Here is a 105,287-nt window from a genome sequence, read left to right on the forward strand (position 1 = left end):
GTTATGAATGATTAATGGTGATTATATAAGAGCTGTAGTACATGAGGTGCATGGTGAGCGTTTCAGAGAGCGTGTAGTGATCTAGTCCATTGAGGAAGAGAGAAGGGACCTCTTGGCATAAATAAATAACCTACTATATCCACCATCCAGCAACATATGCTTTCAAATGAAAAGTTATGTATATCTGCAATTCATTATTGTGAAGAGATAATCAGTGATTACACTTACTGCATGTTTCTTTCTCTGCTCAATAATTTAAGTTACTTTGGCCAATAAAAATGTTTATTTCATGGAATCCTTTTGCAGTCAATATGATGTGCAGTCTTGAAGAAAAAAAATGCTTGGTTAAACAATTTTATATTTTTTCCTCACAGGCAGCCACATATATATAGCCTACACACTCAAAATGCACAGAGTAATTCTTCCACACAGTCAAATTGCTTTGCATTGCTTTACAGTTAAATGTAGAAGGTTTTGACAGAAACTTGTTTAAGACAAGAAGTGCCTGTAAAGTGTTAGTGTGATGCACAATTGCAAGCTCTATTACAACTGGGACTGCAAGCACAAAAAATCATTTGAGAAATATAAAAAGGTAATGCTGCAAAAGCACATACTGCTGATGAGAAACAATCCTGAGTGACACACAAACTTGGCTGTGAAATAAACAAATATTGATTCTCGAGCATAAGCCGGGGATATTGTAACCTCTCTTCTTGTATTGTACATACCTTACTTTACAAAACGAGCCTCTTGAATTAACACAACTGAAGGATTGCGGTCAGATGGATTGTCATCAGTGTGTGAGTGTTGCCCTCTATTGGCTGCTGTGCCTTGCTGCAAATTTTCTTTAAAAAAAGCCATAACCAGGTTATTTAAGTGTAAAATCTTAGATTGCAAAGAATGATCACAACTTCAGAGGAATAGTGTAGACTTTATGATTAAAAAATAAATCATAGCAAAAGTTTAAACTTACAAAATATATAGTTTAATGATTCATAAATATGCCAAACAAATATTCTGTGCATGTCCTTAACCTTTAATCCTTAATTTATGGAAATATTTGTTTCACAGAATTTATTGAGGAAATACCAACCATATACATATTTACTAAACTGTATCTAAGTAGGGTTCTGAGGGGAACATTCTGTAAACCACCAGATGGTGCTGATAGTTAGTGATGAATAAAAGACTGCATCAAGTTAAACTTGTAACAATTCAGACAACAAACAACTATCTGATTGATCCCAATAGATGGATTCTCAAACACAAAATGTAGTGCTCACTTTGACCTGTCTTTGCAGCAACTTCATTTTCATACCTTGCCCTGCACTATATTTCCATTGCCAATTGAAATGTATGTTATTGATATAGCCCAATATCAAAAATCCCAAATTTGCCTCAAAGGGATTAAAACAAATTCATGATGCAGTGCAATCAATAATATGCAGGTCAAGGTAATATTCTGGCTGAGTTTATGTTTCTTCTTTTGCCTTACAAAGACAGTATTTTCAACAATATGTAGTGCATCTTTGACACAATAAACAAACTGCATTGGTGTCCTATGGCCTATTCACAAAAAACATCTAATTGTGCAGCATTATAGGCGTTGTGTCCGTGTCTAGATTTTTAAATGCATGCACAATGTCAAAATGCTGGAGTGCGTGGTCCCCATTTACAAAGAGTTACTGATCTCTTTATTTCATTCATCTGGAATACCAGCCCAGAGACAGGCCTCGCTGTTCACTTTAAACAGCCATCACTGGTCTCATTGTAGTCGTTTCCTCAAATGAATCCTGGCAAATGGCCCCCCTTACATCACACATTTCTCCTTCATGTGTGGAATGCTATAAATGTGAGAGGGGTGGGGCCGCAGTTCAGTTCAGATTCAATTTGCCCCGAGGACTGTAAATCAAGACCCACTTCCATTTACAAAGAGGGATTGGCTGATGGACCTCCCTTCCCTCCTCTGATTGGTCAACATATATGGTTGTGGGCGGGGCCTCCGAGCTCTCCACTTCATTGTCGTCAAAGAGCCCCTGCTACCAAGATAGTTCACGTCCCACTCTGCTACGACGTCAACCATTGTCTCATTCGCGAACAAGCGTAACGTTACACACATGTTAAACATGGATGAGTGGACACACAAGAAGTCAGCTAATAGGAATGGACAATTTATTTTCATGTAAAAAAGCTTACACAAAAAAATACCACGTAAGGTAACAACGGAAACGCCCGGTAAGTTCTTTAGACACGCTTAAAAACGATACATTGAGGATGTTTTTTTATCAGAAGTTTAGACTGCTAACACCTTAAATGTCCCCACTCGTGCTTACTTAAATACGAATAGAAAAAAAAAAAGCTTTGTGTGAGAAACTCCACCTCCTAGCTTAAAAAAAAAAAAAAATACGACTTCCTGTGTCCCGAACTGACGTAGAGAAAGTGGTCAAGCGGGGGATCATCTCGTCGCGGTTGTGTAGTCTTTGATGGATGTGAGCTGTGGATGACAACCGTCCAGCCCGTCGCATCAACAGCAGCAGCGGCATCATCAGACTGTCTATCACCGCCGAGGGGAGCGACGCGACCCGGAGGAAGGAAGGAGAGAGAGGAAGAGGAAGAGAAAGAGGATTTACGGACACCAACACCGACCAAGCATGGCTACCCAAACGACTGCATCATGCACTGGGTCCACTCTGTTGCAGCCAATCAGCGACATCATCAATCTCCCTGTTGACCAGGTATGTGACACATGAACACACGAACCCTCCTCTGTGTGTGTGTGTGTGTGTGTGTGTGTGTGTGTGTGTGTGTGTGTGTGTGTGTGTGTGTGTGTGTGTGTGTGTGTGTGTGTGTGTGTGTGTGTGTGTGTGTGTGTGTGTGTGTGTGTGTGTGTGTGTGTGTGTGCAGCGCTGCGCATCACCGCCTAGCCTTCATGCATTGCGGGTTTACTGCAAACGAGTGCACACCATCCCTGGTAGTGTTTCACTACAGCTAATGCCTTTTGTCTCTCCCACATCGATGCCCAGAGTCTAATCCAGGGGTCCGAAAACCCCCCGAGAGCCTTTTGATCTGCTTTGCATCAGATCACCACTATAATCTGGATTAAATAGTTAGATTTTATTTTTTCCCCCTCTAACATTCAGTTGAAGTTAGCCCTGGGATAGTGTTGAAGTAACGTTAGGCCGCAATGACACATTTTCCCTCATTGCTAAGAAACAGACAACACAATCTAGGTTATGTAAAATGAAAAAGATCATTGCTCACCACACCTTAACATTTACATTACAGTCATTTAGCAGACGCTTTTATCCAAAGCGACTTACAATAAGTGTATTCAACATAGAGAACTACTAGTCACCAGAAGTCATAAGTGCATCTCCTTTCTTAAACAAGCATCTAAAAGCATAAACCAGAGCAAAAGTACAGAAACAAACTAATACGAATACAATAAGTGCAACTAACTAGTTAGATTTCCCCCCCTAACATTCAGTTGAAGTTAGCCCTGGGATAGTGTTGAAGTGACGTTAGGCCGCAATGACACATTTCCCTCATTGCTAAGAAACAGACAACACAATCTAGGTTATGTAAAATGAAAAAGATCATTGCTCGTTTGTCATGATAGGGGTCACCACACCTTAACATTTACATTACAGTCATTTAGCAGATGCTTTTATCATCATTATTCAACATAGAGAACTACTAGTCACCAGAAGTCATAAGTGCATCTCCTTTCTTAAACAAGCATCTAAGAGCAAAAGTACAGTGCAGAAACAAACTAATACGAATACAATAAGTGCAACAAACTAGTTAGATTGTTCCCCCCAACATTCACTTGAAGTTAGGGGGATAGTGTTAAAGTAACGTTAGGCCGCAATGACACATTTTCCTCATTGCTAAAGAACCTCATTGCTAATAAACAGACAACAAAATCTAACTAGATTATGTAAAATGGTCAAGATCATTGCTCATTTGTCATGTCAGTGGTCACCACACCTTCTCTTTCAGCTTTAGCATTGTTAAGCAGCGCTGTAATGGGTGGAGTAACCTCTGTAGGCTTAGATTAGTCTGGAGTTATGGGATTATACTAGCTAGTGATTGCAAAATATGTGTGACATTTTTTTTTTGCATTTAAACTTTCACAGAGACGACACCTACACCACATCACGTGCATGTATGCAAAGGACATTTCCATACCAATTACTTCATAGTTCACCAGAGCCTGTGGTTGAGTGTGGAAGCGTCTAATCATGTCAGCACGAATCAGGGTGTGTTTGGAGAGGTTTCTATGGAAAAACGCAAACATGAGGTGGCACTGTGGTTTGTTGGAGAAAATTCAGAAATGTCCCGGGTTAACAATAGTGGTATCGTCCAATTACATTGGGATTTTACTTGTGTTAAGATGGTGGAATCTTAAATTCCCCTCCATTGCTTGTCCTGGTACCTACAATGTGTCAGCCACATACTTGCATGTATTGTTTTTGTTGTAAGGACATGTAGTGTCTCTTGTACTTTCCAGCTTAGTATGAACACCAGTGAATCAGCTGTCATGTCCCTTTAATTGCCCAAATCAGTATGAGTAACAGTTTCTCGTAAAGAGCCGCAATAGTTTTTTTTAATCTCACAAATGGACTTATTTTTTTTATGCTGGCATCATTTTACTGTGCATCTTTGCCCTGTGTCATCAGTGGCAGAATCACTTGCTTGTCTCTTTACTCTTTTCCTTATCAGCATGAGGTCACATACAGAAGAGCCTATTTCTTTCTCCTGCCAAGCTTTCTTACATGTAAGGCTCATGACTCACTCCTCTCCTCCCACTGGACCTCAGCAAAGCCTTGTTGTGCACATTTGAGATTAGGAATGTGTGTTTAGAAGGTTGTTTCTATTCTCAACTGTGATAGTAAACGTTTGCATGTGAAATCAAATCAAAAAGTGTTGGTGGTTCACAAGTCTTTCCACCACTTTTCTACTGGTACATTTGAAATGTAATCAAAAATGTGCTAATGAAATGTGTGCTCATGTGAACCTATGAGCCTGTTTATCAGACCACAATGTACACAGTGCCTGACCTCTTGGCTCTTGTTGTTGATCAAACAACAAACCCCTCAGACCATCTTTCATCTCCCCCTACCTGCATGTGCAGACCGGAATGTTTTATGTCTCACATGAAGCGTCCAGCCCGTGTTAGGAATGTTGCTCTGTGATGACTAACTTTTCAAAGTGACATGCTCTGCTTTCTCTCATAAACACATTCTCTAAACTTGGCAAGGAGATCAAGTACATCCATCCCTGTGCCTCTAAAAAAATGAAACAACCTGTACAGTGTTTGAAATACTAGTATACTTATTAGAATTATTATCATAATGTAACGTTTGTAACTGGGTTGAAGATAACCTTAATAAAAGGACATACAGCCAACACGTATGTGCGATGAAACCTGTGTTTTGGTTAGGCTGCTGCATCTACAGAGCATATCGCTTTCTAACTCCACACGATTACATCGTTAGCATGAGGCTAACCCATAGTGTTACATTACTAAGGTTGCTACCGAATAGGTATTAGCAACATTGCTAATTCTGATAATTTGCTTAAGCATGGTACCACAATTATCAACAATAGTTTATAAACGCTCTAAAGCATTTTTTATGTCTAGACACTCATCACACCCTTTACATGTTATCATTGTAACTCTGAGGAGGAGTCACATACTGTCTTTTGTTTATTGAAATATTTGAATTGACTGTCAGAGATACTCTCCTGTTTGTGCTTAGTTGTTTCTCTCTATTTGAATGCTACTGGCTGAGTAAGAGAAACTATAATAGTACAAAAGAGACATAGACACCGCTTTGTTGGACAGGTGTCGCCCTTGTGACAATGTGCTTTGTTAGCTTCCTGCCAACTGGGGGGCAAACTGTGCCAGGGCTGCTGTCAAAACCACTGAAATCAATACAGCCACTCAGATACAGTATGATCTGTGTGGCCCCACCGACACTGATCTTTATAGAGCTGCTATAGTGTGTGTGGCTCCTCACTGTATGTTGGGCTGTATGTATCCCATGGGAGACACATGCTTGTGCACTGGCCTGTGTCAGAGCTATAATGGGAGCTGTGAAATTTGAACTGACACTCTTAGTTCTCCTTCTCTCTTCTTCTCTCTCCTTTCCTTTCTCTCTCTATCACACACAGCCTGTCCCCTCTCAGTATCACGCTGGCACTACTTTGACTAAGTCCTGCCTTACAGTTTTGTGCACCTACACAAACACTATGTTGACCTCTCAGGTCCAGGGGTTCTGGCATGAGAAATGTGATGTTTAGGCTCAAATTACACATCCTGATCCCCAGCTGTGTCTGGCCCACATTTGGTTGTATTGAGCTCTTTTCATCTGCTTGTCATAGACCTTGTGGCGTGAAGGCCATGCACAGTATGAAGTGCTGCTCTTAGTCTTGAATACGTTCACCTGACAGTGTTCATCAAGAATGTCCTTGACATTTTACTGCATCATATCTGGCTCTCCCCCCCATCGCTACATTAAACACCCACACTCACTATGAAATCTCCAGTGGCCTTGAAAAATAATCACCACATGGCACACATAGATGTGTACTGCTGTTTTCTAACTATATATGCATGGCAGTTTGTTCTGATCTCAATCCCTGCAGGACTTAGCATAGTATTATTACTCATTCATTGTAATAATACTATGCTATAATAATAGTAATACTTTAACACACAATTAAGCAGAGCTGTCTTTCAGATTAGCAGTTTTCCGGGGCAGCTTGTGACTGAATCAGGTCCTATTTCTTGGGTGGAAAGTTTGCTCTCACTGTTGACACCGGTAGGCTTTTCTTTTCATGCTGACATCATTTGCGTTGCGTGCAAGGTTTGATTTCAGGTCCAGTTTTGTTCCCCCCCAGAATAATGCATCCAACAGGCCAAGGCGTCATACAGCATAATATCGGATTTCAGACTGAAATTTGGACACCAGTTGACTTTTATAGCTTCATGCCTTGCAGTCATCAAGTGTTGGCTGGTTCCAAACATTGTGCTATTTATGACACAAAATCAGAAACAGCCCTACTACATGACTCAAGCCATCCATCTGAAATGTAAGAAACCTGTATACTTCATTTAATACATCAAAATAAGGCTAGAAGACTAGGTTAGTAAGGTTTTTTTATATATACCCTTTGCTGCTGTAATCCAGTAAATTTCCCCACTGTGGGACTAATAAAGGATGATCTTATCTTATCTTATCTTATCTTATCTTATCTTTTTTTTCTCTTCAAGTAAAACATCAACATTTAGCTATTCATTGTTTATTGATCTTGAAAGGTTTGTTTCCTCTGAGAGAGGACTTTTGTAACTCATTTGTAGCATCAGATGTGAAGTCCTGCCCCAGCTGCAGCTGTTTCAATAAGCAGCAGCTGGGCTCCTGTCGAATCTCACCACTGGCTTTTTTCACACGTATACAATGAGGCTTAACAACTTGCTGTCTGTGAGCTGCTCTTCATTGTCTTTGTGTGACTGATACACGCCCTTCTTTATTGTCGGTTGAGATGGTATACTGTATCTTTTGTTGGATGTATTGAATGCTCTAGATTAAGGTGGTTTGACCTGATAAGCTGATGTCAATGATGGGTTTTAACACTGAAATGTAAGGTTTCTTTGTTGCCAGGGTTATTTCTTTGACATAATCATAAATGTTAAATATTTACTGGATTTGGATCTGTAGAGACTTTTGGATGATGTAATGTTTTTAGTGTCATCAATGACCTTAAAACATCTCGTCAGCTGAAAAATTGTTGACAAGAGTGAGGTGGTACTGTACTGGCTATATTTGACAAAGACATTTCAACCTCTTGAAACTGAAAAACTATGTCCTGTAGCTGCCAGATTTCTCTCTCTTGTGTTTCATTATTACATGACAAAACAAAAGAAAATATAAACTAATTCAAGTTTTTGTTTTTTAATCCTAAATTTGTCAATTTAGGAGTAGGCGGTAAACAAGCATGCTGGTTTTGTAGCTCATACATAATGGCAGTGTACCAACGATGTCTAAGGATGCAGTTATGAGTACCAGCGCCCAGTGTACAGGCGGTGCTGCCGTGTGTCCTGCTTGCTGTACAATTGGTCTTCTGTTTATGTGACATATTGGATTGCAGTTTGGTACAGTCAACGGCCACGTCTTTTTATCACGATAACAAGCCCCCTTTTGTTGTTGCTGCCGCATCTTCAGCCAGGCCATTGTACTGTAGGCTTCTGAGCCCACACTGTGCTGAGGGTTTGACTCCCAGCTTTCCCTTCATTCCCTGCTATCAGCGACACGTCTCACACTGGAACACACCAAATGTCTAGGTTAAAATGAGTTTCGCTCTCAAAAAATCTGAATATGTAGTGCTAATGTTAACATTTTATTTTCAAGGAGTGGATTTTTCTAGGAGGTGGTAAGGTTTTGGGGAGCTTTGCCTGAAGAGTGCCAACTTGGCTCCCCTCTGAGGTCCCCTGCTGCTAGCTGAGTCCCCAAAGCCCCTGGCTTGGGACCGCTCAGCTGGTCTTACTTTTAAGCCCTTGGGTCTTGTCAGAGTTTCACTACCTCCCCTTTGTCTTTAATTGTCTCTCTCTGGGGAGTCTTATGCCTCCAATTGATTTCTTTCCCCTCAGCTCTCCCTAATGGAGCGCTGCTGGCTGCTGCCATTATTACAGTACGAAATCAACACAAGCATGTGTGATTCCTCCTGGGGAATATGGAAAGAATGGCCTATGTTGTTAACATTACTGGGTGTTTGACAACAGGCGGCACAGTAGTAGTCACAAGCAGGCAGATCTTCATAAAGGTGGCTTTGACTTTATGATCATGTGTTTAGTGAGGCTTGACTGTGTGACATTTAATCCAGAGAAAAAGAAGCATTGATCATGGAGGGAGAGTCGCTGATGCAGTAAGAAGTCCAATACACATGTTTTAATTCAATAATTTCATTTGTATAGCCCAATATCACCAATCACATATTCTCCTTGGTTTTATCCATTGCCATATAATTCACCACTATGGTGCCCTTTTTTTGTGGCATTCTCTGCTGTCTAAAAACTGTCCTGCCTTTATTACAGCCTTGGACTTGCCTCTTCAGATGTTTCACCCGCAATGATGTAGGGTTCCACAATGTTTTTTTATTACCATTTTTATTCAAACATAAGGAGTGAGCCTCACAACATACTTAGATTTTTTTATTTATTTTTTATTTCCCCTCGGCTCAATTTATTTACCATTCTTATCCTGTATTGTTAGAGTTAAAGCATGATTGTGACTGCCTTGGGTGTGGGTTCTTTTTTTTTGGATCGAAAAAAACCACATGGTTGAGTTCGCCGGGTTGTCATACAGTAGATATAGATAGGTAGGGAAATCTGTGCATCTGTCAACCCTCTTCACTCTGAAGTGCTCTGCGTTGCCTCAAAAGTGGACACATGACTCGGCTTACTAACTCATTAGTTCCGTTGCTAATGGCGTGGAGTTATGAGGGTGGATTTTGTTTCCGTGCTAAAAAAGCCTGCCCCCTCGGCTTAGAGTACCAGTTTAATGTCTGCATGGCACAGCGCATAGTCGGCAGAGATAACTTATTTTCAGGGAATAATTTTAACAGCTTCAAATTACAGGCCAAGCAACGAGACGTATATGATGTTGTAGATTGAAGATAAATGCTAACAGGCAAGCCCAGCCTGGAAGATTTGCCTCTGGGTATGATAGGGCCGTCCCAATTCATTTGTATGTGTTTCTTACTTTGATAGTTGTTAGGCACTTTACAGAAATGTGTAAGCTCTTATGTTCAATTTCAGGCCAGGCCTCCAGTGTCTATGTCATCATGAGACTGAGGTCTATAATTTCTCTACAAAACTCTTATGTGAAACAGCTGCTCCTTCTCTGGTTTATTCACTGTGCTTGGCCAGGAGTCCAATGGGATGAAGGAGATGCATCCAATATAAATGAGAGGACATGAATATTTATCAGTGTGACTTTGCACTGTCACTTGTAATTCCACTGAGGTAAATCAGTAAGGCGTTAGGCTGGTTCACCTTCACAGGAACAGACTGACTCAGACACATTCCCCAAGCCTCTGCCACCTTACTGTTCAGTGGCTCTATGCTCCAATAAATAGTCAATCTGAGTATTGATCTTCCCTAACTACAAGTTGCGCTGTCATCTGAAAAGTTCTGCCACTAAATGCGGAGTTGATCCACGGTGATTACTCCTCAGGGCCTTCTGCCATTGAGTCCTTTGAACCTGGTCACCTGTGCAACAAACATATAAATACTATACAATCCATGCACAAAGGGGTGTACCACTCAATTCAAATAAAAATCACTAACATTTAGATCATCAAAAATGAGAGGCATGGAAAGTTGACTCGCAGAGCACTTTTCAAACACAGTGTAAATCAAATCAAATCAAAGACAAGAGAAAAGTGGTGTAGCGTTCTGAGTAAAGGCATGATCAGATATCAATTTAAAAACAACTGATTAAAGTCCAGTGTGAGATGGACAAATTAGGAGGACATATATACTTGTTTGGCAGTCACTCTGCTGTCATGAAGTCAACCCCAGCTGTTCTGTATTGAGCGAATTCTGTGAGTGTCTGTGTCAGATGTGTTTATTGAACATGATATTCTAAAAATGCCTTGCTGATTGTGTCCACTCAATGAGGTTTCAGCAGTTTCTATGACCCTTGGGTGTACGCCTGCTACTTCAGTGTTTCTGAGTTATATCTGCTGCTATTTTTAATATAGAAAGTGACAGCAATGCGGTAACAAGTCACCAAGGTGGTTTCAGTCTTACTGAAGGTTGTTTTGTGTTTTATTCAGTTCTGATACTTGAGCATTATTGTGAAGTTTTGAGTACAGATTTTTGCTATGGCTGATCAAAACTTACAACTGAGGTCTTGACTTCAGATTCTTGCCAGAATGCAGAAAGTAATTTGTGGAGATTTGCCTTTTAAACGTTGTCTCCTCGCTCTTAGCACAACATTGAGGACTTTTGCATATTCTGTGCTGTATCATAGCAACAGACGGCTTTCTTTTTTTCATCTAGGTAGTGGTTGCCAATGCTGGGAATATTCTGAGTTTCTACTCTTGAATCAATGCCATCCCCCCTCTACATACAAACTATTGTTACAAAGTCAGAAGTCACTGATCATAACTTTACTACTTTCGTAACACTCTTGTAAAACTGACATTTAGTTGGGATAGGGCAGAATTAGTGCTTCCTGTGGGATATGGTATGCTTGTATTGTTGAAGGTTGGGGCTTCATGTATTGTAGTATTTGTCTGAGTATCTTCTTGTGTCTCATGGCTTTTAAGTTTTTCAAAACACAAACATTTGAGAGCCACTAATGTGCTGCATTACTGGACAAAAAAGGCTGCTCTGCCAAATCCGTCAAGCTCTTGTGGAAGTAAATGAATGAACTATAATAGTTCCCAAGGGAGCTCAATATTCATTAATGAAGCTTTATATTTTTAGTTGCAGTTCTTGCTTTTGGGTTTAGGCCACAGAACGACAAAAGAAAAAAGAATCCCATTAGAGAATGGACAAAATATTGATTTCCATTTGTATGTAAGAAGTTGAAAGTAGGTAGTTAGGCTTCTTCTTTTTCATCACCAATTTAGAAAGTGTACACCTTAAGTTCTTCATTTTCAAAATATGCAGAATATCAGCTACAAACAGCGAGCAAAGTATGGATATTAGAAGAGAGGATCCCCTTTGGTTTAAGGCTCAGATGATGACAATTTTGTTATCACAACAAGTGGTACTACTTCATTTTTGAACAGTTTCAAACCCTCTTTATTGAACCTCTGTCTTATGTCGACGGAGCTTCAGCTATGGCCCCATTTTCAAACAACAGGAGGGTGGTGGGTAAAGTTTTGCTCGAGGCTTTTTCAGTCCTGGCTGGCCTGGTGAGCCGAGCATCTGGTAGCCCAGCAATTTAGCCCTTGGTCAAGAATTTGAGACAACACAGTGACTCACTGACTGCTTTTTAGCTGCATTGGCCTCTCACAACACATCCACCACCTACCATCACATTATTAAAGTCCACCATGTTACTGTATTTTTTTAATGAATGCTACAAATGATCTGTCAATTCGGACTTAATTATTTGGTTTATTGTTGTGTTTCTGCTCAAATATTGATGTGGCATCATGTTCAGATACAGTCATATAAACGGATAAGTTTAAGTCTTTCACCTAAAAAGCATTAGCTTCTTCCTAGACTAACCATCCAGAACCAATGTTCAACAAGCTTACATGAAGAAATCCTTGATGACAATGAACCTCCACAATAAAGACATGTTGCTATTTGCAGAAGGGGCAGAAGAACTAAAAAAAACTTGACTCAATCATTAACTCATTCTCCACCTACATTTACAATCACCACCTTGATGCAGCATGGTCAGATCTACTCTACTACAAATCTGCTTGACTTTATTGTTAAATGTTTTTGAATAACAACTGCAGAAAAGTAATTGCAGGGGAAAAGACATGGGCAATTGGGGATGTCTTCATCCTGTTTTGACCCCATGTTCATGCTCTACTTGTGTGTGTATTGATTACATGGTGAGAATATACAGTATACCGAGCTAGCTGGGCACCATCCAGGATAGACGAGACCTGCAAGAGTAGATATTTGCTACCTGGCCGCCCTGGGTATCTAGTGACTCTCTTACACTTGCATAGCCTGCTGGATTATGTAGTCATCCTTTTTCACTGATGTCACTCTGACACCCAAGAAAACAGCGTCAGTATCTGCTGGCAAGTCTGGGATGGCTCCAAAAGTATCTCTGTACCTCTCTCCTTGCAAGTCAAATGGCAGTACTACTGGCAGTTGTTTGCTAAGCGTTATGTGCATATCAAAAGAGGCTATCAAACAATGCTCCTTGTTTATATTTTTATGCATTCACATTATTCAGCACTGTGGAAGAGATGTTCAGCACGAATACATCTAATAGATGACGTAATCATTCAGCAGTAATTTAATCATTTGTTTTGTTTATCTGCTGCAAACTATATCATTGCTTAATCTTTCTTTTAGATCTGCTTCAGACAATTTCTTTAAAATATTTCCGTTCCCCACTCCCGGTTTGTCTGTCTCTCTGTAATGATGCCATTATATCTCTACTAGCTGATAGGTGTTTGCCAGGAGGTGCACATATCGCAAAGCCGTAAGCGGCGTAAAACAAAATTTTATAGAGACAGTACTAGAAAATAAAAGAAAGACACTCACGGATTCACAATGGTGGGAACCCCTGAAGCTACAGAACCGACAGAGGACCTTATCTATGGAGAATATTGGCTAATTATGTGTTCAAGATTTTCTTTCCTCCCTTCTGTACTTCTTTTGCTCTGCGTTTGTCTTTGCACTGACATGGTAACATACTGTTCGTACATTCTGATTGCCAGAGTGCATCAAGCCAAGGTCACTCATCTCTGTTTTAATGCATCCTGTTCTGATAACATAATTTCATCGCTACACTTTTACATTGGGCACCATTATGACCGCTACGGTGTTTCTGACCAAAAGCAGCCCTGTAATCTTCGCTTGAGTCCGGTTCATGTGTTTCAAAAATCCCACACATATTGTGAGTGTGGTTCTGGCCCAGTGCTGCTGGCCACCTTGTCGGGAACGGCTGATTGTTTGGCTATTAATAGCCGGCCTGACCGTAGAGCCTGACTGGGATCTGTGGATCAGAGAGGAGAGCACCACAGTGCAGGCTTTAACACTCTGTGTTGGTGCATCAGTGCATGCTTCCTTTGTGCTACTCGTATCAGTGTGGCACTTCTCCAATGATTTATAACGTCCACACAACCATATTAAACCTTTGTGATTGTAGTTATTGTAACTATGGTTGCCTTTGTGTAAACATGAAACAATACAACCAACCTGTCATTTGATTTTCTTAAACATGGGCTTCCACAATCTTCATGCATCCACAGTTTCATTCATTTGTGACTTGACTTGAGGTGAAAAACTCTGTCAAAATGTCCTTTCTTTGATTATTGTGCGTGTGTTTGTGCGTGCGTGGGAAAAGGGGGCACCGCATGTGGGACAACACAAAGTTGTTGTATTGGTGCTAAGAACGGGAATAATGTTCTACCATACTGTCAGCATGATCTAGTTGCACTGAACATACATACACACACACACACACACACGCACGCACACACACACACACGCACACACACACACACACACACACACACACACACACACAGTTCGTTTCTTGGAGCCATGACCAATTGTGCCACATTTATTGGCCGAGAGTAAAGTGGTCATGACATTTCGTGTGTGTGTGTGTGTGTGTGTGTGTGTGTGTGTGTGTGTGTGTGTGTGTGTGTGTGTGTGTGTGTGTGTGTGTGTGTGTGTGTGTGTGTGTGTGTGTGTGTGTGTGTGTGTGTGTGTGTGTGTGTGTGTGTGTGTAAAGGGGCATGTGTTTGTTTGTGAGTGAGTGTGTATTTGCATGTGGGAGAACGCTGGCAGACACTCGGCTGCTCCCATTTCCCTCCAGCCAAGGATGGGCTTGAGGATGGAACACCATTATGAACCAGTTGACTTTTCTTGCTACATCTTTCTATCACGTTTTTGATCGAAGGCTAAATGTGTTGCTTCATAAACAGCGCACGCACTAGTGTGTTCTTGTCTAATATTCTGCAGCCTAAGTCTCTTTCTCGCTCTCTGCTCCATCCGCACACTTTCTAACATTTGCAAACACTCATATCATCAGCTGTTTTTAATCCTCTGCTAGAATTAGACATCAGTGCTCTCTCCAAAGCTCAACTCGCATGAAAACTGCTGACACCATGGTTTTATACAGGTTTCTGTATAGACTACAGTACACTCTAAAGGAGGATCAGGGCAGTATGTGAAGTATAACATATACGATCCACAGCTTATTCTGTGACACAAGTCGAGTTTAACTTCAAAGCTTTAAGTCCCTCACTCCACACTGGCAGCTGCACTGTGAATGTGCATGAGTCATTGTGGACTACAGCTGATGGAGATGAAATAAGACTGTGCCGAACACGACTGTGGCGTCACATGGGCTGTGTGTGTGGGGGGGGAAGGAGGGGTAGTGACTTAATGACATGGAAAAAAGGGTTTTATGCTAATGAGTGTCTAAATTTATCTTCCACTTTGTGCAGACACACATACAAACGGATGTAGACAGGCACGCACGCACTCACGCACGCACTCACCGACAGGCACCCACCCGTCACCTGTGAGTAAGGCTTGGATAGAGAGCCACATGCTGCTCTTTGCAAAAGGAACTATCTCTGGGTGCTAAACATGGACCATGAACACCATTATATATATATATATATATATATATATATATAGAGATATATAGATATATATATATATCTATATATATATATATATATATATATATAGATATATATCTACTGCTTTAAAGCTGGAAATTCATTTGACATACCGCATGCTTCAGGGTTTACAAGACAGCTGAAATACATTAAATGTAAACTACAATCATAAAGTAACACCTTGAATACAAACAACACCATAGATCAGAACAGTATCCCAAAACATTTGAATAAAAACTTGATGTGGCAATATGAGCAGCAGTTGCCTCTGCACAATGAAACATGTTTTTATCAACACAATCTTCCTCCAGCTAATTTTTGTAGCCTATAAACAGTATATATATGAAAACTGATGATACCCCAGTAATGTGTGTGTATACACCATTTGAAGTGAGTGGGATTCATTACCTAAGCAAGAAGCTCTCCCATGGGAAAGGTGTCCTGCACCTACAGAGAGCCGGTCAGACTCAACAAGCCAGTTTTATGGAGATGTTTATCTGTCTCAGTGCCCATGGGAACATTACTGCATTTTCTCCCGGCCTCTGATCATACACAGACTCACACAGACTAGTAAAGGTTAGAAAGGGTCAGTAGGCAAGTTAGTCATGTGGATGGGGATCCTAAGATGTGTTTGACCCTTTTTAGACAAGTAGATCAACAATTTTTTTCTTTATAGGCCTTACATAGATTTTCACAAGAACGCTGCACATCTTTAATACTGTTAGTACTCACGCTCCCTGAGGTTTGTCAATTTTTTGGTCACGCTTGCAGCAGGGTTCTATCTATCTTTTGGTCTGTAAATCTTCCTACCATAATGCACCCAGACTAAAATCTCTCTACAACTATTGGATGGATTGCCATGGAATTTCTCCATACCTTTCATCTAGTGCCATCATCAGGTTTCACTATTATCCTATTATTGAAATAGCTTGACATTCACTTGAAATGAAAATGTACTGACATTCATAGTTACCAGGCGATGTGTCCTACTGATTTTGATGCTCCACTGACTTGTCCTCTAGTGCCACAATCAGGTTAACAATTTAGTTTTTTTAAATCAAATAACCTAACAACTTTTGGAGTCAAATATGCTTCATATATTTTGAGTCTCATTTGTAGGATTTGTAGGATATGTTATTTCCTTAAGTGTCCTTAAGTGACATGGTCAGGTCACAATTTAATTTATGCAAAACTTTGGGTCCTAAACAAATAACTGCTAAACTAATGCCATCCCCTTCTGCCTCAGCTGTACCTTGTGTGTAGCCCTAATTAGAAAATGCTGACACGCTATACTCGATTAGAATGTGTACATGGTAAACATTAAACACGCTAAACATCAGCGTGTTAGCATTGCCATTGTGAGTTAATCGTGCTGATGTTAGCATTTAGCTCAAAGCACAGCTGTGCCCGCGAACAATCTGATAAAGCCTCGCCGTAGATTCTTGGTCTTGTTTGTATAGAAAAGAAAAGAGGAAGCAATGCCCGGAGGAAACATGACTCATCCTCTGTTCCCTCCTGCGCCATGACTCCTTCCTTTCTTCACAGCCTGGAGGCAGCTGCTCTCCAGTGTGCCCTTTTAAACTTTACAGTAAAACCACTGCTTTGGGTGCTAATTCCAGGACAAACTGGTATAAAGGAAACCACGGGAGGTGGACATTAAAATGATGAATGAAAGGTTTGAAAGTGGTGTGAGAGTGACATGAATATGAGCAGTGCTCTGCTCTGAGGGCCTTCATGTTACTCTCTCCAACACACACACACACACACACACACACACACACACACACACACACACACACACACACACACACACACACACACACACACACACACACACACACACAGAGACATGCTCGCTGTATTTCAGTCCACAATGAGCTTCAGGAAGCTCGCTTATCTCTGTCTTCCACCACATCCACAATGACTTCCTCTCCCCTCCTTCAGCCTCTTTCCCTCTGCCAGTCTGTGTGTGTGTGTGTGTGTGTGTGTGTGTGTGTGTGTGTGTGTGTGTGTGTGTGTGTGTGTGTGTGTGTCAGTCTATAATGACGCTTCTTAAAGTGGAGCTGAGCCTCGTGCCACAGCTGCCACGAGGAACCGCCTGACAGCTTATTGCCCTTAAGCGCTAATCGCTCGCTGGCGCCCGCCACCAATCAAAACATCTGCATGTTGTCTGTCTCCCTTCCTGTGTCCCGCCGATCCATACTCGCTGTAATGATATCTGATTGATCCGCTAATACACTATGGTCTGGTGTTGAGGTAAAGCGGCGATGCTGAAGAGGGAGGGAGGGAGGGAAGAGCTTTCGTTGGAGCTAAAGGGTGTGTCCTAACCAAACCTATTTGGTTTGGTGTATTTGAGCTCTTTAAGTAAATATTGTTTCAGTGGGGTTTGTAAACACAGGTGAAAAGAAAGGAATAATGTTCCATGCTCTGCCAAGCAAAATTTGATGGCGTTTATTAGATGAGATTGAGAGTGAACTTTTGTCAACAGGCCTGAGTTTGCTAGTAATTGCAGAGTTTTTTTCAGTATTTGAACCACTTTCACACCTTAAATTTATTTAGTGTTTTTGGTCCTCCCACCATTTCTCAGTCTATTTAGTTGTTTTGGTTTTTTTCTCCAAGTGACATATTTTAGTGGGTTTGCTGCAGTGCATTTATCCCAAATAGTGTCCTTCCTTTTTTCCTGTGGCTCTCTTACAAACTGTTCTGCAGCACCACAGATATTCTGCCTTACATTCTGAAACAATAAAAGAGTGCTGAACCCCAGGGTGAGGCTTACTTCATAGTGAATCAATAATGGAAGAGGAGATCCATGTATTATGAATGAATAAACAAGGCACCCTGGCACAGGAGCTTGTCTATTGCAAAATGTTTATTCAGTAAACCAATATCCCAACTCTGGTGACAGTTTGAGGGAAAACACATTCAGCCTTGTCTTTAAACAAATCCTGCGAATATCAAGAATGATATTGTCTATTTAGACTTCCAGATGTTATTGTTTTTTGTCATGCAGTGCATTATCTAACATTACCACAGCTTTGCTAAAAAATGTAGCATGTACCTTTTTTAAAGCAAGGCGCTTAGTTCAAATCCCATAATTCTTTGTATTTAGGGGGAAGGCATCCTTAATGTGAGACCGACGTCACAGCCAGGATGCTGAGGTGTTAGTCCACAGTGTAAAGTCACATGTGTGAGTGGAATGTAGCAAGTCGACTCGCATGTGTCCTGCTCAGGAAACAGAAACTGTTGTTTACTTTGACAGGTTATTTCCCAGCTGCTGGCATTAATCTCTAATGTCAATCTACTATATTATAGCATTTCTTGGTTCTAGTGGATTTATATCCTTCTAAAAACAGTGATTAAGTGTTACTTTGGCATTCGTTGCTGTGAACACTTTGAGATCTCAGTAGCCTTGAATAATCTGATACGCTGTCATCGACTTTAAAAGCAATTCTCTCCAACTTTCTTCTGAGCGGACATGACTCTGGAATATAACAGGACGGTGAGAGATACTGCAAGGTGTGAATTAAGCTTTAAAGGGACAGTTTTTGTGTGGATTCTAATTCAAATAGCAGGTTAGCAAGCAGTCACTCTTCATGATATGCTAGTGTGCTTGTGAATGTGTGCCTGCTTGTATTTTCACATGCATATTGATCATGTGTTTTTAAATAAAGCGTGGAACTACATGACAGCAGGTGGCTTCATAAAAAAAATTGATGAAGTTTGTGGAAAACATTGATTTGAAGCAGGTTTTCTGTTTTGCTCAAAACTGCACACAGCAGTAAAAAAAAAGCAAAAAGACAACTTTGTGAAAACAGCAACTGTAGTCAATATGCACAGAAACAGAAAGCCCATTCGACAAAACTAACAAATGCTACCTAGCAAACATAAACCTCTCTGGACTTGTTGCTAAGATAAGCTAAGCATGCTGTTTAAAGAGCCATCTTTGGTGGTGGTGAGATGCGTGGAAATCTTTTTGTCTGACTGTGAAAAGGCCCATTGTTGTCTCCTTGTACAAGCTTGTAATTGGACCTGTTGATTACCGACTGGTTTATCCACTAAAACACTAAAACAACTTTAAAGAGTACTTGGGAGATTCATTTTGTTTTCACATCACGGACGATTTTACTCTATTCAATAGTTATTATTTATGCTTCATCATCGAAATGTTGCAACTGTAAAGAAAAGTCAACTGCTGCAGTCTTATTCTTCATATTTACAAAAAAAATTCACAGCTGATAAATTGCTTACTCAGAGCTTTTGCCACACATTCAGATTTCAAGCATCTTATTCACCCACAGCTCCACTTTGCCCTTGAACAATACAGTTCCTCTGTCACGCCCTTCCAGTCTCCCACATGAAATTCTTTCCTGACAATGCAACAAAGTAGGGAGTGGCTGATTTTTCACTCATACTCTCAGGCAATTGTGAGGACAGAAGTTGTAGTTCATCCAGTTTACACGTTTATAAGCCCTATTTTTGATTCTTGAAATAACATTTATACACACTTTATAAGATGTGTTTGTCTTTGGTTTGTTGATTTCTCTGCTGTGGAGACACGCACAGAGCTTGATTCACGCTGTAACCATCTCACTAGTTGACATTGCCGGCTATTTTTTTTGCCTCTGTGGCTCACATTGATAAATCAATGACTTTAATGAGTGTGGGACTGTTTACTGGGTTACAAATGAGCCAGTCAGTCATTCTAGGTGCCGGCACACGGGCTGGCAAGTCAGCCTCTCATTCAACCAACCAGCAATGTCCTCTCCACTAAGAGAGCAGCTTGAAGTAATCAAAGCGTGAAATGACATCCAAAGCTGTGGATTGGGCCAATGCTGTTTGAAAAAGAGGCTCACATGAGAAGGGTTAGCCGAAGGAGGTCTTTTTGATGTGACATGTTGTCATAACCAGGGCATCGTATTTTATTTTAGCACTTTAAAGGGGGAGAGGGCGATTTGCAGTTGAACCTGGGTCTTAATTTTGTAAGATTTCTTACAGTAGAGTTTGCCCAAAGTGAATCAGCACACTTAGATATTCACATGTATATATCCTGTGAATATATATATATTCACAGGAGGAGGAGGACGTCGATTTAGATTAAAACTAGGCCTGCTTACTGGATCATTCATGGTTGAACGTTGGAAATGGATGCCAGTCTGTATAATCACTAACATTTACTGGCACATACTGTATGTAGGTGGGCTGGGTTGTTTGCCTTTGATCCACAACAGCCAAATAGATTGCTTTTAGATACCATAGAAAGCACTATTTTCAGTTAAAATGGCACACCTTGATAGCAAACAACGGCCTGTGATTACTGCTGATTGTCTTCTTGTAGCTGCCGTGCTTTGTGTGCTTTGTGTATGTGTGTGTGTGTGGGTCTCAGTGTTTTTAGCCGTGTGTGTATTAATGTACATAAAAACCCCAACAGTCGCTGCCAAATGCCATCTGATACGATACACTCAGGCTAATGCTGCAGATGATTTGTTGTTTAATCTGTCATTCGTGCAGACTAAAGGACCTACATCCTTCAGGCTATATCCGTCCCTGTGTCTCTCTCATTAATCATGCACCATCCATAGATAATGGATGGAGCTCTTGGTGTCTGTAGCCTTTCACTGCTTACTGGCCAGACAGATCTGTTAACATGACCTATATATATATAAATATATATGGACCGGCCATTGTGCCTTTAGACACGCGTCGCTGAACGGGAAATCAAACAAACAGGAAGGGTTCTTAGTAGATGTGTCATTTTTTACAGTATTTAGCGTAATGTTCTTTTCCAGTTAGTCCTGTGTCCACTATGCATTTCCTGCTTCTCTTTTGTTCCAAATCAGCCCTTTAATACTCTTTGACCAATATATGAGCACAATTGTATGATATCATTGCACTGGGTCAACAGCTTGCATTGCGATTACTCCTATTGGCCTTGTGTTTAATGTCTGTGTGTGTATTTGCATTTGTGAAGCGACATTGATGGCCATAGAAAAGGAGAGGAATGGACGTTGAACTGTATTCCGTGGGCATTTGATGAAAACGAAAGAAGATGGCGATTGTTGTTAGTTGTCATGGCGACAACACACGTCAGTGGGGCAATACAGCGTGGCGGACGGCTGGGCAGTTGGCTAGGTAGCTTGTTCTTCTCCGTAGCGGCGGGGAGTGAGGCTGATGGACAATAAACGCTGTTCAGCTCATTTTCTTTAACCTGTGTAGCATTAATGCTTTCTCTAATGCTACACTGGTTCCAAATAATGAGCCCAACAAGGTTGTCACTCATCATCTGGTGATAGAAATGTGTTTTTCCTCAGCTGAGACAAGAGTGTGTATCAAGTTGTTAAATTTTACTCATTGACTCTGGTTCTATGCTTTGTAATTATTAACGTGACTCCACTGCTAGTCTAAACTGCACAATCGCACCTCAGTGAGTCCAAACGGTTGCAATGGCACACGTAAAAATGTCCTTTCTACTTCTTCTCTGTTTCTATGTCGGAGGCAGAGAGGGCTGATTTGGCAAATGGAGAAATAAATCTGGAAGCTTTTACTTTGTGCTTGTGTTTGTGTGTTTGTGTGTGTAGTTTAAAGATGAGAGTGATGAGTAGCCAAGTCACACAGGACACATAGATCCTTAATAGAGACATCAACATCAAACATCCCAGACTCATCACTGTTTATGGGCTGGAAGGACATATGCAGACATATACACACACACACACAAACACAACCCTGTGTGTTACCTACAGCAATGATGTCAGTGAGTCATAATGGTGGTTTAATCAAATAGCCTGAAAGATTATCACATTTACAGGGCAACACGATCCCTTTAGATAAGTAGGACATCATATATATGTCCCCCATTTGTATCTTCCTCCATATGGCTCACAATGAGGGGAGATAAAGTGTTAGCAATCAAACAGAGAGGTTTCCACTCACCCCCCCCTCCATGGATCCAGTACAATCTCACTATTGTCCTCAGTAAAGCCTCTTTGCTGTGCCATTTGGAGACATTAGGAGATGAAACACGGTCTCACACCCAGCTTTACCAGCTTTATAAATTAATATACAAACACTTACTTTTGAGAGTGGTTGCCAGACTGGCATCAGCTTTTGGTTGCCACTTGTGAGCCTTGAAATATAACACTTATTTAATAGATGTATAAATAGAAACATTCAATGTTTATGCAGATCCTTCACATGTGAGTAAAAACCATAAAATTCAAGATGGCAGTCCAATTATTTAAAGTGGTATTCGTGCACTAAAACTGAATCCCCTTGACAATGATGTATTATTGGTTTGTTAGGATTAGTCATCTACAATGTGTCTAACTGGCTAATACACACAATATTTTAGATATTTGATTACAGTAACTGTCAAGAGATTTAAAAGTCCTTTTTTTCTTTTCTTTGCAATCTTAAAGTTAACGACCTTGGGAAAGAAAACTGTGACAAAAAGAAATGACCTCGCAAGCTGAAGTTTCTGTTAAGCTTTTACATACAATTGGAACCTGTGTCCGTCTGGATAACTACTCTATGCTTGTGGCATCATTTATATTTTGTTTAGCAATGCAAATCTCATTGATTTCTATTCGCACCTTGGATGACCATTAAGCAATTTCCAAGCCACTGATCTAGGATTCACCTTGCTGTGCACTCACAGTTCTACTATTATCCTCTCTACCAGATCTATGCATAAGTGCTGCTCCAGCAGTGTTTTTGGATTCCTCCTGATTTCATCTGTTACATTGTTTTTGTGCCCCTCCGTGCAGGTAAACTTTGTGGCATGTCAGCTGTTCGCCCTGCTAATGGCTGTGTGGTTTCGGATCTACCTCCACCCCAGTAAGACCAGTCCTTTCATCAGACATGTGGTGGCCACTCTACTGGGTTTCTACTTAGCTCTCTTCTGCTTTGGCTGGTGAGTCACTCCTCTGTTTAGCCCACAGTTCTTTTTCTCATCACTGTCATTTTATACTCTGCTCCTTCCTTCCTTGGCACTGTATAAAAAGGGTCAGAGCAGACTGTATCTGCTGAGGAGACTGAGGTCCTTCGGAGTGCAGGGAGCACTCCTGAGGACCTTTTTCAACTCTGTGGTGGCATCAGCCATTTTTTATGCAGTGGTCTGCTGGAGCAGCAGCATCTCAGCAGCCGACAAGAAGAGACTGAACAAGCTTGTCAGGAAGGCCAGCAGTGTGCTGGGGTGTCCACTGGATACGGTGGAGGTGGTGGGAGACAGGAGGGTGATGGCCAAGCTATCATCCCTGATGAACAACACCTCCCACCCCATGCAGGACACCCTGGCAGCTCTGTGCAGCTCCTTCAGCCACCGGCTGCTTCACCCCCGGTGTGTGAAGGAGAGGTACCACAGGTCCTTCCTTCCTGCTGCTGTCAGGTTGCACAACCAACTCTGCTCCCAGCAGACCACATGACACATGACAATAAAAACACTGTGCAATAATAGTTTTTTTTATTTTTATCTTGTCTTTCTTTACTATATCTCTTGTGTGCACTTTACTCTCTGCTGCTGTAAGCCTGCAAATTTCCCTGCTGCGGGACTAATAAAGGATTATCTTATCTTATCTTATCTTATCTTATCTTCTCTTCTCTTCCTTACTTCCTCAGAATGTATTCCTACAGTATTATTTGAGTGGGATCCTTGTGCTTCAGACTATAGCCATGTCCAAATTTTGTGCTATTGTAAAAACATAACTATGCTGCTGGATTGTTAGAAGGGATGTCGTTAACCTCATGGTTCGGTTATTGGTGTATGAAATGTCATGTCATGTAATGTTATGCAATAAATGGAAATGTTATATAATGAAATTTAATGAAGTGAGCACTGCTTCAGTTAGTGATTTCCAACATTTCCAGAATGCTTCTCCATAAACCCCGGTGAATGTACTTGAGCAGCTAATTCTGAAACATTGGTCAATTAGTCAGATTGTGGACTTTTGAATAGGTAATTATGCAACCATCCCAAATTTGGCTGTTTTTACCTTCTCAAATGTCTGGGAAATCAAGATGTGGATTTTTCACTACTTTTTGTTTTGTATACACAAAACAGTTTATTCATTCACAAAAAGGGCAGATTAATTGATATTTTACATGTAGGTTTATCCTTTATAGGACTGATAAGTGCATAAAAGAGCTTCACACCCTCTTGGCAAAAAAGGATTTGTAACTGCACTGCATAAAGGTCATTGCTATCTAATCATGGGGCGAAAGGCTGAATCTGAAGAGACTGAATAGTAAATGCCATATTTGCACTCAATCCCAGAGTGGGCTATTGCAGAGGGAACCCCAAACCTGATGTTTCACCGGCTTGCTTGCATTAGCAGCAGGCTAACATGCTAGATGTGTGGAATCTGCTTTACATGTGTACGGTGCAACAGCTAGTAAGAGCTCCTGTTGATCGGATTTGGACAGAAAACAGACTGCACATTGTGCTATAATTATATGTTACCTGAGCAGAAAGTGTGTGTGGCATGATAAGGCAGTGAACTGATACATTTGTCAAATGAAAAATACATTTCAGGGCATGTTGCATTCATAATGTCTAATTACATTAGACAATTTTATAATTTCAGTGTTAATTATTCATTAATAACTAATCATTAACACAGTCTGAAATGGCTCACTGACATCATTCATACGTTTTATCTACATTTAGTTGGTCATATGTGGGAATAAAATGTATACATTTCTGGGATTGTAGCTATATAATAGAGTAACAGTAGGGCAACAATAATTATTGTCATTGTCAATTAAAATGCCAATTATTTCTCACTTTAATCAAATAGTTATAGCGTTATTAATGATAGTTGTTTTGAGAAATGATTTTGATATGCAAAGATTTTTCATTAATTGTCTTATTTTTAGATTATCAGTCACTCTATTGAGTTTTCTGTGTCTTATTCTGCTTTTGTTCTCCTGTCATCATCCTACACTCTGTTCCTTGTTTGTTACTTGTCTGTCATCATCCTCCTTCTCCCCTCTGTTTTCTGCCTCCCCCTCCCCCTCACTGCCCTTTCCCTCCTCATTCTCCCTCACCCGGTCCTCGTTCTCTTCATCCTCGCCAAAGCAAATGGGTCGATCGAGCAGTAACGGATATCCAATTATAAAGCTATTGCCCTGTAATAGACAACCCACTGTACCTCTGGCAGAGTGCCTCTCAAAGTGCCGCTGTTTGTGTGTATGTGTGTGTGTCTGTTTTTTGTAGGATGCCAAACCTGGGAAACATTAGCCAGATATCTAGCTAGTGGGAAAATGCTAAACAGGTGACATGTTACCTGGCCGTTGGGTAATAGGTGATAGGGTTCCATTTCTTCACCTCACCAGACAGTTCATGGCCTTGATGCTGCTGACGCTTAGCTACGGTTCATGTTATTTGTTGTGGCTGAGAGAGGGGATGTAGTAGAATATATTAGAGACTATCTTCTGGTTTTAAGCACGGCATGACAAGGTCAAACAAAAGTGATTCACTTATTATTCACATCAGTCACTGTTTAAAATAAATTCACATTAAAACCAGATTGGTCCTTTCCTCATGTGAGTATGTTTCCATGTGTTTTAAATGTTTTAGTTCTTTAAATGATATATTCACTACGATACCTTTTCCGCAGTTTAAAGGTAAATGTTTACAATGCCTTTCTCCTTAGTATCAAGTAAAGGCGAAATATCTCTCTCTCTTTCTCTCTCTCTCTCTATATATATATATACATATATACACACACACAATAGCAGTGTAAATGTCATCGGCTCCTCCATACTGTAAATTAGATAATGGGATTACGAAGATCTTAGGCCAATACCTGCAATCAGAAAGTGTCACCAGATCGTCACGACACCATAACAATGCAGCAAAAGTATGTGTTTAAATATAATAAGGAACTGAAACATAGAATTAGTCAGATAACAAGTGAAATGCCTGTACTGTATTCACTGAGCTGAGAATGGGTACTGTTTTTTATGGCAACAAAACAAATATTGTGCAAAAAATCCTTTGCACTGGAAAGGAAAGGGACATAATGTTCTTTTGTACAGACGAAAACCAAACCCATGGCATTAAATCCAATGAATATTTACACACTGGACTCTTGTGATGTACTGTGAAATACCACCATCTTAACATATTGACATCCCTTTTGTCCAAATGGGCCAAACCATCAATACATTTGCATCAGTGAAAGCCTGCCAAAGAGTTTTATGTGCTAAAGCAATAAAAAGAGCACAAGCTCCTTTAAATATCTATAAGCAGATACATTTAACAAAATTAGTTTATGGTATTTATTGTGCTTGGCAGTGCACCAAGCTTGGTATCTCAAGTTAGACACTAATTACAGGAATAATAGTGCTCTTATCACTTAAATGTCTGATTTCACAATACGTAACTATGTAATGATGCAGAGATTAATATGAGTGGTTCAAAAAGACAGATGTAATTATTTATTAAACTTCTTATTAGGAAGGTCACAGTAACTCAGAGCTGTGCAGTGTGCACATATTAATTGTTTATAAGATCCCAAACAGCTTCTGCCAGTGCAGCTTGCTTCTGTGAAAAGCATGAATGCATCTATGCACACACTTGTATTTGAAACCTTTTATACACACACACACACACACACACACACACACACACACACACACACACACACACACACACACACACACACACACACACACACACACACAGAGACACACAGACACACAGACACACAATATTTTAAGCTTTCGTTGCACACACACTGTTGTTTCTTAGAGGGCACCTGGCTGCAGCCCTTGAGGATCTATCTCGCAGATGCTGCTGCGTGTTTGGTTTATTTTAAGAATCATTCCCTCTCTGTCAGACGCACAAGCTTGTTTCTAAATGTCACCGGAGAAAACAAATTGAACAACTGAAATATTTCCTCTGTCAATTGAGTCTGAGCTCATTTCAGCTTTTGTGGACATGCTTACAAACCATGTTTGTTTGATACATCCTAAGCTACCAGTCAGAAGTTAACAATGTCTTCAGATGTATCTTTGCTCTCCCTTCATCAGATATCACTGTGTTCTTAACCATTTTATTTGTTGAGCAGTTCATTTAATTCACCCAGCTTGTGCTCCCCTGTTCCCTGCCAACCCTTGATGCCCTTGCCCTCTTTGTTGACTCACTACTAACACAGTGTGGCATCTCTCCTCTCCTGGAGGGCCTGACGTCGGTAGCACTACACACTGTGCCCTTCAAAGACCCATCTGGTAGCTGCTGCCGCTGTTGAGTTTGTGTGTGTGTGTGTGTGCATCACGGGAAGAGAGAGAGGTGGACAAGTTTGATCAGCACATTCATGCACAAGTCACAGTAATGGTGCGATGTAAGGAAGCTTGCAGCTGGAAGGCACGGGAATTAATTAAGACAGTGTTGATTGTCACTATCCTGCCCTGTGACCTCAATTGACACATTATTGGTTACAAAGGTCTGTAACCAATGGTGTGAATGGTTTCATAATGCTGTGGTTTCTTCTTTCTACTGACTGTATGGGATGACAAAGCAGGGTGTGGATGGTAATAAAGTAAAGTCTAATAAAGTCTAGTATAAGGAAGGGGCGTGTGTGCTGGAAGGAGGTGGTTTTCCAGTAAATAATGAAAATGTTAAAAGTAGAATATCAATAAAGTTATTTATGATGTCTGTCTCTCCACAGGTATTCCCTCCATTTCCTGGTGCAGAGCGGTCTGTCCTACAGTGTGATGGTCTTCGCTGGCCTGGAACACATGCACAAGTAAGTGCACAAATGAAATGCAAAATTTGTTTTTAAAAAAAAATGTCAAAGGTTATTTGGCCTCATGTTTCCTGGAAGTGTCAGAACCTCAAAAGGGCAAATGGAAGCATGACAAAGACATTTGTCAGAAATATCCGATTGGATGTTAGATTGTGAAGACGTCATATCAGTTGATTATTACATTACATTACATTACATTACAGTCATTTAGCAGACGCTTTTATCCAAAGCGACTTACAGGAAGTGTATTCAACATAGGTATTCAAGAGAACTACTAGTCACCAGAAGTCATAAGTGCATCTCCTTTCTTAAACAAGCATCTTAAAGCATAAACCAGAGCAAAAGTATAGTGCAGAGGCAGATTACTACGAAAACAATAATTGCAACAGACTAATACGAATACAATAGGTGCTACAAACTACTACGAATAGGATAAGTGCAGTAAACAAATACAAATTCAATAAGTGCAACAACTAATACGAGTGCAATAAGTGCCACGAGGAAGGCTCAGGGTAGTACTTCTTGACTTGATTATGAACCCATCTCGTATTTACTTAATCATCTGTTGTCTTGGGGTTTTTAAGGCATACGAGCCTGGGTCACGATGATGATGATGATTCTGCGCCAGGGCTTCCATCTGTGACTGGCTCACCAAGACACACACACACACACACACACACACACACACACACACACACACACACACACACACACACACACACACAAGGTCATTAACGTTATATTTTACCAAAATTCAAGGTTATAAATGCAGGTGTTAACCTTATTTGTTCCCTCTGGTTAGAGCACTTTAAATAGATGGTAACAAAGCATTAATCACAATAGCAACTGTCCTCAGAAAGAAAGGACTCCAAACCCAATGACAGTGACCTACAGTAACACATAGGACATGATTATCCAGGCTATAATATGGCATTTAAACATAGAGCACTGTTTCACACCAAAAGTCACTTTTGGTTATTCCTGTAAGTCTAACCCTCTACACACAGCATTAGTGTGCTGTTCTGTCCCCTTTGTATGTGGATAGATAAGTCACTCCCTTTTATGGTAGCTCACATGAAACAAATAAACTGTGGCATTTCCCCAAACCAACACACCTACATCGCATTCAGAGATAAACTTTACCAAGTTTCCCCATCCCCCCCTCTGGAGGAAAAGTGCAGCTCAGGGGCAGAGAGGAGGAGAGGCAGGACGCACTGACATGTTCATGTTTGCAGAAGGCGTTGAACTCACTGCCCTGGATTTTGTACAACAAATGAATTATTATTTCAGCAGAAGGTTGTGATTCATCTGGGGCCGTGTGCTTTTGCTGACTCACTGTTTAACCCATGGCCTTTGCTCTGTGAACTACTCTAGAGCTGGTTGCATTGGTAGTCGTGGCTTTCAAATGTTTCAAGACATTATCTGTGTTTTTTTCCCCGTATAAAGTTTTTTTCCCTTTTTATTATGATTATTAAATTGTAACCGTTTGGTTATTTGCACGTTCACTGTTAAAAGAAAAAGAACAAACTGCCAATGTAAGCCTGAGATGTAAAAAGTTTAAATGTTGGTCTACTTTACAATATTAACAAACACGCTGTAAGCCTTACTAATGATAATACTGCTGAGTAGCGATAGAATGATTCAGCATGATGCTGAACCTCCAATAACACTTTCCACTATGAGACTTGTGCTTGTTACACTTTGGGAACATTCCCTGAACACTCCCAGGACCAGTGCACCGTGGCAGGACTTGTGTTCTTTATTTGTTGCTCTCTCTCTCAGATAGCGACCCTTGGGAGTGAGTGAGTGCAGTGAGTTTAGTGTGACAGCTTTATGGAGTTGCTAAAAGCTCTTTTTTTCTGGACTGTGCGAATGGCTGCGAATGTGAAACCCGTCTCGGTGTGGCTCAACCCGACCACTTTGTTCAGCGGCGAGGCATCATGTTTCATACTATTCTACTGTTGTGCAGCTCTGGATCTCTGACTCTCCCTTTATTGCCACTCCCTCACTCTCTTTGCCAGTTCGCCTGTTGGCTGTGGTGAGCGGGCAGGGAATGTTCTAGTGGCTTACCTACTGAATGGCAAGGAGAGAGAAGTGTAAATATCGTTAGGTATGGTCAAACCAAAGAAGAAGGCTGTGACTGTGAAGGCAAGTTCCCTCCTCAATTGATACTGAAGAAGATCCATAACAAAATTATAATAACTCAGACTGCTGAAGAAATAAGACAAGATGTGCTATCAAGCTTGATGTAAATATAGTAATATATATAGTAATAATATAGATGAATTTTAATATTCTACACTTTGGCACTTGTGTTGTAATCTTTATCAAACATTAGGCTCACTTAATCACATACACTCTGCTTTTAAACTGCTGTGTGGACAACATTCGTCCGTCAGTTTACTTGTAACTGGAAAAGTTGGAAAGGACAAATGAGTAGATTCATGTTTTTGTCACTTCTATGGACAAAAAAGTGTTGCATACATCTTGCTTTATTTTCTCAAAGGATATTCTCTGTTGGGTTAAGCAAATATGCAGCATGGCAATTTTTTAATTCTAGGTCGGTGTCTCTCAAACCTTTGGTCTTGTGACTCATAAAATGAATCACTCTATTTCTAACATCTCAAAACATGTCTACTGGTTGCAACCAGTTTAAATCAAAGCCTTTAGAAAAATAAATTAGACAGTAATTCTCAAGAAATAAAGCAGAAATCTGTGGAAAGATTTGATTATGAGGAGTAAAAATCAGGATGATTGCATCAGTACTTACCAAGCAGGACCACAGCAGCCAATGACAGAGGCAAGCTGGGTTCAGCTCTACTACCCTGTGTACATCGCCAGCTCCAGTTGCAGCCAACTCCACCTCAGGAGGGCCTGAGTTCATGATGAAACTGAGAGGATGTATTCTATCTGTTTACACAAGCATGCATTAATTGGAATGCGTATTAGTTTTGGTGTGAAAGCGCGGCTGTGAACCTGACGGTGATAAGTTTGCAAATTAATGACTCAGTCGAATGCGGAACAGATGGAAATTTCCTCTGGATCTGTGTATGCATTTGAGCAAACATGAAGTGTGTCTCGAAGCATTTATTATGTGTACACAGCTTTAAAAAGAGGACTAGCAGTGTTCAGACATTTATTTATAGACTTCTATATTCGTTTTTCCATTGCTCCATGTACAATGTGTATTCGTACCTGCATCTCCTGTGTGGCTCCTTGTCTCCGTGTTGACCTGTCTACGTCCCACAGTGGGAGGCCAGCCTCCCACTGTGATCTTGGTGAAATAGGGTTGTTGCAATGGATGAAAATGTTAGTTGAGTCAACAGAAAAATGTAAAGCTTTCTTGCACTTCTAAAATGTCTATTTTACATCATATAATCTAGTGTTGGGCATATTTAGTCTTTATGTTAAAGCTAGTAAAATATCTGCCAGTGGTGCTATTGCTTTTGTTTTTAGTGCTAACCCAAAAGTCTGTTACCTTATCTTGATAATGCTAGACTGAGCTGAAGCAGGACAATGTCACCAGGTTCTACCAAATGTTGACTTAGGTAAAACCCACTTGTAAGCAAGTGTAACAAGACACCTTACTCTATAGACAGGATCTTTGTTCAGGTGTTTCTTTCCACAGTGTATTGCACACCAGAGAATGGGGGAAAACAACTTCATATATATGCACTTGTATTTTTGCCTCGTAGGTTTTGGAGATTTAAGACAATTATGCTAACCATGTTAAAAGAATATTTGCTAAAGTCGTCAAATTAAGGTCTGGGGAGCCCTCTTTCTTAGTTCTTAGGTTGAACCTGAGAGGATACTGATGAAATGAGCTTTTGGCTTTGACTCCCACTCAGGTCACTGTGCAGTTATGTAACTGTATTATAGCTCCATTCTCATATTTGTTAATTGATGAGCATGGAGACTTAGTCTGGAGGCAGATCAGACATTTCTTTCTTCTGTTGTTTCTGGAAACTGATTTATTTCAAGTCTCCAGAAAGGTGATGGACAGTAGCCGACAATGTTGGCTTAATACCACTTAGGTTGTCCAGCACAGAAAGTTACATGAAGGTTGTGCCTTAGTAGCCTAACTGTTTGTGCGCATTACACATAACCTCAACGTCTGTGGTCCTTTGTTGCATGAGATACCCCTCTCTCTCCCAATGTATCCTGTCTGTCTCTCCGATTGTTAAATATAGGTAATATGCATTTAGATGAGCTCTGTTGCTGTAAGGCTGATCGAGGTGTATGGAGGCCTTTGTAGAAGGGCCATGTATTCTCCAATATGAGCAAGATTCTGAAAAATAGTGCGTACACTGAAAACATGCCAAGTGCGGGTTGGATACAAACAGAGAACTCCCAGAGCACATAGCAGGATTGTATTTTAATGATCTCCTTTTCACAGTTCCTCCTCGGCCTTCTCTGAAGGTTCTGTGATTGATAGTAGCATGTAGTGTTTGAGTTTTTAGAGACTGAGAAAGATCTTGAAAGGTCCGAAAAACAATTCATATAGCAGAAGTGTGAGTGGTTAATTTTATTTTGTGTGATGAATGCTTGGCAGTAGAATTGGCAGAATCAAACGGTATCTTATCGGCAACGCAGCCCCGCTCTAGCTGGTGTGTTGTGTTCCTTCACAGAGCAGCACAGTGCTCTTATTGTTGGCAGCAGAGGAGTGCTAGCTTGCTAGCTTGCTAGCTTTGTGACTTGGGCTTACTCTGCAACAGCTTTGTACATCAGGCTTTAGTGCTGCTCTGTCTTTGGGTTTCTGTTGAATGGTGGTGTTGTCCTCTGTCTTCAACCACTGACCCTGACACATTATTGGAGCCTCCTCGGCTCTTTTGTCCAGGTTTTGTCCCCCTCACTTCCCTTTCCATAGCTCTGCCGTGGCTACGAGGCCTTTGTCTTTTGAACTGTACTGTAAAAAAAAAAAAAGACCTTGTTCTGCCACAGATATGAGAACAAATGGACAGACAAAGAATTATGACGTTAAAAGACATGTGCATTAAGATGCCCTGCTGAAAAGCTCCATTTCCCTGTTTAGAGTCAATTGTTGAGAATGTTAGAAGATATGCACCAAGATTTCACAGTTGTCATTTATTTATAAATCATTAATCATTTATCTCTCTAATTTCTGTTTTTTCTTCCTTTTCTCTGCACAGGTACTGCTTCATTGTGACGCTCGGCTACCTGATATCATGTCAGATCACACGAGTCTACGTGTTCGACTACGGCATGTACTCTGCAGATTTTACAGGGTAAGCCACATTAAGACCAGAGCTCTTTGTAATCTTTTTGGTTCTTAATTAAAAACTGAAAGACCTCCATTGGTCTTAATTTTGAATGCTATATGGAGTACTAAGCTTAGAAACAGAAGTTACCAGTAGGAGTCAGGGGAACATTGAATATGACTCAACCAGTCTGAGTTAAACAGAAACAAAAGCGTGTCACACTGCTGTGTCCGCCGGAGGACGCCGACAGCGACTCTTGTGGTTAGTTCCCACTCCTCCAGACTGTCTGACAATTCAAGCAGACAGCCTGCACTCCCAGTATGGGGGGGCTGGCTAGTTGCTAGGCAACCCAATGCAATCTCATACTGCCACTGCAAGGCCAGAGATTTCACTCTCTCAACTACCTCATCAGCCATTCTTCTGTTTATTTTTGAAAATGCCAAATATGCACTTTTGCTTAAACGTCAGTATGACCATAATCGCCAAATGTGCTTTGTTCTACGGGACCAGATGGTCCAAAATGTCACTCTTATTTCATTAGGAGAACAGAAAATCTCTGGCCTGTTGCGTGGTTTGACTCGATGCTGCCACCAGCAGTTTTCATGTCAAGAACCTGTACTTGCTGATGAACAGAAAGCTTTTCATATATCTTAAAGCAAGTTAAAGCACACAAGACTTGTTCTTTGATGGAGAATGGCTTTATTAAGTCAAGAGGAAGAGGGCTGAGTAGCATAGGGGCACAGTGGGCCTAAGGAGCAGAGAAGAAGAAGTAGAAAGAATAGGTACAGGATGTTCAAAAAAAATCTGCAATTATTCTGGAGGAAGTTTTCCATTGTGGGGTCTAAAGCCAGTAGTTGCATGATTCCCCCAAATATATGTGCTAGTTTAACATAACTTCCTCTTAACTACACAATTAACAAGCATTCAAACTAAAGGTTAAGCATGTAAAGATCTATTAATCAGACAAAACCCTGTGATCAGATGCTTGTTTGTGCTGCACTGAGTGAAGTGGAGTGGTTTTGAAATTCTCAGTATTAACGTGACCTTTTTCCATTTGATGCGCTCCATCAGGCCCATGATGGTTATAACACAGAAGATTACCAGCTTGGCGTTTGAAATACATGATGGTAAGGCAAGCATCACAGTGTCTTGAAAACGTGTGCGTGTGTGCATGTGTGTGTGTGGGGGTGTGGGTGTGTGTGGGTGCAAAAGAAGTTGCAGAAAAGAAAGTGGTTCAGTTGTCTTTTTAGTTTCCAAACATATCACATGGCCACCTTTTCCAAGCCTGTAGTCAGTTCTGACAATGGACTGAAAGGACAGCATAAACACAGTTATGTAATGGAGCAATGACCAAATCTGCCCCCTCCCCTCCCCTTCTCTCTCTCTGTCTCTCTATTTTTAACAATTTCATGGCTGACTTAAAACACAAGCTGATTTGAACAGGTAGATGATAGAATGGATGGTCCAGAGGGACGCTTGCCAAATTCTGCGCATGCACTTCCTCTGTGCTTATCTATCTTTTGTCCCCTGACCAAAAGGCCATCCTGACCCTCACCTTTCATCCCTCATGATCTATTCTAACATCAATCAATAGAACTACAAGGCTGCATACAGTTTGACATTGGATAGGAATGCTTTAACCACTTATAAGCCAAATATAAACCAATAAATAGTGTATGTAGTTGGCTATTCCTGTGCCGTGCTAATGATAAAGTTCATTTGAGCCATAAGTGAAAACAAGCTAATGCGCAATAAATAAATAAGGATTGACATAGAGGCTAAAATAAACAAGTGTGCTTCAGGTCACTGATTCATCTTCTGCAAATGTGAGTAAATATGAGAAACTTAGACTTTAATCCCCCAAACTCAGAGAACTATCCCACCCTGATACCTGCCTCCTTTATTTTGCCATATTTCTTGCCATAGAGTAATTATTAATAAGAGACTGCTCATAGTCCAGCTCTCAAGAACACAGAGTTATTAAAGGCAGAGTGAAGCTGCTTCACAAATCTACTTTTTGTTTATTTCACTGGTATCAGAGGTTTAATTGTAGCTTCTCACAGCCCTGCACCATGAGCCGTATATCATCCTAACATGTACCCCATGATGCCAAAGAAGGGCCACAAGTGTTCGGTCTAATGAGTTGCGAAGCCGCAGGTCTTCATAAACAAAGAGCAGACTGATTAAAACAAATTTACCCAGACGTATGTATCAACGAAAAGCGAGCAGACCTTCACTAACTCTCTCAATAACAACAGTGACAGCTGTTAAGATATCTCAGCAAGTTGTAATTTGTCCTCTTTGCACGGTATTTAACAGTAAGCAGCCAACACAAAGTACAACTAGATGCATCCTATTTTGTTCCATACTTGGCTCAATCTCTCTCTCTCACTCTCACTCACTGTCCTCTGTTAACACGGCAGAAGGAAGTTATTATTTTCATCACAGGGCCATTCACACATGTCCTACCTGGGTTGCAATGACGGGTTGCTCTGGCACCGGCTACTTTTGGTTGATATACCTGCAAACCTTGACATGAAGCACTTGTCATTTTTATCAGAATACATGTAGTGCACGTCTGTGTATTCTGTACTGTCATCCTCTGATGATTTGCAGCTGCATATTTACATGAATAGAAAGTGATTTTTTAAATGTGACATGCATATCTTTGCGTCTGGCTGTAGGTTTGACCAAGCGAGAGGGGCAGCTGACTCCCAGTCAGAAATACCTAGCTATCAGGTATGTGACTCAGGTATGTTTTTAATGCTTCAGATGATGGGTTCATTTAATAAAGCTCAATTTAAAAAGTTGACATGATCTTAAATCAGAGCTATTGAACTCACATCAATAGCCCCCCTTGCAGGCTCTCTCTGGTGTTGTCAAGCAGTTGTTAGGCACCCGGTATCTAGGAAACCACACATTCTCTACTGTCATGTGAACATTGTAGGAATGGCCTGCCCTCCATCTGTCCTACATTACAACTGCAGATTCCTTTCCCTGGCGGTTACTATTGGAGATGGTAGAGCAGCTGAAAAAAAAGCAGCATTTGAGTGGGGAGATGAGTTGCTACTGTAAGCTAACAGGGAGTTAATGTGTGAATACATAGCTGGAAATTACAGAGATAAGAGACAGAGCAGAGAGCAGGACTTACATATTGAGACAATCTTTGTAGAATTTGTTACGCACAGCTTGGAAATTCACTGAACATCTGTAAAACACTGCAAATACATTAAAGGCTGAGCTAGCCAGTGTACCTATAAGGTCCCAGATATGCATCAAAGCTGCATTTCATAAACATACTCTGAGTCAGCAGAGTCTTCTGAGGCTAAATCTCAGATGGGGGAAGGTGAGAAATTGACAGTAGAAACAGGAGCTCCCGTCCAGACAGTTAGACTGCTACTTCACCCAGCAGATTCAATTCAGCGAGGAAGCGAAAGAGACCACAAAAGCTTCCGAGTCAATCAAGCACTCTGGCCTTCTCTCTTTTGTTAGACAGTTTAATGGAATAGACCATTGTGGTTTCTCAGTGGACAGGAAGCTATCTCTACATACGGTATTTGGTCTGTTGTCCTTTTATTCTGTATTTTAGATTGCAAGGTTGGCTACTTTATGAAAATGAAACAACTTTTAACTTCCTTTTTACCCCTAATCGAAAGCTCTTGTCTCATCTCTGTGACCAAAAAGGCGGATGCCCAGCTTGCTGGAGTACTTGAGCTACAACTGTAACTTCATGGGCATCCTGGCAGGGCCCACCTGCTCTTACAACGACTACATGGCCTTCATCGAAGGCACGTGCTACCAGCCACGCCACCAGGAGAACGCCAACGGCAAGGAGAACGGGAAGTACAAGCAGAGCGAACCCTCCCCCAAGGTACAAGTCAACATGCCTTAAATCCAGAAAGAAAGCACCTGAATAAGTGGTTATGATATAACAAAATAGGAAGTTAAACTATGCAATTCTCTTTTAAGTGCATTTTGGGTAATGTTTGAAGAAAGCCCATGCAGAAATGGAGCCGTTTCAAGGGGTGTAGGGTAATTACAATGAGTTTTGTTCCCTTAAGAGAAACAGAATCTGAGACATTATTGAGAATTTAATGACGCAAATGTCTAAACCTCAAGGTTATTTGTGTTTTCTTACTGCATAATGCATTAATAATTTAATTGCACGCCAAGAGTGTTGTATTCATCTCAGAAGATAAAGGAACAGAGCGGAGAACAGACGTTGCTGAATATAAAAAATAATGAGAGAACGCTCAAGGACTCGAGTTAACCTTGAATCAACTTAACTTGGCTTACAGCATCATGTCTCCTTATGTGGTTATTGTTGTTTTTTTGAGTATAAAATGATGTAATGGGTTTTTAACGGGGCTGCTCCTTTGTATCCCACTCTCTTTTCTCACCTCCACCCAGAATGACGTCATCTCCAAGCTGTGTACATGTGCCATCTCGCTGGCCATCTATCTGTCGCTGTGCAAGCTGCTGCCAGTGGAGCACTCCATAAACGACGACTTTGTCAGCTCCACACCTTTCCATCTTCAGGTCATCTACCTTTACTTGGCCATGCTGGCTCTGAGGCCAAAGTACTACTTTGTCTGGACACTCGGTGAGTTTGATGTGACTTGAGTACATATTTCTTCTCACCCATTCTATATTAAATCCCCAAAATTAGAGGTGTTACCGCTTTGGTTTTGTTAAATGCTACTGCTGATTCATGTAGTTTGAACTCAGTGAGCTGTTCTTGGTTCAGGGAAGTTGGTTATTTTTAAAGCAGTCTGTACAGTATGTTGAGATGCAGCCTAAAAAAAGCCACCCCAAAGCTTATTGAACAGAATTTCTTGATGCAGCAGTGCCATCTAGTGCTGAGTTGAGAACTGCAGCTCTTCATTCTTACTAATGACAAATCCATGTGATGCCACATCTCCATCTGTTTTTGTCGCTGCTTGACAAACTAATGTATTTTAAGGATAAGGAGCTGTTGTCATCCTTCACTGTTGTACAAATGTTTCTGAGTACTGCCTTTCTCCTGCAGCTGATGCTATCAACAACGCTGCCGGATTTGGCTTCAATGGATACAACAAAGATGGCTCCCCACGGTGGGACCTGATATCAAACCTCAGAATTCTGGACATTGAGGTCAGACTCTTATTATGAGACCTATTATATCCATATATAGTCCTTTTTTCGACTAAAGCCTGAATTGTATTCTTTTCTTTTTGGATTCTAATTTCAGTTCGCCACAAGTTTCAAGATGTTCCTAGACAACTGGAATATCCAGACAGCTCTTTGGCTCAAAAGGTAAAAGCATTCAGGTTGTAATTATGTGCCTTGCTCAGTTTGTGTGAGAGCAAGTCTTTGCTGTAAAGGGTTGCTGAAACATTTGCTGCATATCTGCATATCTCAAGTCTACTAAAATAGCACATAAAGATTTTTTTCAATTGTTTACAAGCTTCAGCATTGAATACATACAAATTGCAAAGTACTCTGTTGTAAATACAAAAACAAATATTGATGGCTTATATTGCACTTCATAATGGGATCAAGTTTGATGTCAATAACTAATTTGTGTATTTTTCCAAATGGTAGCCAGTGGCTTTCATTTAGTTCTACTTGAATTGATTTACCTAAACACGGGATGTGTGTTCCTCAGGGTGTGCTATGAGCGCTGTCACATCAACCCCATGGCTGCCACCTTCCTGCTGTCGGCCATGTGGCACGGGGTTTACCCTGGCTACTACCTGACCTTCCTCACTGGCATTGCCATGACGATGGCTGCACGCGCAGTGAGTACACACAATGTTTTTGTCAATACAGAACCTATCGTTGAAGATTTTCCTCGACAGATTTGCCCAAATGGATACAATAATCATAATTCTGGAGTTGTAGAGTATCAACACCTCTTGGAACTCATGTATCACGATACTGAGGCTGGAGACCAACAGTTGTTTTAAACATTTTGTCAAAGAGCTCTTAAGATTTACCACTGCTACTTAGCAGAACCACAAACACACAACAAGGTTAATTTATGGAGAGTAATGGGATAATGATAAAGTACAATACCTCATGGTGAAGTGTGAGGCCATTACCACTAATCTGTGCTAAGCCAGACCTCTTCACTGTAGTCTCGTAAAAGAAGAAGGATATTTATGTAGAGACAGTGGAGTGGTGCTACATGGCGGAAACTCACACTGTAATTCTAGATAATCTACTCGCGAAGGGTTGATTAACTGAAACGACCGCACAGTAAACTTGTCGTGCAGGTGAGTTCCTGCAGAGACTTTCTTCTTCTTTATCTAAAGGAGGACAAGAAGACCATTGACCCAGTTACACTATAAAACTACTGGCCACTGCCCACACAGACGTGTTCAGAGATGGATGTCTCTGAAGAGTTATGAGATGGAAAAAGGAGAGAGAGAGAGAGAGAGAAAGAGAAGGGGAAGAGAGAAGCTTGAGCAGATTATAAGCAGCAGTAGGCAGTAATGCCAGTTGACATGAAAGATTTCCTGAACTAGGGTAATTGGTTCAATTCAAGTCTTGTCTGTTGTACGGAAAAATGAACGGGATGCAATTTTAAGTGTACGTGTCATTCACTTGAAAATGATGTTGGGAAGTTCAACTCACGGGATGTTTTTCTTCTCTTCCAGGTAAGACATAACATCAGACCGTACTTCCTGGCCTCTGACTCGCACAAGCGCATCTATGATGTCGTCACGTGGGCAGGGACTCAGGTTGCCATTAGCTACACGGTGGCGCCGTTTGTCCTACTCGCTGTGGGACCCTCACTCAAATTCTACAGGTTTGTGTGTTTGATTGAATAGTGTTTTGATATTGATGTAATATTGCTTTTGGTCTCCTCATATAAAAACATTACTAGCCACTGATCCCTAACTATGACAAATTGTGATGCATAATGCAGCGTTGTCAATCACACCACTGTCTTAAAGCTATTATACACAATTGTTGTTCATAGAGTAACAAGACTAAGAGTCTACAGCCACTCCAGCAGCTCTGTAAAGGCTTTTTAATTTATAACGTCATAATGCTAACGTCTGCATGCTATCATGCTTACAATGACCATAATGTCCTAATGTTTAGTATAATGTTTAACATGATAACCTCAGTAGTTTTTGTGTTAGCATGCTAACATTTGCTGAGTAGCTGTAAATACAAAAATGTTAACCTTATGATGGCACCAGAGGAAAAGTCCTTAAAGGATTCATGCTATTGGGAGCATGAATGACTGCACAAACTAAAAGGGCATTCATCCACTAGTTGTTAATTAAGATATTTTGGACTAATAATTAGATTATCTGGACCAAAGCCGTGGACCAACTGACTAACATTGCCATCCCTAGTTTTTTAGCCACACTAGCGGCAGGGGTTAAAAAAACTGACTTACAGTTTTATGACCTGCACATGTTATCTGGTTTCATGCTCCAACTATTATTTATAATAAACTGTGATGAGATGATTCTCATTTTGGGTTGTCTCTGCAGGTCCTGGTACTACTGCTTACATCTCCTCTGCCTGCTGGTGGTAATGGCTCTACCTGTCAAATCGAGACGCCGGCAGGCCAAAGAGCAGCAGGACGGCCTAAAGGACAACCAGACCGACCACAACAGCACAGACAACAACTGCAACCAGAAAGACAAAGCAACATGAGGCTCCGGACAGCGACACACAGTCCCTTCAGCAGCGGGAACACAGAGACAAACTAAAACCACTGACAGCTGGAGTGTGGCGAGTCTGTTCACAAAGAACCAAATATCGGACGCTCTGAGAATCCTAACAGACAGAAAACACAAGTCAATGTTCTGTCAAAACTTTCAGTAGCAAGGATGACAGCAATCACAGTTTCTGACATGGATAAGAGACCAGGATGTAACAATGGCCATAGTGTAAACTTATGAGTGATGGTGGTTACTTTACAATACATTAGTGGAAATGAAGACTTCCAAGCTGCCTTAAACCCTCTATGTACTCGGCTGATGGAATAACAGTTGGATGGCAAACAGATGAGACGTGCAGTATGTGGAGGGTTTTTGTCATTGTCTGGATACAAGCCGCTGTAAGGTGGAAATGAAAAATGTTTTCATGTAAAAGAAACATTACTTTATCATCAGCTGCCAATTTCAAACAGGCCTTAGGATCCTCAAAACATTGTTTGATTTCTATGTCTTTTTAAAAAAAAAACTTTATTGGAGAAGAATTCACATTGTACGTGTTTTGTATTTAGATGTTTGTGACAACACTAGTCAGATCCATTCTCAATGCTTTTTTTTTTTCCTGGGATGAATTGAATGACATACAGAGTCCCAAAGATGAATTCAGATCTCGTCCATCTCCAGCAGTGGAAAGTCTAAATTAATTTCTGTTTCTTTTTTTATTTTTCATATCTGCTGCTTTTTTGACCGACATAACTCATCAGATAAATTAGTGTGATTCAAAGGGACCTCATTTACGCTGTTGCGATTTCCATTTTTTCTTTACATATTTCTGACCTGTTTTCAGGGGTGTGTTTTGTTTGTTTTTATGACCTGTGTTAAAATGTCGTGCCTCTGTAATACAAGTATCCAAAATTATTTAATGAGAGTCCTAAATAATAAAATTGTATAATTTGGTAAACACAGTGGAGTGTTAACATCACTGTTGAACACACTGTAGAACACAGTTTTATTCATTGTCTTAAATCCTACAAATATAACAAATCTAGTGAAATTACCACATTCACTGAAGACGTATTTAATTGTCAAAAGGTTTTGTAGCCATAATTATTAAAAGTCAATGGAATGTAAAAGAAAAGTTTAAAAATGAATGCACAGTGCACTAAAAGCACATATTGTGGTCGGGCTGCCAACTATGTAATTGGAATTTGGAATTAGCGTTTGACTGCGAGGAGATCTGATAAGGTTATTTATGTTTGTAACATAATAATAATGTACAAACATTCAAAGACATAGACCAGCTTATGTGGTAAATGGTCTTATTTCATATTGTGTGCACTTACATTAAAATAGGGGATATTTCAGGGTGCATTTACTGTAGGATGAGAGCGACACTGGTTCCTCACATGGTTTCTGTTCACGGCTCTCCTTTAGCCTTTCAAATCATCCAGTTTACTCTTCATAACATTCAGCCGTTCAAAAAGCCACCCATGTGATTTCTGTATCATTAGACTTGTTTTTATTTTAGTGAAGGAAATGTGGTGCAGAGGAGACAAGCTGAAACGCACCTCACTTTTGTCGGTTGTCTGGGTAATTCAAGCCCACAATATCAAACACCTTAGTCGTACATTTTGTTTTCTTCCAATTGTCACTAATTTGAGTTGGTTTGGTGCATTTGTGTTATGTAAAATAATAACAAAGCAGCAGAGGGAAGCTTTTTCCATTTCTTTCTAAGATGTTCTAACGTTTGCATATTTCTGCCATAACTGTGTGTGTTCCAGTATTCATGTTATCCGTACATTTTGATGTGGTCTCATGTAATCTATATTTGTAGCCTGGGCCTTGTGTAGGAGAGTGTGGCCCACTTAAGGGAAAGGGACGTCATTCTACAAACAAAGCGATTATTGCACTGCATGGCCACCCAAACCAGCAGATCAATGCAAATGGCTCCATATGTCCAAAGTGCCAAATCATGAATGGCGCATTTTTGTTTTGTGTGTATGTGAGCATGCGTGCCTGCGTGCGTGTTTGTGTGTGCAAATGTGTCCATGTATTATGTGTGTGTGTGTGTGTGTGTGTGTGTGTGCGCGCGCCTGTGTAACATAACGGTTATTTTTGTGTCAGAAGGAACTTTATTGAAAGATTTGTATAACAGTCCATTAAAATTCTGATTTATGTGGCAAAATAAAGAGAAATTATTTTTAAACACTAAAAACTGATGTTTCACAAATATATGTCTAATTTTTTGGTCCAATGACGGTTATTAATACCAGCCAAAACACTGATGTTTAAATGTAAGGATTTGTTCCAGGGCATGCTCATGCAACAAAGGGAAAATCCCAACAATACACTATGTCCCTGCATCGTTGCTTTGCTATTTTATTGCATTATTACAATAGACTTTTTTTTTTTACAGAAGACGTATTTAATGTTTCAGCAAGAAAAGCACAGGTGAAACTAAATTCATTAGTTTCTTAGCACAAAATACTAAAGATGCACAAAACCAAAGCCCTGGATCTAACTAACTTAAATGTCATGAAGACGATTCATTTGCAAAATATTTTTTTCACAAAGCCCATTTTGACATGTAACAGTAAGAAAAGCAAAGGTTTAAATTATCAAATTAATAATGTCTTTATATTCTAATAATATTGCTTAATGTATTATTCCGTAGCTCTTGTTTAATACACGAATAAACAGAGGACATAGAGTCGAGGCTTGTGTGTGAGAATCAGGGATGGAGGAAGTATTCAGATCTCTTACTCAAGTAAAAGTATAGCACTCTATCATGAGTAAAAGTTCTGCATTTAAAATTGTACTGAATTATTATTAGATATATTTACTTGAAGTGTCAAAAGTATTGATTATGCAGAAAAATTCCCCCTGTGTGTTGTTTCATCGGTTATATCATATTAATAGTTTGTTGCACATTTAAAAGTTTCAGAAAACAGTTCATAGTATTTTATATGCTCATTATAGATTTCTGAAATGTGAATCTGCAAAAATAGTCAAAAGTACAATATTTTTCTACTGCAATTGGTCCTGACAGTTAAAACATTTCAAACTTTCGGAAAGAAATCCCTAAAACTGCCAACAGTAATGCATCCGGTTTGGGTTCCTGTTCTCATCTAGACAATATGATTATGATATGAGAGGTACCTTCATGTCAGACTACACAACCAGCTCTGTCTGCCATCCCAGTGGACCACACAATCACTAAAAACACTAAAACATCCGTGCAATATAAATACACTGTGCAATACTATAATTACTCTGTCTGTATATTCAATATGTTTTAGTTATTGTGGATTTGATTTTTTTTACTTATTTAACAATTCTTTCCTGTTTAGTACTTTTATTACTTTTTATTTTTATTTTTACAATGTCTCTTGTTTGCACTATCTCTATGCTGCTGTAATCCATGTGGGGGGGGGGGGGTTCCTGACCCCTTCTGCTCCTCCACCTGTGACGTCACTGTACCCCGGAGCGGCAGTGGGCGGAGCTACAGACTTCCCTGTTAAACAGCAGCCACAGCGTGACGTGAACACGGTGTTTCTGACTCCACTATCTGCGCGATAAGCTGAACACAACCCCCCACAGAGCGGCCCGGCCCAGGTAAGAACACTTTGTGTTGTGCACTGGACTTTTTAGAGTTTTCCTTTGAGAGGCGAAACAAGTGTGCGGACCTGTTGGAGAGCTAGCCTCTCGGAGCTAACGCTAGCCTGCTCAGGAGCCGTGGGGGGGGTTTGGCTGTAGTGACAGTAGTCCTCTGGAAACAGTCTGACGTTCAGTCAAAAGTTGTGCAATAAAGACCAGATACAAAAAAGTAACTTTATTTATCCAGGCATATTTGATGCCACGCATGAAATCTCTGTGTGTGTGTGTGTGTGTGTGTGTGTGTGTGTGTCTGTGTGTGTGATCTCTGTGTGTGTGTGTGTGTGTGTGTGTGTGTGTCTATGATCTGTGTGTGTGTGTGTGTGTGTGTGTGTGTGTGTGTGTGTGTCTCTATGTGTGTGTGTGTGTGTGTGTGTGTCTATGATGATCTGTGTGTGTGTGTGTGTGTGTGTGTCTATGATGTGTGTGTGTGTCTATGATCTGTGTGTGTGTGTGTGTGTGTGTGTGTGTCTCTATGATCTGTGTGTGTGTGTGTGTGTGTGTGTGTGTGTGTCTATGATCTGTGTGTGTGTCTATGATCTGTGTGTGTGTGTGTGTCTGTGTCTCTATGATTTGTGTGTGTGTGTCTATGATCTGTGTGTGTGTGTGTGTGTGTGTCTCTATGATCTGTGTGTGTGTGTGTGTGTGTGTGTGTGTGTCTATGATCTGTGTGTGTGTGTGTGTGTGTGTGTGTGTCTATGATCTGTGTGTGTGTCTATGATGTGTGTGTGTGTCTGTGATCTGTGTCTATGTGTGTGTGTGTGTGTGTCTCTATGATCTGTGTGTGTGTGTCTGTGTCTCTATGATGTGTGTGTGTGTGTGTGTGTCTATGATGTGTGTGTGTGTGTGTCTCTATGATGTGTGTGTGTGTGTGTGTGTGTGTGTGTGTGATCTGTGTGTGTGTCTTATCCAGATGTTTACTTTTTTGACAGTCAGGGGTTTAGGTGCCACATCTGTTCTTGTTAGACATTTTATTTTGAAGTTGCAGGTGCAGCATAAAAACAGTGTTTTATCACCACCATGTTGAAACAGTGTTTGGTTGGCTGTTTAACAGAACTCTAGTTTCTCTCCAGCAGCTCCTAAAACCAGGGTTCACTGAGTTAAATGGATCACCTCTCAGAGTTTGACTAAACTCTTGGCCATGGACTGATGTAAAAAGCAGACCCTGACCCTGGTATGTGACAGGGAACTGAGTCCTCAGCAGTTTCATACCCACATGACAAGTCGTGAAGAGCTGACTGTTAAATTTAGAGATCATATCCAGTGTTGCCTCCCAGGTTCCTCTTTATGCGTGTTCACAGCTGACAAGAAGTTTAAAGAATTCTGATGATCATATCAAGTGGTCTGTTTTTACATAAATACTGACTCATATATGACCTGAGAGTAGATCTGGGTGTTTTGATATTTTGATAAAAATGTAAAACCATGGATATCAGTACCAAGATATTAACTGGGATTTGTGTTGCCCTTAATTTGTGTTTTCCTGCTTTACAGTTATATGAGGAATATTTCTATGTTTTTATTAATGTTTTAATGGGAATGCTGGACAAATGCCCTTGCCAGTTGGTCATCGTATCTACTTTACAACTAATCTCCTTATTCAAAATGTCTTCTTGTGTGCCTTCTTCTTATTGTTGTTTGTAAATGTATACTTAAAGCAGTAATGCTTCTTTTATAAAGCTGATAGTATTTGTCACTATTTTCTGACATTTTATAGACCAAATGATGAATCTAGTAATTTAGAAATCTTTACATGTTTTTTGCAGCCCTGCTCTTAAATATATATTATACATTGATAATACAATATTGAGACTTCTCATTTAAATGTTGTGATATTTATTTTGATTTGACATATTGATTTTTGTCAATGTTTCCTGTCCCAACCTGTAGATACATTTCAGTAGATATTTGAATACAACTGCAGTGTTTCAAACACTAATCACATTTTTGCTTCAATTGATAAGCAATTGAGGCAAATGAACACAATCAAGTGAAAGCTCCCATTGATTTCACCCAAATGTTTCTTTAATGCTTTACATGATTTAAGCCAACATCTTATTTTCTCTCCCCTTTTATCTGTATAATTTGGTGCTGAGCCAGTGCATGTAATGAATGAAAATCTGGTCGTGTGTGCCTATTGTGTTGGAAAGAGATGGGCGTCGGCCAGCCCCCTCATCTAATATTCAGCCTTGAGTGAAGGGGGATGCTGAGCGTCGGTCCGGCGGTGCTTGTTGATTCTGTTTGCGAGTGAACGAGGGATAAAGATTGGTGTTGTTGAATAGCCTCATAAATATAAGCCTCACCCTACACTAAGGTAAGGGCTTTGTTTGTTCACCTTTTTAGTGTTTTCTGGATACTATGTATCTCTTATAGCAGCTTTAATCATTTGTTTAAATAGCTTTTACTGCTTTTATTGGTGTTTTGTCTCTACTGTTTTTCTGGCTGTGTGTTGAGTCAAACGGATGTGTGGTTTAGCTCCCCACTGATCATTGCTCAACGGAGAGAGAGCTAAATGTTTACTGATTGGTTCTTGTGTGGTTTTATCGTCCACCCGTTGTGCTGAGCGACAAGGAGCTGAGGAGGGTGTGTCAACAGGCTTATGTGTCCTTCATCGTAAACAAAGGATCTTTTTCATTTTTGTGTGACAGTCTGATATGGGAAAAAGGTTGTCAGGTGATCCCTGACTTAATAAACAGGGCAGGAATTTATAAGACTAGCTGCTCTGAATTGCACTTAATTGACTGTAATGGCTCTTTGTACTGAAAGCCCAACAGGCATGTGACATTTAAGTGTTTATTGACCTGAGCCGGAGCTGCTCGCCTACAGATTATGTTGAAACATTGAGCAGCATGTTTGCTAATCTTAATGTGAAACCCATTGCCAAGGCAACCTGCAAGCAATGAGTGAATGTAGCTGATTAATTCTGTGCTGCTGTGGCAGGAAGTGAGTCTGACCATTATGGAAGAGCCCAACTTTATGAATTATTAATGAGTTTTTCATTGATTGGCAAAATCCCTACTACAGGGAGTTTCTTTTGTCCAGTGAAATGATACATATAATGTCCGGGAAGCTTAGATATTATACAGTAAGTTATTATTATATTGTCAGTGCCCAATGGTTACAGAAATGTCATGTGTGAGGACTGCTGTTCAACTCCAGGGTGAAAATGGTACAAACATGACTGATGACACTATTTAATTGGTTTAAAATAATTCTGTAGAATGGTGGAGCCTAATTATAGATGATCTCTGCAAACTGGGCCGTCTGCATTGTTTTTTGTCAGATGCAGACATTTGCCTCACGGCATTTTACTCATATTTTCCAGTGCATATCAAGGCAAAGCATTTCAGTGAAATAGTGTCCACCTATTCTACTTTCAGGCCCTTAGAACTTCCCCAAAGTCCAATTCAAGGCAGTGGAGGAGGGTAGAACTGAGGTCGCTCTTGAAATAATTGGAGCACACAGTCGAGTGCACCAATTGTCCACATGATCATTACAATCAAAGGATCAAAGTTTAGAGGCTATTCTTTGTCTCCAGTGGTATTTGATGACTTAGTGGACGTTCTTGATTGGAGCATTGTTATTGCCCTGCCTTCATTATACTAAGCAGACGGTTCATGTTTTCAGCATGAGCAGGCAGACTGAACTCAAACTGAACTGAGCCAAGTGCCCCCGTTAGCTTTTGTGTATTAAGCTTGTTCAGTGCATTATCCTTTTGTAACCACACTTTTAAATTCTGGTTAAAATGGACACATATCAGGGTGTCCAAAAAGTTGACATATCAATTTTCTCGCGCTCCAATTCATTTGTGTAAGTGTATGACCGTAAAGGCAGATACACATGCTTGTGCAGCAAAAACTATGCTTTCTGATGATCATTTTTTACTTTTAAAAATTAAATATGAATACAAAATTGCATGGAAACAATGCAAATACAAGCAAGCAAGCATGCTTACAACTGTAAACCTCACTGGTTATAATAAATCTAAGTTTATGCAGCCGAATTACCATGTTTTTTTCTTTTTCAATTAGACCTAAAAAATGTTCCTTCAATGTGATCCTTTTTTCCGATTGTAGGTTTATAGTAAAAAAGATGAATCATCTGTTTTTTTGTTTGCATGGGTGAGTTTGAGCGTGTGTGCTGGGTTTGGACTGTACTTGTTTATTGCCTAGCATCACTTCAAAGATACACCACACCCTCTTCCTGGCTTTGACGTCCCTGCTTCTCTCTTAGTGGTGCTGTACATTTACAGCTGGCCTGATAGATACCATTAATATCTTCAGCCTTCTGTGAATGCTAATCTGTTTTCCTCTCGCTCTGCAGTGGTGAACAGGTGGGGTTAGGAGTCGGCCATGGATACCACCACCTCTCTGAAGATGACCTCTCTGGCCATCCAGAGTCTGTTCAGCTACGTAGAGGAGGAGAACCTGGCTGCCATCAAAGCACATTTGGACAAGTTCAGAGATGTGGATAGCAGGAGTGATGTAAGTCAGTCATATCACAACAACCCCACCGGTTGGCTCAACTTGTTTATTTCGGGGAGCAGTATGAAGTAATGAGAGGCTCTTTGAGATCATGTAACAAGTGTTAAAGGAAACTTGAATCTGTTGTGAAGCTGTAGTGAAACAATCCTGAGATGAGAAGAGAACTTATGAAAGGTTAAGTTTTTCCTTCAAAATGCTAATGTCTGAGATATAGTGCCTATAAAAAGCATTCAGCCTCCCAGAAAGTTTTTTCATTTATCATTATCACTTTTTGGAGATCTGAGTCATTTCACATTGACTTTCAAGGCATGTTTTTCTGTAGATCATTAAAAAAAACAAAAACATCAAACAATAACACTCAACCCTGTTTCAGTTTATGTTGTTAAAGGATAAAAACATGAAAACTTATAAGTGGGGTAAGTACTTGTTGTGGACACTAAGTACTCATAGAAAAACGTAATATTTATGTAATGTAGAGAGTCTAGAGGGGTATGTAAAAAGCCAGGTCTTGATATAGCTCATTATTCTGTGCCATAGACCCCCATTGTTGTCCAAAAACTATTAATAAACAATCAGTCAATGTCAATTAACCACACTGTTACACTGAATGACCTGTTCCTTCATTTCCTCAATCATGGGCCAAAACAGTTTATTTTCATGTCAATCTCGCAGTCCAAACCAACCTGCTGCTTTAAATACCCACTAGTGAACCAAATTCATGTTAAAAGTGTGTTGGTGTTATTGTGAAGTATTACCCTTTAAGTACCTGTATGTAAATGACAATTCACATAAAGTTTAGGTGTTTTCATGAGATTTTTCAACAGGAAGAAAAAGTTAAATTAAAACTTTAACTTGACTAACAGAAAAGCTTTCAGGCCATATTGCATTAAGGGATAGATTTTTAGAGGTAAAGGATTTAAGTTAATATTATCACTGCCTGCCATTTCTTTAACCCAGGGAGTTCTCAGAGGGTAACACGGGAAAAAAAGTCTAATTAATTGGTTTGTAGTTGATGTGTTAAAAACTTTATCAAAGTTTCATTCCCTTTTTTTTTTTTCAGAATGGACAGACTCCCCTGATGGTGGCGGCAGAGCAGGGCAATGTGGAGATACTGCAAGAGCTCATTAGGAGAGGAGCCAACGTGAACTTGGACGATGTTGTAAGCACACACACACACACACACACACACACACACACACACACACACACACACACACACACACACACACACACACACACACACACACACACACACACATAACATCCCAAACTGCCTCATATGAAGCATAGGTGAAAAACAATGTGGTCAGTTTAACCACATTATCCGCTTGACAAAGAAGACGTAGCTGAACTAGTGGCCATGATGTCCCATCTTGCTGAACTCACCACACTGGGGCTTAGTCCACAGCTATTATGATCTATGATGAGCCATAATGACAAGTTATTACACATTTTTTTACCTTTGCTCTTCTGACTAAATGACAGGATCCACTTGCTGGCCAACACCCTCTGCCTTCAGAAGCCAGCCCCCCCCACAGCAAACAGTCAAGCATGCATATACCCTCCCACTCAGGCACACGCATGCATGGTCACACACACTACACCTCTCATTAACATCTCACGTGCATGTAACCTGCTATTACACATGGCACACTGATACTTGTGCTCACTCTAGCCCCAACGCAGCAGAAGAAAGGAGAAGCATTACATACAATAGTTGGCTGCACTTGTCTTTCTTATTTCACACTCTGAAACTCCTGTATGTCCATGCGACATCCCGTTTCCATGAGCACCTGGTATGACCAGCTGGTAGGTACAGTGCTTTGAACATTCCCACATAGCACTCGAACGGACGTTTGACCAAGTGGATTTGGAGTCTGATGGGGGTTCCCACGGTAACAGGTTGTCTCTGTGTGTTCAGGACTGCTGGACCGCGTTGATCTCTGCAGCTAAGGAGGGCCACATCGAGGTGGTGAGGGAGCTGCTGGAGAACAATGCTAACCTGGAACATCGAGACATGGTGAGAACATAGAAAAAGTTACTGACATTTTTTTTCTTAATTTAAAATCTGCTGTGAGCACTGATTTTTGTGTTTTATATGAAAAAATGTATTCTGTGTTGCCATTATCCAATCTTATGTGATACACATGATGTCATGTTCTCTGGAAATGCAGTCAGTTTTATCAATTTTAAGTCAAGAAAAATTAAAAAAAAAAAGGTGGATTGGGTTTTCCATCCCAGTGGATGATACCTGTGCCATGTAATCGCAGCGCCTTCGTTTTGATTCTAGGGACTTTTGTCGCATGTCATCCCCCTTCATCTCTATATCTCTACTATATACTGTGAAAAAGTGTCTGAAATGCCAATAAAATCATTTTAAGAATATAAAATACATTTGGGGTGTAGACGTGGGACGATAAGAAAATTTCATGTCTAAATTATCCTGGCCAAAAATTGCGATTCACAATATTATATCAATAATCATCTAAATATATACTTTTAACTACTAAAATTGCAATAAAACAAACTGCAATCCCTTTGTTTTGTGAGAAAAAGATGTGATAGCTACTGATAGCCTTAATATGTAGCCTTTATACAATCAAAATATCATAAAGTCTTGATGTATGTGCATAAGTGGTTTCTATAAAATGTAATGACCCCAGTGCTGGTTGAACAGGATGATCATTCCCCTTGAAATGGACATAAAATGAAATTATTTCATGTTCGATGACTCCTCTCCGGTAGTAATACCATTTACTGATCTCTGGTTGTGTCCGTATGGGGCAGTGATATGATTTAGTCTTGGGAAACTTGATCTTTCAAAGGCAGACTGTCTGCAGGCTTGCTGTAGCAGCTATTCTCTATATTCGTGAGCAGACTATCTGGCAACATGCAGATGAGATGCATATTTATCACCTGGGGCTGAAGACGTTGTTAGTTGTCATGTAGATGTCCTAGCTCAAGAGGCAACGTGCATTTCCAGCAGCCAGAATGCTAAAACATAATCCTAATGAGAAAAAAACATCAGTAGGTAGTGTAAGTTATCAGGTGTTTGTGATACATCATGTACAATAAATAAATTTATTTATTTGCACTCAAAGATTACACATTTTTAATTACTCAATTATTCTTTTCATTTATGATGAGACATTTAGAGTACATTTTTCCTCCTCTCATACCTCTGTGACTTTATGGAAGTGACTCAGGACATCACCTGACACACTGCCGTGCGAGGCATGTCTAAGCTGCACAGGACAGCTCATCACAGTAGGATTATTATAAACCACACAGTGTGTTACTGTTCGCAAAAACTGCTGAGATTTGACCTATACTGCTTTACTGCTGAGTTTAATACTGTTGTTGCTCTAACACCTTGTAATGATAAAATAATACCTAGAAATATGTCCAGAATGTTACATGCATAGTATATATTCTATATGTAGAGGGTGTTTTGCACTGTATTCATGAACAAATTCTCTGTTTCCTACTCAGGGAGGTTGGACTGCTCTTATGTGGGGAGCCTATAAAGGTCGTACAGATGTGGTCCAGCTGCTCTTGGAAAAAGGAGCTAACCCCAACATCACTGGTCAGGTATCAAGACTGAACACATTGTACTTTTTCTTAGATTCCCAATAATAATAGCATCATTGGCATCTATTTTTCCTTTATATAAGGATTGAACATTACAAAGACAATAGGTATGTTTACATGACGTGAAAAAAGTCATTTGGATGTGGGTGTTTACTTAAAAGAAAATGTTGTGCATGAGTTTCTTCTTTTATGAGTTAACATGATGTGTTTTACTCTGATTGCTCCGTGTAAATGTGATCAAATGTTTCATCTCACTAGTTAAAAACTGATAAACATCACACATAACTTTACAGTAACAAAACTGTGAACGCAACCACAACTATGCTCTTTACCTGCGCCCTGCGATGCCTCCCCCATCTGCTGTTTCAGTCATGTCAGTTGGCTTAAAGCGTTAGTACGACCTCAGGCCGGACACTGATCATTAGCTACTGTCAGCATGACACCCTTCTCCTCTGGCCCAACAGTACAGCGTCTACCCCATTATCTGGGCGGCAGGTCGAGGCCACGCAGAGATTGTCCATCTCCTGCTGCAGCACGGAGCCAAGGTCAACTGCTCCGACAAGGTAACTACGTACTGACAGATGTTAATTTACTTTTTTTTTTTTAAATCTTTTTTTTAATCACACAGAAGATGTAGTTAGTGGGATAAGCTTAAAAGATCCAATTGCTTTGGTCCTCATCCACCTTCCAGTTCCCCAAATCCCTGTTCTCTTTATTTATTAACCTTCCTGCACGGGTCCCTGGGTTTTTGACTAAATTATTACATATTTTCTTATTTTCTTTACAGTACGGTACCACTCCTTTGATCTGGGCAGCCAGGAAGGGCCACTATGAAAGTGTAATGCACCTTCTGGCCAACGGGGCTGATGTGGACCAAGAAGGAGCGGTAAGTAGATTGTCTGTGAATGGCAGATTTCCTGTGAATGGTTGTTTACTATTCATGAGTAGCATTCAATAGAGATCCAACACTGGTATAATAAGTCGAATTGCAGTTTATAATTTTTATAAAACACCGTTTTGAAAAATTTCAATTGAGGTATAATATCTGTACAATATGATATTTTCATTAATTAAATAATTAAATTATGTTGATTTGAAAGGGTAACTACGGTACTTTTTGTTCATTTATTAATTTCATGCTATTATCTCATGTTTGGTGTCTACAACAATTTTCTGTATTTGGTCCAGTATTACGCTGTAACTGGTTGCCATGAAACGAGCTGCGAGGGGAATTGTGCAGCGTTAATGTAACGTTACGTTCAATAAAAGTGCTTGTTTTTGCTACTAACAGGTTCAGATTGTTAGTATAAGTGTCAGATAACATTATTGAAAGGACCCTACAGAGAACTCTTCCCACTCTTCCTCTTTGAGGCCTCATAGGGTCAGAGCGCCCACAGGAACACCACCAGTCTCCCAAGCTTCACCAGACCTGCAGCAGCTGGTTCAGCCTCCTCTGCGTCCTACCCCCTCTCTCTCTCTCTCTCTCTCTCTCTCGCTCTCTCTCTCGCTTGTCCGCTACTCAATTTGTAGGAGCTCTTTAACTGTATACTCTGGCTCAACTAAATAACAGCTGAGCCAGACTAATTTTGTTTTGGGTTCATCGTGGGTGCCATGACACACTAAGCGGCCTGTTCTCGCCAGTGTAGTTTGCACATAATCAAGATTTAATGCTCTCAAGCGCCACAAACTCATTAGTAAACTGCAATATTAAATAATTGATTGCATCTATGACACAGCGCATCTGTGCTCCTTCGAGTCATGTTGCATCTGTGCTGTCACAAACTGAAAAATGTGATAGTTCGATATATAGCATCAATAATCAGATGGAACTAGAGTAGCTAATGTTGCAGAGCAATTCATTTACATGCGATTTAGAGACTTTAGTGCCCGGAAAAATACATGAGTTATTTGGCTTGCTAGACAATATATCAATAATAGATTGTCAATAAGCCTGTAGTGTCCCCCAGAGCTGCTGAATATACTGAATATACACTTTGGTGGACAATTTGTCTTATCTCCAGCCATCATTTATTGACCATTTATTGGCTATATTGAACACAAACCAGAATCCTAACACCCAGTCAAGTATAGAGAAACATGTGTATTTTGAAATGTTTGCGTTAGATGGACCCTGAAATTCGCAAATTTATATTGCTTCCTCTTTGTCTTTTCAGAACTCAATGACGGCTCTGATTGTGGGAGTGAAAGGTGGCTATACAGAGGTTGTGAAGGAGCTGCTGAAGAGAAACCCAAATGTCAACATGACGGACAAGGATGGCAGCACAGCCCTGGCCATTGCTGCCAAGGAGGGTCACACCGAGATCGTACAGGACCTGCTGGACGCCGGCACCTATGTCAATATCCTGGACAGGGTGAGGCCACCATACAACACCAGCATTACAGGCTCGCCGTTTGATGATGTGGAAGAGTAGTTGGTATGTAATACAATGTGAATGAAATAAAATTCATGTCTCTCTCCGTCTGTTTCTCCTTTCTGTCTCTCTTTCACCATCTCTGTCAGAGTGGGGAGACAATGCTGATTGGAGCAGTGAGAGGAGGTCATGTGGAGATAGTCCGAGCTCTGCTGAACAAATACGCTGATATTGACGTCAGGGGCCAGGTAGGAGTTCCTCTCCCACTGTCTTAGCTACCTTATTAATGTTTAAAGACACGCATGAGGCCTTCTTGTGTTCTCTATGTGATATGTCCCACTGCTACTCAATACTGTTTAGTTCTGTTGTTTCTTAGTAAAGTGAACTTTAAACCATGGGATTAAACAAATGTACACCAGAATTTTTGCTATATATACAGACGCTCCTTGATATCGTGTGTGTGTGTGTGTGTGTGTGTGTGTGTGTGTGTGTGTGTGTGTGTGTGTGTGTGTGTGTGTGTGTGTGTGTGTGTGTGTGTGTGTGTGTGTGTGTGTGTGTGTGTGTGTGTATATCTATCTATCTATATATCTATCTCTCACACTGGTACAGTTTCTTTTTTTTAAGATAAACAAGATCATATTTGTATTGTCCTTTCCATGTCAGGATGGAAAGACTGCCCTCTACTGGGCGGTGGAGAAAGGCAACGCCACCATGGTGAGAGACATCCTGCAGTGTAACCCTGACACCGAGAGCTGCACTAAGGTACGGCACACTCACTAGTAAAGGAGTCAAATGAGCTCTCTGTTATCCTTTGAATTTCTTGATTGTTATTTCCAAAGTATCATGTTTCTCTCTTTATTTTTACATTTAAAATGTAAACGTTTTAAAAACGTCCATTCACTACATTAAATAACAATGATAACAAAATAAATCTGCTGTAAAAAAATATTTTGAGTAAAAATGCAGGCAGACAACTATGAATATTGCCTTATAACAGCCTACCATAGGTTTTCTTCCTTTCTTTCTTAAAAAACGATTGTGTGTAGTAGGCAGTTATTTGTTTTGCACTTATGTAGAGTTGATTCATTGTAAATGTAAATTTCAGAATGATATTGATGATGTGTGTTGTTGCATTTTAGGAGGGAGAGACCCCACTTATCAAAGCCACAAAAATGAGAAACATAGAGATAGTGGAGCTCCTGCTGGATAAAGGTGCCAAGGTGTCTGCAGTGGAAAAGGTACTTTTTAAGAAAAATCTTGTAATAACAGTACTTTTATAACACTCTAAGTTTAGTGAGTCTTTTTTTAAGCGTTTTATATATAGTTATTTTTCAGTCAATTCAGTGTTTTTCTTCCTTCAGAAAGGAGACACACCCCTCCACATTGCCATTAGAGGGCGCAGCCGTAAGTTGGCTGAGCTGCTGCTGAGGAACCCTAAAGATGGCCGCCTGCTTTACCGCCCCAACAAAGCTGGAGAGACTCCATACAACATCGACTGTACCCACCAGAAAAGCATCCTCACACAGATATTTGGAGCCAGTATGACCCATTCTTCCATTTCATTCAGCAAATAATTGTGTGACAAAATATGCTCTTTGCATTATACTGAAATCAGAAAAGAATTAACGGCTTTACTTTGTCTTCTTCTGCGCTTATTAACTTTTTCTCTCCGTCCTATTCTCTCTCAGAGCACCTCTCCCCCTCTGAGTCAGATGGAGACATGTTGGGTTATGACCTTTATAGCAGTGCTCTAGCAGACATCCTGAGTGAGCCCACCATGCAGCCACCGATCTGTGTTGGACTGTACGCTCAGTGGGGCAGCGGCAAGTCTTTCCTTCTCAAGAAACTGGAGGGTAAGTAAGCCCACATCATTAAAAGTATTTATTGGGAAAATTAGCTTTGTGGACAGGGCCTTTCCTCAGTTTCTCTAAATCCTTCTGTAACACAAAACCTGGAAAATGTTCCAGTCATTGAAAACACATGGAAAATGAGGGAACAAGTAAAGTGTCCTGTAAAATAATTTCAACATTCTCCTATTTTCCTTAAGCTGACTTGCCATATGAAAGGGAAAAGTTATGTTCAGGATCATATTAACGTTTGAATGGTAGTTTATGGACGAGAGTATTTTAAATAGTCTTCTATCGGTTATGTTGTGTAAACGCTGTAAACACCCCAAGTCATGTCACATGGTAGCACATGCAGTTTGAATGACATTACATAATGTTGCTTTCTTCCCAACTTGTTCAAGCGGTTGAATGATTTTATATTTAGTTGCAGGTTTGGTTCAGTTGCTAAAGTTGATGCATCATTTCTAAGAATCCGATTTCAAAAGCATTCAAAAGATGATTTCATACACTGCAGGTCTTTTAAATCAGACTTGGGAAGAGAGAAATATATTAGTGTACGGTGTGATGCCTGTCATATCAGCTATAGATCATCTCTGAAAATGTCCTGGAAAATGATGTCTAGAAAAGAGTGGGAACCCAGAATGGGTTTCTTTTCATATTGCTTCATATCCTCACATAGTGTCCTATATTTTTTATCTTCCTTATACTTTATTGAAATATCTGACATGAGATCTTTTTTTTTTTCCTTCCTCTTGTTCATCAGATGAGATGAAGACCTTTGCAGGCCAGCAGATCGAGCCATTGTTCCAGTTCTCCTGGCTGGTGGTCTTTCTCACCCTGCTACTCTGCGGCTCAGTGGCCGTGGTTCTGGGCTTCACTGTTGATCCAAAGCTGGCAATTGCCGTCTCCCTCAGCCTCCTCGCTCTGCTCTACATCTTTTTTGGTGAGGAGACTGATGAGCTAGAAATGCAACACTGATACGATAACTGATGACTGTTAGGAAATTCAGTTTTTATTTGTCCTGCTCCATAGGGAGGGCAGCCTCCTTGTTAGTGGTCAAATTACATAAGGGTATATTTTTGTATTCTGTTTTCAGGACCACAAAAGGAGCTCCACACAGATTATAAAGAAATACAAAGATGTCTCAAACCAAATGACCCTTTATTCTTTTCTATAAGATGAGTGTGCCATTATAAAACCAATATCATATATGATGACTTCAGCTTATTAACTTACATTGTTATTGATTTTTAAAAAGTATTAGTGATGTTTATGAATAGGACTTAACAATTACACCTCCTACTGTCTTCAGTGTTGGTGTACTTTGGAAGTCGGCGAGAGAGGGAGAGCTGGAACTGGGCGTGGCACATCAGCACCCGTCTGGCTCGCCAGGTCGGTTACCTGGAGCTGCTGCTCAAACTGATGTTTGTCAACCCACCTGAACTTCCTGAGCAGACCACCTGCGCACTGCCAGTCAGGTAACAGTGACACACTCACAAAAACACACACTTACAGCTAAGTTCTGTTATTTTCCCCTAATCTAAGACAAACAATGTAAACACTTGACAATTTCAGTCTCACTCTGCATTTATTATTGAGTTTTAAAACTCCATAGGTGGAGTAGCACCATTGATTATTACATCTATTATTGCAATGTTAACAATCTTGTTAAAATTAATACTTAATTCCCAGTCCAATCAGTTTTCTGTGTAACTGAAGAAATTAAAGCATAACTTCTGTTTCTAATTTGTCACACAGGTTCCTGTTCACCGACTATAATCGTCTGTCCAGTGTTGGAGGGGAGACCTCCATGGCTGAGATGGTTGCCACGCTCTCTGATGCCTGTGAGCGGGAGTTTGGCTTCATGGCCACCAGACTCTTCAGGGTTTTCAAGAAAGATGAGATCCAAGGTGATGACATTTGCAATCATTTATTGATTGCTGTTGGGACAAATTGAGAGTTTCATCAAATATAAATAGATGATTTTGAGAAGATTAGCCTAGCTTTAATCAGGTTTGTTGTGATTGGTATTTAACGCAGTTTGCATTTGCAGCGTGCAAAATTAGATTTAAACTGCTGTTAAAAAAATAAAAGCATAATTCAGCATTTGTAAGTATACCAGTGCTTAAAATCAATGGTTTAGTTTTTACTCCATTTACGACATCCTTCCTAAAATGATCTTAATATGTGCATAATTTGTGGTAATTCAATGTGCATAGAAAATATTAGCTTTTTGTAAAAGGGATTTGTAAATGCGTCTCTCTCACATTATCCTCTACCTCCCTCTCATACGACAGGTAAAAAGTGGAAGAAAACATGTTGTGTTCCCTCATTCGTGCTGTTTGCCTTGACCCTGGGATGCCTGATCACTGGCATGGCCCTGCTGGCCATCTTTAAGGTGAGTTAGAGGAATTAATCTGTGAGACTTGAGTTTAAACCGCGTGCCTCCTTACCACAATGTCACTGGACGGCCCAGCAATCAGCTTCAATGCTTTTATTTCCCAGGTGGACCCTGATAATTTCACATTAAACGCAGTGCTGATAGCCATGGCCAGTGTGGTGGGCCTGGCCTTACTGCTCAACTGTAGGACCTGGTGGCAGGTGGCTGACTCCGTCCTCAACTCCCAGAGGAAACGGCTGCACAGTGCTGCCAACAACTTGCATCGACTCAAGAGTGAAGGATTTATGAAGGTAGACTAATACACTTTAATCATTGTACCAAGTCAGATTCAAGTCCTTCAACATCCATTTTTCATGGATAAAGAGGCATTCCATTTGCTTATGAAGTTATGACACTTTAGTTCCCAAGCCAATCAATTTCCCTTTTGCTTGGTTTGGGTCACTGATTGTCTTCCCCTGTCTCACACCAGGTTCTGAAGCATGAAGTGGAGCTAATGTCAAAAATGGCCAAAACCATTGATGGCTTTACCCAGAACCAGACACGCATGGCCGTCATCATCGACGGACTGGACGCCTGTGAGCAGGACAAAGTTCTGCAGATGTTGGACACGGTGTGTGTTTGCACATACATCTGTGCATCAGATGATTAGTGCAACTTCCTATTGACTGATAACACGATAATATGAAGCAATTACATTTTTCAACATCTGTCACTCAAGCAATTTTGTAAGCATGGCTGCTGCCATATGGCCTTATCTTTGGGTGGGTCTTTCACCTGTGCACACACATCTCCGGCACTGTGCAGCCAGCCTGGTGTTCCCAGCTGCCTTAGCTTGCCTCCAAGTTTAGATTCTTCCTCTCAGCTGCTGTAATAAAATGTATTTTAGCCAAATGTTTCTTTTTGATGAAGTAATCCCAGAGAAGATGGCAACCTCCTGTGTGCTAATGTAATACTCACATCTTTGTAAGCACCTCCTAGTCACTCTGTCAACACCCTGTGTTCAGAGATTCAAACACTTTGAAATTCACATTTTTGTAGGTTACATAAATTAAATATTTATTTTTCCTTCAGTCTGTATTATTAGTACCAGATAAAGTGCATTAAAGATGCAGATCATGTAGTGGAGCCGTTGTTGATGCTGCTGACAGCTGCTGTAGGTACAGAGGTTCATCGTCCTATGGGACGAGGGGGTTAAGAACCCATGTATGCATGAAGCACAAATCGATGTCCTGTGACACTTGGACAATGTCCCTTAGATAGCAAAGAGGAAATCCCCTACACCATGTGCTTTCACAGGAGTCATTAAGTTAAAGCACTACAGCTGACTGTTGCCTTTAGCTGTCGTATTATTGTCGATTGTAAACTACACATTTTGATGTTAAAGTAGTGGACACTCCACAGTTTGAAAAACACATTTTATGGAATAACAAGAAAGGTGGTTAAAGATGTGCTTTACACACTAACTCCCGGTTTCTCATTCAGGTGAGGGTACTCTTCTCCAAAGGCCCTTTTATCTCCATCTTTGCCAGTGACCCCCATATCATCATCAAAGCTATCAACCAAAACCTCAACAGTGTGCTGAGAGACTCCAACATCAATGGACACGACTACATGAGGAACATCGTCCACCTGCCAGTGTTCCTCAACAGCCGAGGTCTCAGCACGGCCAAAAAGCTCTGCATGGCAGCGCCCATCAATGGAGAGACCTCGCCTGCTGAGGGTAAAGGATAATAGCAAATATACAACATATTGTATTGTGTACGCATATATAAAGGGATTGCACACAGTTTTGGGGGTTTGAACTGTCAAAGATGCTATTCTATTTGAATATGAGATGTAATATTTCTTTATTTAAAGGCATCTCTTTGTCTCTTTCTCTCTCTTTCTCTGTCCAGGATGGCATGAAGACGGGGACAGGAAGATGTCTCAGAGCAGCCTGGGCCAAGACCAGGCCAAGTTTGGCAGCAAGAACGCCCTAAACCGCAGGGTAACAGTTATTCAAGTCATGTTTATTTGAATAGACCAATATGAATTATAATGTTTTGTTGTAGTCTACAGCCCAACATCAATGGTTCCCAACCCCAACAATGCTCTCTAATAATAATAATAAGAAAAGGAAGAACTATTGCACACAAATAAAATACTATGGCTGAGGCAATCCAAAGAGTAATCCCCCCCCTACTTAGACAATGGGAATGCAATATATGACATGGGTGGAAGAATGATTATAATAATAATAGGCAGGCAATAATAAAAATACAAAAAGCAGGATTATAATTAATCCAAATAATATATACCAAGGATAATATATCAAGCACTGTTTATTCTACTTGTCACCACAAATATTCACAGTTCACAGCCAACCCTATCCCTTGACAACAATCAAAAAGGCCAATAATAATAACAAATTGCAGAGAATGTTTTGATACAAAATTAAAATGAAGACAAAAAAAATGTTTATTGAATGAGGTAAAATAAATTAGTTTTCCCACCGGACTCATTCCCACAACACTCCCATGCTAACCGGGAACATCATCCAGTTGGAAAACAACACTTGATAATCAAACATAATTAAAATGCAGATAGTTCTCCACAATGTGAATAGAAAACATTGGATTAGGTTTAGAGATGGCGCTTTAGAAATCCTCACTGCTCTCTATTTTCGGCCTCCTCCCTGAAAGGGGGGGGTGGATGGGGGTTCGGTACAGGCGTGGTGTTGGCAGGCGGTGCAGAGGCCAGAGGACAGAAGGAGACACACGGATACAAAGAGAGAGGTGCTCGATATGCGGCCAAGGTTCCCGGTGTAATTGATGTAATGACTGTTTATCCTTCCTGCTGCGTTGCCACAGCCTAATGACAAGGCCTAGCAGCAGTGGGTCCCTGTGACAAAACACTGGCACCAGGTCTGCTGGCAGGAGGCTAAGTGACTGCTGCTGTCGCTGATGCCTTCCTCCCCCCTGTGAGACCTTCTCACTACCCCTCCTTCCTTCCCGCCTCCCTCTCTTGTTTGTTTGTTTGACATTTGTTTGTACCTCGGGTTTATCTTGTACCCACAATTATTGTTGTTGGCCCTGCTATTATGGGGCGGCGTGCTCTTTTTATTTGCCCTCTGCCACTAGCTAGCTCTTGGCAGGAGGGCCCTCTTTCTACAAGTGGAGATTAAAATGAGGGCAGGGGGGGGAAATGAATTGGTGGCTCTCCATTTTCATGTGGCTTTTGAAGTTGTGGATGGCATTAGGAAAATCTCTACCATCTAATTCCATTTAATGAATTCCCCTTTTATTAAGCAAAAATATATTTCCTGGAACTCTGCATTTAGTTCTTAAAGATAGAGGAACCACCTTCTCAAAATAAAACACTTTTTACAGAATGAAAGAAGAGTGTTTCAGCAAGGAGAAGAAGGACCATTAGAAATAAGCTGATACAAAACCAATGACCTAAATGAACCAATAAAGCTGTACAGCTACAGTAAAATATTAATGTTTATTGAAAAGTCAGCCACAATGGACTGTCTGTATCGTGGATCTTTTCCGTTCTCACTGGGTGCCGGCCATATTTTCCATCTCTCTGAGAAAGAGGTCATGAGACCGGCGTTGTGACTTGAAAGTCAACCAACAGCCTCGCCTTGGCTCATGACCATGTTGGCTGTCTGATGTCATCAAAGAAGTTCTCTGCTAGATCTATGTCAATAGCTCGCTTGCGTGTCACGACTGTTCATCTTTGGACAGTGGCTCTTTGATTTGTATTTGCAGCTAATCATATGTTTTTCTCATGAAAAGATAGATGATACAGAAGGGAAGACTGAAGAAGCTGATCATTAGAGGGGCAAAATGAAAGATAAAATGCTTTACATTGGTTTCGCTCACACCTCTTAGGGTTAAGATGCAGACCTTAGTGGGAATATTATCTACAGTCAGCACAAGTTAAACTACCATTGATATGTTACCCTAAGATAATTTCACTTTGAATTAAAGCAAATAAATCCATAAATGTATTTGGGTTGCATGTAAGTACAGTTAAAGATGGATAGGGTGCTCAGGTAGTCTCATGATGCACAGCTTGCAAGGATGATGCACGAGTAATAAAACACACAGGGGTCAAGGGTCAAGAGTAATGTAAACGCTTTTGTTTCACTTTAGCTGTGTCTGTATGGGTTTTACATCTGTGACGGGAATACGGTTCCTGCTTTCCCACTGATAAAGAGCTTTTTTGACACAGAGGATTGCTTGTTTCCATATAATAATATAAAAAAATATTAATAAATAAAATTGCCATTCTGATACGTTGAAGTTCCATTAAGACAATTCAAAGTCGTGGAAAACATGTTTATCTTGCTAAGCCAGCTGAAAACACGATGATGTGTCAAATTCTCGATCTTGTGATCTTTGAATTCCTGTCTTTCTTTGCTACCTCGCTCTGTTAAGGACACATACCGGCGTCGGCAGATGCAGAGGACCATCACCAGACAGATGTCCTTCGACCTGACCAAGCTGCTGGTGACCGAGGACTGGTTCAGTGATATAAGCCCACAGACCATGAGGAGGCTGCTCAACATTGTTTCTATCACGGGTAAAGAATAAACCCTGTTCTGCTTCAGCACTGCTGTCGTCTCGTTATATTTAACAAATGTTTTTTTTGTCCAAACAACAACATTTATGTTATTTATTCCTAATATAATTTATTTTACAGGGATTGAATATGTCAAAACACAATAACATATATGGTTGAAATCATCTTGACATTTCTCGAAACTTAACAGTTACAAACCAATCTCACTTTTCTTAATGCCACGACTTTGGACAGGTTGTTGATGGACAGACACTGATCAGGAGGATGCACAACCCTGAGATGTTATTTTTCTTAGAGAGAAGAGTAGACCGCTGACTTTTTAATGCTGTGTTCAGACTATGAGCGTCACAGCAACAGGCTACAAGTCATTTTTAATTGAAGCCGGTGACATTAAGCTACAAACTGAGGCCCATTGCTCTGAGCATTAAAAAGACACTAAAGCTCTGCACCGTTTTTCACAGGTCGTCTGCTGCGGGCCAATCAGATCATCTTCAACTGGGATCGGCTGGCGTCATGGATCAACCTGACGGAGGAGTGGCCTTACAGGACATCGTGGATCATCCTCTTTTTGGAAGAGACTGAAGGAGTGTCCGACCACATCGCTCTCAAGACAATCTATGAGAGGTACAAACACACAAGCACATAGACTGACACAATCTCCCCCTCTTAAGTTATATATCTGATCTACGAGGTGGGAAGGATACTTCAATTCAACTGCATAGTTTCTTTCTTTGTCCCATTCGTTGTTTTACCTTCCTTTCTTCTGTCTTGTTTTATTGGCTTTCCATCACTTTCTGTCTGCCTCGGGGCATAAAATGGAAATTAGGTCATATGAATTTAAGGACCCAGCGTTGTCGGTAAACCACCAAATCCCTAAATTGTCTTCACCGTCCAGAGGAGATCAAAAAGCCAGAACAGAATTTAAGAGCTGGAGTCAATAAATAATTACATTTCTTGATATTCTTGATATTCTCTGATATAAACAACTTTGACCAGCAGATGGCAGTAGAGGATTTTGTTTGTGTGGACTACAGTAATCCAAAATCCCTGCTAGTGGCTTTGGGAGCTACGCTAATTGGCATCTGACAGACAGATTTTGTAATTGATCATAATGCACATGGTAAATGATGTCTGTATTATGACCTGGAGATCTCCTGATACATGAAGTCACTCATTTCCTTAAAAAAAAGACAAGGGACAATTGACGCTCAGACATCATTGTTTCAGCTGTGAGTGTGTCTCCGTGTGTGTTGACAGTATGACTGTTCATGCTCTGTATGTGTGTGCTCATGGATGCTTTTAGGCCTGTTCACTGCAGACAGGAGGTGGAGATAGACACAGGCCTGAGACGCCGGGTTGGTGTGCTGCCGTACATCAGTCGATGGCCTTTAAAGGTTGCACTCTGTCACATTACACTAGTGCCTGCGAGTCCTGCGGCAGGGAAGCGTCACAGACGGTTACTGTCAGCCAGTCAGCTAGCTAGATTCCGCAGACAACACTCCCTCCCCCATCTCACAGGCAAACCACTGCCTCATTAGACGAGGTTCATGCTGTTTGGTTTTCAGAGGACAATAGGCATTACCTTCCAATTCTTTCCAAAGTCTTTCATGGGACGTGTACAGTGTGAGGGGAGGACAGAATACAAGGTTTTAGATAACAAACATCTTGGTCAGAAGAATCAGTTTGCTGGATGTGATGACCGCTGCCTTTTTATAATTGTTAATTTATGCGGAAAATATGTCACTACACTTCTCTATTATATATCTGTATCATGTTTAAGTATAGTGGAAATTAAACCCTTAGGGAAATGTCCACACTTACCATAATTATTGTGGAAAATAAAACAGATCTAATTATACACTAGAACAGCCATAAGATTCCGCAGTGTTTCTACATCTCACCAACGGCCTGGATTCAAGTGTCTTCACCACAGCATTTTGCTTACGCTGCTCATTAGACTTAATATAGTTCCGTCTTTGACCAACGGTCCTGTCTTTCTTTATCTTCGTCCTCACTGGCTGTCTTTTCCGAATGGCTGCTCTGTTCTGCAGTGGCCGTCGGAGAAGCGGCCTTAATGATGATGACAGGAAGCCTCAAACAGGCTAAACACAACGCCTGGCCTAGAGGCCTTATCTCTTGCACTAATCTTCCGCTGATAAGACTCAGGCCTCTGCCTGTGAATCTTTTTCTGTCTCTCTGCTATTTTCTTCCCCTTACTTATGATCTCAGTCTCTAACGTCTCTTTTTTTTTGTTCTGGATGAGATATTCTGTGTTTTTCCCCTAGCGATGGATGGACACTTGACTGACGCCTCAAAACCTCAGGCCTCTTCTCCCGAATGTCTGTCTGCTTGAGAAATGGATAGCTTTTTCTCTTTGCTTTCCTTTTCAGCAGTGTATATGAATACGGACAGCACATGCACACGCACACACTCACACGTATCACATCTTTTTGTAGCATAAATTCAACCAGTGGACCATTTCCTGTATATTATAGTTAGCAGTCGTTTTTTGCTTTATTCTGTTTCCGCCATACCCACGCTGTTCAGATCTCGTGTGTGCTTTTTTGTGTTTTAACATGCATACATGGAACGTGTTGTTGTGCTCAACCATTTTTACACAGCGGAACTGCACATCCTCTGGGCGTTACTAAGTGAATATATTAGTGGTGAAGTGAACACGGGGGTGAGTCAGCCCCTTATAGGTCAACTGTCGCCCTGCATCTCAGTCACAAAGCAGCATGCTCTTCCTCTCCTCTTTGTAAGGCTTCCTACAGCTCAGTAGGCCACAGTACACAGAGCAGCAGAAATATTACATTTTGGAAATCATAGTCAGGATAAGTCATAGAACTAAGGTGGGTCTAAAAAGATATTTTTTCAGTTTCCATCCCCCTCTTTGAAAAGGTAAAAATATAATCACTTACCTGTGATCTTTTAAATTTGGCTCAGTTAAGACTTCATGCCCAATCTAACCCTCTAAATTGACCTATACTCTACTAAACCACGGGGACATATTGCATGAGTTTCATAAAGTGCCTCTCAGTGATGAAGGTGACGGCTTCTGTCTATGGCATGTACCTGAACTCCTAGAATAGAGAGGAAAAAATAGAAACGCACGCCCACCTTCCCCTCATATCTCACACAAACACACACGCTTTCAAAACAGCTAAAAGCTGTTTTTAGCAACTTGCCTGGCAATAACAAGTGCAATGAAGGGCTGTGAAGTGTCATTGTAGGACACGGCGTGAAGAGAAATGTGTAGCGCTAATTCCCCGTAGTGGGAGTGAGCCAGTACAGGCCTCCTAATCTGATGGAGAATGTGTAATCGGTTAATAACCTCAGCGATTTCTATCGTTAACGGTAAGACTGGGGGCGGCCCAGACTAATGCAAGGTAGCAGGGGGAAAGAACTGTGTAACAAAGATGGCGCTGTCTGTCGGTGTGCGATATTGGCTCAAAGCAATCACACACACACACACACACACACACACACACACACACACACACACACACACACACACACACACACACAGAGAGTGCAGTCTCACTAGTTCTGTAGGGAAAACTCAAAATTACACCTCGAGCAGTGAGCCGGTGTCGTGGCCTGCCCAGCACACCGACAAAAGCGGAACAGAAAACAGAACAAGAAGTCGTTTTGGACCGACCCTCATATTTGTAGCCGTCAAATTAACAGCCCTAAATCTGTGTTTCGAACAACACCAGCTAATTGAATTTGGAGCCTGCAGCCTTGTGACTATCATTTTCAGCTGTATCATTTCTTCCTCCTCAGTATCTCTCAGGAGTGTCTTCCTTGTCGTTCCTTGTTTTAGCTGCCATTAGAGACTTAATGACTATAGCTAACCTAGCTGTCTCGTGCTTCATGGTTATTGCATTAAAGCAGCCATTTCCAAAGACTGGTAATGGGCTTTTGTATGTTTATTTCCTTGATGATGGTTAGAGTCATTACATTACAGAAAAGCTTCTACTGAAGAGCTAAATGTAGAGTGATTCCAAGTTTTCTGAGCGAGCACAGGTTCTGGATGTTGCTCAAGGACACATTTTTGACGCGGGGCTGGGGTTTTCTGTCAGAAATGAATCACTTTCTGAACGCACCCGATGTGTTTTCAATTTAAACACACTTACAGAGGGTAAGAACAAGGTTTGATTAACCAGAATGACATTCAGGAGATAGGGGCCCCTACAGTTCACTCATATTGGCCGACAACACCGTCTCAAGACACTATCTTCTTTCAAAATATATGTATCAGTATTTTTTCACTCATCATCGGAAATCAAACAAACACGGTTTTCCAAAATGTCAATACGTTTGGTCCAAAATAAATAAATATGCAAATGTATGGGTTTTTTTCGTCCTTAAATCCTTATTAGCAAGAAACGCATAAACTTTTTACATTTTTCAATATGTTCTAGGGCAGACCCTTCTTAACATCTCCTGAAGTTTTCATCTTTGTGCTGGCCGTCAGTTGAGCACTAAGCTGACTTCTGTGTATATGGTGGGTAGATCATAGTGGTTTCTCCCTGATGCTGCTTTATATTCACAAACGAAACCCTTCCAGTTTAGCATGGAAGTATAAGTGAAGACAACATCAGGGGACGTGATCAGTCACCACCTGTATCTCTAGAAACACCTTCAAGGACTTTTAAAGGTTGTTCATGCAGTCTGTAGGAAACACTGTCAGTCAATGTCTTGAATTATTAGTTTTACATTTTTTTGACAGTGGTGATTTGTTTTAAGTGACATGGTTCTGTGTTTTGGTTGAGGGGTTAACATATTTGGACCTAATGATGTATGGGGGCGGGTTCAGTCGGCCCCTCAGAGAGTTTATTCTTGGAAGCCAAGATCCCTTTTTCAGCACTCGGAGAAAAAAAAGTGTCACTGGTCCACTGAGCAGGTTCCTGCACTGCTCTGACATCTGGTGCCCTGTCTGTGCCAGGATGCCCCTGCCGCACTCAGGAGTGTGTTTCTGGCGCTGCACCTGAATCCTCTGTTCATTACACACACACACACACACACACACACACACACACACACACACACACACACACACACACACACACACACACACACAAATTATTGCATAAACACAGGCTAACAGACACGTGCACAAATTGTGGCAAAATGCATGCACGCTGTAACTGAAGCAAGCACACAGTCAAACACTATTTGCAACTACAAGCATTTGTGATTGAACATATGCATGCACAAACCTCAGATCACACATAAAACTTGTGTGTGTGTGTGGTGTACATTCAACACACACATATAAACACACACCTACACCTAGCCTAGCTCTTACACCAGTGCAAGAGCGTATGTCACCCCCAACTCCTCTGAGAATCAGTGTAATTAATCAGACCCTGAGATGCATGCTGCATTCAACACACACACACACACACACACACACACACACACACACACACACACACACACACACACACACACGTTCACAAAGCGCGGGGGGCAGAACACAGCAGAGAAGTCGTATAACAAATCTCAGAATCTTGATGCACTTTATGCTTTTACTTTATAAGTCACAGCTTATGAAAGATAAACTTTTCCTCTCTTCCCTTCATATTTTCCTTCTCTCCGTTTTGTTGTTCTGACCCTGCATTCATCAATCAAACAAGCCCCCTCTGAGAGACGTGACTAGAGCCGGGCCCTTCTCGGACACTTCAGAACTTCTTTTTTTTCCCACCAATCGCACTCTGAATGAATACGTAGCCAGGCAATTCAGTCTTAATTAGAGAGACTCTTATCCCAAGTACTGAAACATTAAGATGACACTCTCTTCATTCAGGATTACTTTAATTGGCACAATTATTGTAATTTGGTTGCAATTATGTGCCGGCATAAAAGTGCTGTTCCAAAGCTCATGTGGCTGATTCCCTTTATGTGGAATCTTTTAATAAGCTCTTAAATATCTGGCCGCAAAAAGAAAAGGCGAGATTTTATTATTTTCTTATGATGAATACTTTTGAACTTCTCCTGCCCTCAAATGAAAAGACTTTATTCTTTTCAACGCAGTCTATTGTTCATGTGAATTCTTGTCGTATTTGTGACACTTCGTCATCTAGATGCACGGCAGATGCTCCAAAAAAAACCTCCAATATTTTCCCTTTCTCTGTGTCCTCTTCTGAGGAAAACTCATTTACCCCGTGCTTAATCCCTAAAGGAGGTGTTTCAGTGAAAGACGGAGTAAAACTGTTAATGCCATCGCTTATTGCACTGCCATTTGCCAAGAGGCCTGAAAACGTGTGCGAATTTGTAACGGCTGGTGTGAAACCACCTATGTCTCAATAGAGAGTTCTGGCTCCATCACTGATAGGACACTGGCATTGATTCTACACACCAGTGTGCAGACAGACCCCCTGACTGACAAGTTGATAGATAAAGACAGAGACAAAAAAAAAGAAAGTATGGTAGCTGTGAGATAAAGATGGGAAACGGAGAGGGTTGGTATGAGATAAAAAAATAAAAAAAAAGGCATAAAGAGAGATTGAGAAGAAAAAAGAGATTCCAGGAGGTAAAACGAGGTAAAAGAATTAAAGTGTGTGAATGCTGCAGAGGATCAGTCCGGATACCAGCAGGATTACGGCTAGAAGAGTTTACCATTGGTGTGTTCCTGTCTCAGGTGTATTCAAAGCCTCGGGTGATGCTGCTGCTTCATGTGAGATAGTCCAGCTGGTGGACACACACAGATTCATGCACATGTCCCCTGGGTCCATCATGGCTGTTTATACAGTGAAACTGGTCCTCTGCTGATTTGTGTGTGTGTGTGTGTGTGTGTGCGTGTGCGTGTGTCGGCCCGGCTAATATTGTCGTTCGTTCATCCCTCAGGTGTTTGGCGGTGGTGACTCTGACATGAATCAGCCACAGCCAGCTACCACCACCACTTAACCCCTGCTGTGCTGATCAAAATCGTAAAAAAAATAAATAATACAAAGTGTGTACAGGTGACACAACAGGAGGTGTGTGTGTGTGGGGGAGGTCAAGGTGAGTTTCTTATTGTGTGCGTGTGTATTTTGGTGTGGAGGCTACCACGTGAGGACGGAAAGAACGTCATGCAGCATTCTTTGTTAGAAAATCCCCAAAGCCCTTTTCATTTCTGCCTGTAAGCCGAGGTTGAAGGATTAGTCTAATTGGTCTGAAACAAGAGAGTTGCTCTGTTCCCTTTTTGTGGAAGCATAAAGAATCAAATGCAAAAAAAAAAAAAAAAAAAAAAAAAAAAAGCCTCTACTACACCTCTGACTGGCCCCTGCTCTTTAGTCATAGTCGTCCCATCAGTGACACAAGGTTGGATTAACATTTAAATGTGACACTGAGATGGCAGAGGAGGCTGGCTGAGAAGCAGACATCTGCCTGATACTGGGGTATTTCTGTGGTGTTGAGCATTATCGCTGATCTCTCCACCGCTCTGATGTCTCTTTGTGCCGGAACTGCTGGAAGGTGGGGGGGGCTGAATATAAATAGCAGCGCAGGGTTGCAAAAGGGTCAGCGCTGACCTTTAAGTGGACAACGAGATTTGCCACTCAGACGCTGCGGGAGCCACAGACACACTTGATAGTTACACACACACACACACACACACACACACACACACACACACACACACACACACACACACACACACACACACACACACACACACACATTCAGCCCTTAACTGATGTTAACATCCTGGCAGTGCAGGTCAGGCCCTTTTTAGGGTGTGTGTGTGTGTGTGTAAAAAAAAACCACGGAAATGGCAAAGAACGACTGCGCAAGCGATCAAGCCCAAAGACGGCGAATTAAAGATTAAGGCTATCCAGTCTATAATGGGAGGGATCACGAGTGTCCTTTTCTTCCCCATCATTGCTTTTAAAGCAGCTTTTGATTTGGCGTGTGATCATGCTACCCACCATTGTTTAGCTCAAGGATTTAGTTATCAGATATTTCTACTGACGTCTTTTGAGCAGTGTGCTTCAGAAAGTTCTTAACAATGTCGAGAGGCTTTTCCTCGTTCCCATAAACTCAAATTGGAGCGGAGAAGCACTTGTAATAGTCAGTTTTGTTATAAAACATACTCTCTCTGTCTAGTTATTTCTCTCCTTGAGAATCCAAAGCTTTATTTCTAACATTCATCACTCCCTGTATGGATTTTAGCTCCATACCAGACTTATTCCAGATGTATTCTGATCCTATCAAAAGAGCACATTTGTCTTTACTTTCGCAGTCCGCCCCACTTAACTCTGCTTCATACGGCCGATCAACTGACCATTGCAGCTATCAAACAACCACATGCGCTGATATGAACTCTGAGTGGTGCAATTAGTGTCAAAATGAACGGATTTTGCCATGGCCCTGAGATGCTCCAAGCTCTTTTTTGGCACATAAATCACCAAGCTGAGGTTTTAGTGTTTTACTATTTGTCGAGAATGAGGCCTTAGTTACTGTGAGGGGAGGGTTCAGTTAAGGTTTTTGCGGGTCTGGAACAAGGAGGCTCCGTTTCGGCGCTACACATGAGTTTAATCAACATTTCAGGGAACCACTGAGTCCTGAGCCCATCTCAAAGGAGAGGCCGCTCGCTCCGGAGCAGCTTGGTTTTTATCAGCCGGGTGTGTTTCCCATTAGCCTGCTTGTCTCTGTGGTTTGCTTTGGGATGCACAGGTCCAGCTCTGTACAAGAGAGTTTCAATTATTGGACTAAACTTTGCCACGAATGTATATGGAAAGCAGACGCTGCCACAAGTTGTCAGTTGGCACAGCCAAGACAAGAACGACAGAAAGTCAGAGACTCGGAGGTAAGCAGAGACAGAGGGTGTCCGCATTACTTGAAGGATTTGATTCAAATCAAGGATATTCGCCTGGATTTTAAGGAGACAAAGAACATGGCGTCATCTAAAGTGAAAACATATTTTTGCCCTCCCCCTCTGCTTTTGGGGTGGTGGAGGCTTTGGCAGCTTTCTAAGTAACAATAACCTCTCTCAGCATTGATGCTGTGAGTCCACGCGCCAGCTTGCTGCTCTATCCGCCCGTCCACTGTTTTCCCAGAGAGGGCCTCGCTGAGTTCATCCACACGCTTGGCAGACACTGTGCCAGCGACTCCGACCAAGAGAGGAATGTGCCGGACCCGGGTCTGGTTAACTTCTTCACCCACACACTGTTGTACCGGTCACACAGAGTCTGACACTGAAACTCTCGAGCTCCTCATACACAATGCGCACAGGCGTTTGTCTGTTCTGCAGGCATCTCTCTCTGTCTTTGGGCCCCTTTATGGAATTGTTTGGCAGCAAGACCACCTCTTTGTGGCATGTGCGTGCGCTATGTCGTCCGTAAGCACAGTGAGCAGCTGTAAGGCAAAGTCAAGTGGCACATTCATACTTTCAGCGCCCAAATAGCGGATAGAAGGGATAGAGAGATGAATTCTGCTCGTTCCCGTCAGCTGCAGCGTGTGGGAGGTTGAGAGGAGAAGAAAGGCTATGCTCCAGTCAGCTTTGGGACCTATTAGCATTTGGATAAGCTCAGAAAGCTCCCAGTGGCCGCGCCACACTGAGTGGTTGGGCCAAAGCGCCTGTACTGCTGCGGCTATAAGCTGGGTCCTGTCAATGGGCCCATTGTGCAGGAACGGCTGCCGGGCTGCCCGACGGCTTTTATCCTACTCGTCCTCGGTCTGCTTGAAAGTAGCACGCCGGTTTCCTTGGCGCTCCAACCCGAGCATCCATCTTGTCATTTGGCAACCGATTGCTGATAAGAATGGCTTTGTTCTTTTTGCCTGTATCGTCTGTTCACTCTAAGGATGACTAAGTCTGAAGTCATTTGTGTCAATTGCTTAATGCCAAGGCCAACATCTCATTAGTTAACTGCAAAGGATGTCATTTGAAGTGGTTAAACCTCATTGACCAACTTCTGTTGTCATGTAGTGGGTACTATTTGTTCTTTAACAGCATGCAGTTCAGCATGTTTGCCTGAATCACTCAAATAACCATCAGTTAGTTCGTCTGTATTTCAGTAATACTGACTTGTCTTTTCTTTTGGCTTTTATATAATTCTCTTCATTAAAACATCCATTGACGGTCTATGCTGTCTGATCTTCACCAATGATCTGTTTGGATGTAACTCAGTGATGGGTGTCCTTGATTTGTTCTTCTCACCAGCTTCCGGTTGTCTTTGGAAGATGCAGCTGTTTGTGCTACTGCATGTTGTACAACAGCAGGCCAGACAAAGCATGCATTGTTGCTAGCTTCTTGGATACCATTTTCGTTGGGCGATGTACATGAAGAAATTATTTCTATGCACGACTATAATAATAAAGAACGATGGATTAGTGAGTTTTAGTTTCATTATTATGGTCTGTTGTTAGTTTTGGCACATTACAACTGAACTGTGTGCACACACCATTTAGTAACGTTACATGGTCCTATAAAAAGATTCTTTAGAAAATATTAGGAGGATGTTCTCTATATAGCAAAGGGAAGTGCCCTGTTTGTGTGTGTTTGTGTGTATTTGTGTGTGTCACTGTGTGTTTGAGAGAGAGAGAGAGAGAGTGTGAGTCACTGGCTCCTGTTGGTCTGTGTCTGCAGACCCACAAATAAACAGCAGTAAGCCAGCTGGAAATGGGGAAAAGCAAGGGATCTCTGTCTGTATATGGGTTAATACAGTTCATGGGAATAGGAACCAAACACCCACATGTACTGTACATGTGTCTGCACATGCGCTCAAACACACACACACATACACACACAAACTCCACCCTTCATCTGTGCCTTTTGAATGCCCCATCTTCACTGCCCAGGTGTTCGCGGTAAACATTACACAATTGTTTTCTGTCGGCGTTGTTTGAATCAGCAGCCGTGCCGCTCGCTTTGTGTGTGTGGGTGTGGGTGTGTGTGTGTGGTGTGGGTGTCGGTGTGTGTGTGTGTGGGTAACATCTGTGCCTTCAGAGTCCCACTCATCCTCCCCAGCAGAGGTCACAGGAGAGGGGGTTCATCTGTGTGCCAACATGGAGCTTCCTTGACCTTTTGGGCCTTGTTAAAGGTTCTAGTGGAAGACAGACTGAGAGGGCTTTGTCCACTGGAGCCCAGCTGTGTGCCGCTGTGTCCTCCCTGCTCACAGTCTATTCTCTCTTCTTTCACTCTGTGTGTCTGGACTGGCAGTTGGGTGGGGATGGAGAGACCCACCTGGAGCTGGTCTGCTGATAAGAAAAATATAGATTTAGTGCCAATAATTTAGATTGCACTTGTGACACTCTATTGTACACGTTTGACTCTCTGAGGACCAGCTGGGCTTCCGTCCCTGTATTTCTTGCCAAACTTCTACATTTGGTCAGAGACATCCTGTAACCACAAGGTCACAGGTTCGAGCCCTGCAACAGCAGATGTGTCCATCACCAGCCATCTGTCCTGCCAAAATGTCCTTGAACAGAGGACTGGACCCCTACCTCTTCACTCACTGTTCGCAGTCTGGATATGAGTATCTGCTAAAAGCCTAAAATTGAAATGATGTAAATCATAACTGAGTGCAGTTTGGTGCTGCAGTCTTGTTTTGTCCACCATCACTGAGGTATGAGAGCCTCACTGGACTGGGCAGACGGTGAACATTTCTGCCAGTTTCTTAACTGGATTAGTTTATCTGATTGTTTGGATTATTAGCTAACAGTGTGCTGTGTTGAACCCTCGCCAGATGCTGACCTCACGCTGACTTAGCTAGCGTGCAGCAGCGCTGGTACTAATCATCCAATCAAGTCACAGAAAGGCCAGCCTGTGCTCACTCTCGAAAAAAAACAGATCAGGCCCAGGGAAAAACCCAACTCATCAGGCCGCTGTGTTCTCAGCAGAGCATACCAGTACACAGACTGGGTGATGAATGGGGAGGAGCGTGAGTTGAGGTTGAACTGGAAGGAGGGAAGGTTAAGTAGGATGCAGGGAGAGAAAAAGTATCCACTGAGAAAAATGATGAAGGGTTCAGATGAGTAATGGAGGCAGCGATGAGAAAAATGTCTGCTCCCTGCTGGAGTCGCCCTGTTCATCTGATAAGAGCGGCACATTCTGGTGATGAATGGTCAGTGTCACAAGTCACTCCGAGGAGTTTCATATGTTCATGTCTGATGACGGGATTAACGAGATGTAATGATTGCTCTGGGTTGTTGGTGTTTGGTTTTGTTGTTGCCTCGGCCGCATGTTACACTGTCCTTGATTAAACTGATATCTTTTTTTTTAACCTTGTGCAGCTGAAATTGAATTTCCTACTTCAACACTTCAGTATTCATTTTCAGTGTTCCTCCTTTCAGAGATGCTGTTGTCCCTTCTAAACAGCTGGTTTAAGCTTTAGATTGCATTGTACGGTGCCAGAGTTTGTGCAGTCTTGTAACGATTTTAAACTGAACACTGTGTCTATAAATTGTTTTGACATCTGACGTTCTTGATGTAATACAATGTTGTTTTCTGCAGTATAGACAGGAAACACTATATCACGCAGTAATGGAACAATCTCCAAACATGGTGTTTACTTTGGGGTCTGTGATAACAAACATCACGTTAACTGTAGCAGCGCATCATGAGGCGCTTCCGTCTGCTGCTTGCTAAATTACCCTGATTGTCATCTTCTCAGGTTTCCTCCTCTGCAGAGAAAAGATAACATCCCTCACTCTATCTGTCCTCAAACATCCCCCCTTTCACTATCGTGCCTTCTCTAAATCCAGTTATCTCTCTGCTCTCATGATGATGATGACCGTTGCATATCTCTACCATCTTAACAGTACCGCTTGCTATTTCCTCTTTTCTTTTTTCGTCAGAATGTGAGCCTTTGAGCTAGCAGTCAGAACTTAGTGTAAACTGACATGTTGACATATTTGTGTCATGTGCCAATAATACTTCGCACATTATTGCTTTGTCTTTTATAAGCATTTGGTTTTCCACAGTAAAGACTTGTAGAATTGAGTCATATATTAACTTGTTTTCTTGTTTTCCCCTCTACCAAAAAGTAATGTAATGCAAATCATTAAGATTATTATTTATAAATATCTATTATGTTTACTGGAGAGAGCAAAGCATCGTCACATAAACTCCTGCTAAATTAAAATCCTTCTCTTTTTCTTTTCCCCCTGAAGAATCTCCAAGAACATCCCCACCACAAAGGACGTAGAACCGCTGCTGGAGATTGATGGAGACATCCGCAGCTTTGAGGTCTTCCTGTCGTCCAGGACGCCCGTTCTCGCTGCTAGAGATGTTGAGATGTTCCTGCCCTGCACCGTCAACCTGGACCCCAAACTCAGGGAGATCATAGCAGGTTCATACACACTCAGTATTTGTAGAGTTGGTTGAAAATATAAAAAAAAGTAAAAACCAGCTTTAAAAAGTCTTTAAAGTTGGGCCACGATGTGCAGCCAGAGTAGCTTCAGTGCACCTTGGCATAGATTTCACAAGTCTCCAGGGCTCTGCTGCAGGGATTAACATTCTACCAAAAGATATTAACCTCATTTGGTGCTGTGATGATGGTGATGGAGAGTGGCGTCTAACACGTCACAGTGCATTTGTTTTTTTAAAGGGAGAGAGAAAGAGAGAGGGCTATGACATGCATCGAAGGTTTCACAGTTGAAATTGAACCTGAGACATTTAGGTTAAGAGGCATGCATAGTAACTATCAGGCTACTAAGGCGCTATCGAAATTTGTTTTATTTGGATGAGAAGTGGTGACTGCGTGGAACATTGCAATAATAAGATTGGTTTATTCTTGACCTTGGTAAGAGCAGTTTTGAAAAATTACAACCTCAATACAAATATCAACTCAATCGTTTTTCCTGAAGCTCTGAAGCATTAAGGTTGCTCCCATTATTCAGCCACAGATCGTTATCAGCCGACCTTCATTCTAAATAGTTTGTTGGGTAAAGGTCGATGAGCAGAGCCGATCAGATCATTCAAAACGAGCAAGACAAATAACACAATCATGTTAAGAATAGTTCAATAAATAATGCTACATGATAAAAACAAGGCCTCAAATAGACCCTGTGATTGGTCCCAAATATCCTATTCGGAGCACCCTTAGTAGTTATAGTCTTTTTTTTTAATTGACAATTAGCTTTACTGTTCATTTATCCTTACATGTTAGTATTTGACACCCTTAACCAGATAACTGAAGTTTTACACTGCATACAATCTGTTTGGTATACTTTATTTCAAGATAATGTTAATTTGTTTCATCAAAAAAATACATTTGAGTAAATAACTCATTCTTAAAGTTTCTTCAAGCCAGCCTGCACACACTTTTAATTTGTCATCATGATAAGGAGTATGTACACGTTTGTGTCTCTCTCTCTGTGTGTGTGTGTGTGTGTGTGTGTGTGTGTGTGTGTGTGCGTGTGCGTGTGTGCGTGAGAGAGAGAGGTTTATCGTACGGTTTTGTATTAGGTACATAAAAGGGTTGAGCATACAATAGCTTGGAGAAACAGGACTGTCCTCTACGTGATGGGTTGAATTCACTGCCAGCTCATTTGGGGTTCCATTACTCATAATATTGCAGCAGGGTCTGCTCTAAAATCACCCTCTGCAGGGGCTCTCAGAAACCCTCAGCCTGCTTCCCATTTCCAAACAATCAAATGTCGAGCAGATTTCTACTACAGCACTGCACGTCCGTCCGTCGTGGGAGAGGGATCCCCACTTCAGTAGCTCTTCCTAAGTTTTGGTCCATTATTTTCCGCTTGTTACAGGTGTTTTTTGTTTTGGGAGATTTCCTTATCTGATGCGAGGGTCGAAAATGACAGAGGGTGTCATATCGTAAAGCCCCCTGAGGTAAATTTGTAATTTGCGATATTGGGCTATATAAATAAAACTCTGGGATCAGGACAAAATTGTCACTCGCTGTCACCAATCTGCCTCCACATGCACCACATTTCACAGTTTGCAGTAATTGTGACGTAATAGTGCATCCGTATTAAACTGTAAGCCAGAGCGGCACTGTACTTTTGCTACCGTGCGTCAGTGTCCATTCAGCCTGTACAGGAGTGTCAATGACGCCAAGTGTGAAGCTGCTGCATCATAGTGTTATGAGACCGCAGACGACACTCACACACACAAAGTCTGTTCCATTGAGCTAAAGTTGAGTCATGGAGAGCGCAGCTGACCAAGCTCTACAACCAGACGTCCAGTCTGCGAGTCCAAAAGCAATCCTAAAAGTGTGTAGGCGTTTATATGTATCCTCAGAACATGTGTTTATTTATTTGTGTGTGTGTGTGTGTGCGCTCAAAAGTGTGTGGGTGCTTTCACCTCTACACGTGTCCCTGTGGAGCGGAAGGTAACCAGTGCTCCTACCCAGTCATCGCACTCCCTCCACCAGTCGGTGCTTAGTGCCCGGTGTCCTGTGGCCAGCCAGTGGGCAGTGCTGTCAGTGATACCCGCCCATGAGCCTGACTCACATCATAAGGCCCCCATTGTGTTCGCAGGCTGGATTGGGTCTCACTCAGCGTGTCATTCAGCAGCCACTTGTATAACCAGGAGACATTCTGGTGCCTGCTTCTGTTTCTGGTTCTTACTTTCATGCCAGCCACACAGAGACACTCTGTTCTGTCTCCAAGCTTATTTAACTTTAATTTGGGAGGTTTCACCAAAGCTCCCTCCTCAGCGCCTACTCGACTCCTTTCGTAGTCAAATTGATCCATGGGGAAACAATTGTGGAAAAGTTTCTTATGCGATAGTGTCTATGAGTTCACATGGTCTGCTTTGTTTACATGGGTAACATTTATTTTGTCAGGGACAGCAAAGACGTCACTGTGCGGGCGTATCGTTTGGAAAAGACAGAATATCAGCGCGCATGCTGGTTTGTGAAAACAAAAACGGAGTAATAGAAATCAAAGTGAGAACAGAATTCACAGTTGAAGATTGTTGTTATTGTAACATCTGCGCTCGTTTCCTCTCCAGCATTTTGTTGTTTGATTGTCTTCTATTTTGGATGAGAAGAACATGTTCAGGAACAAGCGTCTTGTTGTATTCCCTGCAGTGATCCAAGAATCAAGGAATTTTGATGTCAATTGTTTGATTTCTTTATTTTATTTTTTCTCTCTCTGTGGATTCACAACTGTCCAAACTCTCTCGAGATGATGAAATAAAACTAAATTACTGATGCGTGGGTGGATCTGAAAGATCTTTGTAGTCCTAGCCAAGACATGATCATCGGCATCACAGATAAACACTTCCTTTTCTCCCCCCCTCTCTCTTGTCCTTTTTCCCCCCCTCTGGCTCTGTCCTCTCTTAGATGTGCGAGCGGCCAGGGAGCAGATGCACATGGGAGGAGTGACCTATCCCACGCTGCCCATGCAAGAGGCAGTGCCCCGTCCACAGTCGGGCTATGGCCAGCCCCCTGCCGCCTGCTCCCCAGCGGGCTCCTTCACCGGATCTCTGCCTCCTCAGCCTCACAGTGCCTACTTCAGTGGGATGACTGGCCCTCAGCACCCCTTTTACAACCGGGTGAGACAGGAAAGAGACTTATGTGTACATTATCAGTCCTCTACCTTAAACTTAGAGGTCCATCAGGTTTCTGTGTTTATGTAAAAAAAGTAAGTGAAAACAATCTTTTTGATGATCTAAAAATAAACAAAGTGGATAAAATTGGAATTGCTGGCCACTATCTAACAGCAACAGAAGTGACACCCATTTGTCCCCACAACAACACTGTTATTAAAAAGGCCCTTACTAAATTTAAATGCTCAGTTCTCTGCATGTTATCATAATGCAGCTCTGTATTTGGCAGTTAAACCTGAAAAAACTGTTCAGTAAACAGGTCGTTGACCATATTACCCAGTTTTTAAATACCCTGCACCTCATTTACTGAGAAAAGGTGAGTAAGTTATCAATAGAGTCTTTTTCACTTCTGCAATTTTGTTTGTGTGTGCCTGGACTCCCTCATATGATTTTTTTTTTATTTTTTTTTACCTCCCTCCTTTTCCCCCTCATAGCCTTATTTCCCCCATCATGTGTATCACCTGCCACGGCCTTTCTCCCACCATGTCCCCTCATCCTCGCGCCCCTCCATTAAACCACATGGTCAACATAAGGACAACACCAACGGACTTGTAAGTAAAGTAAAGTATTAGAGCCATCTGACGTGTGCCTCTATCTCACACTGAATGATTACACCCGCAAATAGACTAGTAGTGGTAGTAGTAGTATTTGTATAATGCAACAAAATTGATTCTGAGATTGAAAGTTGAATTCATTGGTCCTGCTCTCATGGCTCTCTGTTTCCTGTTTGTAACTCACTGTTTCTAAACAGTACCAGTTAAGGGAGATCTTCCATTTGTATTTATATAACTTACAAAGAAATAAAGTGAATAGTGCTATTATGTGGAACAATAATATTGCTATGCTATTTTATAATATGCTATGTTTAATATGCGATCATGTCCATTCTGTTGTCCTACAACATGAATTTGTAACCTCTGTTTTTTTCTTTTTTTTTTTACACTTCCTGTTTTTTTTACACTTCCTATTTTCTCCTTCCCCTTATCTCCATTTCCTTAGTGTGATGTAATTTGTTTTACCTTTACATTTTACCTACTGATGTTTTCAATATCACCCTGTTTTCCTTAACCAACCACTGTCCAAGGGTCTCATTTATAAAACAGCTCAAAGGATCCATTCTAAATATTTAGGTACATACAAATGAGGAAATAGAAATCTGATTCCAAAAGTTTCCTTTTATGAATTCCCCCGTCAAGTTTGTCTTTATAGATCACAACTTTTTGTGCGGGTAGTGGCGTACGCCTCTTTCAAGCCCCGTTCAGTTTGCGAACCTGGAGTAAAGCAGTGAAAGCGTATTCCATAAATTTAACCTTCACTAGCCTTTCTCTCTACACAATCCTTGTCTCCGTTCTGTGCCCATGTCAGGATGTTATTGCAGAGGATGTCAGAGAAGGCCTCCCCTCCTGTCCCTCTGAGCCCACCATGGTAACATGTAGTTACAGTTGTGGAGCCATGCGGATATGCAAATATGCCACCAGTCCTTCATTATCTGCACGTCGACGAACCTCATTTGTCATTTCTTGTGTTGACTGCATAACATGCACGCATATATGTTTTGCAAACTACCTATTTTGTTGCTGTGGTTTACAAAAGAAGAGATAACTAATATAGACTGTCACATTCGCTGCAGAATGCTTACATTACATACGGCATCCGGTGCAACGATGAACGCCCGCTTACCATCAAGAGAGGTGGATTTTCTCACAAGCTTCAACATATGTAAATATAACATGCTGAATGGAGTTCACTCTGATGTTGGCGCAGTAGCCGCTCACATTCTCTTATAAATGGACTTAAAAGCGTCGTTAACACACTTCAGGAAAACATTGAGTTGAACAGACTGAAACTCGGATATTCAGACATTTTAAGAGTGAGCAGCCACTATTAGAACAATTTGATGATAACACCACTCAGGAGATTTCTGCACCACAAAGCCACTTATCAGGGCGCTGCCAGAAAGCATTTAGAGGAGCCGTTTGAAAGATTTAAATACAGATTACTATGTAATGTTCTCTCCATTCTCCGTCTGTATTTTTGTGTCTTTAAATTTTTTTGCTTCAATCTTCCTCTTTTTCTTTAAACCTCCATCCCTGTCATTTTTTATTTCCTCATATCTTCCCTTGTGCTTTTGTTTCCTTTCCTCCTTAGTATAAATTTCCTCATTTCATCCCATTCTGATTTTTCTATGTATATTAGCCCATCTTATCCCTTTTTTGGTTCACACTTGATCTCTTTGTGTGGTGCTCACATGTGCCTGTATTTCTGCAAATCTGTGAATGTGGACGTACACGCACACTCGCACATTTATGCGTGTCTTTGGATATAGCCCAGTGTAATTGCTTCGCTGATATAAGTGTGAGTATGGATTCCTCGGGCTGCCGGGATTATCATCAGAGCAACTGTTGGGGCTGGCAACACACACACACACACACACACACACACACACACACACACACACACACACACACACACACACACACACACACACACACTGACAATGAGCCCAGTGCTGGTGGAGCTTATCTCCTTACCAAGACGCTTCCTCCCTCACAGAGCTCTGTTTCCTCTTCCCCATCCTTCTGCCCAGCCCTCAGCTCAGCCCAGCTGTAATTACAGTCTTATCACACACACACACTGGGAGGGTTCACACAAACACAGGCAGACACACCCGCAGACATATACGCTTTCGCTCACGTTCTTAGAACAGGCGTTTGCAGTCTGAATCGAGGAGTCTTATTCAAGGCCTTCCCTGAATTGAAACTTCTGCTTTTTTTTTTCCTGCGCAGAGTGAGAGATGTCTCTTTTTCTTTCTGGGTCTTTCTCGCCGTCTCCGTCTCTGTCTCATCCGCAATCCTTTCTGTCTGCAAAGATTATGACTGCAAAAGCCTGCTGACTCCGGCAAAAAAGCCAAAATGTCCTTGTGTAATTATTCTACTTCCTATAGCCTCATCTTTTCCATTCTGACATGCAGCTACTGTAAAGGAGCCGTCTCCACTCCTGCTGTGAAACAGATAGATGTCTGTCTGTCTGCTCTGTTGTCTATGTCTCTCCTGGCCCCTGATGATGAGTTCAACATGTGTGCTGGTCTGTCTGTCTATTTCTGCCTCGGCACCCCTCCCCTCTCCTGTTTCACAGGTACAGCTCCTGCTTCACAATGTTATAAATGTCTGTTCGTATTTTTGTCTGACTATTTGTCCGTCTGCTTCCTTTTTGTCTCCTTTTCAAGCATTTAAAGTCGCTGCCTTACAAATTAAAGCAGGTACAGCTCCGCTTTCATGGCTACTTTCATCTCTGCATCCAACCCTTTTCTCCATCATCCATGTACCTCTACCTCATTTCTAACACACTAGTTCAGTACTACCAAGCATGCTGTAGAAGGAGATACTATAAACTCATCACTTGGAAGTAAATGCAGAACACAACTTCACGTCCTGTGGTAGTTCAGTAGATTCACTAACAGTTTCATTCTAGAGTAAATCCACTACTGAGTGGACATGAACAGTAGCTAAAGTCCCAGAGTGCCAGTCTTCATCCTCTTGCCCACCGCTACAGAAAATTGGCACCTACTATTGTGTACTGTATTGTGTGAGCTTCTTGTTTTGTTTTTTTTGTCCAACAACTACACAGTCGGACTAAGCTCCGCTCCTCTCTCCCTCGAAACCAGAAACAAAGCCAGGGGGCTTAGTCTGAAGCCATGTCTTAATGGTGTTAATAGCCGAGAGAGAGTAGAGATGACGAGGGAGGGAGGGATGGTGGGAGAGAGAAACAGAGGGATGGGAAAGAGAGAGGGAAGGAATGCGAGAGGAAGGAAGGAGGGAGGGAGGGAAGGAAGGAAGGAAGGAAGGAACAAGAGTGAGGGTTCAAGACAAGCAGAACCAGAGGGGGAGAGGGGCGAGTGAAGAAAGGGAGGGGAGCGGGTGGAGGAGGGTGAATGAGGTTTGTTTAGTTTGTGTGCCAGCGGGTGGCATGTTGGCTGTCTGTGAGGCCTCAGACAACATCAACAGGCCACCGGTATTGGGCACATAAAGCCTCGTAGCTGCTTCAGTGTGGCTCGGCTCAACAGCAACCCACAGACTTACAGACTCCATCCCTTAAGTGTTGTGCACACACTTTATGTGCTTATATATACGCCGAGAAAAAGAATAAGAGCAGGTAACAGTGGATCTGGATAGGTCTGCAGCTTTGTTTACTTTGACACTTACACTGTGTGACTGATAGAGAGAATTACTGTGTGGGATTGTGGTTTTGCACCTCTGTGTGCTTCACAGTAACAGGCCTGCACGTCTCCTTGCCAGAAATTGCTGCTCGTTTTGCTCTTATCAATGTGTTAGGAGTGATGAGTTGGTCTAACAGAGTGTGCGAGTTTGCCCTGGTAACAATAACTCACAAAAACACTCTGAATATAGTTGTTTATATTCTTATTTTGTGTGTGTGTGTGTGTGTGTAGGTCTCCCCTGCGGTCCTGCTTAGCTCAATGAACACAGATGCCGTGTGTGAGCGTCTCAGACAGCTGGATGGAATCGACCCCAGCATGCTGCCTCAGTACACATCCACCATCAAGAAGGTACTCCTGTCAATAACATTCAAAACCAGATCTATTTAGTAATACTCTCTCAGATAATTACTGTATGTTTTCTGGTTGTGTAGCTTTTTTCCTCATGCATCTCCTCCTGCGATGCCTCCTTATTGGATTGTGATGTTTTTGTAGCCTGATGCAACAAACCAGTCAGTCCCTTCCCTGTCCATTGCAGGCTAACATAAATGGTAGAGTGCTGTCTCAGTGCAACCTGGATGAGCTGAAGAAAGAGATGGAGATGAACTTCGGCGACTGGCAGCTCTTCAGGGGAACGGTGAGACTCGATTCCTCAAGTGGTCTCTTTACTCCCCTCACAGCCTGGTTTAATACTGTTGCTATTGGCATCTATATAGATATAGATGTGATAGATAGATAGATAGATAGATAGATATATATATAGTGTTTCTTTTTTGTTTGTTGTTTCATATCAAGTATACTAGCGAGATATAAGGGATAAAGAAATCATCAGTCCACCAACAACAATATCTTAACTCTTTAATTACTCTAGAGTCAAGGCCTGAAATAGATTCACAATTGCACACACACTCCTCCCTCTGTGACACTCCGCAGACACTCCTCCTGTTGATATACGTCAGTCCAAAAATAAGCAAGACAACATCCCATAATAGGACATCTTGTCTCCAAGATATTGGGATGGAGATTTCATAATCCGTATTACGAGAAGGGCGCTAGTCGGTCAGCCAGGAGTCCAGTCGGCTGAGCCGTGGCTGAAATCACTTACACATGTAGGCGGCTCCGCTTCATCAGATGTCTGTCTGTGCTCCTAATACCAAACCAGAGCCCTGGATTGGTCGTGATTTACCAGAGATCCAATGTGGAGCTCATGTAGGAGCAGCTGGAAAGTGCGGTGGCCTTACAGCTCCGTACGCTCTCCAGTGTTGTTGTTGCCAGGTCGCAGCCGGCACAGACATCTGGATCAAGATGGCTGACTGATATCTGGATGAAGGGATGTTTTGTCTGGGAAAAGGGGGGACAGCTACCATCTACTTGGGCAACAGCTCACTCTCACAAGCACTTTTTTGTTGTTCAAAACATGTTTTGTGTCCTGTAACAAAAGTCAAATGGCGTGTTGATCTGAAAAAATCAATTGCATTGTCTTTCCCAGGTGATGGAACTACGTCACACTGAAACCCAGGCTCTGCTTCAAGATGAGTCCCGAGCTGCTAGCGAGCAGGACAGCAGCTTGCACCACGGGGAGCCCAGCAGACGCTCAGGGGGGGCCCAGCATGAAGCGGCAGCCTTCAGCCTGAATCTCAGCTTTGAGGAGCTCAGCGGAGCGGGGCTGGAGGAACCTCCGAGACACAGCAACAACTCACACTGGCCGGTCAGTCCTCCTGTCAGGAGCTAAGTGTAAACGTACCACAACAGCAGAGAGGATCAGACAGACGTATGTGTGTCTATGCACATTATACTAACCAATAGAAACAAGCTAAGACATAAAAGGCCTTAACATTGCTGGGGTAAGCATAAGTGTGAGTGTGTAACCCAAATCGCAAATGGAATCGCACGGCCACACACACACACACACACGCACACGCACACACACACATCAAACTGTCACATGGCCACAAGTCGGCTGCATCAGCCAGTGTTTTGTTGACCTCACTGGTTTCTCATTAATGTGGTTTCGAGTGAGAAAAAGAGCTCGGCAGATGAAGCTTATGGAGCTTTTAAACATGGCAGAATTAAAAATACACTAACACACACTGCAGCACACCAAAAGGTGTCAAGGGGCCCCCTGTTCTTTTTTTTTATTTTCACCTTCCCCATTCCTAATTTGCAAATCTCTGAGACATGAGCAAACACTCACACGTAGACAGCTGGCTCTGCTGCTATTTTATGATCTCACTTTGTGATCTTTTTCAAATTCACATCATCTCTACACTGAAAACACACCACAGCTTTCATTGCCACTCCATCTGCGTCCTTTGCCAGATACTTCTTTACTGTATCTCATGCTCATGTTCTGAATATTTCATTGGTTACTAATGCAATTATAGAATCTTTTATGTGCCACATTTCTCTATTTATGATATTCAGATGTCAGTTCAGGTTCTCAGCCCACAACCATACAGCAGTTCCTTTTAACATGAATATATATTACTCAACAAACTCACGTGGATGTTTGCACACCAGTCCAACTGTTTCTCATCTCGTCAGGTGGCAAATCTCCACACCTCAAGCATGTCCAGCCTCAACTCTCAGGAATCCTCAAATGACATCTGCAAGCTGACAGACAAGCAGCAGGCTGAGTATCATGATGCCTACAGGGAGTACATCTCTCAGATGGCGCAGGTGGAGATGTCCGGCGGTGCTGGGGAGAGGCCCGTGCAGCCCCACCCTGGACAGTTCCTTCAGGCTGCCGGCTCAGAGGACAAAGGGGTGGGTGGACAGTCACGAGTACACTGTTGAGATTTTGCCATTGCATCACTGACAGCATAAATTGAGCTCCCACGGTCTGATTACAGTGGTGACTATTGTCATTAACTGTGTTGACGTAGTTTCTGAGGCTGTTTGTTATGTCTTTCTTAAACTTGTGTTTTTAAAAGTTCAACTCCTCAGGCCTGTGCAACAGCGAATGTCTTATTCTGAGCTGGGAAGGGAGAGAGATCTCTGCTTCTTAAATTTCTAAATCATTTGCTTATAGTCTTTGTTTATCTTGGCACATTAGGGAGGGACGGGAATCCCCTCTTCAGAGGCCTCTCTTGGCCAATAGCACAAGATACTCTACATATTCATGTTCTTGTCATTGAATCCTCTTCCCTCTCCTCAGGCCAAGGAAGGAGCTGACCAAGACAGCCGCAAGTCCTTCACCAAGAGAGGCTCCAAGCCTAGCGATGCCACAGACTTCCCCTCAGGGACCGATGCCCAGCCTCTAGACCCCATCAGTGAAGAGGATGAGAAGCTGGACCACAGCTCGTTATCCAGGATTCCAGGCTCACGGAAGGTAGGCAGGTCATTCTACCACAAGCTGCCCAGCGATGAAGACTCCGGCCCGGAGGAGTCGGACAACACCACACCTCTCCTCCGCAAAGAGGGTAGAGCTGGTGCCTCGTCCTCCCACAGCGGCTCCCAGCCCACTGGGCTCCTGACCAAGCCTGGCTTCCTCACCGAAATCCTCCTGGATAAGAAGGACTCGTCGGACTCAGGGATGCGCTCCAGTGACAGCTCCTCAGACCGCTCTCTAGAGGAGGCTGAAGGAGACGCCGACGGAGAGAGAGATGCACTGAAGCCCAGCCTGATTGAACTGGAGCTGGAGGGTCTGGTGAAGAAGAGAGGCCTCCTCCCCAGCAGCCTCAGCGGCCTGCAGGACACGGCGGTGGCCCGCATGTCCATCTGCTCCGAGGCTCCGTCCGAGGCCAGCCTCATGGCCAGCAGCCCAGACGAAGGGTGGCCATCTAGCGAGGTCAGCAACCTCAACTGCACCACCAGCATCAGCACCCTGAATAACAATGCAAACAGGCCTGACGACACCACCAACACTAACACCAACAACAGCCATCAGCAGGCGGTTAACATCACAGGCACGGATTCCACCACCTCCTCCTCCTCCAGCATCAACGTCTCGCCAGCTGTCATTATCACCCCCGGCAGCAGCAGCACTGCCAACACCACAACTGCAGCTATCCACAACCAGAACCTGCGCACCATCAGCCTGGGAGACGAGACGGAGAGTGTCCTCTGAGAAGCTGGTCGTTAGTCCGGAAAAAAAGCCACGTAGACTGTTGTTGTTGTTGATGATGTTGCTGGTGAAGTTATTAGACTGTTAGTGATGTGACGTGTTCCAAAGAATTAGAGTAGATATGTGTTTTACTGTTGGGAAGGAAATGTGTTGTTGTGAATCAAGAGTCGTGCAATTTAAAGTTTTACTTAGTTGGTTTCGTAAAAGACCAAAAAAAATTACAAATCTAAAGACTCATTAATAACTACAATTGGAAGTTAACGATACCAAAAAAAACTTCAGTCAGGTCAAATTGACATTGCCAAGAGTGATTTCTTTCTTGTGTGAATATGGTGATGTTGTGAAAATAATCTAGTCAAGTCTAGTAGTCTAGGGATGAAATGTTACATGTTGTGGACATTATACGTTACAAAAAAAAAAAAAAAGAGGTGTTTATCAGGAAATGTAGTCACGAATGGAAAAGCTACGTGTTACTGGGGACTTTTGTCTCTGAAGTGTTTGGTGGTGAGAATAATTAAAATAGATGGCAGTGTAGACAGTGGTGTAGTGTGTATTGTTGGCAGTTTCTGTGATGGAAGAAGTGCATGCACTCGTCTCCAAAGTGGCGATGTCTTTTCCATAGTTCCATGTGAAAAGGCGTTCACTTCAATAAACATTTTGTATTGTGGACCCTTGAAATGTAGTCTCATGTTTTCTGTTCTTTTCTTTACGCAGGGACATAAGCTGTTTGTAGAGAGACGCCTCAGTGGAACGGGTAAAGCTTGTGAGTTTACCAGAATGTTGTAAACTAACAGTCCTCTCTACACACATTTAATATTCAACCTAAACGCAGTACAGAAGAGCAGACAGGGACAATGCAGGAGGGCGTCACTGACTGCGCCTACTTCCTCCGATAGATGGCGCACTGTCCATACAAACGTGCTGCAGGCTGGCGTCACTGCCGCTGCCTGTCAGTCTTTAAAGCCACTGAAGGGAACCAGCACAGCGCAGTGACTCCTCCGAGGAAGGGTTTCAGGTACTTTCGCAAATTCACTGTAAAGCAGTGAAAAGTCCGTATATGATAATCACATTTATCATGTAAAGAGTTGAGGTTTTTTGGGTTTTTCACACGTTAATGAAGGAAGATCTCATAAAGTGCTCCCTGGGGTACAATCGTCAAATAGCTTGGCGGCTCTGTGGTGTGAAAATATGTGAGAAGCCATGCTGTATTTCAGGAAGGAGATGATTGACAGCTGGGGTTTTATTAGCCTGTCATTTAAACCTTCAAAACACAAACACACTGCTGTAAACCACATTTGGGACATTTAAGAGTTTTTAGTTGGTCACTAATTGAATATTTGTTAGAATCTGAATTATACAAGCAGTACATCCCATCATATTCTGGCTCACTGTGTTCACAGACTACCTGGTTATTTGGACGCAGGAACCAGCAGCAGCTCTACTTTAATGTTTCTGGCTAATAAAGTCAAACATTGGACACTAAAGCTGGGTTTTTGTTTTTTAAACTGAGAGAATACCGGAATGCAACAAAGTCCAAGGCAAATACATGTTTAAATATGAGGAGGAATTACTTCTCTGATAAGTGAGATATTACTTTTTGAATCCGTTACGCATAAATGGCCCAGTTTCAACCTAAGTTAAATTTCCATAATTTTCCAGTTTTTTGTTGTTTTGTCACAACGGCCTACAGCCCAGTGCTTTACTGCTCAGCCTGTCACGCTGAATCATTTAATCCTGTTTACACTACATAGCATGTGAGAAAGTAAAAGTGCAGTAAATAAGCTTTTATGCACCGTGTTTTAGACCATTACAGGTCACATACTGCAGGTCGGTGAGGACTCTGGAAACTGTACATACATGTCCTTATAGTTCTAGAATAAGTCAGCTTGGAAACGGGGTTTTACGCACTGGTTTGACGTCTTCTGAACCAGTAATACCAGCACTGGTACCAGCACTGGTACCAGCACTGAATTCTCACGCTCCCCCCCCCAAATGAAACATGGTCAAGTTGCGTTTTTGATTTATTTTGTATAAAAAAGGTACAATTTACATTACTTTTATAAAAAGTTTCAGCATAATTAAGTACAACATTACACTTTTGCAGAAGTTTCAAATTCCTGCAACTATACAAGATAAACTCCCGACAGGAGTTCACAAGGTTTCATTCTTTTACTTTTTTACTTTTTTTTTTTTTAAACAACGTCCAGTCCTTCATGTGCCAACAATTCTGACAAGACAAGACTAAACTTTTTACAGTAACTAACCAAGTTGTCTTTTCTATTCACGTTCCCACCTCCGCAAAAAAAGCGAAGACAAGGAGAGGGACAGGGGTGTGTGTGGGGGGGAAATAATCCTTGTGACAATAATCTCGTTTTTCCTCCCACTCTCCTTCCATTTCCAGAAAGGACCCACAAATAAAAATAAAAAAAAGTCTTAAGTTAAATAATAATGAAGTGTCCATACAGAAAACACATCACATTAGATTGTCCCATAATAAGCAAAAGTCTCTTGATTTCAGCGTCAGCAGAAAAAAGAAAACAAATCCAGGCCTGGAGGACAGAGGTTGGAGGAGGAGGAGGAGGAGGAGGAGGAGGAGGAGAGGGGGATGGGGGAGAAAGTCCTGCTCCCCAGGTCCTGTGTGTGTGTGTGTGTGTGTGTGTGTGTGTTTTTTGCGTCTTGACCAAACACCTGCAAAAGATTGAGAAAAAGAGAGGCGTGTTTAGAAAATGCAAACAGGGCAGAGATCCGGACAGACTGGCGCCAGGGAGGAAGCCGCAGTTTTTAACATTTAACCAAACACTCCCAATACTAAGCAAACCCTGCACTCCAGATGTACACAGAGAGAGAGGAGAGAGAGAGTACACACACACACACACACACACACACACACACACACACACACACACACACACACACACACACACACACACACACACACACACACACACACACACACACACAGACACACTTTTCGCACAACTTCAGCCTACAATCTGGGGAAGAATCAGCGTAATTGCCGCTCAGCTGGCGCCTACCCACTTCTTGTACCAATTATGTGCAGACATCGTAGTAGCAGTAATCCAAACAGCCATTATTTTTCCTGTTGCAGATGCTCTTCATTATAGACACGAGAGGGTATAATACAACCCTGACTGCTACTTATATACAGTCACACAAGCAGCCTGGAGACAAATGTTCTTCCATTTCAACAAAAAAAACAAATAAGAAAGACACAGCAGATGAGTCACAGAATGATTCTATCAAAGCTTCACCTTGCTGAGTTTACAGTCCTGCTTTTATCTTTTTGTTAGAGATAAAGGCTCTGCAACAGAATTTGGAAAAAATTTAAATATATGATCAAATTTGGATTCAAGTTAAGTCAACTGTCTGCTCCTTATCATAACGGATCCCCAGCCATGCAGCATTCTCATGCAACAACACAAAAAAAACATACTGGGACCATTACAGGCAACCACATTAGCAGGGGAACAAATGCATTGGTGACTGGTAATTCTAGTCCCATTCTGCTCCAGCAGACTGGGAGACAGGCTGTAGCGGAGCCTGGGAGCCCCGGACAGAATGCAGCAGCCTACTTACCCGCTTTAACGATGCAGAGTCCGGCTGTCATCTGTCATCAGCTCTGATGGCAACTCCGGGGACTGAAAACAAACAAACAAACACACCAAATGTTCATCTTTTTTATCCAAACCAAGTGTCTAGTGATGCACACACACACACACACACACACATGCACACACACACATGCATGCACACACACACCACTGCTATGTAGTTCCTCATCTCCTGTTGTACAAAAGAAAAAAAAAAAAAAAACATGCCATTTTCTTTTTTTCCCCCAACAAGCCATTTTGTGCGAGTTACGCATAGGCTACAAAGGCGCACTGGTTATGCGCACAAATGGAAAAACACCACTATCTATACATCATCCACAACACCACCAGGCTTATTGCTCCACTTCCATTCTCACTCCCCTTGGTTTTCTGGTGTAATTTACCTGTAATGACAGGATGCTGATGTCTGTGTTGAGGGTGGTCAGGGGGGTCCTGGACGCAGCCTGCCCCGGCCGAGCAGGGTGATGCAGGCTGGTTAGTGCGACACTGGAGTCCAGCGCAATCTGCAGGTCCAGGATGTAGTCGATGACATGCTGCAGGATTTCCATCTTGCTGACGTTCTTGTTCTGGGGGATGCTGGGCACCAGCTCCTTCAGCTTGGAGTAGCAGTCGTTCATGTTGTACAGCAGGCTGAGCGGGTCGTCCACCGGGGTCTTGCTCCGAGAGATTCCCAAGGAGTGCTCCGATAGATTGGCGTTGTTTTTCCGGAAGGACCGCACTGGGCTTATTGCTTTCATGTTTTATAATCAGTGTTGAGTTAGTCGATTGAGGTTGTTTTTCTTTCTTCCCGATATCTCTTCTTTAAGGATCCTGTTTTTTTTTTTTGTTGTTTTTTTGCCAGACGATCAGCGATCAGACTAGAAAAGCAAGCTGTCAGTGTGCTTTATATAGGCAGCGGGCAGGGGCATGCAACGTGGGCGGGTCTAACGCTGTGATTGGTCGAGTCGAATGTGTCACTCAACGCCGTTTGGCTCCGCTATTGGCTGCTCACGCTCAAACCCCGCCCCTTCTCCGTCGTGTTACCAGTGGCAACGCATGTTGTAGGCGGGACCCAGAGGGATCCTCAGCAGCTCCGGTGGGCAATTTGGGAAAATGAAGCTCTTACCTGTTTGTGATCAGGAGAATTAATGATTCGCATGGCTGTTAATTGATATGGACAAAGTGCAAGCACGTCCCAAAACCCTGTGCCGACACCATTTAAATATGTCTAGTTTTTGTGATGAAGATCAAGCAGAATATGTGGGAAATAATATTCCAATTCAGAATAAAACTGATTTTAATGCATGAACAGCAGAGCACCAGGTTATGTCTGATAAGCTGTCTCACTCATTCTGCAAACATTAAGTATTTTTTTTTTTTTTTTTTTTGTGTATTATTATTATTATATTCCTTTATTAATTCAAGTGTTGCAGCAGCTCAACTACACAGACAATAAATACACATACTATACAACTACACAGACAATAAATACACATACTATACAACTACACAGACAATAAATACACATACTATACAACTACACAGACTACACAGACAATAAATACACATACTATACAACTACACAGACAATAAATACACATACTATACAACTACACAGACAATAAATACACATACTATACAACAAAATAAAGATAGAACAGGAATAAAAATGTACATGTATATCCACATTGGGGGGCATGAGAAAATCAAACATCTGAAGATATAGCACATGTGGTAAAACTTAAACACGTATATATAGGATTTAGAAATTGACACACTATAATAATGACTATATTTCATTCACAGGGAGCAGCAGTGCTTCAGATTTACAGCAGTGTGTTGATGGTGCACACTAGGTACCGATCCAAATGAATCTATTCTCAGAAGCTGACAAACAACTATGATGCAGTGTTGTTTACGGATCAGCCATATAATAAAAAAAATAAAAAAACAATTATAATTCAAGGTTTAGTCTGTACATCCAGTTTCAGTAAGAAATGTAGTTGTGTAGTTTAACAAAACGCAGCCTTGTACACCCACATGTTTTGGGGTTGAGCATATCTAAATGCATCAGTTATGGTCCCATGCACTTCAGTGTTGATTGTCACCTGAGTATGTTGTGTGTCAAAGTTAATTTAGTCACGGAACTATAAATGTGGCTTTCATATCTGAGCATGTGAAGAGGTGATTAACTACTATTGACACTTCAATGTTTTCTGAATGAGCCATTTGTTTGTAGGAATTACACGCTTCACTCCTCAGCTGGAGGTGGTGTGTGTGTGTGTGTGTGTGTGTGTGTGTGTGTGTGTGTGTGTGTGTGTGTGTGTGTGTGTGTGTGTGTGTGTGTGTGTGTGTGTGTGTGTGTGTGTGTGTGTGTGCACTAACTAATTGCCCCTGGGGGCAGTTGTGGACTGATGTGATGAGCTCGAATCTTGCTTTGTGGATTACATTTAAAATAAATAAATAATAATAATAATGTATTTTTAAAGAGGATGGGGTGTCACTGTTAAAACTCGGAATGGAGAGGGATTTAAGAGATGAAAAGATGATTATTGTTGATGGTTTCGGTTTATTTTAATGTGTTCATTTTTGCAGAAAAATCACCTGAAAGACCAAACCCAAGGACAGCTAATGGACAAAAGCAGACGCAGCCTGCAGAGGTAAGAGGATAACTGTGAGCAGAGGAGGTGAAGTATATACAATAATCTACATGATGATGATGATGGTTGTGCCGTCCTACATTACAATGTCAGTGAAATGTTTTCCAATATTTATCCAAATCCAGCAAAAAAACACCATCTATGTTGTTTTGATCTATTCACCAGGAACGGGCAGCTTCTCCTTCAGCTGTCCGGCCCACTCCTCCTCCTCCTCCTCCTCCTCCTCCTCCTCCTCTTCCTCCTGCATTTCTACTCTCATCTGGAACTCCTGCAGTCTGCGTCCAACATCTGGTGCAATAACATGTTTCCATTTTCTCTCCACGTCTTCCTTTCGCTCCCGCAGCTGAGTACATCACTGATGCCTGACAGGCGAGGTGATGAAACCGCGTCGGTGCAGAGCCTCCAGCCTCCTCCAGCCTCCTCCAGCCTCCTCCCTCTCTCTCTCTATGTCTCTCTCTCTCTCTCTCTCTCTCTCTCTTCGGAGCAGACTCCCTGGCGCCGGCGCCGTGACGTCACCCCCATTCACAGCAGCCCTCTCGGCGCCACCGAGGCGGTTTCCATGGAGACGGGGTTTCGGGGGTTGTCAATCAGAAGTGGCTCTCAGCTGATCAGCCTCCGGGGTGAGGGGTCACTGCGGCCCGGTTTCTTCTTCGGTGGTGGCCTCACTTCAGCCATGTTTCATGCTTTTAATTCCCTTGAGTACACTCCACTTTATTACAGGCTGCTTATTACTCTGGAGAAATAGTAGGCTTACTGTTTACCCCCATTATAGTAATATCTGGGTATATACTTCACAGTATGATGCTCTCATAAAATATATTAGTTTGTTTAAATACCACAAAATATAGCCTTGACTTGTTAACATGAGCTCCACCTCACGTTTTACCAGGAAAAAAATGCAATTTACACCTTCATGCATTGGTAATGATAATCCATTCATTTCACTTTTACTTTTAATTGATTCTTTTTTCATTGAGGTTTTAAATTATCTGGATACTTCCCCCACAACGAAAAAGCCACCAATTCCTTACTTTCATAGCCTAATCTTGAGGCCAACTTTAAAGTGCATAATTAGATGCATCTTCTTTTTTTGTTTGAAATGAAACCATTAAAACCAATTTTCTTTTCTCAATGTATTTATTCAGGGAGGACTCAATCTGGACATCATCTATAAATTAAACTACAACTGTTTCCAGATGTTTCATTTGATAAGCAACCTCAGCTGAACTTGTATAAAGCTGTCAAAGTCCATGAATGGCCCAGTGAATGTATTCATCTATTCACCATGTATATATATATATATATATATATATATATATATATATATATATATATATATATATATATATATATATATATATATATTCCTTTATTGTGCCTTGAAAACTTCAGGATAAAGATCTTTAAAAAAAAAAAAAAAAAAAAAAAACTTTTCAAACTTTTCCCAAAACTTTTCAAACTTTTCCCAAAACTTTTCAAACTTTTCCCAAAACTTTTCAAACTTTTCCCATGCAGCCCACGCACAAGCGAAGAGCCACAAGTCTTTTTTCCTGAAGTTTCCCTAAAGTTTCTTTTGCCCCTCCGAGTCTCAAAGGCATTCCTCAGTCGCAGCGAACAAACACCAGCCTCCACACACCCCCCCCCTTCACTTCCCAGCGGTCACCAGCCTATTAGTTTGGGTTGAGGAGATAAGGTTTAGACAACAAAGCGTCCTGCAGCCCGGCGTCGGACTGTCTGCTCTCCGGTCAACTTGTTGATCCTCCGCCCTGCAGCTGCACTCAGTCCTGCCTGTAAATATGAGCCGATTCGGAATGATTTACCAGTGTCTCCTTGTGCCAAAACTATTTTATAACACGCATGCAAAGAAACAAACGTTTTGTCTGAGCTGAACATTAGTCCTGACACATTGGAGGATATTGAAATAAAACTATGCGCGTAAAATGCTGGGGTTAAATGTCTTTTTTATAGTCAGCTGTTAAGTTACCAAACAATTACTATCATGCGAATAGAAAAGGTCAGAGACTATGTCTAGCCCTGCAGTAATTAAAAAAGTGACTCCCTTTTAAATCTATATATGAACAGTCGAGTTGTTCTTCAATCAAGTTAAACTTACTGCTTTGATTTAAACATTTTATTCCCCAGCCCTGCCTGTACAAACCGCCTTCTTTTACACAAAATAGCCTTCATTGAATCAGCTTGTCCTTCCATAACAAACGTTCCGCACTGCGTTGGTTCCTCTCGTCCCCGACGCAGCGAGCAGTCTGGCGGTCTGCTCTCCTCCACCGAGCCGAGGAGAGTACACATCAAAGGGTGGTGTAGGGACTCTGGTAGCAGCTTTGGGGCGTGGTCTGCTGTTATACACCCCCAAAACTGCAGTGGTGTGGTGTCACCCGTAGTAAATGCAAAAAAAAAAAAAAAAAGAAGGGGTGGGGGGTGAACTGTGATCTGCACAGGGTGAAGTACCACAAGGAAAATGTGCTAAACTGGTGTTAAAGTTCCTGCATGCAGTGTGGTGCCAAAACTTAGATTGTTTTCATGATCCTAATCTCCCAATCACTGTTTTATTTATGTCTATAGAATGTCATAGAATAGTATAAATAAACATAATTTAGAAGACGCCAAGATGTCATCTTCAGAGATACTTAAAAATACAAATATATTTAGTCAACTATATATACTCATTACAAACAAGTAGCAAATGTTTATATTTGAGAAGCTGTTAACCAGAGAATGTTTCTCACAAATTAACCGATTATCAAAATAGTTTCTGATTCATTTTCTGTTGAATTACTTGTTATTTAACTACACATTTGAGCTCTAAAACAGTCACAAAGAATATGACAAAAAAGTTATGTAAACTGAGTTCAGCAGTCAGTCAGCATTCATAACAATAATAATAATAATCAATAATGAAGTTCATATCTCTGCAGGTTTTGTAGAGTTTTACTGGACACATCCGTTTGGAGTTCATCTGTTTGGAATGTCTTTTTCTTTGTGAAAATGAAAGCTACTGCATCAAGGTAGAAAGAAGCTTTGATTCAGTCAGACTCTGGCCTTGGCTAAAATACATCTGGTCTGTCGCTGTCTGCCTCCCTGTCCACCTCCCGCCTCTCTTCAGTCTCTCCTGTGGTCCAGATGGGACTCTCTCTGCTCTCTGAGCAACAGCCATCGAGGCCTGGCTCTGTGGTAACGTGAGAGGCTGCGGCAGGCACACGGGCAGGCAGGAAGCGCCGGGAGAGATGGATGGATGGGAGAGATGAGGTGGCCAGATTGGACTGAGAGACAAAGGCACCATGGCTGCCCGGGTGCCTTCCAGGCTGGTCGTGGAGTGGCCACTCCACGCCTCCCTGGAGGCCGGCCCTCCTCCACCCCGCACACACCGCTCCTCCACAACACACAGCTGGCTGCAGGAGATGACACAGGAGGTAGAGGATGGAGGTGCACAGCTGAGCCATGGGAATATATATATTGCCATTTCCCCGCAACTAAAGTGTCCACAACTCAAGCAACTTGTCATCCGAAGTTGTTGAAAAATCCACTTTTTCTTCGGTTAGAGTTGAACCACTCAGATCTTTTGGCCAGCGCGACAACCACCAACCAGTTGGCAGTGTGGAAAAGTTGGCTGCAGTTAAACTTTTGGGCAATATTGCCCGTTGGCATACAATCACACGCTAACATTGCTGTGTCGCCCACCTATCACGGTGGCACAGCTGTCACTGCAGCAAGCAGTCTGTACCCCAGTAATCAGATATCTGCATATCTCCACGTTCACACAGGGAGTATGACAGTGTGGTTTCTAGCCGAACACACTGTCAGAAGATGATTGTTGAAATCTGATTTCTTTTTTTTTTATGCAGCAGGGAGAACGAAGATCTCTTTTCTGTCGCAGAGTTACGTTGCATAAAATTATCAACATTATCATTTGGTATTAATGACCACTGAGTCAGTTACTGCAGGGATGTGCTGTGCAGTAACAATATAATGTCATTTCACTGGGCCTGTCATCTCTGATGTTGGTGTCGTTTCATTCCCAGTATGCAGGCGGTCAGGTTCCTCTATTCCAAGGGGAATTGAGAATCTATAAGAGACCTGAAACCAGCTTCTGATACCTTGGCCTGGGACTTCTTGGATTCTGTGGTAACACGGTTTTGTGTACGTGTCTTGAAGACGGTGTGCGTCAGGCAATCCTCTCTGAGGTGAATTTTTGGATTAAAGATTTGTCTTTGCAATACTAACAATCTTGCTAGTAGCTGTTCTGGACCGTTTGATAACCATGTGATATGATAAAAAAAAGGAACAGTAATTAAATGGACCTTGTGCTGAGGTTGCTTTGTCAGCCATCATAAACATAACGTATGCTTTCGTAGCCTTTATCCTGTAAAGGCAGTTGATTCCTCGAGCATACAACAACCAGGAAGTCACTATAGCATTATAAACTGTAAAATCCAAAATGACAGTTTTAGGAGCCAAATTATATTTTTAATTTAACAGGTAATCCTGGTTAATGGAGGTATTCATTAACTTTGTTTTATTTATATCACCATAAATCGAGATATGTGCTTTTCACATTGAAGATTGGGGTTTTTGCTGACCTTACTGACAGTTATAGGTCCCTCAGGCTAACATTTACGGGAACTACAATTTAGTTTTTCCGGGTATGCTGTGTGCAAAATGTGCAAAGTTGTCAGGTCAGATATTCCTCTCACTAAATGGGTGATATTACAGTAAGCTAACATTCATTTTGTCAGCTAGCTCAGTTACATTAGCTAAGCAGCAGCTATACCTGGCAGTTACTGGGTGTAAATATTAGGGGATATAGTCTGGTGCACCCCGCTGCTATTAAGTGATGCGTAATCTTCTTTTAGTAAGCGCTCATGAAATAACTAGGCTTAAGAAGAGCCGGTGCAAGCGGTGGCTCCAGGGCCTTAACTATGTGTCGAGATCCACTATTGTCACCCTCTCTGCAGACAGAACAGAGCAGGATATTTAGGACTGAGCTCTCCACCTCAGCAGAACTCTTGTTTCCTTCTGCTGTATCTCTTTACTGCAGCAGAGCCCACTTCCTTATAACTCAAAACCCTCTGACCACAGTCATCGCGCTCTTACTCAATCTTTATCTATTTATACAGCGCAGAGGGAAGAGAGTTAATGTAGGAAACACAGTCTCCTTTCTGTGAAAACAGAGAACAGGTCAGTCGTGTCTGATCCATTGCTCTGTCTTATGCCATCGCTGACCACCCATGCTTGTGTTGTTTCCACTGAGGTAAATTATGTGTCTGATGTTTGGAGAAAGGTTGCACCAAGAGGCTATGAGCTACTAGGTGCTGCTGTAGCAAATGTATTTTGGTGTAGTGTTAGAAAAGCCATGCACACATTTGTAACTCCTAAAGCGATTTTGAACAAAATGAAAAGACAGAAGAAGCTATAGTTTCTTTTTTCTGCTTTTCTGGGTTTAAATACACACGGCCATACTCAAGAAATGTCTTTACTAATACAGATTCAACATCCCACAAGCATTTTCTGATCATTTAGCAGAAATCTTCCATCCACATGGACCTGCCAAAATGCTAGAAAAACACTTAAATCCATTCTATTCTAAGCCAACAGTTTAACACCATAACTGCCAAGATGCTTTCCACTGTCTTTGAAGCATTATTTATTGTTTACAGAGCAAGTGTGAAAAAATGTAATGCATGAGCAAGTCCAGATTTTCAACTGTGTCTGTGTCCAAAACCATTCACTCAATCTCTCATTCACTATATTTCACTATTATGGCAATTCTAAATCGATATAGGACAGGGCCGGGATTTAAGAAATACTGATGTCATAAGTCAAAGCCTATAAGTTCCCTTGGAAATAAACAAGTCAACACAACTAAACTTAAATTCGAACAACTGTCAAAAAGGTTTGTTTCTATTCTCCCTTTAATTAGTACCATAAAACAAAAATCTTTCCAGGAAACTTCTCAGGAAATTCTGGAAAAAGACATTACTGTTTTATTTCCAACATAAAGGTCATAGCGCTGTTTCAATGCCTTCTTCACACTGCCAGGAGTAAAATTTTGGAAGTGTATTACTGAATCCTTTATTTCTAATGTTGACCTTAAAGTAATGTCAACTTTAAAAACTGCAATATTTTTATACAAACAATAGAACAAATGACTTTGTGTAAAAGAAAGGGGTCAGCCATAGAGACAAAGCCACTGATAACCGTCTCCTAACACCTTTACAGAGTGCTAAAGAGTGTCTTAACTCACTGTTTTGGTTTTACGGCCCTCAACTTTACTGTTTTGGTTCACTCTCACCTCTATCATTGCGTCAGCAGGAAGCGTTTTTTTTTAGTGGGAAAATTCTAAACTCCCCAAATTCACAGGAAAAACACAAAGACATGTCCTCACCGTCTTCAGTGTTGGCTACGGCAATGACAGGGAGCTATGTGGGCTTGTATGGCAAAAAAAATAAATATATATATATATATATATATTTGGGGACTCCTTAAGTAGTTCATCTAATTGTCTAAATTGGTTTTGTTAATTTGTTTGAGCAATGAATGATGTAGTTAGCTGTTAATTGTACTACTGTAAATTTCCCCGTGGCGGGACTAATAAAGGATTATCTTATTTTATCATATTTTACTTTTTAGGAAGTCGGATAATTTGACCCCACTATAGTTAATAATTTGCAATAAACATATGGATGATTGTATAAAATGATTAGAACTTTATTTAGTGAGCTTTTCTCCATTCACACACTTCCAGACTTTTGGAAACTTTGTTTTCATGTTTGCCCTGGCTGCTGCGGACGTGGCCGCGGTTGGGTCGCCTTTTTTATCAAAGAGCTGCTGAAGATGTCTTGTCGTCCCCTCACATGCAGATTTGCTGCTGTAAGCATGTTGAAGTGGTCAGGTGGATCATTGAGAGCCAGTGCTTTTAACTGATCATAACAACAAAGGTTCTCACGGCCCTAATCCTCTTTGGCTCTTATCTCTCACCCTTCCTCACCCTCCACCCATCTCATCGGCTCAGTGGGATCAGACCTACCAGCACAGACTTTCTCATGCCTTTCCCCTTTGGCATGCTTTTAATATCCCTATTACTTTCCCTTTCTCTTTCCTCTCAGATTATCTGCCTCGCGCCGTCATCATTTTCTCTCTCTGTCTTTTCTTTGTCTCCCGTTTCTTTTCTGCCTCTTTCCCTTTTACCAGTTTTATCTGCTCTTTCCCACCAAGGGCATCTGGGTCTTCAAGGACCCTCTCCACACTTTGACTAACAAAAGCTGAGTCACTTTTGAAATGAAGAGCAGAGTTCTTTGAACAGCACTTGCTAAGCCCCATTTTAAGAGAAGCTTCAGTCTCTTATCAACAATAGCTTCAGCCCTGTGTGTGGACTATGATCAAGCATAAAGGCGGCTCATTCATGATGGTGGGAAACTCAGCAGCAGCGGGAGAGAGAAAAAAAGCATTTGAATAACAACTTTCTTCCGCTGTGGCATCTTTAAATCTTTGTGATGTAATTATATTAAATCCCCAAAACCTGCTGTGTTTCATATTGCCACCGGTTTTTACTTCCCCGCTATAACAAGCTCCACTACAGCTAGTCCCAGCCAACACAGGTTAATGTGGCCATTTACTTTGATATCAGCAGAATGAATCAACCTTTAAAGGCTATTAGTGTTATTAAAAATGCCCCAAAGGGTGCAGCTATGGCTCGTGTATTTCCAGGGCCTGTGTATGTGTTGCAGTTAGCTTTAGATTATTGGGACTTATTGGAGTAACAAGCTAATGGAATTAAGGTGCTGGATTTCATGCGCCGTTGCCAAGATTCAGCATTAAAAGGATGTGTGCTGAATAAATAGTGCTTTAAGTAGATGAGATTCCGACACGGGAGAGATTCGCTTGTCAGAGCAGCATTGTCTGCTTGGCTTCTGAGCCAGTGAAACTGTCAAGTGTGCTGCTGGCCATGGATAGATGGATGGATGGAGGATTGAGAGAGCGGATTTCTCTTCTTAAAGTGCATTTTTAGAAGCTGAAGTTGAAAAACTCTTCAAATGCTGAAAGCAGAGAAACTTTTCTTCTCATATCTAGTTTACGCATGAAGCAGTTCTGAAAAGAACTGCTGGAAGCGCACCTAAAGACACCAACATTCTCTTGATGGAAAAATCAAGGACTTCTATACAGATCTATATTTGCCAGCTAATTACGTACATGAATAGCGGAATCAAAACGAAATCCAAATATTTACCAAAATAAACTCATGTTTTGTTTCATTTCTCCGTCAGCGGTGCCAGAACAGAGTCCTCTCCATTACAGATAATTCATCTGATGTTTGTGTTTGTTGGTGGATTAGCTGGGAGGCGTTGCTGTTGGCCCAGGCTGTAAAACACTCTCATCTGTATTTTAATGGACTATGAAGCAGTGGGAGGATGTGGCGCTGTGCCACAATTTCACAGTGAAAGAGGGGATCGTATGTAGCAGGTAATCTATTTGTGAGAGTGTTTTATCCGTATAAATGGAATTAGTGGATGGTTTTGACGACATATTAAAAAGGCGACGCCGAGTGTGTGCGCGTGCGTGCCTCCGTGCTCGAGGAGCCATATTTGATCGGCCCTAATTGGGATCCCTGTGCAAAATGTTTGTTTGCTTTAATGATGCTGAGGATGCGAGGTAAAATAAAAAATAATGAAACGCATTGGTATGAAATTAGAGTGCACACAGACTTGAAGTGGGAGTGGATTCACAAAATACACATGGCATAAAATCATCACTGAAAGAGACAGCTGTATGTGGATGTATGTACTCTATGAAGTACATTAGCGACTGTGAGTAAGATGGAGGTGATTACGTTAGGTAGTATGATGGTGTCTTTTTCACGGAGGCATCTATACATTTGATCTAAATGTTTAATCACCGCTGCCAGTTTCCTGTTACGATAAAGAAGTTGGTCACAGAGCCGGCAGATGCCTTATTTCCTACATTTCGCTGCAAACGTTTAAAAGCTGAAAGCAAAATGACAGCATGCATGCGTCACATGCACAGACACACACGCAGAACATTCAAATACACACAGAGAGCTTGCAGATGGTAGGGTCTCTCTAACCCGGCTCTTTGTAGCCCTCTCACAGTGTGAGTAGAGAAGGAAAAGGCTTGTCTTTTATCAGGCGCTGAACACAGCAGTGTTGACATTGGGATGGCACCTAATTAGGTTAGGCCCAGCACAGCATGCATGGTTAACTAGGCTGGCCTAGGCCTCGGGCTCCACCGATCCCAAGGTGAGTGCCACACTACAACTGAGAAATGATACCTACCACTGCTAATGCGTTTTCAACGCTATCTATCTTCTAAAAATATGACCACAAGAAATATACACAGCCGCAGCTATTTTTTTCCTCTCCCTCTGCAATTAGCAGGTAAAACTCACGGAGCTGGCAGAGTTTGATAAATATGCAGGCATCATTCTGTTCGGGGAGCGGGGATTCAACCAAAAGCCAAGTTTTGTCTATCGAGTTACAGTTCCCATTACGTTTTATAAAAAGGTGTAATGGACTAAATAGACTTTACATATTTTGTAAGATTATGATTTTGGCGTGATTCCTGTAGCAAGAGGTCAAAGGGCAGAATAGAGGTGTGTATTGATTAAGAAGCAGGAGGTTACTTGTCTTAAAGGGAAAACTACAGTTTAGACAACTTGGGTTTATTTTTGGAGCTCTGGTCATTTGTTCTCAGTTTTACTCACAAAAGTAATTGATCAGACCTCGGAATGGGGCAATATTGACGAAATAGGTCCAATGCGTCAGGAAACCTTCGTTAAGAGGAGATAAGAAAGGTTGTGTTATCATAGCTGGAAGAACTGATGTGACAATAAAATACACACTTTAATAAACTGTAGTTTTCCTTTTATTACAAAGTGAGGTCCCAGTATGCATGGGTTTTGTGGTTTGCAGGTCAAAAGCTGTGTAGACATCTTGGTTAAAACTGGGCTGAAGTTACAATAAATGTATTTTTATAGCAATTCATTGTTTTCTTATTGTATTTGTTAAATTGCTTTATCCTAAAATATAGTCATTTAAACACCGGTGAAAAAATCAATCAAATTTAAAGGATAGGTTTGCTGATAAAGTATATTTTTGTTGTTGTAAACACATCTCGTAAAAAAACCAATGCCTTAGTTCATCTCTCATTATTTTCCGCCTTTCAAAGCCTATTGGTTCCTAATGAAGACGTAAATCTTAGAAACACAAGGCTGAATAATTTGCTAAAACATCTTGGTACTGTAGTTTTTTAAGCAAACATTACTCAAACAGAATGTGCATTTGTTGGATTCTTTTAGTTGGGATTTCT

The 105,287-nt window shown here is 41.6% G+C and overlaps 3 protein-coding genes across 6 annotated transcripts; 2 read left to right on the top strand and 1 right to left on the bottom strand.

Annotated features, from left to right (window-relative positions):
* The first annotated feature begins 2,030 nt into the window (after positions 1-2,030).
* On the top strand, positions 2,031-43,183 carry mboat2a (membrane bound O-acyltransferase domain containing 2a). Of its 2 annotated transcripts, XM_054613694.1 has the most exons (14): positions 2,031-2,235; positions 2,435-2,735; positions 23,118-23,263; positions 28,023-28,100; positions 33,251-33,346; positions 34,391-34,446; positions 36,004-36,058; positions 37,004-37,190; positions 37,730-37,922; positions 38,349-38,452; positions 38,550-38,614; positions 38,967-39,099; positions 39,961-40,112; positions 40,813-43,183. In XM_054613694.1, the coding sequence occupies exons 2-14, from the start codon at positions 2,652-2,654 to the stop codon at positions 40,976-40,978; spliced, it is 1,515 nt and encodes a 504-aa protein (XP_054469669.1). In that variant the 5' UTR covers positions 2,031-2,235; positions 2,435-2,651; the 3' UTR covers positions 40,979-43,183. The 2 variants fall into 2 exon arrangements, with proteins under 2 accessions (XP_054469669.1, XP_054469670.1); XM_054613695.1 differs by lacking the exons at positions 2,031-2,235; positions 2,435-2,735 and adding an exon at positions 27,510-27,582 and having other exon boundaries at positions 23,236-23,263.
* Positions 43,184-44,488: 1,305 nt separating this feature from the next.
* kidins220a (kinase D-interacting substrate 220a) lies at positions 44,489-89,449 on the top strand. Of its 3 annotated transcripts, none has more exons than XM_054613525.1 (32): positions 44,489-44,595; positions 45,708-45,808; positions 48,958-49,118; positions 50,179-50,277; positions 51,040-51,138; positions 52,611-52,709; positions 53,174-53,272; positions 53,497-53,595; positions 54,884-55,081; positions 55,231-55,329; positions 55,745-55,843; positions 56,221-56,319; positions 56,443-56,620; positions 56,770-56,934; positions 57,692-57,871; positions 58,241-58,406; positions 58,687-58,838; positions 59,226-59,326; positions 59,434-59,619; positions 59,799-59,939; positions 60,812-61,049; positions 61,225-61,316; positions 63,754-63,898; positions 64,360-64,522; positions 77,000-77,178; positions 80,137-80,348; positions 80,837-80,953; positions 84,850-84,966; positions 85,154-85,252; positions 86,105-86,323; positions 87,160-87,381; positions 87,773-89,449. In XM_054613525.1, exons 3-32 carry the CDS (start codon positions 48,987-48,989, stop codon positions 88,682-88,684), a joined length of 5,106 nt encoding a protein of 1,701 aa, XP_054469500.1. In that variant the 5' UTR covers positions 44,489-44,595; positions 45,708-45,808; positions 48,958-48,986; the 3' UTR covers positions 88,685-89,449. The 3 variants fall into 3 exon arrangements, with proteins under 3 accessions (XP_054469500.1, XP_054469501.1, XP_054469502.1); XM_054613526.1 differs by having other exon boundaries at positions 45,711-45,808; XM_054613527.1 differs by lacking the exon at positions 45,708-45,808.
* Positions 89,450-90,689: 1,240 nt separating this feature from the next.
* Positions 90,690-93,179, bottom strand: id2a (inhibitor of DNA binding 2a). Its single transcript, XM_054613938.1, has 3 exons — positions 92,697-93,179; positions 92,279-92,340; positions 90,690-91,369 (listed from the first exon to the last, which is right to left on the bottom strand). Exons 1-2 carry the CDS (start codon positions 93,048-93,050, stop codon positions 92,284-92,286), a joined length of 411 nt encoding a protein of 136 aa, XP_054469913.1. The 5' UTR covers positions 93,051-93,179; the 3' UTR covers positions 90,690-91,369; positions 92,279-92,283.
* Positions 93,180-105,287: the final 12,108 nt, after the last annotated feature.

The sequence above is a fragment of the Anoplopoma fimbria genome, chromosome 15 (genome assembly GCF_027596085.1).
Source record: "Anoplopoma fimbria isolate UVic2021 breed Golden Eagle Sablefish chromosome 15, Afim_UVic_2022, whole genome shotgun sequence".
Classification (NCBI taxonomy): domain Eukaryota; kingdom Metazoa; phylum Chordata; class Actinopteri; order Perciformes; family Anoplopomatidae; genus Anoplopoma; species Anoplopoma fimbria.

Bases quoted from the DNA above. Each gene is read 5' to 3' on its own strand.
- kidins220a (XM_054613525.1), top strand. From the start codon at position 48,987: ATGGATACCACCACCTCTCTGAAGATGACCTCTCTGGCCATCCAGAGT. The intron at 53,273-53,496 runs GTAACTACGTAC...TTTTCTTTACAG, and splicing joins AGGTCAACTGCTCCGACAAG to TACGGTACCACTCCTTTGAT. The intron at 84,967-85,153 runs GTACTCCTGTCA...TGTCCATTGCAG, and splicing joins ACACATCCACCATCAAGAAG to GCTAACATAAATGGTAGAGT.
- mboat2a (XM_054613694.1), top strand. From the start codon at position 2,652: ATGGCTACCCAAACGACTGCATCATGCACTGGGTCCACTCTGTTGCAG. The intron at 33,347-34,390 runs GTAAGCCACATT...GCGCTCCATCAG, and splicing joins TACTCTGCAGATTTTACAGG to GCCCATGATGGTTATAACAC. The intron at 40,113-40,812 runs GTTTGTGTGTTT...TTGTCTCTGCAG, and splicing joins CCCTCACTCAAATTCTACAG to GTCCTGGTACTACTGCTTAC.
- id2a (XM_054613938.1), bottom strand. From the start codon at position 93,050: ATGAAAGCAATAAGCCCAGTGCGGTCCTTCCGGAAAAACAACGCCAAT. The intron at 92,341-92,696 runs GTAAATTACACC...GTTTGTTTTCAG, and splicing joins TCAGCATCCTGTCATTACAG to TCCCCGGAGTTGCCATCAGA.